At 42.7% G+C, this 143,744-nt stretch overlaps 5 protein-coding genes across 12 annotated transcripts; 2 read left to right on the top strand and 3 right to left on the bottom strand.

Annotated features, from left to right (window-relative positions):
* Window positions 1-29,712: 29,712 nt before the first annotated feature.
* TBC1D17 (TBC1 domain family member 17) lies at window positions 29,713-54,306 on the bottom strand. 2 transcript variants are annotated; one of them, XM_058182169.1, is made up of 17 exons: window positions 54,253-54,306; window positions 53,692-53,790; window positions 52,736-52,810; window positions 52,059-52,170; window positions 51,656-51,869; window positions 47,692-47,803; window positions 45,780-45,944; window positions 44,290-44,421; window positions 43,171-43,274; window positions 42,936-43,030; window positions 40,662-40,778; window positions 39,757-39,857; window positions 36,483-36,582; window positions 36,127-36,224; window positions 32,684-32,800; window positions 32,111-32,197; window positions 29,713-30,843 (listed from the first exon to the last, which is right to left on the bottom strand). In XM_058182169.1, the coding sequence occupies exons 1-17, from the start codon at window positions 54,271-54,273 to the stop codon at window positions 30,631-30,633; spliced, it is 1,962 nt and encodes a 653-aa protein (XP_058038152.1). In that variant the 5' UTR covers window positions 54,274-54,306; the 3' UTR covers window positions 29,713-30,630. The 2 variants fall into 2 exon arrangements, with proteins under 2 accessions (XP_058038152.1, XP_058038153.1); XM_058182170.1 differs by lacking the exon at window positions 54,253-54,306 and adding an exon at window positions 54,101-54,157 and having other exon boundaries at window positions 53,692-53,791.
* A 4,852-nt stretch (window positions 54,307-59,158) lies between these two features.
* On the top strand, window positions 59,159-73,600 carry AKT1S1 (AKT1 substrate 1). 4 transcript variants are annotated; one of them, XM_058181170.1, is made up of 5 exons: window positions 59,159-59,247; window positions 60,244-60,710; window positions 66,440-66,517; window positions 69,790-69,938; window positions 72,420-73,600. In XM_058181170.1, exons 2-5 carry the CDS (start codon window positions 60,245-60,247, stop codon window positions 72,561-72,563), a joined length of 837 nt encoding a protein of 278 aa, XP_058037153.1. In that variant the 5' UTR covers window positions 59,159-59,247; window position 60,244; the 3' UTR covers window positions 72,564-73,600. The 4 variants fall into 4 exon arrangements, with proteins under 4 accessions (XP_058037153.1, XP_058037154.1, XP_058037155.1 ...); XM_058181171.1 differs by having other exon boundaries at window positions 59,220-59,353; XM_058181172.1 differs by lacking the exon at window positions 59,159-59,247 and adding an exon at window positions 59,248-59,363.
* Window positions 73,601-74,420: 820 nt separating this feature from the next.
* Window positions 74,421-106,949, bottom strand: LOC131197296 (tetraspanin-4-like). Its single transcript, XM_058181175.1, has 8 exons — window positions 106,799-106,949; window positions 91,087-91,172; window positions 87,224-87,415; window positions 85,655-85,729; window positions 84,624-84,725; window positions 84,363-84,491; window positions 82,073-82,156; window positions 74,421-74,885 (listed from the first exon to the last, which is right to left on the bottom strand). Exons 2-8 carry the CDS (start codon window positions 91,153-91,155, stop codon window positions 74,817-74,819), a joined length of 720 nt encoding a protein of 239 aa, XP_058037158.1. The 5' UTR covers window positions 91,156-91,172; window positions 106,799-106,949; the 3' UTR covers window positions 74,421-74,816.
* A 5,223-nt stretch (window positions 106,950-112,172) lies between these two features.
* On the top strand, window positions 112,173-116,276 carry LOC131197407 (DNA-directed RNA polymerases I, II, and III subunit RPABC5). Of its 2 annotated transcripts, none has more exons than XM_058181435.1 (3): window positions 112,173-112,280; window positions 113,834-113,939; window positions 116,010-116,276. In XM_058181435.1, exons 2-3 carry the CDS (start codon window positions 113,845-113,847, stop codon window positions 116,116-116,118), a joined length of 204 nt encoding a protein of 67 aa, XP_058037418.1. In that variant the 5' UTR covers window positions 112,173-112,280; window positions 113,834-113,844; the 3' UTR covers window positions 116,119-116,276. The 2 variants fall into 2 exon arrangements, with proteins under 2 accessions (XP_058037418.1, XP_058037417.1); XM_058181434.1 differs by lacking the exon at window positions 112,173-112,280 and adding an exon at window positions 112,538-113,375.
* A 3,503-nt stretch (window positions 116,277-119,779) lies between these two features.
* PRMT1 (protein arginine methyltransferase 1) lies at window positions 119,780-139,020 on the bottom strand. 3 transcript variants are annotated; one of them, XM_058181598.1, is made up of 12 exons: window positions 138,951-138,986; window positions 135,377-135,434; window positions 134,183-134,226; window positions 129,629-129,730; window positions 129,312-129,467; window positions 128,895-128,958; window positions 127,256-127,398; window positions 125,359-125,446; window positions 125,040-125,155; window positions 123,915-124,065; window positions 123,213-123,334; window positions 119,780-120,643 (listed from the first exon to the last, which is right to left on the bottom strand). In XM_058181598.1, the coding sequence occupies exons 1-12, from the start codon at window positions 138,978-138,980 to the stop codon at window positions 120,560-120,562; spliced, it is 1,158 nt and encodes a 385-aa protein (XP_058037581.1). In that variant the 5' UTR covers window positions 138,981-138,986; the 3' UTR covers window positions 119,780-120,559. The 3 variants fall into 3 exon arrangements, with proteins under 3 accessions (XP_058037581.1, XP_058037582.1, XP_058037583.1); XM_058181599.1 differs by lacking the exon at window positions 134,183-134,226 and having other exon boundaries at window positions 135,381-135,434; window positions 138,951-139,020; XM_058181600.1 differs by lacking the exons at window positions 134,183-134,226; window positions 135,377-135,434 and having other exon boundaries at window positions 138,951-139,006.
* Window positions 139,021-143,744: the final 4,724 nt, after the last annotated feature.

Raw genomic sequence — 143,744 nt, 5'->3', positions numbered from 1 at the left:
TTGGGAAGAGAGACTTTCCATAGCAGGGGTCTCCAACCTTGGTCCCTTTAAGACTTGTGGACTTCAACTCCCAGAGTTGAACTCTGGGAGTTGAAGTCCACAAGTCTTAAAGGGACCAAGGTTGGAGACCCCTGTTCCATAGGACCACTGTATTTGTTCTCCAAGGACACAGCAAAAGGGATTCAAGCTGACTTGCTCACATCTCAGCGCTGCTGACTTTAAAATGCAGAGGATGCCCCCGGAGACAATCAGTGCCCCTTCCTGACCCTAAATTGAAAAGCATAAAAAGCAGCTTCCAGTTACTGCTGCCCTCCTCCCTCTCTCTTGATTGGCATTTAAAAGGTCTGAGGTTTCACATTAAGAATCAGCTGCAAAGTTACTAAGGGCCCATTTATTAAAATAGCAAAGGAGTAAATCCCATGAAACGATAATACAGATAGTCCTCGATTTATGATATTTCTTACCACAGTTGTTAAGTGAATCACTGCAGTTCTTAAATTAGTAACACAGTTATTAAGTGAATCTGGCTTCCCCATTGACTTTGCTGCTCGGAAGGTCACAAAAGGTGACCTTCCGGATCACATAATCCAGGGACTTTGCAACCATCATAAATATGAATCTGTTGCCAAGCATCTGAATTTTGATCACATGGCCATGGGGATGTTGCAACAGTCATAAGTGTGAAAAACAATCATAAGTCCCTTTTTTCAGTGCTGTTGTAACTTTGAAGGGGCACTAAATGAACTGTTGTAAGTCGAGGACTACCTGTAGCTTAACATCTGAGCGGAAAAGACAAAGTCCAAAACCAGGAGCAGATAAAGCAAATTCTTGACAATGTGAAATGTCCCATCTCTAAGATTTGCAGAATTTCAGCATTTTTACGAGAAAACTGGAATCGGTCCAAAGGAACTGGGAAATCATTTGGCTCCATTATGAAGGAGAAATGAAGTTATGCATCTACATGAGCACAAACACAATCTGGGAACAGTGAAAATGCCATATGTGAATGTCCTTTGACTCTGAAGCATATAACATTACCTCTGATTTATCAAAGACTCTGCCTTTCTTATGCTTGGGTTTTCTCCATTGTAACATCTCAGAAATGTCACTAATATTCAGGGGTCTCCAACCTTGGCAACTTTAAGTCTTGTGGACTTCAACTCCCAGAATTCCTCAGCCAGCTTTGCTGGGAGTTGGAGTCCACAAGTTTTAAAGTTGCCAAGGTTGGAGATCCCTGATTTAGATCACCGTTTCTCAAGTTTTAAGATGTGTAGACTTCAACTCCCAGAATTCCCTAGCCAGCCTTGTTAGAAGTTGAGGTCTACACATCTTAAAGTTGAGAAACAGTGATCTAGAATTGACAATAATCGATTCAAACATGCGCAAGAACCCCAGCACATGTGTAAATGAATAGTGTCCAAGCTGGCTTGTTAGAACAGGATTCCGACATATTTTGATACCACCCACATTTTCCAAGCACAATTAAAATTTCAGTGAAACTTTCTGTCCTTTATTTCACACAGCATGTGTCATACAGGTAGTCCTCCACTTACAATGATTCATTTAGTGACTATTCAAAGTTATAACGGCACTGAAAAAAAGTGACATGACCATTTTTCACACGATCGTTGCAGCATCCCCATGGTGATCACATGATCAAAATTCAGATGCGTGGCAACTAACTCATATTTATAACATGGGGGTTTTTTTTGCGACCCTCTGACAAGCAAAGTCAATGGAGAAGCCAGATTCATTTAACAATTGTATTCCTAACTTAACAGCTACAGTGATTCACTTAAGTGTGGCAAGAAAGATTGTAAAATGGGGCAAAGCTCACTGAACAAATGTCTCTCTTAAGAATAGAAATTTTGGGTCCAATTGTGTTTGTAAGTTGAGGACTACCTGTATTTGAGGATCTAGGATTACCCCATGTGCCCCTTGGACTAAGAATATTCCAATTCTTCACTCTGACCTAGGTAGCCTGGCTGGTTTACCAATAAATAAATAAATAAATCCGAGAAAGAAGCTTGTCCAGACTGAGAAAGGAGGAGTGTGAGATTAACCACTTGACATAACTCCTTCCCCCCCTCTTTCCTTGCACAGAAGGGGCAAACGGAGCAGGTTTGTCAGATGGCTGCGTCTGTGCTCTCCTTTTGCTTCAGGGAACGCAGGCAACCATCTGGCCAATTCCCCTCCTTTTTCTCTGTGCAAGGTGCACAGTCAGAGGGAGGGCAAATGGTGAAAGAAGACTAAAGTATGCCTTCCCTATCATCACCTGGGCAAACCTGCTCATCATGACTTTGCTCTAGTTTAATTGCTTGAAAATATGGTACCCACTGGTTACCCATATCCTCACTAGAAGTGATGCCTGCAGAGAAATGCTAGCAGGCCTGAAAAGCTGCACACATGTATTTTTAACAATATCATCCTGCCCCTAAATTTGAGAGGTCTACGAATGGCAGATTTCGGACAGTTGATCCCAAGATTTTCGATCTGAATTGTCATCAAATACAGAAGAGCATGGTCCTACTTACATTTAAAAAAAAAAAAAACAGCCCTTAGCCATGGCTGGCTGGTTATGAACTCAATAAACCTCCTTTGTGGGGATTATGGCAGGAGAGACCAGAGGTTGTCAAGAAGCTAGCAGGCCATAACACATGTCAGGAGGGAATGAATAGCTTTTAATCAGTTCAGATCTGAGCAAACTACAAATAGCTCTTGCCTCATCTCTATGTCAATGTCAGCCAACTGATTGCACATAATTGTGAAATTCCAGATCAGGCTGGTTTTGCACCATCTAGCTTGATTGCCAAGCTGTGCAATGAAAAAAAAAAAACCAGAAAGCTTTCTTACTAGTGTTTTTGTTGGCTAGCATAGAAAGCTGATAAGACATTTTACAAAAAAATGATATTTACTCTTCGTATTCACCATGACTGTTAAGTATCTCACATTACTAATATTCTCTAAATGAATATTCTATGCCAATTATTCCTGCCTTTGTGCAACCAGTCTATATCTCTGCAACTACTTATTCCTGCTTCCTACTGATCAGGGACCACTAAACTGCTTGCCTACACCCATAGATACACAATAAGTTCAGTGTTGGGATTCAGCCAGTTCGCACCACTTCGGGAGAACCGGTTGTTAACGTTCTGAGCAGTTTGGTGAACTGATTGTTGGAAGAAATCATTAGGACATAGAACCGGTTATTAAATTACTTGAATCCCACCACTGAATCACAGAATTCTGAGATACATAATTTGGTGAAAATATGGAAGAGTCTTTGCATACATCTGTACAGCCACTAACTTCTGTTTGAGGTTGCTTGAATAACTGTTCTTGAAGGACGTGCCTACCTGACATAAAATTCCTTTCACACACACACACCCAAGAAGGCTAATTAATTTTATATTTTTCTAAACTAAAATTCAGGTGTTCTTTCCATCTCCTCCCAACACAGGACTTACTAGAGACTTATGACCACAATTGAGCGCAACATTTCTGTTGTTAAGTGAAATATTTGATAAGTGAATTTTGCCCCATTTAACGACTTTTCTTGCCACGGTTGTTGAGTGAACCACTGAACTTGTTAAGTTAGTAACACAGTTATTAAGTGAATCTGTCTTCCCCATTGACTTTGCTTGCCAGAAGGTCACAGAAAATGATCCCATGACCCCAAGACATCCATCATAAATATGATCCCATGACCCCAAGACATCCATCATAAATATGATCCCATGACCCCAAGACATCCATCATAAATATGAACCAGTCCCCAAGCAGCTGAATCTTGATCATGTGACCATGGGCATGCTGCAACAGTCATAAGGGTGACTGTTACTTCGAATAATTACAAAATAAACTCTTGTAAGTCAAGGTCTACCTGAATTTGCACCTGATAACAAGTTTTTGATCAGATTAGACTAGGGTCAATTCAGTTCCTACTAACTACTTTCAGCTATTCCAGCCAGTTTTTCTGCCCTCCAATTGCCTATTTCAAGTCAAGCTCGCTCCCTACTTACTTCTACTCCCCCAGAACTTATTAATACCTAAATCGATAACATTGGTGGATGTCTGCCCTTTGGTTTGGACAATGGTGGGTTTCAAAAAAGGTTTACTACTGGTTCTGTGGGTGTGGCTTGGTGGGCATAACATGGGAAGGATACTGTAAAATCTCCCTTCCCACCCCACTCCAGGGGAAGGCTATTGCAAAATCCCCATTTCCTCCCAATCAGCTGGGACTCAGAGGGCAGAGAATAGATGGGAGCGGGGCCAGTCAGAAAATTTAGTACCGGTTCTCCGAACTACTCAAAATTTCTGCTACCAGTTCTGCAGAATTGGTCAGAACCTGCTGAAACCCATCTCTGGACAAGTGGGCTTTGGTTTCATTATCATTCATGCTCTCCCCACCATCGCCCTGCACTAACAGGTACATTTTGAATTACAACAATTGTTCCCCCAGGCAAGACTTCACTCTGAACCAGGTACAGGTGACGGTTTAAAGTTTTAGCCAAGAGCTTGTTGGCATTTGGTGAAAGAAGTCAACTGGCCAAAGCAAGGGAGCCCACCTGTATTGGCCAATGGCACCTCCTACACGGTGGAGATACAGGTGTTCTCAGGAAAGACTGCAATTAGAGATGAAAAGAGTTCTTAAATGTCCCTTTGACCAACTAGCAATGCATCCTCAGATGGCATCTTTGCGTGATGGAAGGCAAATACGTTGTTCCTTTTTGTTCCTGAGCCAGCTTGTTTTATGCCTTAATGAATCGGCACCCCTGTTAAATGGACTCTGTGTCCTTTCAGGGAGCCCTGATGGGATTTTGATGCCTCAGTGGTTAGCAAAGAGGCTGGCAGGAAGAGAGAACTGGCTGCTTTCCAAATCCCTATCTCTGTGCCAGAGATGCTCCCTCAGCACCGGCCTGGACAAGGATGCTGGCCAAGAAAAGAGCAGACAGATTGTGGGAGAAACAGCAAGGATGAGGGGGGCAGATGGAATGGATGCCCTCCAAGGAAGGGAAATGCAATAGGTTGTTATTGACCAGACTTAACTATTTCTGGGTGACTAAGAACATGTGCGAACATGTAAACAAGATATTTAAAGGTCCCTGAAGCGACTTTACTTTTATTGACAACTGTCAAGCAGGGGACTCTTAGCTATTCTGTGAAGAAATCAGAATGATGGCCACACTCAAGTAACATATTCTATTAATTGTACAAAATTAAAGTTCATCCCACCTTGATTCTCTTTGAAATAAGATTTCAAGAGTCTGACATCAGTGCTTATATCAATAGAGTTCCAGGATTTCTTGTAGAGTTTATTTGTAGACGTGGCTCCTTTTGGAAGGCTGATCACAGTCTAGATCAGTGTTTTTCAATCTTGGCAACTTTAAGATACGTGGACTTTAATTCCCAGAAATCCCCAATCAGTGAATGCTGGGGAATTCTGGGAGAATGTCCATATATCTTATAAGTTGCCAAAGTTGATAAACAGTAATCTAGAAAGCCTGACAATGTTTTGACTTTCCTTTCTCTTATATCAAAGAAAGTAAATCTTTAGTTTGTTCTGTCTTGTCTTTCTGGGCTCATTTAATGTTTCACTAATGGTCTTTGCCAAGGAATTCCTGTAGTTCTCGGCATGAACCCACCAGCTCATATATCTGACCAAGGGACAGGGGGAAACAGAAATAAACCAGCACTGAAATCCCCTTTTGTCCTCCTACATTATCAGTATCTCATGGATTAAAAATAACATCCAAGTGATGGTGATGCTAAGCTTGTAAGATATCTGCTCCTTTTAGAAAGGAGACAGGAAAAGTAACTTGGTGCCATGGTGCCTGAACCTTAGCAAGTAAAGAGCAGGGATATGATATGTGGTTGAACTCTATTCTATTGGATACTGACCAACCTAAAACTCTTGAGTTATGCATTCTAAACTCAATTTTTATCCTCCTGAGCTGTACCAAAACCAGATGTTAATAGGCCCAAATGCCCAACAAAGTATGACAGTCAAGAACATCTGTCTATCTGGAGAGGCCAGATGCCCAGAGTCTGGAATAGCTGTTTTGAATGCAAAGGGGAAAAATGCATCTTGAATGTGTGTCAAATGCCCACCATGGCCATGTCCACTCCCCCCCGGCCCTCCGAGGTCAAACACAACCCTGATGCAGCCCTCAATGAAATTGAGTCTGACACCTCTGCCCAACAGCAAATATAACACTTTTGTCCCCTGTAGCTGCTTATTAAACAGGTTGCCTCTCAAATTAGTCCCTTTAGAGAGGATCTGATTTTTATTATCACATGACAAAAAGAGACAGATTCCAATTTATATGCTCATAATCCAGCTTCAGATTACTTTTCCAGCCTCTCCCAGAATGCCAGATGAGACATAATAGAATAGAATAGAATAGAGTTTTTATTGGCCAAGTGTGATTGGGCACACAAGGAATTTGTCTTGGTGCATATGCTCTCAGTGTACATAAAAGAAAAGATACGTTCATAACAGGCAACTGTGGTTCATGGGGATGGCAAAGTGTTATTGAAGTCTGCAAGGAGTATAAATCCCTTCGTTCCCCAATATCCAGTCAGAGCTGAAGAAGCTTCTTGGATGAAATGTGAAACATCTTCAAAGAAAAAAGAAAAACCAGAAAGTCCAGTTGCCTCTTGAAAAAGCACCTTTAGGACAACTATGACCTGGATGACTTCGAATCTCCATAGACAAATTGCTAGGCATCTTTTAATAACATTAAAGAACTTCATCCCTAAATAGCTTTGTTTTCAAACTGAACAAGACAGAGATGAAAGCTATAGAAGAGCTATAGAATAATAATTCTTGCAAACAAAAACATTAACATTCAGTAAGGGAGCTCGGGTATAACATTCATTCAATGATGTGGCAACTTGTTAATTTATAGGGAAAAGGTATTTGTGAGAACACTTTAACCGGCTTTCTGGCTATAGCTCAACTGCATCACATTGAAAAGTCTGCCTATATAGCAAAATGTGGCTGAGCTGTAGGGGAAAGAAACATGGGGAGAACAAATTTTTCTCTCTGATCAACAAATCTTCCATATTTCCTGGAGGCAGAAAGCAGGAAAGCGGTTTATAGCGTCCTCATTTATAGCTTCCTTTCTCCTCCTTTATAGCTAATTAAATGCCTTCACCCTGAGAGGTTGAGTTAATGAGAGTTGAGTGCACCAATTCCCTAGAGCACTGTTTTTCAACCTTGGCAATTTTAAGTTACATGGAATTCAGCACCCAGGATTCTCTAGTTTGGCTGGAGAATTCTGGGAGTTGAAGTCCATGCAGCTTAAAATTGCCAAGGTTGAGAAATGCCGCCTTAGAACATTCTGGCTGGGGAATTCTGGGAGTTGAAATCCATAGAACTCAAAGTTGCCAAGAGCATGCTGGCTGCCTTAGAGCATGCTGGCATGGGAATTCTGGGAGTTAAAGTCCACACAGCTTAAAGTTGCCAAGATTGAGAAACATTGCCCTTAGAGCAAGGGTCACCAACCTTTCGGATCTCAAGGACCACTAAGTTCATAATTTTATATGCCACGGGCCACTAATATGCATTTTCAAAAATGATAAATAATATTTAATGCAATATAAAAAATGCAAATAATTTTTCTGCGGATCAATAAAATTTTCTCACGACCACCTGTGGTTGGTGATCACTGCTTTAGAGCATTCTGGCTGGGGAATTCTGGGAGTTGAAGTCCACATAGCTTAAAATTGCTAGGGCTGAGAAACACTACCCTACAGCATGCATGCAGGAGAATTCTGGGAGTTGAAGTCCACACGTTACCAAGGTTGAGAAACATTGCCCGAAAGGAATCCCAATAAGAGTTTTCTCTTTGTATTTTACACACATAGCCAATACTGTCAGTTCAAATCTATTTTACATTACAAGAAAAAGTTGATATTTATTATAATTAGATACTTCAAACATTTTTCTTGTACTTTTCTTCTAAACTTTTTCTTCCCACATATTGAGATGCTATAGATGTCCAGTCTTTTTATTTCAAAATTCAGGGCTTCATTTTACCTCTTAATGGAGATGCCAATTCTATGAGTGCCACCATTTTGAATAGACCTCATTAAGATCTGTTTGGAGCTTGCTTCTGCCTTCCCTAGTTTGACCTGGTGTTTCTGTCAGTCAAAGATGGTTTAAGAAATTGAGGGTCCCGACCACACTTGGAGCCTATCCCCACCTCCAACATACAATCCTAGATTAATATGGTATTGGAGATAGTTTCCTGCAAAATAAGATGGAGGAAAGGACAGTGAGGTTTTAGAAAAAACAATCCTCTGTATTGACTGAGAACAGCAAAGCAATTGTCCACACAACCTTAAAAGCTAGTATCAAGAGTGAAACATTGGCAACTATGCACCTCTTCGTCTGAACTTGGGCTGGGAAATTCATTGTTTAATATTGTGAACAGGTGCCTGAGAATTTCAAAATTCATATTACTTCACCATTACCATGCAATGTATTCAATAAACAGTAAGCTTTTCAGAAATGAAATGATCCTGGACTTTTATTAGGATACTAAAGCTGGATCTTGACAGTTAGACAATGATCCTTTCAGCTGAAACTACCTATTGACTAACCCAAAGATGTGTTAGCCCATATTTGGATTGTACTCCATGAAAATCCCATCAGCCCAGTCTACCTGCCAGTTAACATGGACCTGTGTTGCTCAACGAGTAGACCAGCTCACTGAGAGCTAGTTTGGTGTAGCAGTTAAAGGCATCAGACTAGAAACCAAGAGGCTATGTGTTCTAATCCTGCCTTATGCATAAAAGCAGCTGAGTGACCTTGAGCCAGTCAGTTTCTCTCAGCCCTAAGAAGGAGGCAGTGGCAAACCACACCTGAAAAACCTTGCCAAAAAGACTGCAGACACTTGTCCAGGCAGTCTGCAAAAATCAGACATCATTGAATGGAAGTTGGGATGGGGGGAGACCAACCCATTAAGCCATTTCCCTTTAGGTACCTTGCAACTCGGTTAGTTAGTGAGATTTGAAGTAAACATGAGACCTTCTCTCCAGAGCAAAGTGGTAAAGACAGGACACAAAGCCTCTTCATTTGCTGGCCTTCAGATTGCTTTCCAGAAGCCACACTGCTTTTCTGCAGCTGCAATCTGATGCTGATCCAAAGGCAGAAAAAAAACCCTGACAAAATTATATTTTTATTCCATGGATAATGATATCCTTCATAGCATTTTGCTCTCTTTTCATGGCACCTATGTTCAACTGCAAGACTCTTCTTTCTCCTTTGCCCAGAGTGTCCGTAGGAAATTTAAAAGGCCAAGATGGTATCCACTATTTTGCCATCAAAACCCAGTCTCTTTTTTATACGCACTGCACATAAAAAGGCAGCAAGGCTTTGGTCACATATTTGCCTGCCATCTTGACTTTTTTGACCCCCCCTCCCTACAGCCCGCCATGTCTCTGCCTGTTTGGTGGTTTTCTTTATTTATATAAGATGGTGCTGTCATTTACTTGGACACTAAGGAATTGGCAGCAAGTACATGTCAATCTAACTGGTAGAGCGCTTAATAATTTCTAGCAGGTCAGTAGGGACCTCAAACTTCTAATTGCTTAGTTATAGTCATAACAAAAATTATTCTTTCCCTGGCCCTAAAGCACATAGACACAGAAACAAAACGAGCAATTCCAATTATTCAAATGACATGAAAAATCCTTGGAGAAATAAAGGGGTATATTTCTAGGTATGAAAAAAAATCTATGAGCTTCATTCAGTTTCATTACTCAATGTAATTTTGTACAGATGTATATTCTAAATATATCTTTTGCAGCAGGCTGTAGTCAGTAGCTGCCAGGAACCCATAAAAAAAGTAGGTCTCGTAACTTTGAAGAGTATTCTCCCCTGTTAAATGATACAAACAAGAACCAAGACATTTTAATGGTTAAAGCAGTTCTCACCCAAATGGCTGTCCTTCTGACATGTTCAGGATGTCAGTGTTTTTCAGCATCCTAAGAGTTGAAATCTGTTTGGACAGCACTATGGTGTGGAAGGCTGGTTTAGACAACTGGACTGCGCCAGAGGGAAGACAGGACCAAATCTGTTTGAATTAGTCATTATCATTCAGTCCAATATACCCCAGAGGTTTATACTTAAAATAAAAAGGGACAATAATTCTTGCATATGCCTTGATTTCTTAGGATAAAACTTGAGAGGAAATTGTTATTAATATTAATTAGTAATATATTGATGACAATATATGGATTATTAAAATCCACATTAAATAAATAAAAGGTAAAGGTTCCCCTCGCACATACGTGCTAGTCGTTGCCGACTCTAGGGGGTGGTGCTCATCTCCATTTCAAAGCCGAAGAGCCAGCGCTGTCCAAAGGCATCTCCGTGGTCATGTGGCCGGCATGACTCAACGCCAAAGGTGCACGGAACGCTGTTACCTTCCCACCAAAGGTGGTCCCTATTTTTTCTACTTGCATTTTTACGTGCTTTCGAAACTGCTAGGTTGGCAGAAGCTGGGACAAATAATGGGAGCTCACCCCATTACATTACATTACATTACATTACATTACATTGCATTACATTACATTACATTATATTATATTATATTATATTATATTAAATAAATAGAGATATAAAATGTGCAAGAACTCTAATCAGAGGTGGGTTTCAGCAGGTTCTGACCAATTCTGGAGAACCAGTGGTCAAAATTTTGAGTAGTTTGGAGAACTGGTAGTAACAATTCTGACTGGCCACGCCCCCATCTATTCTCTGCCTCCCAAGTCTCATCTGATCGGGAGGAAATGGGGATTTTGCAGTAACCTTCCCCTGGATTGGGGAGGGAATGATTTTAAAGTATCCTCCCCCTGCCACGCCCACCAAGCCATGCCATGCCCACCAAGCCACCACCCACAGAACTGGTAGTAAAAAAATTTGAAACCCACCACTGACCCTAATAACTCTTGCATCAGATCCTTTCCTTAGGCTTAGACCTTTCCCTTTTAATAAACAAATGTTCATTCTTTTACATTGTTTTATTCCTAGTTCTAAGACTTATTTTTTTAGTCTCCAACCTTAGCAACTTGAAGACATGTGTTGGGTGGGGAATTCTAGGAATTGAATCCCACACATCTTAAAGCTGCTGAGGTTGAGCAACACTGTTCTAGAAGAATGATAAAGAAAAATAAATATATGAGATATATAACATCTAATATAGATAGATTTATGAGGGATTACATTCTGAACATATGCAGAATGCCCCCAAGGGAACACTTTTTTATTTATAAAGATAAAATAAAACTTACGAAATGTAATGAATTGTCAACCCTGAAGATGGCATATGTGTAGCCATATTTTATTGTAGCCTTTGTCTATTTTTTCTTAGCTTTTAGGTTTGCAAGTAAAGGAATTTAATAGCATTTCAGGCTTGCCACTCTTTAACTGTTGAAAGGGGGTTATAGAGATAAAGGGGAAATGTTATATCTAGGTAGCATTCTTTCCCGTGGGAACAGAGAAGATGCCTGCAGCTGGAGGAAGGTAGAGTTTGGAGTCACCGGACCAGGGATGAAATCCAGCAGGTTCTGACAGGTTCTGGAGAACCCATAGCAGAAATTTTGAGTAGTTCAGAGAACTGGCAAATGCTACCTCTGGCTGGCCCCAGAGTAGGGTGGGAATGGAGATTTTGCAATATACTTCTTCCAGGAGTAGGGAGCCACACCCACCAAGCCACACCATGCCCACCAAGCCACACCCACAGAACTGGTAGTAAAAAAAAATTGGATTTCACCACTGCATCAGACTGATGGACTGAGAATTGATTGGCGATTGTGACCTGGGGGCAAGTTTCAAACTTTTGCTTTTATTGATTGTAATTCCAGATCCTGGCCAGAGACGGAATTACACCAAATCATTGCCAATTTGATATGTTCCTAATAAATATACTCTAATGGAAAATGGATGCCTTGGATTTTATTTCAGGGAACATATTACTTGGAAGCTTGATATGAATAATGACAACACGAACCTTCAAATGCACTTTCTCTACCAACTCAACTAGCCACAATTTGTGCACTCAACACCTGAACTTAGCATGATTAGTAGCACTGATGGAAAGCCACAACAGAAGACTTGGCTGTCAAGGTCAATTTTTGGTGCTCTTGACAAACACATGGAAGTCATCTGTCCTTACGTTCTTGACTCCCAATCCAGTCTACAGCTGCAGAATTTCCTAGTCATCTCCCATCCAGGAATTTTTCTGTGATGGCACAGTGGTTAGAATGCAGTACTGCAGGCTACTTCTGCTGACTGCCAGGTACCTGCAGTTTGATTCTCACCAGGCTCAAGGTTGACTCAGCCTTCCATCCGTCCGAGGTCAGTAAAATGACGACCCAGATTGTTGGGGGCAATATGCTGACTCTGTAGACCTTAGAGAGGGCTGTAAAGCACTGTGAAGCAGTATATAAGTCTAAGTGCTATTTCTATTGCTAATTAGCCAGGGATGATCCTGCTTAGCTTTGAGAGTTGAACCATAGTCATCTAGGTACACACTGTACATGTTCCCAGCTTGGATAAAAATATTGTTTTCTCTTGAGGTTCATAAAAGGACCATGGATTCAGAAATAAAACCCTTCTGTTAGGATAGTGATGAAAGAGGAGGTTCAAATAGTGTGATGCAGTTTGCTGGGCTGACCTAGATTTCCTCTAGAAAGACATCAATGCAATTTCTTAAAGAAAACATAAGGGTTTTTTGAGGCAGGAAAGAAAGTCCTTCTTCTCGACCTGGGAGTTTTCTATCACCGTTGCCTTTACAATTTTAGGAGCAAGATGCAAGGAACTCAACAATCCAGCTCACAACAGCCCCCTAAGAGTATGTCATCACTGTACACACATTTTATATAAGGAAGAACTGAGGCACAAGGCCAAGGCTCAGCACCATTTTAAATTCACTGTTTTATCAGAGATCCTAGCCCGTTGCCTCTCTGCTCAGAAATTGCCCCATAGAATTCAATACCACTCAGAATTCAATATACGTAGTCTTTGACTTACCACCTTTCGTCTAACAACCATTTGAAGTTACAACAGTGCTGAAAAAAGTGACTTACAGCCAATCCTCACGCTTATGACTGTCACAGAATCTCCACTGTCAAGTGGTCAAAATTTGGGGGCTTAGCAACTGACATATGTTTACAATGGTTTCAGCATCTTAGGTTTATGTAAACACCATCTGCAACCTTCCCAACCAGCAAAGTCAATGGGGGAAGCCATATTCACTTAATGGTTGTGTGATTCACTTAACAGTCATGGTGATTTGTTTAATGACGTCCATGGCAAAAAAAGGGAGTTGTAATACTGGATCCCACTCACTTAACAACCATCTTGCTTAGCAGCAGACTTTCCAGTCCCAGTTGTGGTTGTAAATCAAGGGCTACCGATAAATTAAATCTCCCTATAAAGATGTCTACAACCTAAACAGATTTAGGCAAAGATTTTTCCCATTTCAGACAACTCATTCAAGTTAAGATTTTTCTTGAACTGGAAGATCTTTTGATGGAAAGCACATCAAGTAATATAGCCATGCCATGTGTTTGAACCTGTACGCTGATATGGCCTATAGGCTTATCTATCTAGCTATCTAGCTCTATAGATTTAGATGTAGATGAAGGGATGCGGTGGCTTAGTGGGTAAGACGCTGAGCTTGTCGATCGAAAGGTTGGCAGTTCAGCGGTTTGAATCCCTAGTGCCGTATAACAAGGTGAGCTTCCGTTACTTGTCCCAGCTTCTGCCAACCTAGCAGTTCGAAAGCACGTAAAAAATACAAGTAGAAAAATAGGGACCACCTTTGGTGGGAAGGTAACAGCATTCCGTGCACCTTTGGAGTTGAGTCATGCCAGCCACGGAGACGTCTTCGGACAGCGCTGGCTCTTTGGCTTTGAAACGAAGATGAGCACTGCCCCCTAGAGTCGGGAATGACTAGCACGTATGTGCGAGGGAAATCTTTACCTTTATAGATATAGATATAGATATAGATACACACACACACACACACACACACACACTCACAGTCAATTTTTAAAAAGAAATTGGAGAGCAATTAGGATTATAATCATCACCGTTCTAAAATCTGGTTTAGTGGTAGAGGGATTATCTTTCAGAAACCCTCTATTTGTTTAAGTAATAGAGGACTGCTAATATTGTATTTCCCCCATCCATATTGTCTGAACAGGTCTTCAAATCATTTGTCTAATTTCATTGTTCTGCCCTCCATACCTTAAGCAAGAGACTTCGGACAAAAAACAAACTTTGCCACTTGTTCCCATAGTTCTAAATATTTGTTCCTTCTTCATTTCTGACTAATTATTTTCTCAGGATGGGCACAATAAAGGACCCTTGGTCAGAAGATTTAGCAGGCCGGCCTCCCTCAAAGAGAGTGAGGCTAACTAACACGCTTTTGAAGGCAGAGGATGAATAATATACGTTGTTCAATCTTTACAGATAGCAATCTAAAGAGGGGGAACTGTATCGGAATTTTAAACCCAAAATGATGGAGCCATTTCAGGCAACAAAGGTGTCGGGAGGTCAAAAAAGGCAAGATATCTGCTTTGATGCTGCAGTTGGAACTCTACCTCATTTAAAGGTACAATATATTTTAAAACAGACAGAGCTTCATTGAGACATTCAGAGCTTCCATCTTGACTTTTTTACTCTGACTCCAAAGAGGCAAGATGGCACCTCTATTTCTAACTATTGTTGCCATATGAACATGCCAAATGAGGAATTATTCTTCTTATTCAGTGGCAAAACTTGTTTGTAAAAGAAAGGCCTGCTGACTGTCTCCTTCAGCATATTTTATTTATTTATTTATTTATTATTTACATTTGTATACCGCCCTTCTCCCGAAGGACTCAGGGCGGTTCACAGCCAAATAAAAATACAATACTATAAATACAAATTAAAAATACAATTAAAAAACTTATTAAAATTGGCCAAAATTAAAATTTGGAACTAAAAACCCATTAAAACCCATTAAAACACTACCCCAGTCCAGCGCAGATGAATAAATAGGTTTTAAGCTCGCGGCGAAAGGTTCGGAGGTCCGGAAGTTGACGAAGTCCTGGGGGGAGTTCGTTCCAGAGGGCGGGAGCCCCCACAGAGAAGGCCCTTCCCCTGGGTGTCGCCAGACGACACTGTCGCGCCGATGGCACCCTGAGGAGCCCCTCTCTGTGAGAGCGCACGGGTCGGTGAGAGGTATTCGGTAGCAGCAGGCGGTCCCGTAAGTATCCCGGCCCTATGCCATGGAGCGCTTTAAAGACATTCACCAACACCTTGAAGCGCACCCGGAAGGCCACAGGTAGCCAGTGCAGCCGGCGCAGGATAGGTGTCACTCGGGAGCCACGAGGGGCTCCCTCAATCACCCGCGCCGCTGCATTCTGGACTAACTGTAGCCTCCGGATGCCCCTCAAGGGGAGCCCCATGTAGAGAGCATTGCAGTAGTCACAAACAATTTTGGGGCAAGGCCTTGAAAAGGCAGCAGGGAGGAAAACTGCCCTTTTGTAAGCCACCTGAGCATAACTGATGTGCACAGGACACAAAGCCCCTCTGCTAGCGGTAAATTTTGGTAAAATTCATTAATCCAGTGTGCCTTGCCCAAATAGGATCCAAGCTGGAAAGGTAGATTAATATCTCTTTATCCATGCATTAGCAAGGGGAGGAATCCCAAAAATAAAAACTAAGGAGCCCCTTAAAAAGGTAGGAAGTTACTTTATCTACATATATACAGTTCAAACATATTCAGTTTGGAATGAATTCCTTTATTGGTTAGCATCATTTAACATGTTCAGTAGTTTTATATGTACCTGTAACATTTCATAGCATCTCATAATAGCCTTAATATGATTTTATTAATGCTCATCCTCATATTCAGTGGTGTGATTTTTACATTATAATGGGGCACGATAAGTTTGCAAGTTACTAACATTCACATTTTTGAACTGCCACAAAGAAGAGAGGGTCAACCTATTCTCCAAAGCACTTTAAAGCAGGACAAGAAGAAATGGATGGAAACTAATCAAGGAGGGAGCCAACTTAAAACTAAGGAAAGTATTTCCTAGCAGTGAGAACAATTATTCAGTGGAATGACTTGCCTCAAGAAATTGCAGGTGCTCCAACACTGGAGGTTTTTAAGAAGAGATTGGACAACCGATTTTTCTGAAATGGAATAGGGTTTCCTTCTTGAGCAAGGGATTAGATTAGAAGACCTCCAAGGTCCATTCCAACTCTTTTATTTTGTCCAGTCCTTGTCTTTAGCAGGTTATCAGAATCCAAATTCCACATGGACAATTTTGTATTACTTGAAAGAACTGAAAACCTTAATCAAAAACACTGAAAACATTACTCAAAGCGGGCATTCTCTCCTGATCCCATCACCTGTGCCCCCAACTGGCAGTGGCTGTACCTCTGTGTGCCAGCATTTGCTTGAGCAAGCCCTAAACAGAGTGGACTGGAGTACCTCAAAGAGAATGTGATGCCCATAGCAAACAGGATCTCACTGTACAGTACAGTACAGTCATCTTGGTATAGGATTCCGCCCCCCGCCCAACTACCTCATGTAGCAAAGGGCCTTGGGCTGAGCCCTGCCCAAAAGGTCAAATATGCTTATAGAATAGAATAGAATAGAATTTTATTGGCCAAGTGTGATTGGACACACAAGGAATTTGTCTTGGTGCATATGCTCTCAGTGTACATAAAAGAAAAGATACGTTCATCAAGGTACAACATTTACAACACAATTGATGATCAATATATCAATATAAATCATAAGGATTGCCAGCAACAAGTTATAGTCATACAGTCATAAGTGGAAAGAGATTGGTGATGGGAACTATGAAACGATTAATAGTAGTGCAGATTCAGTAAATAGTCTGACAGTGTTGAGGGAATTATTTGTTTAGCAGAGTGATGGCCTTCGGGAAAAAACTGTTCTTGTGTCTAGTTGTTCTGGTGTGCAGTGCTCTATAGCGTCGTTTTGAGGGTAGGAGTTGAAACAGTTTATGTCCAGGATGCGAGGGATCTGCAAATATTTTCACGGCTCTCTTCTTGATTCGTGCAGTATACAGGTCCTCAATGGAAGGCAAGTTGGTAGCAATTATTTTTTCTGCAGTTCTAATTATCCTCTGAAATCTGTGTTTTTCTTGTTGGGTTGCAGAACCGAACCAGACAGTTATAGAGGTGCAAATGACCAAGGTTGCTCTAAGAACCAAGGTTGCTCTTATTTGTCCGTTAAAGATTTCATCATCAAAGCATGGCTTACTAGGGCATGTCAAATTGTTCAACTTTCAATTTCCAAACATTAGGGGTGCTCAAAGATTGTGACATGCCTTGTGGATTGTAAAGATATTTTTGTTTCTTTAATAAAATATAGATGTGCTTGGTAAGTAACTATATAAATATCATAAGTTTTTAATATTTTGTTTGTTTCATTTGGCTTACAGAAGTGAGGCAACACATATCCAGGACCAAAAGCCCAACTGAAATGTTGTTGCAAAGAATCAACTATGTAGCTTTGTATGTTCCTGTATTACTGAAAGGTAAACTAGAATAATTTTAGTATGAAAGAAGGTCTATCGCTAAATAGATCACTAGTTCTTATTGTATAAGGTTCTAGATCTGTTTTTCTCATCTTGATTTAAAGCAGAAGTAGCCATTTGCAGCCCCTAAAATTATTATTTTGAAACCTCTGAAACCCTTTGGATCACTACAGATGAATCTGGTGGCATGACTTCCTGTCATTTTTGAAGCAGGAAATATATTTTTTAAAAATGACATCATCCCCAAAAGTACCTTTTGGCAATAAAAAAATATCCTCCCCCCCAGCTCCAGCTGAGAATTAAAGCCTTGAAAATTGAAGGCCTACCAGAGTGTGACTCAGTCCCATTCACTTGGCATCATTTCACCAAGCAGTGTGACCCTCAGTGCCCACCTATGAAAAAGTGCCAGACCCCAAATCAAAGATTCCCATTTAAATTGCTGGAGAAAAAAGGCTCACTGTGTCTGCAGCCAGGAAGGATAACATGGGAGAAGTTGTAGGAGGAGGAGAGCCATGTTAGTCTCTAATACCAAAACATCAGGAGGCGTTTGATAGCACCTTTTCCGATTAAATAATTTAGTTCCTTATGCGTTTCAATGAAATGTGTCAGTCAGAAAAGGAAGGGATGAGTGATCCGCACATGAGTACAATCTATCTCTATTCTGTCCCCTAGTGGCTGAACTTGGAAATTCCCCTGCTTTAATATGCCACCATACCCTCCACGCGTCAATCTGCAAAATACAATATATATATCACACTTGGCCAATAAAAATTCTATTCTAAAAAATTATATTCTATTCTATTCTATATTATTTATTTATTTATTTATTTATTTATTTATTTATTTATTTATTTTGTCACAACAGTATATATAAGCATAAGCATGAAAGTAACTATATAATATATAAGCATATATATAAAAGTATAAGTATGAAATAACTATATTAATTGGATATAATGAAAGGAAACAATAGGACAGGAACGGTAGGCACGTTTGTGCTCTTACGCACGACCCTTACAGACCTCTTAGGAATGGGGTATATAGAATAGATAGAATAGAATTTTATTGGCCAAGTGTGATTGGACACACAAGGAATTTGTCTTGTTGCATATGCTCTCAGTGTACATAAAAGAAAAGATACGTTCATCAAGGTACAACATTTACAACACAATTGATGATCAATATATCAATATAAATCATAAGGATTGCCAGCAACAAGTTATAGTCATACAGTCATAAGTGGAAAGAGATTGGTGATGGGAACTATGAGACGATTAATAGTAGTGCAGATTCAGTAAATAGTCTGACAGTGTTGAGGGAATTATTTGTTTAGCAGAGTGATGGCCTTCGGGGAAAAAATGTTCTTGTGTCTAGTTGTTCTGGTGTGCAGTGCTCTATAGCGTCGTTTTGAGGGTAGGAGTTGAAACAGTTTATGTCCAGGATGCGAGGGATCTGCAAATATTTTCACGGCCCTCTTCTTGATTCGTGCAGTATACAGGTCCTCAATGGAAGGCAGGTTGGTAGCAATTATTTTTTCTGAAGTTCTAATATATATGTATATGTCATATATATATATATATATATACATACTGATATATATATTGACCTCACCCCATTCCTAAGAGCTCTGTAAGGGTGTAGATATATATATATATATATAAATAAATATATATATATATATATATATATATATATTTATATATATATATATATATATATATATATATGTAGGTCTTTGGTTATTCGGGTTTTCTCCCGCGTAAAATTGGAAGTGTCTTGGCGACGTTTCGACGAAGTCTCATTTGTCATCTTCATGCAGCAGACTGACACCCACTATGAAGATGTAGCACGACCACAAACACGAAGCCAAACAACAGCAATGCAGCTCACCAGCTCAAAACCCCCCGCAACTCCGACCAATCTGAGCACAACCAACCCCCCACCAACACAGGACACCCCCAGCCAATCAGAGCACACAAAAAAACCCCATCCAATCAGAGCACAGCCAAGCTCCCACCCAATCAGTTCAAACCCCCACTAGCAGTTAAAAAGGAAGAAACAGCTGCAATCACACATTGCTCCCAGAAGCACGAAGCTGAAGCCTGAAGATGACGAATGAGACTTCGTCGAAATGTTGCCAAGACACTTCCAATTTTACGCGGGAGAAAACCCGAATAACCAAAGACCTACATACAAACACCCGCGAAAACCTCAGAAAACAAATATTGCACCTCTACAGGGAGGAAATCCACCATCTGACCAGGACCTATGAAAAACTAGAAGTCCAAAGAGCTTCCATTTTATGTGACCTTGCATTCCTACGAAACTGCCGAGATCAAAATTTAATCCCCACATGCTTCCAATTGAAATTCCACTCCAACTCTGCAGCCACCAAACGCATCCTAAAAAGAACAGAATTGGCCCTAATCAGAAATGAACTTCACACAAAAAGATTCCTCCTAGATCAAATCAACAAAGATCTCCTCACACTTCACCTCAAACTCAGCAACAAGATGCACCCTGCACTTTGGGACAAATCCAAACAACTTGCCGTCTGGAGGCGAAACACAGACCACCCTCAAGACAGACATACACACCAATAAACTCCAAAGACTACAAGAACACCAGAAACAAACCCCTCCCCACTCACAGCCACACATGAAACAAACAGTGCATAACATCTCAGATAGGATCCTCACCAAAGCTGAAACCCATGTCCTTTCCAAAGGATTCAACTTTGCAGTCACTCCCAAATACATCCCCACTGAAACCATTATATGCGGAGTTGAAACCAGCCTGACCAAAATCAACCCCGATGACGCTAACAAAATCAGACTCAAATCACCAACATCCTCTGCAGCAGCAAGCCACCCAAAAGCAACTTACCCAAAGAGGAACAGACAGCACTACTTAACCTGAAAAAGATACCAGCATAATAATCCTACCAGCAGACAAGGGCAACGCCACGGTGGTTATGAACACATCTGACTACCAAACCAAATTAACCAACCTACTCCAAGACCCTGCATACAAGCCCCTAAAACAGACCCCACCACCTACCTAGAAAACCACTAGATCCAAAATAAAAGCCTCCCCATCAGCGAAGAAATCCAACAAAGAATCATTCCCAGAGAGAAATCATCCAGATGCCCTAAGCTCTATGGCCTCCCAAGATACACAAAGAAGGAACCCCACTCAGACCCATAGTCAGCTCCATAGGCTCACCTCTACAAAACCTAGCCAAATTTCTCGCCAAACAACTACAGCCCTATGCAGAATCCATCACACGTAAAAACTCATTCCAGTTCATAGAGATCATAAAGAAACAAAACTTACAGCCCAGCGACCTACTGTGAGCTTTGATGTCATATCCTCTTCACCCAAGTGCCAATCAAAGAAGCCTTGACAGCTATCCAAAACAAATATAACCCCCAAGCACATCCTAGATCTGACCAACCACTGCCTATCCAACACATACTTCATCTATAACGGACAAAATACAAACAAATAGAAGGAGCACCCATGGGATCACCCTCTCACCTGTCATTGCCAACCTCTACATGGAACACTTTGAAACCCAAGCACTAGAAAAATCTGATCACAAACCCAAACTCTGGCTCAGATACGTAGACGACACCTTCATAATCTGGCCACACGGGAAAGAAAACTTGACAACTTCCTCACACACCTCAATAGCCTACACCCCAAAATACAGTTCACCATGGAAACAGAAGTTAACAACCAACTTCCTTCCTAGATGTCTTAGTCTACAGAAACCCAATGGCTCCCTAGGACACACCATCTACCAGAAGAAAACACACACAAACCGCTATCTGCATGCACTCTCACACCACCACCCAGCACAGATCAACTTCGTAGCCAAGACACTCATCTCCAGAACAAAACGCTTAGCTGATGAACAACACCTAAAACCGAACTACACACTCTCACTAACGTACTAACATCCAATGGATTCCAGAGAAATAAGATTACCAAACTAATCCAAAAGAACCCCCACTAAAATCCAAGACAGAGAACAAGAAAATGGCACAGCCCTCCTCCCATATATAAAAGGCACCACAGACAGAATCAGCAAGATCCTCCACAAACACAACATCAAGACAGCATTCTGCACAAACCAAAAATATCCACCATCCTAAGAAACCCCAAAGACAAAATTGAGTTAGAAAATCAAGGAGTATATGAAATCCCATGCACCGCCTGCCCCACCACATACATTGGACAAACCAACAGAAGAATAAGTGCACGATTGAAGAACACAAGAACTCATTCAAAAAGAGGAACCAACTTCTTCCCTGGTCCAACACTTTAAAGTCACAGGACATGATATTGACTTTAAAAAGACCAGAACTATTGCCAAAACTGAACACTTTAACAACAGAATAATCAGAGAAGCCATCGAGATAGAAAAACGCCCACACAGCATGAACAAACGAGATGATACCTCCCGCCTACCAGTCATTTGGAAACCCGCCCTTATTGACAAACGAGTCCCTAACACGAGGAATGACACCAGACCCACACTCACGAGGTCCACGCAGGATGTCACCACCACACATCCACCCAGAAAGCAGACCCAAACCCACACTGATCATGAAGCACGACCAAGGACCAGAAGCCAGACCACAGCTGCAACATTAGCCATTTCAAACCCCTCCAATCCATACATGCAGCAGACTGACACCCACTATGAAGATGTAGCACGACCACGAACACGAAGCCAAACAACAGCAATGCAGCTCACCAGCTCAAATCCGCTGCAACACAGACTAATCTGAGCACAACCAAGCCCCCACCCAAACAGGACACACCCCCAGCCAATCAGAGCACACAAAAACCCCATCCAATCAGAGCACAGCCAAGCTCCCACCCAATCAGTTCAAACCCCCACTAGCAGTTAAAAAGGAAGAAACAGCTGCAATCACACATTGCTCCCAGAAGCACGGTTGAAGCCTGAAGATGACGAATGAGACTCCATCGAAACGTCGCCAAGACACTTCCAATTTTACGCGGAGAAAACCCGAATAACCAAAGACCTACATTTATTTTATATATATATATATATATATATATATATATATATATATATATATATATATATATATATATATATATATATATATATATATATGCTGTCTTGATGTTGTGTTTGTGGAGGATCTTGCTGATTCTGTTTGTGGTACCTTTTATATATGGGAGGAGGGCTGTGCCGTTTTCTTGTTCTCTGTCTTGGATTTTAGTGGGGGTGTCTTTATGGATTAGTTTGGTAATCTTATTTCTTTGGAATCCATTGGATGTTAGTACGTTAGTGAGAGTGTGTAATTCGGTTTTTAGGTGTTGTTCGTCAGCTAAGCGCTTTGTTCTGGAGATGAGTGTCTTGGCTACGGAGTTGATCTGTGCTGGGTGGTGATGTGAGAGTGTGTGCAGATAGCGGTTTGTGTGTGTTTTCTTCTGGTAGATGGTGTGTCCTAGGGAGCCATTGGATTTCCTGTAGACTAAAACATCTAGGAAAGGAAGTTGGTTGTTAGCTTCTGTTTCCATGGTGATTTGTATTTTGGGGTGTAGGCTGTTGAGGTGTATGAGAAAGTTGCCCAGTTTTTCTTTCCTGTGTGGCCAGATTATGAAGGTGTCATCTACGTATCTGACACCCACTATGAAGATGTAGCACGACCACGAACACAAAGCCAAACAACAGCAATGCAGCTCACCAGCTCAAATCCGCTGCAACACAGACTAATCTGAGCACAACCAAGCCCCCACCCAAACAGGACACACCCCCAGCCAATCAGAGCACAAAAAAACCCCCATCCAATCAGAGCACAGCCAAGCTCCCACCCAATCAGTTCAAACCCCCACTAGCAGTTAAAAAGGAAGAAACAGCTGCAATCACACATTGCTCCCAGAAGCACGAAGCTGAAGCCTGAAGATGACGAATGAGACTCCATCGAAACGTCGCCAAGACACTTCCAATTTTACGGAGAAAACCCGAATAACCAAAGACCTATATATTATATATATATATATATATATATATATATATATATATATATATATATATATATATATATATATATATATATATATATATATATATATATATGCTGTCTTGATGTTGTGTTTGTGGAGGATCTTGCTGATTCTGTTTGTGGTACCTTTTATATATGGGAGGAGGGCTGTGCCGTTTTCTTGTTCTCTGTCTTGGATTTTAGTGGGGGTGTCTTTATGGATTAGTTTGGTAATCTTATTTCTTTGGAATCCATTGGATGTTAGTACGTTAGTGAGAGTGTGTAATTCGGTTTTTAGGTGTTGTTCGTCAGCTAAGCGCTTTGTTCTGGAGATGAGTGTCTTGGCTACGGAGTTGATCTGTGCTGGGTGGTGATGTGAGAGTGTGTGCAGATAGCGGTTTGTGTGTGTTTTCTTCTGGTAGATGGTGTGTCCTAGGGAGCCATTGGATTTCCTGTAGACTAAAACATCTAGGAAAGGAAGTTGGTTGTTAGCTTCTGTTTCCATGGTGATTTGTATTTTGGGGTGTAGGCTGTTGAGGTGTATGAGAAAGTTGCCCAGTTTTTCTTTCCTGTGTGGCCAGATTATGAAGGTGTCATCTACGTATCTGACACCCACTATGAAGATGTAGCACGACCACGAACACAAAGCCAAACAACAGCAATGCAGCTCACCAGCTCAAATCCGCTGCAACACAGACTAATCTGAGCACAACCAAGCCCCCACCCAAACAGGACACACCCCCAGCCAATCAGAGCACAAAAAAACCCCCATCCAATCAGAGCACAGCCAAGCTCCCACCCAATCAGTTCAAACCCCCACTAGCAGTTAAAAAGGAAGAAACAGCTGCAATCACACATTGCTCCCAGAAGCACGAAGCTGAAGCCTGAAGATGACGAATGAGACTCCATCGAAACGTCGCCAAGACACTTCCAATTTTACGCGGAAGAAAACCCGAATAACCAAAGACCTACAGATATAGATATAGATATAGATATAGATATAGATATAGATATAGATATAGATATAGATATAGATATATGGGGCTATATATAGATAGATAGATAGATAGATAGATATAGATATAGATAGATATATATCAATATATATCAGTGTGTGTGTGTGTGTGTATATATATTATATATATATATATATATTTGTTTTCTGAGGTTTTCGCGGGTGTTTGTATGTAGGTCTTTGGTTATTCGGGTTTTCTCCCGCGTAAAATTGGAAGTGTCTTGGCAACACTCATTCGTCATCGTCAAGCTTCAGCTTCGTGCTTCTGGGAGCAATGTGTGATTGCAGCTGTTTCTTCCTTTTTAACTGCTAGAGAGGGTTTGAACTGATTGGGTGGGAGCTTGGCTGTGTTCTGATTGGATGGGGGTTTTTTTGTGCTCTGATTGGATGGGGGTATGTCCTTCAGCTGAAGCCTGAAGATGACGAATGAGACTTCATCGAAACGTCGCCAAGACACTTCCAATTTTACGCGGGAGAAAACCAAAGTAACCAAAGACCTACATAGATAGATAGATAGATAGATAGATAGATAGATAGATAGATAGATAGATAGATAGATAGATAGATAGATAGATAGATAGATAGATAGATAGATATGATATATATATATCAGTATATCAGTTCTCAGAGCCAGTTGTGTTCTTGCTCTCTGGTTTGCATGACCTGGTTTGAACAAAATTGCAGTAAATAATACAAATACACTTCCCATTTCTTAGCAGCCATAGAAAAACCATAAACTAGAACCTTGGACCTCACAATCATACTTATACCTGTTTTATTTTTATCCTGCTTTTCTACCTTCCAATCCCATTTTTTTCCTTGCAGGATCCTATGTGCATACAAAATAAGCTGACCATGATTTAACTCTAGAAAAACCTATGATGTATTTATTTTTTTTGCCTATCACATTCTAAAAATAAATAATCCTTTCCACCAGCCACTTATATTGTTTGCATAAGCCGGCCTGAATCTCTTTAAGTGTGCAGTAAGCAGATAATACAATACTGTATATACAAGTGTGAACTAGTCTAGTTCTCCACCAAATCAGATGGTTTTTGTTCTTTCTATCAATATGCTAATCAGGGACATCTGCAGGGGGTCAAAAAATAGTCAAGATGCCAGGCTTTTGATTGCACAGATGTAGCCACCATCTTGACTTTTTTTAATCCTCCTTCATGTCCTTGCTGTAAATCTTAATAGCTTTGCTCATATAATTTTATTCCTCAGCTATTTCAAGGAAGAACTTTGTGTATCTTAAGGATTTGCTTCTGCCATTTTAAATACCACCTTGACCCATAAAGATTATGTTCCATTTATAATTAGGTTTACATAGATGTTAATGTATATATTCTGCCACAATAATATTTTTTTAAATCATTGCAAGGCAAGTGGTTTCATTAATGTACAAAAAACTTTCAATCGGTTGAGATAGTAGTAATATGTGAAAACCAGGAAAAGGAAAACTAAGATTTTCTTAGACCTTTGTACCAAATGTTCTGATTTTTTTAACATAACAGAATGACAGAATAACAGAGTTGGAAGGGACCTTGGAGGTCTTCTAGTCCAACCAATAGCCTAAACCAATTTTAATTCCGAAAAGGCATGTGAACAGCTTACTGCTTTCCCTGAATTTGGAGAGATAACAACAAGTCATTATTAGACTGGAGATCAGATTCAAATTGTCATGTAGCAATTAAATTAAATTTACACACAATGCTAAAGTTAAAAATAGAGTTTAAGGTTGTTTTTATATGTGGTGTGTTGTGAGATTCCACCCACCACCCACCCCCGCTAGTGAATCCTGATTTATAGTTTAATGCACTATCCAAACTCAGGCAGTTGTGGTCCTGAACAAACCAGATTTCCAGTGGTACATGAAATCAATAATTGTATTGACAGAGTGTAGAGTCATTTTCACGGGAACGCTTTTGATTTAATCTTCAGGGTCCAGAGGATTTTTAAAAAGGGAGAAGCACCGTATACAATGCCAGGAATATCTTGAAGAAATAGCAGGAGTGGAACGCTGAAATAAATTATTCAGGGCATCTGGATCAACGTTTCCCATCAAGATGTGTGGATTTCAGCTGGCTGGGGAATTCTGGGAGTTGCAGTCCGCACATCTTTAAAGTTGCTGTGGTTGAGAAGCACTGATCTAGATTGCAAGAAGCTCAATCACCCTCAAGCTGGTGCAGACGCAAAAACTAAGACTGAAGGTATGAACCTTCCCCTTTAAGAAAACTCTCAGTCTCACTGCAGTTCAGTCTGATAGAGCCTAAGATAAATACATTTGGCTTCAATTTCTGTTGTGCCAGATGAGACGCAAGATCACTATAGCTACTGAAGCTGGGCTGTGCCTTCATCTAGTGGTTGTTTGGATTTTTGCAGCCCAACCTACCTTAGCTGTAGGTTTATATTCGTTCCTGGAACTGAAATGAGGTATTTGTACTGTTTACTCCTGATTCCCGTATTTACAGGAACGGCAAAGCAGCTGGGAGCATTTGCTGAGAGGAAAATTGTACTTTTGACTGCTGGTTAGGGAGGGTGATCGGGGACGTTACTGTGGAAACACTTTTAAGAGAGAAAGTAATTTATCGGATGATGGCTGGCAGTATCAGACAAGGAAGAAAAAAGCGGCAAGATTCCCAAATTTTGTTCAGGAGGGAAATTGAGTATTGTATTCTCTGGCATTCTGGCTGAATGCTCTCTCCTGTAATATGTGTAGGAAATTATGGTATTTTTTTTTTAAAAAGAGTCTAATAGCTTATACCTTTTAGCAAGATTTGTTAATCAGAAAAGATGCTACCAGAGTTCTCCTGTATTACATAGGAAAACAGGTTGGTGTAACCCAGGGTTGTTTTTTTTTTAATGCAACAGCAAGCACTAGGGGGGCACAAGAAGAGGAGCCAAAAGATAGCCCATCTGCAAGGTTGTGCAGATGCTTTTAGTCCCAACTAACTGCCTCCTGAGTCTCCATCCTCCCCCTCCCCACTTTAAAAATCCCAGTGCTCACTGCTAGGTGTTTCAGCAAGACAAAAGAGGGAGGCATAGAAGCGCAAGAAAAACCGAGCAGCCAGCCAAGCTTCGTGATCCTGGACAAATTGCCATTTAGTACTGCATCACCGGCTCCCTGCATTGCTCTCCTGCAGTGCTTGGGGGGTGGGGAAAGAGGAGCGAGGAGAGCAATGCTGCATTCACTGCAGTGGAATCTGGTTTGCTGCAGAGAAGCTGGAAAATGTAAGCTCCTATGGACGTTATCCTTCACTCATGGGGCAGGGGAAGGGTCAGCAGTAATACATAATGATTTTGCAGAGACCCAGGTTTGCACTCTCTGTAGTACAATTGGGCTACCCCAAGGAACTGCAGACACCTCCCCACCACATCAGGAAAGAACAGCCCTGAAATCAGTCCCCTAGAAGGATATCCACTACACTTCATTCCCTAGGTAACACCTGTAACTTACACAATGAAAATCCACTATATCAATGCTTGTTGACTTGTCAAGTATGAAAATGAGGAGAATGTTTCTTATCACAGCATGCCACAAGTGTCTGGCTCCTTCCTCTAGACCAGTTTTCTGTTCCTCCAAGCCCTGTCTCCCTCTGAGGGAAATAGGTGGTTTAGAAACATGAAATATAAATAAAAACAAAATAAACCTTAACAGGTAGGTGTACCAGAGAGACTGAGAACCTAAGTATGATCTGACTTAGAATGTATTGGTATGATAGACCACTTTACCATCCCAGGAGAAATAACTGGAGAAGTTATTTAAAAATTCCCAGAAGGAAGCTGTGGCCTACTATATTCTGCACCATTGTCCAATAACTCCAAGGGACACGCTTTCGAAGTTCAACATTGCTTTTCTGAGCAAAGTTGAGAACTCTTGTGATTCTTGTAAATAATCAGAAAACTCTGATTTTCCTGCAAGACCCAACTCATCATCTCACAAAGCCAGGAATCAAATTTTTCCTCCCTATATCAATGCAAGACAGAAATTTCCATCCCAGTCTTACTCAATGGTAGATAGCTGTCTCAAAATCTAGGTAGAACCAGGGAAGGTTTTTGACATTTTGGATAGCCACTTACTGTTTAATGAAGACTAAATGCAACTTGTAGCCTGCCATGAATTCTACCCAGATTGACAATATTAATGTGAATTGTAATCTAACATCTGGAACATTAACTTTAGTGTAAACAATGCTATTTGATGGATCAATGATGGGACCAAACATGTCAATCACTGCCTTTTCTTTTGATGACAGTTCATAATGGAAGCTGCCCCACTGAAACTATTACTTCTATATATAGCAGCATAATAAAATGATTTAATTAAATTAGTAGTGGATTCCTTGTTGGGGGAAGAAAACAACACTGAGATAGAAGTCAGCAATGATGGAATTACATGTCAAGGTCATAGAGCCTCCTCTGCAAATGATCAATTATACCTTAAATATAAGGTGATCAAATCACTATGGCTCCCATCAATGACTTTTGCTCCAAGAGGACAGAATGAAATGTGTCAATCCCAGCCTTTGGATTGGTTTCATGTTGAAAGATCTAGATTAAAAAAATACAGTAATTGATTCTAAGCAGTCATATAATTTAAAAACTTGAGTTACTGTAGTTTGTATTAAGATGTCTCTAATCCTTTTGTATTATAGAAAATACATCAATCTGACCAACCTTTTTATCTGTTTAAAATTTTATTCTCTATTTGCTTTCTTTGTATTTATGTCTGTTCCCAATTTGTGTTTACATTTCATGCATAGATAGTTTGGACTGAATTGCTGACATGTTTTGTTTACAAGATCTACTTTTCATTTTTTTAAAAAATTGTTAAGGGAGGTGGTTGATGAGGCTGTGATTCTCACAATCAAGTGTTCTTTACAGTAATCCATAATCACACTGGTTTAAAAAGCACAGCACAGAAAGATAAAAAGGAATGCATGTGTGCTCTGGAAAGGCCTTACACCATTCTGTTAAAGAGTAACTTTTGAAGACTTTTTTTATTCCTCCTCTCTCCAGTCTCAGCCCACCCAGGACAAATAGCTCAGCCCAAATAATGTTTGCCCCCAAAGAGTTGCACACTCAAAAGAATGACACAATACTTTTAATGTATTTTATAAAGAGGGAGGGATGCAAGATAAGGACCAAGAAAGATTGTTTGGTGGGAAGGAGAATAGTCTGCGTATGCACACAAAGCTTCAGATCCACATGCCTGCTGGATTAGAGAGGCACTGAAGAACAAAGTCTGACATCCTTCCTCAATGTATTGCAGTTAGTTTATAATCATGTTTAAAGAGAAAGCAGCAAGCAGGCCATGAGATGAACCTCCAGCTGTGGGAAGGAAGCATGAGGCAGCATATCAATAGGAATTCCTTGGCAAAATACTAAATATCTTAGGAGTTGGGCCTTCTAGCCTCTACTCCTGGAAAACTCTGATTCTGTGTTTTTCCCAGAGAAAACATCTTTGCAATATTCAGTTCTCCACTAAGGAATTGTTCTAATCAGCTTTCCTGCATTTTTGCTTAACATATAGCTTGGGCATCTCCAACTAAATTCTGTAAGTCAACACAGAGGCTTCAAATCGGCAGAAGCAATAGCTGCTGCCAAAAAACCTGGATCTCAACATATAAAACTGGGAGGGGGGAGATAAATGTTGGAAGACAAGACAGCAAAAAACAGGATTTATGAGGTTCGGAATACAAATCAGAAGACCACTGGGACAACAGCTAATAGTCTGCTCCTTTCTATCTTTTATACAAACCAAAAGTGAAAATCAACTTCGGGCGAAGACCTGGGACTTTTCAAGAAAGCCTTACATTACGGATAAAGGCACACTGTGCACACTAAGCCCGCTGGCTGTGATTGAGACTTGATATTCCTACAACTATTTGAACTCTAGGAAGAAAATAACTTTGCAAGGCCCCCTGACCTGCCTCCCTCCTAGCCCACCCCCTGCTCTGATTAAAGTGCTTGTGTTAAGAAGATGGTTGTGGCGGTGGGAGTTTTTCATGGAGACAGGCTCTGAGAAGTGGAGGCATCCTCCGCAGGCAGGATTTCGATGCTGCTGTCCGGCTGACTTGGGGAAACGCTGTCAGTCAAGTCCATCTCCTGCACCTGACTAGGTGACAATGGCTGTGGGGAGCTGGCTGTGTCAGTGCTGGAGGTGGGAGATTTGCTCTCGGAGAGGCCCAGCAGTTCCTGGACATTACGTGGTAAATCCTGGCAGAAAGAAAACCCAAGACTTTAATAGGTAGTTTTTTTCCTGATCAGACATCCCCTAGTGTGGTATGCTTAAGTCTTATACAGCTTCCATGGCATATAAATACCCCAAAAATTTCAGTGGCAAAACCCTGCTTGAAATGTATAAATTCTAGGCTTCAAATCTCGGCGCTCCAATAAAAAGGGTCAAGTAGGCAGTCTTTTGTGCTTAAATTTTAGGCTGGGACGTATTGAACTAATACAATGCTACACATAAGCCACCATTCACAGTCACCAAGTATGTGATCGCCATTAGATTTGACAGCCCTAAAAGGAGATTAAAGTATATTTTTATGTATTTCATACTTCAGGATGCTATAACCAGTTTGATATAGAGATTAAGGCATCTGATCTTCCGATCCTATCTTGGGCCAGTCACTTTTCTCAACCCAAGAAAGGCAATGGCAAACAAATTCTGAAAAAACCTTGCCAGGAAAACCACAGGGACTTGTCCCTGAAGCCTCCAGGAGTCAATAGACTCAAAGGCACAAGTGTGTGAGTGTGTAGATAAACACACACACACATACCCAAGGGTAAAATACATAATATCTTGATTTGTACTAAACATCTACCTATCCCAGATCCTTGGGAAGGACTCAGATAAAAGGCAGATAAAATGCCAAATTCAGTCTGAACATCTGGCTGACTGTGCAATAAACAAGAATAATGATGATGATGATGATGATGTGCCATTTGCAGACAAAGCAAACAATCACCAGCTTATAAGAACTTGGGAAAAAAACACTCAAGCAGCTCAATAAAAACTGAGCATACTCAATGTCCACATAATTCTGACCCTGAACAGGAATTCTCCTTTTTGCAGTATTTTGCCATAGATCTTGTAAGCAGTTGTTAATAACCAAACACATTAATCACACATGATAGATGGAGCACTTTGGGAGTGTTTTTGGGAGGGCAACACTCCACCTAGCCATTTCAGTCTCCCAATTATATCAGGTCCCCAAATTACCAGGTGGTTCTTCATTTTGCTCAGCAGGAATCTCAAACACAGGAAACGCTCAAGGTGAAAGCCAACAGCTATGCTAACTAGAAATATGGGGCCAGTATTTAAGACATCGGGCTGGGGAACATTCTTTCAATCCAGTGAAAGTTGGATCATTATTTCAGCACTGTTTTACACATTCCTCTTATTGTGGATGTCTTGCCTATCGGCTCCAGAAAGGAGACTGCAGTAGGAAAGCTTCATGCCTCACTGGCAAAAACTCACTGGAGTAGAAACCAGCTGCCTGTAGATTGCCTCAGCCCGGCATAAGATGTCTTCCACGCTCATCTTCATGGTCAGTTCATTAATATGCTTTGGGAAGACACAAACAAAAAGAACACACTCTGCTAAACATGAATGTAAATTTCAACTAGACAGAAGGGAATGGAGTGGATCGGTGTGAAAAATGTTACAGAAGAAGGTATTTTCCTATAAACCAGAATGCATATTCTGCGTTTGGGGAATTGTTATAAATGACATGTAAGAATTATGGATGTAAAAGCCAAAGTGAGAGAAACTTCTATGAGTGAGATATAGTGAAATAAATACTTTATTCCTTAACCACACAAAACAGCAGAAACTTTGCATAACAGCAGGGGGCACAACGAGACAATCTGAGCAGAAAAAAATTCATTGTTCTCCAGCATATACCATTCATATTTCAGAAGCAAGCTACTAGCATAATTCAGTATTTGTTTCTGTAAACCTGAAACTGAATGGTGCATGTTTAGAGTTCAAACACAAACCTATCTTTATGAGTGAGAGATATGAGAAAGCATTCACCTGCTTGGCCCTTACCTTGAGAATCTCATTAAAGCCAAAACCAGAGTTCATAAGAGCCTGTCTCTCTGCATCCAGAATGCCACAAGCCACCAGCAGATGGAAATTGGGGCAAGGTAATTCTGTCCATAATACCTGGAATGAGAGGTACAAAGACAATTTAGACCGGTATCAGCTAGCAATATTATTTATCATATTGCCTAAATAAGCACAATAGTCTGTCTTTTCCAACCATCAGCTGGACCATCCTAGCCCTGAGATGAACCTTGTTCAGTGAAAAACTAGAGGACGTAGCCCTGGTTCTATCATTTGATCTTCCCAAATCACTGTCTGCCATGGGGCCAGATTTCAATCAAATTCATCTGTGAGAAAACAACTGAGATTGGGGGAAGTCAGCAGACTCTCCTAAAGGCCATCCTTGTTAAATTCTACAATACAGTTCTGTGCCAAACAGAAACAAAACTAGATTTATAAGCCCAAATCAAAAGCTGATTGTGAAGATTTTCTCAATCCATGTAACCTTATAACGCTTTCCTGGTTTATCTATACCCAGAAAAGTGAGATGCAATAGTTATACATCTGAATTTACTGTCACCTTTTATTCAACTCTTCAGGAACTTTACACAGTTCTCACCTTGCTAAGTAATTTTATTTTATTGTTTACTAAGCAAATTTATATGGTTGCCCAGAGCCACACACAGGTGAGTCCGGACAGCTTACAACATTAAAAATCCACAAGTTAAAAACGGTAAAACTCTACTATCATCATCCCTCTCCACATTGCATCAGCAACACAATGAGGCTGATCAAGTGGTTGGACCTATCTAAGATCAATCTAAATGTGGAGCTTTACTGGTCACTGCCCAATCATTTTTTCTGCAGATCTCCAATTAAAATATTCCAGCCTAAAAAATCTTATGGCTCAAGTGATTTCCTGCAGATGCTTAGGGTGTTTATGGAGTGGTCTAGTACAGCAGGTAGTTCCAATATACTATTGATCCTTGGAACTCAGAAGTAAGAGGGGCATGACTGCTTCTGAACATCAATTCTGAGGATCCTTTTGGCTTATGAAGGAGCTCTGGTAGAAAGTACAGGTAGTCCTTGGGTTACCGCCCTTTGTTCAGCAACTGTTCAATGCTACAATGGCACTGAAGGAGGGAGATTTATGTCAGGTCCATGAAGTTGCAGCCATTGCAGCATCCCTGCAGTCATGTGATCACAAGCTAGGTGCCCAGGTATCCAGCTCACAGTTACAGCATCAGAGAGCTGCAGTCATTAGCAGCCTTCTGCACCAGCCTACCCAAGTTGTAGCGCCCATCTGCAACTCTTTTAACTGCCAGCCTGCTTGCCTAGGATTCTAGCCACGTGAGCGCCAAGATTGCCATCGCTAAGCAATGCAATCACATGACATTATGCTTTATGACTGTACTGCTTAGCTATTCCAATCCCAGTTGCCATCATAATCCTGAGGACTATCTTTACACTTAGAGAAGTGATGGAGAAAGACAAAGACTGAGTATAACCTAAGCCAAGTAGAGATACATATCTGGGCCTGTATCTTGATGATAGGAAGAGAAACACTTGTTTCTCCACTGATAGAATGGTGCATTGCAAGAATTATAGCAATAGCATATATACCGCTTCATAGGGCTTTACAGCAGGGGTCCCCAACCTGTGGCCATGGCCGAGGGGTTTGCAACTGGGACATGGAAACAGCTGGTGGCCTCGCACACATGCGCATCCTCACTTGCACAAGCAGCGGGTGAGAGGATGCATGGGCTCTATTTGCGAGAGCAGCAGGTGCACATGCATGCTGTTTGCACAAATGGAGCTGCACATTTGCAGGTGCACATTTGCCAGCCACTTGTGTGAACTATCCCCTCCCCACCCCTGCCAGTCAGCAAAGCCAGAAATGTTGGGAAACTCTGCTTTACAGCCTTCTCTAAGTGGTTTACAGAGTCAGCATATTGCTCCCAACAATCTAGGTCCTCATTTTACTGACCTCGGAAGGATGGAAGGCTGAGTCAACCTTGAGCCAGTGAGAATTGAACGGCTGTTATGGACAGAGTTAGCCTGCAATAATTCTGTCCAGTGGCCTAATTCAAAAGAGCCCATTTCTCATTGGAGAGGAACGAGCAAGAAGACTTTCATGCAGGCCATATCTGCCAAAAAAACTGCTCATTATGCACTTAGATTTAGACTCCAAATGAGCAGATCCAGGCACTGCTGTACTGTCTTGCAATGTGTACTTGGGATTCTGTTCGGCTTATCGAGTTTCTCCAAAGAAGGACTGCAGCACGAGGACTGACAGCTGCATGTTGAGATACCATCCGGGAATGGTATACATGAAAATCTAAACTTGTTAAAGGAATAGCTGGAAAGCATTCCCACAAGTCTCTGTCTTTCTAACCCTTTTTGCATCTGTAAATCTCCCTCAGACATTTCCCCACACCTCAACACTATAATGCAGTCCCAAAACTCTGCTTTTCACCAATCTGTTTTCTCCGCTTCCTCCACCAGTCCTCAAAATGAATTATCACCTAAAGGCTCCCCTTGTATATATGTGCTAGTCATTCCCGACTCTAGGGGGCAGTGCTCATCTCCATTTCAAAGCCGAAAACGTCCAAAGATGTCTCTGTGGTCATGTGGCTGGCATGACTAAATGCCAAAGGCACACGGAACGCTGTTATCTTCCCACCAAAGGTGGTCCCTATTTGTCGTGTCCCACTCCTCCGCTGACGGCTGGGTCTGGGAAATCCGAATCAGGCTTGCCTCTGCAGCTCTGCCCAAAGTCCTAGCAAAGTCCTCAGAGCAGGCAGGAGACCAGTAAGTGACTTCAGCAAGATAAGTTTGACTTTTGCCTGACTCAGAGACTGCCAGAAAGTAGCTCCTTTATATAGGCCATGGGGTGTGGCTCCATGACTCAGCACTCATTAAGGCCTGCCCCTCCCTTCCCTCTGTTGCCTCCGCCTCTCCAATCTTCTGATGCGAGGGTCACTCCAATCAGCTGTTCTTGGGAGTAAACCCTCCTCAGGCTCACCTGCTGTGGATGAGGGGGAGGGGTCTAGCTGCTCCGTTTGCCTGGGCATGGAGTCAGGGCTGGGGCAGGGAGATGCTCCTTCTTCTGCAGTTTGTGGGGGCATGGAGCCAGGACTTGGGCCGGAAGGCATACATTCCTCAGTGTTGGGGAGCAGGTAAGAAGGCCCCGGCTGCTCTGAGGGCGGGCAAGACACAACACTATTTTTCTACTTGCATTTTTACATGCTTTCTAACTGCTAGGTTGGCAGAAGCTGGGACAAAGTAACGGGAGCTCACCCCATTATGCGGCAGCACTAGGGATTCAAACCACTGAACCGACCTTTCCGTCAACAAGCTCAGCCACTGAGCCACCGTGTCCCTATATTGCCTAGGTTTCCCCTAATCCTCCTGACATGAGTAAGAATTATTTTTTCCAGTCTCACCTCCCAAAGCTGAAGAACTTCAGAGAAGAGAAATTCTCTCTTGAACCAGATCAAGATCCATCGGAAACAGAAACATAAGCTGCCAGATTCCTTCGAGTCTTTGGAAACCAGGAAAAATAGGGCAGAAGCAAAAGGAAAAGATGGAATTAATTAAATAGGTATTCACTGGTGTAAAATAGGTTAAATTTTTTTGAGTATTTGTAGGTCAAATTAAAGAAAAAAGCCCCTGAATAATGAGACTTACTTTTTTTTAACATTACATGACATAAAGAACAAAAACATAGACATCTTCACAGAAACGGAATCCCTTAATTTTTAACTTCCCTACACCTGTAACACCTGTAATACACCTGTACCTAGGAAGTCACAGAGTGGGGGATCCAGCACTCTAAGAAGCAAGGTAAGCTGGGAAAGCTGGCGTTTCATGGACTCCTGGCTTTCTTCAAAATTGTGGTGCTGCAAGCAGGAAACAGAAGACCATGAAAAAACCGATGGGGATAAGTAATTATTACGTAAATGTATACAGATAGTCCTCGACTTACAACAGTTCATTTAGTGACCGTTCAAAATTACAACACTGAAAATATGATTCATGACCATTTTGCACAGATACGATTGCTACGGCATTCCCACGGTCACGTGATCAAAATTCAGACACTTGACCACTGGCTCATATTTATGACAATTGCAGGATCATAGGATCATCTTTTCTGAATTTCTAACAAGCAAAATAAATAAGGAAGTCAGATTCACTTAACCCTGTTACTAACTTAATTGCAGTGATTCACTTAACTGTGGCAAGAAAGGTCAGACAATGGGGAAATCTCTCTTAACAAATATCTCACTTAGCAATAGAAATTTTGGGCGATATTGTGGTTGTAAACTAAAGTCTATTTGTATACCAGCCTCTTCCCTAAAAGTAGTCTTCAAGGCATTTGCTAAAATACAAAGCCGAGATTATAATCCAAAAACATGTTTTTTTTTAAAAATGAAACTAGTAGCAAGTCAGGTCAAAGACCCAAAGCTTCCTTAAATTTCATACTGTAGCTTTGTTTGAGAAATATCTTAAAATGAAGCTAAGGATATAATTATAATTGAGTAGCGGACTTTCGGACCGCTACTCAACACCGCAAGGAGACGAACCAATGCGTTGGTTCCGTCCCAGGCGCCTGATGGACCCGGAGAGGTTCCTGATGGAGCTTGGGCTGTTTCCTGAGGATCTGGCCCGCAGCACGGCTGAAGAACTAGTCGCGGCCTGGGAACAGGCCACGGCTGGGGCTTTGGACCGTGTCGTGCCTTCGTGGCCTCTGACCCGGCGTAGGTCTCAACCAGCTCCTTGGTTCTCCGAGGAGCTGAGGGAGATGAAACACCGGAGAAGACGCCTAGAGAGTGCTTGGAGATCCAGCCGTTCGGAAGCTGACCGGACAGTAGTTAGGTCATATAGTAGGACCTACCTAGTGGCACTGAGGAAAGCGAAGCGTTCCTACGTTTCTTCCCTCATTGCGTCGGCAGATAACCGCACAGCCGCCCTGTTTCGGGTGACCCGTTCTCTCCTTCAACAGGAGGTGCGGGATGATCCATTACAAGGGCGGGCCGAGGAGTTTAACGGTTATCTATACGATAAAATTGTTCAGCTTCGGGATGGATTGGATCAAAATTGGGTAGATCCAGGCGAGGGGTTCGAGACTCGTCTTGTTGAGACTGTTTGGGATAGTTTTGACCCTGTGACTCTCGAGGACATGGACAGGTTGTTGGGGAGGTTGAATGCCACCACATGTTTACTGGTGCTGGCCACGCAGGAGATGACACGAGGCTGGCTCCAGGGGATTATAAATGCTTCTTTATTGGAGGGGGCTTCTCCGGCTGCCTTGAAGGAGGCAGTGGTGAGACCCCTCCTCAAGAAGCCTTCCCTGGACCCAGCTGTTTTAGGAAATTATCATCCGGTCTCCAACCTTCGCTTTGTGGCAAAGGTTGTAGAGGGTGTGGTGGCACGTCAATTACCCCAATACCTGGATGAAACTGTCTATCTAGACCCGTTCCAGTCCGGCTTTCGATCTGGATACAGTACGGAGACGGCTTTGGTCGCGTTGGTCAATGATCTATGGAGGGCCAGAGACAGGGGTTATTCCTCTGCCCTGGTCCTATTAGACCTCTCAGCGGCTTTTGATACCATCGACCATGGTATCCTGCTGCACCGGCTGGGAAGTTTGGGAGTGGGAGGCACCGTTTATTGGTGGTTCTCCTCCTATCTCTCTGACCGGTCGCAGACGGTGTTGGCAGGGGGGCAGAGATCGACCCCGAGGCGCCTCACGTGTGGGGTGCCGCAGGGGTCGATTCTCTCGCCTCTCCTGTTCAACATCTATATGAAGCCGCTGGGTGAGATCATCAGTGGTTTTGGGGTGAGGTACCAACTGTACGCTGATGATACGCAGCTGTACTTTTCCACCCCAGGCCACCCCAACGGTTATCAAGTACTGTCCCGGTGTCTAGAAGCCGTACAGGTCTGGATGGGGAGAAACAGGCTCAAGCTTAATCCCTCCAAGACGGAGTGGCTGTGGATGCCGGCACCCCGGTACAGTCAGCTGCAGCCGCGGCTGACTGTTGGGAGTCATTGGCCCTGATGGAAAGGGTGCGCAACTTAGGCGTTCTCCTGGATGGACAGTTGTCTTTTGAAGATCACTTGACGGCCGTCTCCAGGAGAGCTTTTTATCAGGTTCACCTGATTCGCCAGTTGCGCCCCTTCCTTGACCGGGATGCCCTATGCACGGTCACTCATGCTCTTGTTACCTCTCGCTTGGATTACTGCAATGCTCTCTACATGGGACTCCCCTTGAAGAGCACCCGGAGGCTCCAGTTAGTCCAGAATGCAGCTGCACGGGTGATAGAGGGAGCGGTTCGGAGCTCCCGTGTAACACCTATCCTGCGCAGACTGCACTGGCTGCCTGTTGTCTTCCGGGTGCACTTCAAGGTATTGGTTACCACCTTTAAAGCGCTTCATGGCTTAGGACCGGGATATTTACGGGACCGTCTACTGCCGTCTGGTACCTCCCACCGACCTGTGCGTTCTCACAGAGAGGGACTCCTTAGGGTGCCGTCAGCCAAACAATGTTGGCTGGCGGCCCCCAGGGGAAGGGCCTTCTCTGTGGGAGCTCCTACCCTGTGGAACGAACTTCCCCCTGGACTTCGACAACTACCTGACCTTCGGACTTTTCACTGCGAATTTAAGACTTATCTATTCCGTCTTGCTGGACTGGCTTGAATTTTAATTTTTTAGTTGATTTTATGGGTTTTAAATTTTACTAATTTTTATTGGGATTGATTGTATTTTAAAAAATTGGGCCAAATTTAATAAGTTTTTTAATGTATGTTTTTAGTATTGTATTGGTCTTTACTGTTTTTATCTTGGCTGTTAACCGCACTGAGTCCTTCGGGAGAAGGGCGGTATACAAATTAAATAATAATAATAATAATAATAATAATAATAATAATAATAATAATAATAATAATAATAATAATAATAGTAATAATAGTAATAATAGTAATAATAGTAATAATAATAATTAATTAATTAATTAATTAATTAATTATGGTTACAAACAGTTTTTATTTTAACCCAGGCAGCGTACTCACCACCAGTTCCATGAAACCACAGAAGCACCAGAAGGCGTCGACTTCATTCTGGGTGATATAGAGAATGGGGGACAGGAGATCACTCATGCCTTGTACATACCCTGTTTAGGCAAGCAAAAGAAGTAATGAACAACGAGAGTGTTAATGTCTTAATTTGAGGTGATTTTTTTTTCAAGCTTTAAATTAATACTTCTCTTTTCTGCGATGACTCTTTAAAAGAACATGCACCTTTTCCTGGGCTTACGCGGTTCCAGGAAACACGTTAAGAAGACAGTGACGAGCACAAAGACTATGTTGCGTCTTGGTAATGCCTCACTAATTCAATTCTGTCCTAGGCCACATGGCTGCTGGCTCAGCTTCCCAGGTTTGTGCCTTGTTTACGGAAACACTGACAGTTATAATAAGATGCTCATATTCCTTCTGAAGCACTCTTTTTACATCCATGTAGCTGCACATCATTACATTGTATCTATTCCTTTCTACCCATACTTCTCCTTCCTTCCATCTTTGTCCATTAAACTTCCAGAAGGCAATAGTTTCAGTATTAAGCAAAAATCAAGAATACAGGGGCATGATCTCAAACAGATAGGAGGGAAGTTCAAAAGTAATGTTAGAAAACATTAGTTCATAGAAAGAGTAGTAGAAGCTTGGAACCAACTTCCAGCCGGGGTAGTGGATCAATCGTCACTTACTGAGTTTAAACATGCTTGGGATAAACACATGTCTATCATCTGACAAAAATAAAAGAAATAAAATTAAATAAATAGAAGTAAAAAATAATGACTACAAATAAAAATAAATCAATGATGGAGAATTTGGTGTTTTCTGCCATCAGTTTTTTATGTTTCTAAGAGCCCCCTCTTAAGCCATGACGATTTGGACTGGTGCCCTTCCTTGGAACTCACCTAGGTCAAAGTTGTACATGCAATATGTCATCAGCACGTCATTCAAGAGTACCAGTCCTGGATTCTCACTGCCCTCATAGAATTTGTTGTTTCTATCTGTGCGACTGACATCTCTTTCTGCAAAGGCACAAATACAAGTTTATAAAACTCACCTGTACTGCCCCGCTTACAAGGGACATTCAGAAGGATGACTTAGAGAAGGAATTCATAAAAAAAAAAAGGCAAACTGAATCAGGAAAGTAAAACAACATGAAAAGGTGGCGGCATTGTATCGCAAGGAAAGAACAAATGGTCAAATGCACAGCTTAAGACAGCAGTCACCAACTGGTGGTCCATGGACCACTGGTGGTCCACAAGAAAATTTTGGTGGTCCGCAGAAAAAATATTTGGATTTTTTATATTGCACTAAATCAGGGGTCCTCAAACTATAGCACTGGGCCGGATATGTGCAATGAACATTTGTGTTGCTGCAGAGTTTCCCCCCTCGGGGTCTCTTTGTGTGGGGCAGAGGGGGGCAGAAATTCCAACTCGGGGTCTGCTTCAGCCTCCTGATGTGGGGCTTTGAGCGAAGGCTGGAGGGAAGTGCCGCTGGTGGCGAAGAGCTCAAGGGCCTCGTTCCAGTGGGACTGCATCATGGTCTGGAACTGGCTGACCGTCTCAGCCCGCTGAGCCTCCAGGCGCTGGTATCTGCACTCCCGCTGGTCTTCCCTCTGCTTGGAAAGCCTATGCTCCTAGTCCTCAGGGAGGTGCTTCTGCTTAGCCTCCTTCTTGATCAGATCCAATTTGAACTGAGCTGTTTTGCCAACTCTTTCTCATGGTGGCTGCTTAGCACCAGCAACTGCTTCCTGTTGGGGCCCTAAGGAGCCCAGGCAGGCAGGCAAGGTGGGACTGGGAGGGAAGGGACGAATAGAAGCAGGTAAGGTGCCCCTCGACATGAGTGACATTGAGTTGACCACGCGCACCAGTCACATGACCACCTAGCCACACTCACCCAGCTGGTCATTAGGCAGATCATATTAGTAGTCCGTGGGATTTAAAATTATGTATTTAGTGGTCCCTGAAGTCCGAAAAGTTGGAGACCTCTGGTTTAAGACAATTTAGATTAGAAAAAGGGTGTTCCAAAATATTAGGACAAGCACTGGTGGGATTCAATAGAAATCAATAATCAATCATGTTATGAATGAGGCTGCTGATAAAGCAGAATACAGATCAGACTCATTGTCTTACAATGAGCCATGGTGGCACAGAGGTTAGAATGCCATTATGAAGGCTGACTCTGCTCACTGCCAAGAATTCAATCCTGACCAACTCAAGATTGACTCAACCTTCCATCTTTCCGAAGTTGGTAAAATGAAAACCCAGATTATTGGGGCAATATGCTGATTCTGTAACCGCTTAGAACAGGGGTGTCCAAACTTGGCAACTTTAAGGCTTGTGGACTTCAACTCCCAGAATTTCTCAGCCAGCAAAGCTGGCTGAGGAATTCTGGGAGTTAAAGTCCACAAGTCTTAAAGTTGCCAAGTTTGGACACCCCTGGCTTAGAAAGTGCTGCAAAGCACTATGGAGCAGTATATAAGTCTAAGTGCTATTGCAATAATGTAGCATAAGGGTCTCCAACCCCAGGTCCATGGACTGGCATGAGTCCAAGGTATGCCAAAACCAGGCCATGCAAACAGCTAAAGCCCATTCATGGGTTGTATGCAATATACGAAACCAAGCCCCCTCCAGACCATGGAAAAAGCTCTCTCCATGGAACAAGTACCTGATGCCCAAAAGGTTGGGGGCTGCTGATGTAGCATATAAGAACTTGGAAATCACTCACTGAATCTGATTGGCAACAGATTCAGGCTATATTCAAGAAAGCACTTATTTATATAATGCATAATTCATTCATACAATGTACTGTCAGAAGTAGTGGTGATGGTTGCTGTCTTGGAAAGCTTTAAAAGTCTTCTGTGCACTGATTATTAACTATTAACCAGAGTAGATAATGGGAGGAACCTCCGCATTCAAGGGGAAACATGGTTTGTAATATTAGATACTAGGAAACAATAAAGGAAGAAAGGATTGTGTCTAGAAGCATCTGGCTGTAATATGAGGGTAGATTTTTATGAATAGAATGACCTTGCTTTAGGGCAGTGGCTCAGCATCACTAAGAATTCCAGGAGTTGCGAATCCGGCTATTGGCAAAAAAGATGGGCAAAAACAAATCAGCCAGGTGCTATTACAGAATGAGAATAAACCTCAAAACCAATAAGTAGAATTTATACCAACCAATAAGGCTGCGATAACCCCGCAGTAAAGAGTTCCGCAGCTCCTGTTCCTCGCTGACTGACTTCCACTGTAACTTCATGCGGAAGTATTCATCTCTGAGGAGAAGACAGAAGAATGGAGTGGGAAAATGCTCAGACTCAGGTCACCTCTGCAGACCCAATAGTCCTTGCCAAGCCCCAGGACTAGCTCTCCTTCAAACACCTGTTATTACTCCCTGGTGAAGAATTAGGCTTACGTTTTCCGTCTCACTTGCGCCTTGTTCTCTTCGCTGGTGTTGCCCCAAGAATAATAGTTCAAAAGATACTTCCACACTTCCTTACGCAATGACATGCTGAGACCCTGAAAGGGACCAAAAAAAAAAAGTTCAAAAAAAGGAAGCAACGAGCCAAGTTATTATAGAGCAAAGCACCTACCTTGCATCAATTCTAGGGCTTAAATATATGGTAGGAAACACACTTACAGGTGGACCTTAACTTACAACTGTTTAATGTTATGTAAAGGTAAAGGTTCCCCTCACACATATGTGCTCATCGTTCCCAACTCTAGGAGGTGGTGCTTATCTCCCTTTCAAAGCCAAAGAGCCAGCACTGTCAGAAGACGTCTCCGTGGTCATGTGGCCGGCATGACTCTATGCCAAAGGTGCATGGAATGCTGTTAGCTTCCCACCAAAGGTGGTCCCTATTTTTCTACTTGCATTTTTTACGTGCTTTTGAACTGCTAGGTTGACAGAAGCTGGGACAAGTAACGGAAGCTCACCCTGTTACGTGGCAGCACTAGGGATTCGAACCACTGAACTGCCGACCTTTCGATTGACAAGCTCAGCGTCTTAGCCACTAAGCCACCGCGTCCCTTTATGACAGACCCCCAATTAAAAGTTCAGACAGCCTGGCAGCCCTTGCAGTTACATAATCATATTTTGGGCACTGGCAACCAGCCTGCATTTACAGCTGTTTGCAGTGTCCTGCAGTCACACAACCATGATTTGTGAGGGCATTTACTTGCCGGCAAAGGAATGTCAAATATGGACAACGGGTTTTGTATACCAGGGGTCTCCAACTATGGCAACTTTAAGCCTGGCGGACTCCAACTCCCAGAATTCCCCAGCCAGCTTTGCTGGCTTAAAGTTGCCAAGGTTGGAGACCCCTGTTCTATACAACAGTGCTTACTTTACAACCACCACATTTGCTTTACGACCATCATAAAAAAGCCATACATCGAGGACTATCCAATATTGTACTACTTTGCCCAATTTACATGGACATTCCAATAAACAGCTACAATAATTTCCTCTTGTTTTCTATTCCAGAAACACAAGGCATGCTGGTCCAGCTGCCCTCTGTCCCACAAATCTTACCCCAGCAAAGATCCTTTTCCGCAATCCAATGGGATCCAGTACACGTCCATCAGGATCCAAATGCTGTTCCCATTCCTGCTCCGTAACTGGGGTCTCCCTCTGAACAGTGGGCCGTTCTCCTAGTTGTGCCTGCTGCTAGGAACAAAGTAAGCTAAAAAAAACAATTGTATCTGAAGAAGAAAAGTTCCTTAAGAGGGAAGGAGGGAGAAAGGAGCCTAAAGAACTCTTTCTTATAGGCAAATGTGCCTACATATTGCAAATTCTTTTCATACTGTAAAGTTCTAGAAGCAACTTCCCAGTTTCTCTGCAGTAGATCTAGCAAACAAAGGATAAATTCTGTTGTGAATCTGTTAACTACTGTGACAGTTACCTCGGTACTCATTATTAATTGGTTCCAAATAGTGCGACAGATACTAAAAACAAGTTCCAAAAAACTACATAACTAACAAGTGATCCTTTGTTTCAGCTGGAAAGGGTTGTGACTCACAAGATAGCCGACACCGACAAATTCTAGTTTGCATGAGTACCAAACAAATGATAAGTACTGGAACAAAATTTTTGTGTTGTACAAAATTCATTGAGTACTAAATTCAATGAGTTTCAAAGGAGTCGAGTGCCGAGGTACCACTATATCTTCATTTATTTGATTATTTTTAAGTTACTTTTAAGAGCATAATCTTTTGAAGGAAGCTAATAGAATAAACATATTAGCATAGTATAACCATCTTCAATATAGTTAGCTCCTCAAACCAGATCCAAGTAAAATACCCTCAACAAATATCATTTAGTTAAAATTCAGAAAGCGCAAATGTAAGGTTTGAAATCCTCTTAAGAGCAACCACAGCTGCCATTTTTGCTGGAAGAAATCTATAAATTAAGGGCTATCACCCAGAAGCTGAATCAGATTCTCAGTCCTACAAAACTTCATGACTTCAAACCTCCAAAAAAATTCTATAAAATGTCAAGATACCTTGGATATTAGCTATTATTACTACAGCAGCTTCACACTGGGTGTGAAGTTTTTTTAGTCCTCATGAATCACTTGTGTACTCAACTCCACTGATGGGAAGACTAGATACACAAATATATAAAACTGACAGATGCATGTGTAAACATGACAAGGCAGCACAAGCCACTCTAACAAACTAGCTGCCATTCCTCCTACACATCATTTCACAGATTTGTTCTAAGGTTAACATGGGTCCATTTAAGCTTCTGTGTTTAAAGACTGGCTGGCTGCTCTTTGATCAAGGGGAAGGGATTTCCTTCAAAGAGTTTGCTTGTAATCTGCTCCTTCTAAAATGTTCCACTTGTTGCATTTCTACAAGCTCCCCTGACAACATGACCATATCTTCAGTAAGTCTATGACAGTTGAGAAAATGGGTGGCAGAAAAGATAGCCAACCATTCCTTGAGCCAGAAAAACACCTCTTCCCCCTTGACTGGTTGCCATCTCTGCCGGTTGTCCAAATTGCGTATTTCAACACTCACACAGGTGATGACTTCAAAGCCTGTCTCTTCCTCCACGTTGGCAGCTGCCGAGTCACCAAGGGAATGGTGGGTGAATCCATCTTCCTGGTGCAGAGCTCCACGAAAGAAATTAGTAACTTTGGAGAAGCCGCCAAAGGTGGCAGCATAAGGATCCTGCAGGAATCGCTAGGAGGAAAAACAACCACAACGTGTTTACAGCTACAGGTAGTCCTCACTTACTGCCTCATTTAGCAACCATTCAAAGTTACGACAGTGCAAAAAAAAAAAAAAGCTTTGCAACCAACAAACATTTACAACCACTGTAGCATACCAGTCATGTGATCACCATTTGTATGCTTCACAACTGGCTTGCAATAAGCACAAATCACAGAGAAGGTGGAAGTAAAATCATTAAGTCACAGCCACATGATGCTTCGCTTAGCAACTGTGGTGCTTGGCAATTGAGTTGCCAGTCCCAATTTTGGGTCGCTAAGGGAGGACTACTGGTTAAACCTCACTGCATCAAATGCATACTGCATATTATTCATAGCTCCTAATTAATCTGTGATCTAAGAGTGTCCGGCGCTAATCATCTCAGCAGTACCCATGTATCTGAAACTCTGCAGTTAGTACTCAGGATATAATTGCAGCCCTCTCCAATCTAGTTTATTTTCTTCCAGTGTAAATAGCTGGTGGTGGTGTGAATAGCTGCTGAAGTGGCTAAACTATCAGTCTATAATCCACTTCTTGAAACCTGAACTCAAATCATGTTTGCCCAGAACCTGATGGTGCAGCTTTACACACTCAATCATTAACAGAGGAACAGAATTATGATCACATGAAGTGTTGATACTGCTTTATAAATCTTTGGTAAGACCACATCTGGAATACTGCCTCCAATTTTGGTCACCATGTTATAAAAGATGTTGAGATCCTGAGAAGAGTGCAGAGGAAAGCAGCAAAGATGATTAGGGGACTGGAGACTAATGAAGAACAGTTGCAGGAATTGGGTATATCTAGTCTGGTGAAAAGGAGGGCTGGGCTAATACGATAGCAGTATTCCAATATTTGAGGGGCTGTCGCCACAAAGAGGAGGGGCTCAACTTATTTTCCAAAGTATTAGAAAGCAAGACAAGAAGCAATGGATGGGACGAACCAAGGAAAGAAGCAACTTAGGACTAAGGAGAAATTTTCTAACAGTGAGAACAATTAACCAGTGAAACAACTTGCCTCCAGAAGTTGTTGGTGCTCCATCACCAGAGGCTTTTAAGAGACTGGACAGCCATTTGTCTGAAATGGTATAGATCTGCTTAGATCTGCTTGATCAAGGGGTTGGGCTAGAAGACTTCCAAGGTACCTTCCAATTCTGATAATATTCTATGTTCTATAATTTCTAGTTCTGTGAAATCTTTGTAAATATTTTTCTTATACACCATTTTTTGGATGCAGGAGTTGAAAAGCATAGTACAAATAAAAATATCCAGTCTGCTTGAGTTTTCAAAAGATCAAAGACACAGTTCTGGATTCTCACTTGCTGGCTTATCATCTAACCCAATGTTTCTCAACGTGCACAACTTTTAAGATTTCTGCACTTCAACTACAAGAATTCCCCAGATATCATGGCTGGCTGAGGAATTCTGGGAATTGAAATCCAGACATCTTAAAGTTGCTAAGATTGAGAATCACTGATCTAACTCATTAAACTAATTCCACATCCCTGCTTAAGAGTGTGCGAACATTTGATCTCTTTTGATTCAAAATAATGCACAAAACTGTTCCCAAAACATTTCTAAACCAAAGCTTCTGCCTGGAAAAAAAAACATATTAACAACTTGTCCTTTTTCCCAGAAAGCCCCATTCTGCTTTTAGTTTTCCTTCACTCCTTTTCCAGAGTATGTGACTCCAGATAAGGCCCTTCAGAAAACAGTCTTACCGATACTAGATTTGATGAACTGTCATCAAAGAGTTGAAGCTCATCAAAGGAATGAGAAAGGGCATCTGAGTCATGTGTATAAACCAGGTAGAGCCGAGAATCTTTGGGGGAACTAAAAGAAAAAAACAAAAGGAAACAAAAATGATTTTTAAAAAAAGTCTGGAAGAGGTTTTCTACACTGCAATAAATTGTCGGGTGCATTGTATTTTTTTCCCATTGTTTACAAGAATTAAAATCATCGTAGTATAAAAATGCAGATGAAAATAAAGATGAGAGGAAAATGGGAAAGAAAAAGGAAAGAACACTGTAGGGCAAAGGGGGAAAAGAAAACGAAAGCACTGAATTCCAACTTTTTACAGTAAAGGAAAGTACAGGTAGTCCTCGACTTACGGCCACAACTGAGCCCAATTTTTCTGCTGTTAAGTGAGACATTTGTTAAGTGAGTTTTGTCCACTGGTGGGATTCAAATTTTTTAACAACCAGTTCTGTGGGCGTGGCTTATTTTGGGGTGTAGCTTGGTGGTCATGTGACTGGGTGGGCGTGGCTAGCTGTTCATGTGACCGGGTGGCCCTGGCTATGGGCATAGAAACTACTCAGAAGGCTAAAAAAAGTCATTTCTGACCAGTCCTCACACTTATGACCATCCTCACATTTATGCCCATTGCAGCATTTTTAACAACCATGTCACTCATTTCACAACTGCTTCTCTTCACCACGGTTACAAGATAGGGTGCAAAATGTAAAATGTGAGGACAGTTGTAAGTGTGAGGACCAGTCAAAAGTGTGAGGACAGGTCAAAAATAACTTTTTCAGCCCTCTGAGTAGTCCCTATGCACAAAATACTGCAACAGGCATAAATGATCACCGGTCATAAGTGTGAGGACTGGTCAAAAGTGTGAGAACCTGTCAGAAATAACTTTTTTCAGCCATCTGGGTAGTCCCTATGCACATAGGGACTACCCAGAGGACTGAAAAAAGTGATCTCTGACAGATTCTCGCACTTTTGATCAGTCCTCACACTTATGACTGGTCATCATTTATCCCTGTTGCAGCATTTTTAATAACCATGTCACTCATGTCACAACTGCGGTGCTTCATGTGACTGGGTGGGCATGTCCAGGTGGTCATGTGACATAGCTTCTTTGCCCTAATGACTGTTTACTGCAATGTTCTTAAGTGTGAAAAAACGGTCATAAGTCACTTTTTCAATGCCATGCTTGTTAAACCAATTACCAGAACAAATCCATTCTCCCTCCCTCTTTCTCTCCATCTCTTTCTCCCCCTTCTCTCAATCGTTCTCTCCTTAATCTCTCTTTCTCCCTCCTTCTTTCTCCCCCCTTTCTCTTCTTCATCTTTCTCTCCCTTCTATCCTTCACCTCTTTCTCTCCATCTTTCTCTCCTTAATCTCTCCTTCTCCTTCCCTCTATCTCCATCTTTCTCCCCCCCTTTCTCTTCTTCATCTTTCTCCCCTTTCTATCCTTCATCTCTCTTTCTCCTTCATCATTTTCTGCCCCCCTCTTTCTCTTCATCACTCTTTCTCCAGATGGGGTAGGGTAGGCTGGTGCTGCTTGGGTGAGAGGCGGCCGCAGGACAGTCCTGCGGGATGGGCGGCAGGCTGAGGTGATTGACACATGCTTTGCTGCCCACCCGATCCAAGCTTCTTGCTGGCACGTGGCCAGCGAAGCGCTTTAATCGCTGGCTAGAGAGACACTTGGATGCAGGCAGGCTTTGGTCAGCGGCTGCATGGCGCTTGGCTCGGGTGGGCAGTGAGGTGCATGGATCGGGTGGGCAGCAGCTTGTGGCCGCTGCCCATCCGATCCATTCACCTTGCTGCCCACCAGAGCTGCGCCACGCTGCCGACCAGCCTGCCTGCATCCAAACGCCTCTCTACCCAGCGATTAAAGCGCCTCGCTGGCCATGTGGCCAGCAAGGAGCTTGGATCGGCTGACTAGCAAGAGGCTTGGATGCAGGCAGGCTTCAGTCGGCAGCTGCGGGGCGCTTGGATCGGGTGGGCAGCGAGACACTTGGATGGAGGCAGGCTTCGATCGGCGGCTGCATGGCCAGTGAGGTGCTTGGATGGGGGCAGGTCACGGCCGGCAGCCGGGTGGGCGCAGGTCAACCACCTTTCCCAGTCCCGCTTCCCCAGGGGCAGCACTCGGCTGTAGTTGCCTTCAGCTGCTGGAGCGGTCAGGGCAGTCCGAGGTGGGCAGTCCGAGATGGGGAACAGAGTGGTAGGCGGCTGAGCCAGACATTTAACAAGCGGTTCAGGTGTGCTCCGGGGGGGAGGAGAGTGCGAGCCAGCAATTTTACAAATGGTGCCGCGACACCAGTAAGTAATGGTGGGGGGAGAGGGGCAAGGGGTGGGGCGAACCGGCAATTTAACAAATGGTTCAGCCAAACTGCCTAGAACCGGCTGAATCCCACCACTGGTTTTGCCCCATTTACAACCTTTCCTGCCACAGCTGTTAAGTGAATCATTGCAGTTGATAATTTAGTAATATGGTTGTTAAGCGAATCTGGCTCCCCCATTGATTTTGCTTGTCAGAAGGTTGCAAAGGGGCAATCACAGGACCTTGGGACACAGCAATGATTGCAAGTATGAACCAATTGCCAAGTAACTGAATTTTGATCACACAATCATAAGGATGCTAGAAAGTGTGAAAAATGGCCATAAATCACATTTTTCAGTGCTTTTGTAACTTTGAATAGTCACTAAATAACTATTTTCTACCAACTAAATAATTGCTACCAACCTGCCTTCCATTGAGGACCTGTATACTGCACGAATCAAGAAGAGGGCCGTGAAAATATTTGCAGATCCCTCGCATCCTGGACATAAACTGTTTCAACCCCTACCCTCAAAACGACGCTATAGAGCACTGCACACCAGAACAACTAGACACAAGAACAGTTTTTTCCCGAAGGCCATCACTCTGCTAAACAAATAATTCCCTCAACACTGTCAGACTATTTACTGAATCTGCACTACTATTAATCGTTTCATAGTTCCCATCACCAATCTCTTTCCACTTATGACTGTATGACTATAACTTGTTGCTGGCAATCCTTATGATTTATATTGATATATTGATCATCAATTGTGTTGTAAATGTTGTACCTTGATGAACGTATCTTTTCTTTTATGTACACTGAGAGCATATGCACCAAGACAAATTCCTTGTGTGTCCAATCACACTTGGCCAATAAAATTCTATTCTATTCTATTCTATTCTATTAAGTTGAGGACTACCTATACCCCTGATGGCGAACTTATGGTATGCGTGCCACAGGTGCCACCATATCAGTGGACACACGAGGTCAGCTTGATTTTCGGGCCTTCTGGGCCCACCAGAAGTAGGGAAACAGCTGTTTCCTGCCTCCGGAGGGCCTCGGGAGGTGGTGGGGAAAGCCCATTTTTCTCTCTCACCTGGCTCCAGAGCCTCTCGGAGGGTGAAAACAGCCTTCCCCACCCACCCCCGGAGACCCTCCAGAGACCGAAAATGGCCCATTTGCCAACTTCTGGTCCCAAGATGCATAGCATCTTAATGATGCCCATTAGATGAGTACAGGAAATCCCAAACAAATCAGGATAACCAGATTTCTCTTGCTGTTGCTAGATATCTGGGCCTTACTTGAAACTTAGCCAGCACTTTGCTCAAAGCATGCAATGAGACAAAGAATGATGTCAACCTTGACTCCCAGTAACTTCAGGGACAAATTCAAATGATTTCCTTGCTAACAATGTAAAGGTGATTTACTACTGCTTTCCTCCTGGATATTTTTCCTCCCTTTCTAAATTAATCTATAGCCTTGGAATATCCTGTCATCTAACAAAGGCTTTCAAAATTTGCTTTCAGAAGCTAATATTAGAAAACATTCCCCTATTCCACACAACAAGTTTAAACCAGATGGAGACTACATCTTATTTCTTTAATGTAAGAGGTTGTGATGTAATCTCACTTACGTGGCTAATATAACATATTTGCAAAGAGCTTTGAGAAGGGCCTTCGTGCCTCCACGGTGGAAATGCAGAGCTTGAATGGAAATGCCTTCTTTGGTGATGAAGATAAGGTACGACCAGCCAAGGCCTGGTTTACTCTTACGGATGGATTTCAGTTCAGACAAACTGAGAGAGAAGGCCCACTGACCACGAGGGATTGGAGATTTTGATCCAGAAACTGGTAGGGGAAACACAGGAAAGCATAGTGACAAAGGACAAAGGAAACAGGAAACAAAATCCCACAATTTCTAGCTACTGTCTTTTTCTCATCCCCATGTTCCATTCCTTATTGCAACTTCATCAGTAAACCTAGATACACACAACTGAAATTCATAAAAGGAAACTAGTGCTTCCTCTTTCAATTTACCAGCTGTTTCCTCCTGAACCCGAGACTTTGTCCCCACAGTACTGATTACGGCCCAATCTGGTTCATATCCTGGATCAAAGTGTTCTTCCTCAGCTTGGGAGCCAATGGTATCCTAGTAAAGAGAAAACTAGATTAAAGGGCATTTTCAATGGTTTTAAGTATGTCCCTCATTAATGTTTTCAGAGCAATGCTCCTTTAGGTCCTGTTCTAAATTGTATCCATGGCAAACCATTGATTTGCTTAATGACTGCTGGAAAAAGGTTGTAAAATCATGTCTTTCGGGTGACTCACCGATTTTACAACTCTCACAAGTTACAACTGTAATAGGCAGGCTCCGTTACAATCATAACTCAAGGACTACCTGTACAATAATTCTAGGAGAATTTAAGATATGTATAGTTGAAACCCTAGCATTGTTCTTTATTCTTGTAACTATTTTCTTCAAGAGACTGAGGTTTTTTTTAACTTTTATATAAACTGAAAAGATACCATAACATATTACTCTGCAAAGAACAAGCACTGATTAAATACAGTGATTAATAGTGATTACTATACAGTGATTAAAAAAGAAAAACTACTAAAGAAATGTATTTTTGCTTCTGCCAAAATATAGAGAGCAAATATACCGCAGAATTTAATACATATAGGTAGATAATTAAATCAGCAGAAAGCCTTACTTTTTTAGTGTACATGATTTGAGCAGTATCTGAAGATTCTTCCACAGGGGTCCATTGTAGTAAAGTATCTGAACCCTGAATAAAAAGGAAGCAACATTACAATAAAATATTCCAAAAAAAATCCCTCATCCCAAACTTGGTTTTTAGACTTTGAAATTTAAGTGATCAAATCAGTGCTGAATTTCACGTGTTTCCTCCTTGAAAAGCAGCTGATGCATAAATACTGAAATCCCCCACTTTGTTATCTAAAATATCATCACAACCTGCCTAATGCTTTTTGATGTGTACTTAAATCATAAATTGTGGGAAGTTTAAAATTTCTTCTGAAATATTTAAATCTTTTATGTACTACATAAACTACTACTTATGTACATGCATTAATATAGCATATGTAATCTAATTTAACAACTGCCTCATTTAGCTACCATTTGCAATTACAATAGTGATAAAAAAATAACTTTGCAACCAGACCACACATTTACAGCTTTCTTGCTCTGCAAAGCAAAAGAAAATTGAAGTAAGATCATAACATTGTGATGTTTACTTAGCTTAGGTAACACTTTGCTTAACAGCCGAGTTGCCAGTCCCAATTATGATTACTAAATGAGAACAACTTGTATTATGAACAAACTGTAGAAACCCTTAATTCAAATACAAAACTTCCGCTATTCTGACCATAATTTTGTTCAATTAATCCTAATTACCTTTAACCATAATGCCACAATTAGACAATATTACAAAGCTAAAAAAGTCTTTCTTCCTCCAGCATCCAAAAAGCAAAAGAGGAAAAAAAATCTTTTCAGCCTGTTTTGGCCCATTCATTTAATGGTAAATAAGAATGAACAGGATCCCCCAACATAACCAATAAAATACTCCAATACCCCAATTTTCTCACCACGACCACATAGCCTCCTGCTTCAGTTTTACAATCCAATGGGCAACCTGTCTCAACCCACCTTCTCAATGATACGGATAACTCCAGGTATGAGGGAATCCTGGTCAGGATGCCGCTTTGCACTGGTGTGTAAATAGACCCCATCTTTCTCGAACGCAATCTGAAAAAAAGAAGTCAGAAGAAAAGAAATGGAAGGGGCAGGAAAAGGACCAGAATTCCACTCCTCCAGTTTTTACGCCCTTGTAAAGTTCAATTAACAAGATCCAAACAAAATGGTTTATTGTCAAAACAACTCCAAAACAAAAGGGGGGGGGGAACCCATTTTACATAACCGTAATCCTGAAAACAAACTTCTACGCTACCGGGGAGGGGGGGGGATCTCAATACATGTAGGAGGAATATCACGTCTCCCTGTAACTTCCAAGGCGGAAGAAAACACGTTTCCCCATTTCTAACAAACCACACTTTCCATATGGAAAGACACAGCCGGCCCTCGTCTCCCAGGGAATCATTTTCGGCTCATGCGGGAAAAAAACCCCTCAATCCTCTTTCCTTTGAGAGTCCATTTTTGCTTCAGGGAGCCTAAAGAGCATCACACTGGAAGATTAAAGGCCTCTCTTACCCTGCAGCCCCCTAACTCCATTCTGCCTGACAGCTACTTCCTGAAAAACAAACACGTCATTTCCTGTTCCGATTGACCCCGCCCTTTTTATAGATCAGTTTTCTGTTTTTAACGTTTCGTGAAACCGCCATCATTGTTTCTGGCGCGGAAAAAAATTCAAGCTGGAATGGTGGATATATTGTCTGAAAACTTAAATGAAGCGTTTGGCGCCATCTTTGAAAAGGTCAAAGTGACTAGATCTTTAAACATGACTTTATCACCACTATGCAAGTAAAGTTAAATAAATATGCACCGGTTAAGGAATGTTTATACATTCGACGAACTTAATAAAGCATGATATATATATTTTATGATTTAACTAGGGAGGCTGGCACATAGAAACATCTGGGTAATTTTGGCCTCGGAAGCTAAGCTTGGGTCCGTCCAGGATGAATTATAATATGGTTGGGAGCCTTTTAAGTATTTTTATTTAATCATATTTATATAGCGCCCTATCTCCCGAAGGACTCGGGGCGGTTAACAGGCACTTAAAAAACATATAAATACATAAATACAACATAAAAACAATTAAAAAACTTATTCTAAAAGCCCGATAGTTAAAATTATGATTAAAAATATAAAACTAAAACCCAATTTAAAACCCATAAATTTAAAATCTAACTCAGTCCCGCGCAAATAAATAAGTGTGTTTTAAGCTCGCGGCGGAAGGTCCGAAGGTCCGGAAGCTGACGAAGTCCTGGGGGCAGTTCGTTCCAGAGGGTGGGAGCCCCCACAGAGAAGGCCCTTCCCCTGGGCGTCGCCTCGCTGACGGCACCCTGAGGAGTCCCTCTCTATGAGAGCGCACGGGTCGGTGAGAGGTATTCGGTCGCAGTAGGCGGTCCCGTAAGTAACCTGGCCCTATGCCATGGAGCGCTTTAAAGGTGGTCACCAAAACCTTGAAGCGCACCCGGAAGGCCACAGGTAGCCAGTGCAGTCTGCGCAGGATAGGTGTCATGCGGGAGCCACGAGGGCTCCTCTATCACCCGCAGCCGCATCCTGGACTAACTGCAGCCTCCGGATGCCCTTCAAGGGGAGCCCCATGTAGAGAGCATTGCAGTAATCCAGGCGAGACGTCACGAGTGCGTGAGTGACCGTGCATAGGGCATCCCGGTCCAGAAAGGGGCGCAACTGGCGCACCAGGCGAACCTGGTAGAACGCTCTCCTGGAGACGGCCGTCAGATGATCTTCTAGAGACAGCCGTTCATCCAGGAGGACGCCTAAGTTGCGCACCCTCTCCATCGGGGCCAGTGACTCGCCACCGACGGTCAGCTGCGGACTTAGTTGACTGTACCGGGATGCCGGCATCCACAGCCACTCTGTCTTGGAGGGATTGAGCTTGAGCCTGTTTCTCCCCATCCAGACCCGTACGGCCTCCAGACACCGGGACAACACTTCGATAGCTTCGTTGGGGTGGTCCGGTGTAGAAAAGTACAGCTGGGTGTCATCCGCGTACAGCTGGTACTTCACACCGAAACCACTGATGATCTCACCCAGCGGCTTCATGTAGATGTTGAACAGAAGGGGCGAGAGGATCGACCCCTGCGGCACCCCACAAGTGAGGCGCCTCGGGGCCGACCTCTGCCCTCCCGTCAACACCGTCTGCGACCGGTCGGAGAGATAGGAGGAGAACCACCGATAAACGGTGCCTCCCACTCCCAATCCCTCCAACCGGCGCAGCAGGATACCATGGTCGATGGTATCGAAAGCCGCTGAGAGGTCTAATAGGACCAGGGCAGAGGAACAACCCCTATCCCTGGCCCTCCAGAGATCATCCACCAACGCGACCAAAGCCGTCTCCGTGCTGTAGCCGGGCCGGAAACCGGACTGGAACGGGTCTAGATAGACAGTTTCATCCATGTGTAAGGGAAACTGATATGCCACCACACTCTCTACAACCTTCGCCACAAAGCGAAGGTTGGAGACCGGACGATAATTCCCTAAAACAGCCGGGTCCAGGGAAGGCTTCTTGAGGAGGGGCCTCACCACCGCCTCTTTCAAGGCGGCCGGAAAGACACCCTCCACCAAAGAAGCATTCGTAATCGCCTGGAGCCAGCCTCGTGTCACCTCCTGAGTGGCCAGCACCAGCCAGGAGGGGCACGGGTCCAGTAAACATGTGATGGCATTCAACCTACCCAACAACCTGTCCATGTCCTCGGGAGCCACAGGGTCAAACTCATCCCACACAACATCACCAAGACCACCCTCGGACGTCTCACCTGAGTCGCCGCAATTTTGGTCCAACCCGTCCCGAAGCTGAACGATTTTATCGTATAGATAACCGTTAAACTCCTCAGCACGTCCCTGCAGCGGGTCATCCCGCTCCCCCTGGTGAAGGAGGGAACAAGTCACCCGAAACAGGGCGGCTGGGCGGTTATCTGCCGATGCAATGAGGGAGGAGGCGTAGCAACGCCTCGCTTCCCTCAATGCCACTAGGTAAGTCCTAGTATAGGACTTCACTAGTGTCCGATCAGCCTCAGAACGGCTGGACCTCCAGGAGCTCTCTAGGCGTCTTCTCCAGCGCTTCATCCCCCTCAGCTCCTCGGAGAACCAAGGAGCCAGTTGGGACCTGCGCCGGGTCAGAGGCCGCAAAGGCACGACACGATCTAAGGCCCCCGCCGCGGCCCGTTCCCAGGCCGCAACAAGTTCCTCAGACGTGCCGTGAGCCAGACCCTCAGGAAGTGGCCCAAGCTCCGTCCGGAACCTCTCCGGGTCCATCAGGCGCCTGGGACGGAACCAATGCATCGGCTCCGTCTCCCTGCGGTGTTGGATGGCGGTCAGAAAGTCCAGGCGAAGGAGAGAGTGATCTGTCCATGACAAAGGTTCAATGACTATTTCCTTTAAGTCCAGATCTCTCAACCACTGACCAGAGACAAAAATCAGATCCAGTGTGCCACCCCCAGTGTGAGTAGGGCCATCAACTACTTGAGTCAGGTCCAAGGCCGTCATGGAAGCCACGAACTCCCGAGCTGCTGTCGATGACGAGCCGGAAGATGGCAAGTTAAAATCCCCCATGACTAAAAGTCTGGGGGTCTCAACTGCCACTCCGGCAAGCACCTCCAGGAGCTCGGGCAGGGCAGCTGTCACGCAGCTGTCACGCAGCTGTCACGCAGCTGTCACGCAGCAAGGAGCCAGGTACGCGACCAGCAAGCCCATCTGACATCTATGGCCCCACTTCACAAAGAGGGATTCACACCCGGCAATCTGAGGCACAGTGGTCTCCCTCGGCTCCAGACTCTCTCTAATCACAACCGCCACCCCCCCACCCCTACCCTGGGTAATATCAGTACTGGATATGGGGGGGGGAGTAACGCCAATAAATTATTAAATTGTAATAAATTATTACAAAGAAAATTGAAATATTTGAAACTCAGCTAAAGTTTATTGCAATTATTATCAAGGGACCACTCCCTTGATGCGAGAAAAGTGAGGGGATTTTATTGAATGAAATAATACGTATATGAAATTAGTCTTGCAGCAGAGAAAAAGTGAATCTTTTCCCGTGGGGGCGCGATTTTTTATCAAATGACAAATTAACTTGCAAACTTTAGAGCAGTTTCCGAGTGGGATGCTTCCTGAGACTTCAACTCCCAGAATTCATAGCAAACTGACCATGTTGGCTAGAGGGTTCATACTATACTTGGAAGTTGATAGGCTGTAAAACTCTGCTTGATAGCATCGCATTTTAGCAACAGAAGTGTTTGATGTTGATGACGATTCAATATATATCTTTTTTGCTAAGCACCATCAAACAAGACACACCTATCCTAGGTCCTTGTGAAGAGCTAGATAAAAATGCCAAATCCAGTCTAAACATCTGATTGGCTGTACAATGAAACCTAAGAAATGCCTCCCAGCTCTCAGTGACTATGGACAGCTCATACAACAAAGTAAATAAATCAGAATAACATCAATAATACATTAGAAAAACAATGGCAAGCATGGTGAAGCGAGGGATCTCAGACTCGGGACTCCCAGGTCTAACCAGGCGTGGGCAGCAAATAGCTTAGAGCAGGGATCTCCAACCTTGGCAACTTTAAGACTTGTGGACTTCAACTCCCAGAATTCTGGGAGTTGAAGTCCACAAGTCTTAAAAGTTGCCACGGTTGGAGGCTCCTGGTTTAGAGCACGATTTATCAACCTTAACCATTTTAAATTGTGTAGAATTCTAGGAGTTAAAGTCCACAAATCCTTGAGTCGGCGAGGTTGATAAACACTGGTTTAGAAGCTTCTGCCTCTTTGCTGCCACCTGCTGTTCTTTAGAATATCTGCAGCATAGCAACATTTTGCTTTAGGAAAGTGCAGTGTTTTAGTCGCCCTGCCTGTAGCAATCCGCTAGTGACTCCTGGCGGATACGGTTTAAATCGCGTGCGGAAATTCTCAGCCAAGGATGCCATACTTTAAACTGAGTTTCTTTTAAACTTGAGATTCTTCAATACACAACGTGGGCGTTTTGAGTCCCTCCCTCGCCTCCTCCTCATAGAAGTTCGGCGGGTTTCCTACTAAGTTCATAGTCACATGTAGCTTTCTCCCTCTCTCCTAATATGCCAGCTCTAGAATTATCGGTAGCTCTTCGCCGCCATTCGGATTTTGATAAGCCCTCAAAATTTAAAAATAAATAAATAAATGAATGTAATATTTAATGAGAACTGGGTTTCAATAAACAACCACACGCATGCGTAAGGGGAAACGCTCACCCTTCGGATGCCATCTTTGGGCCGGGCAAAAGAAGGCCAATCGACGTTCTCGACTCCTCTCCTCCCCCTGACGTCCTCCTTTGTTCCCCGCCCTCCATCTTTGAAAAGGGCAGCGTGTGGGCGCTGGTCTCATGTCTCGTAAGGGCGGTCGGAGGAGGCGGAGTCTTGGGGGTGGGTAAGGGGAGGTGGCGGTTGTTGTTTAGAAGAGGAGGAGGAGGAGGAGGAGGAGGGGGCGGCATAAGTGTCCTGGGTAGGGTTAAAGGTGAGAGGTCAGGATTCCGGCTGCTGACCCCCCCAAGGGGGCTGGGAGGGAACGGGTCTCCGGTGCTTAAGCGAGGTGGTGGGGGAGGAAAAAAAGGAAATAAGAGGTAGGAGAAGGTAATATGCGTCACCCTCCTGCCGCTTCCTTTCGGAGCCCTGCTGGGGGGGTCGGAGGGGGGGCTGGGGAGAGAAAGGAAAGGTTTGTGCCGGGGGGGGGGGCGCGCGTCCCTTCTTCCTCACAGTGCTGTCTGTCTGTCGGTACGTGTCCACCCACCACCACCCTCTTGCTTTTATTCCAGGGCTGTTATCATTTGCTTTGGTGCCCTTTTTGGCTCTGCACATAGCCTTCTCTGCAGCCCCCCACACACACCCGGTGCATGCTCTTTCCAGAGCAGTCTTTATCCCCTGAACCCCCACTTTCTGCCCTGCACGCTATCCTTGTTGGTTTGCCTCTTGCTCTGGCGGCTTCTCTCCGTGAAAGAAGCCAGAGGGGCTCCAGCTTCTTTGGCTCTTCCAGGTGTGCTTGTGGCTCCTCATGGCTTTCATACAGGCTGTTCAGGGTGGCTTCTTCACTTTTTCTTTTTTAACTCCTGCTCATTGCCAGGTATTTTGAATTCAGGCTCCGGTTGCGCTGCTAAGCTGAATTCTCTCTCTGAAACAGACCAGGTTTCTTGGCTCTTCCTGGTCCCTCATAAAAGTGCCTCAGGGCGAACCTGGGCTGCGGACATTCAGCTGATTAATTGGTTAGGCAAATTGACTAAAAGTATTTTGCTTTTCAACTGGGCAAAAACAACCATAGGTGGCAGAAGCCGACGTGAATTATGTGAATTTGAATGCCTGTTGCAGTGCGGTATTTGTGTCGCTTAGAAACAGGTGTTTGTTTTCTTCCTGTGAATGTTTAATATTTTCATCAGCTCAGCTTTTTAACAATGGATGTGTTCTGTTCCATTGTGCAATGGTTTAACCTCAGTATCCTCCTTGTTTTGTTTGCCTGCAGAATGACCGATATGGCAGATAATCATAAGGAAAATTGGGTAGCCCTGGTAGCTGCAGCAGAACAGTACCGGCGTCAAACAGGCAACGAAATTGTTTTGCTCACAGCCTTCCGGGCACCACCCCCTGGCAACTACAGCTATGCGCACCATGGGAGTGGGGCTCTAGCAGATGCCGTTCAACGCTACCTCGAAGATATTGCAGTGATTCATAAAACCACTGCTTTCACCTATATTGCCCGCCCTCCCTCAAACCCTCGTCCACTTCCCCCACTAGGGTCCTATTCCCAAAGTTACCCCACTACTTATGCTCCAGATGAACCTGCCCCACACAGGACGCCTACCTCCCAGGGAGGCCTGCCTCAGGCTTCGGGAGGCCAAGAACACGAAGACGAAGATGATGAAGGTGACAGAAATACATTGACTGAACTGGAACAACCTGGTGGGAGAAACCCTCCTAGCGACACTACTGGTATGTCTGTGCAACAAGTTTGCATTTATAGTTTGTGTTTCTATAAATGGTTTAAAGTAGCCTGCAATAAATATACGTCAAATATCAACCCAGTAGGCTGCTCGCCCCCAAGCTTTACTTGAAAAGCCAGGCTTGGACAACACTGTGGCAATTGCAGCGTAGAGGTAGAGAGAGACTTAGATATGCACTGCTTTTTTTAAAAAAAAGTTCTAAGGTCAACCTTCCCCAGTCAGGTGTTCTCCAGATGTATCAGACTTTAACTCCCAGGACCTGCCAGCCAGCATCTGGATAAGAAGGCCCAGGGGTGTTAAAATCCAACCACCGGATGCCTGAATGTAGGTCCACAATAAATATTAAGAGTGTAGTAGGCTATATGACCACAGTTGAGCCCAAAATGTTGTTGAGTGAGACATTTAAGTGAGTTTTGTCCGATTTTACAACCTTAAAGGTAAAGGTTCCCCTCGCACATATGTGCTAGTCGTTCCCACCTCTAGGAACGGTGCTCATCTCCATTTCAAAGCCAAAGAGCCAGCGCTGTCAGAAGATGTCTCCATGGTCATGTGGCCGGCATGACTCAACGCCAAAGGCGCACGGAACGCTGTTACCTTCCCACCAAAGGTGATCCCTATTTTTCTACTTGCATTTTTTACGTGCTTTCGAACTGCTAGGTTGGCAGAAGCTGGGACAAGTAACGGGAGCTCACACCATTACATGGCACTAGGGATTCGAACCGCTGAACTGCCGACCTTTGGATCGACAAGCTCAGCATCTTACCCACTCAGCCACCGCGTCCCTTTTTTTTTTACAACCTTACATTTTATTTTTTATTTTTTTATTTTATTTGCATTTATATCCCGCCCTTCTCCGAAGACTCAGGGCGGCTTACACTATGTTAGCAATAGTCTTCATTCTATTTGTATATTTATATACAAAGTCAACTTATTGCCCCCAACAATCTGGGTCCTCATTTTACCTACCTTATAAAGGATGGAAGGCTGATTCAACCTTGGGCCTGGTGGGGCTTGAACCTGCAGTAATTGCAGGCAGCTGCTGTTAATAACAGACTGCATTAGCAGCCTGAGCCACAGAGGCCCAATTGTATACATGCCACAATTGTTGAGTGAATCACTGCAGTTTTTAAGTTAGTAACCCGGTTGTTAAGTGAATCAGGGGCCGGGATAGCTCAGGCAGTAGAGAAGCCTGTTACTGGAACACAGAGCCTGCAATTACTGCAGGTTCGAGCCCGGCCCAAGGTTGACTCAGCCTTCCACCCTTTATAAGGTAGGTAAAATGAGGACCCAGATTGTTGGGGGGGCAATAAGTTGACTTTGTAAAAAAATATACAAATAGAATGAGACTATTGCCTTATACATTGTAAGCTGCCCTGAGTCTTCGAAGAAGGGCGGGGTATAAATGTGGAAAAAAAAAATATTGTTTCCCCATTAACGTTGGTTGTCAGGTCACAAAAGAAGATCACATGACCTTGGGACATAGCAACAGTCATAAATTTGAATCAGTTGCCAAGCATCTGAATTTTGATTGCATGATCATGGGGATGCTGCAAAGATTGTAACTATAAAAAACGGTGATAAGTCACATTTTTCAGTGCCATTGTAACTTTGAACAATCACTAAACGAACTGTCGTAAGGTGAAAACTACCTGTATTTTAACTGGATCTCTTAAGAACATTCACACATTGTGCCAAACCTTACTGGCTTAAACATAGTTTTAGAACAAACAGTGTAGACTTGTATAATAAGAAAAGCTACATTGAGTTAAGGCTTAGTAAGATGCCTGAAGGCACTAGCTTCACATCACATTCTTTAGCAGGATAAACACTAACTGTGCACTAGTAACACTTTTCCTTTCCTTATCATTACAGTTGTGACAAAACTTGCCTCTGTTGAAGTGAGAAAGCACATCCCGAGGTATTAGGTTTTCCAGAACAGTGGGTAGCAGTTTGAGAATGAAGTGAAGACACGATTATGCATAATCCCTTGCATTCATCTCTCCCTCCCTTTTGGCCTTTGTATTTTATTTTTCAGCTAAAAAGGACTTGCAAATCAACAAGCAAAAAAAATTAACAGGGTAACTTTATTATAGCTAATTAGCCAATGGAAGAGAAGCAGAATAACAAATTGCTGGTGTGTCAGAGTTTGAAAGGGAAAAAATGAAATCATCATTTAAAGGTCCCCGAAAAAGCAATTTCTTAATAATAATGGAGAGCAATTTCATTTTGGGAACAAAATGAAATTCTGGATGAATGAGTGTTCCAGATTTTGGGATCGTCTGCCAAAAAGGCCTAACTATTTATCTGCTGCAGCCAAGTCTCAGCTGAAGATCTCACATTGATAGGTTGATATATAGAAGTATAAAATTTGAAATTGGTTTTGTTTTTTGAAAGATACAGTACAGCTATTTTAAGCGTGTGCATTTATCTAGTCAAAATAATTTGTATCAGATGTAATAAATTACATTTAGCTATCACTTTTTCAGGTGCTAAGAACCATTTCATGTAGCTTAATTTGAGAATCCTCAGAATTCTTAAAGGTATTTTACTCATATTTCAGAAGAGATTGGAATAGAAGCTATTTGTGAGCACATGGCTGAAAAAGGAGATGGAATACTTTCGTGGCTTCTAATCATAGCTACTGCATCCCAGTGGCTCCATGTTGGGTGTTTCTTTGTACCTTGTCCTCTGAACCTTTAGCCTCTCTTGCTGTGTGTTTAATGCACACAACCATCCCAAGTGAAGCCCAAAGAGTGCAGAAATGTATTTTTAGCTTCCTGGTTTAAGAGAACCCATTTGATACTAGCTGGGATTGTTGGGTTGTGTGAAGAGGCATGTTGGCCTGCAACTTGCAAAGTACATTGTCCCATGTCTCCTAGGCTCCATTTTGAGTCACTGAATCTATCATGTAGAGCACAACTAATTTCCTGCAGGCTGCAGCCAGGTTTCAGTCTTCCTCAGTTGGCCTGAATGCTCTTAGCAGTGCCAGCAGTAGAGGCCCTCCATATGTGTTGGATGACAATAAGGAAAGTTTATCATATACATGTTTACAAGTAATCTGGAACAAGGGTCTCCAACCTTGGCAACTTGAAGACTTGTGGACTCCAACTCCCAGAATTCCTCAGCCAGCAAAGCTGGCTGAGGAATTCTGGGAGTTGGAGTCCACAAGTCTTCAAGTTGCCAAGGTTGGTGACTCCTGATCTGGAAGACATAGAGTAGGACACACTGAATAGCTCTGCTATGTGTCTGCCCTGACATATTCCAGCTTTCCCTCAGGAGTGATCTGAAAGTATCTGGTATAGTTTCATCTCTCAGCAAAACAAATCTGAGTATAGTGAATGCTTGCCTGGAGATATGTAAGATTATTTCAAGAGAAGCTTTTCCTCATGCTGTTGGTGTGGTTTTTATTTTGTCCTCCTTTCAGGCCAATTTGGTTTCCTTCTATTGTTTGTCTCGATTTATATTTTACATTTCTTCTCATAAAGCACTCAAAAGGCCAGAACACCTTAAAATTTCATAAAAACAATAAGAATAAAATAAAAACAATAAGAATTATAAGAATTATTAAGAAAGCTAAACTGAAAAATCTGAAGGGAAAGTTCTGGACTCCTTTCATAAAAGTGGAAAGAACAGGAGCTGAGTGTGATTTTCCTTGAAGTGTATTGTACAGTTTGGAAATAAGAAACCCAATAAATAGAGCGCAGAAAATGAGGCCAAAGAGGTGTCTTTAAGAAGGCTTCTTCTGTTGACCTTAATATTCAAACAGAGACATGTGGCATTAGGAGTGCTTGAGTTATTAAGAGAGTAGATTGTTTAAAAAACAATCTACCGCAGTCACTGTTGTTATCTTCATCACACCCCTTTGAGATAGACTAAAAGGCAATAACTGATCTAAATAAGATTTGTGACTGGGGGATGGCACTATAGTCTCCCTAGTATTAGATCTAACAACCGGACTATAAAGTCACGCTGGTTGACAGTATATTTTGACTTGCTTGAAAAGTAGGTCATCAGTTGTGCAAAGCCTAACATCCCAAAATATTTCATTCCTCCTCCAAACTATTCTGCTTCTGGTTGTTCAGCTAGTAACCGTGAAGCAATACAGAACAGCCAAAGTCCAGAGAAGGAACAGAACGTTTACTGCCTGAGAATAATAGGTTGCACATGTATGTGTCATGTATAAAAGGCTATCTCCAAGGAAGCCTGTTTGGCCTCCCCTCTTCTTCTAGAGCTTAAGTGAATAAAACAAGAGTCTTTTTGCAAAGCCTTTTAACTATTGATTTTGATTTTATTGTTTTCATATTTTATACTTTGCTATAGCTTTATAAGCTGCATTGAGGGGTTATATTAATGGATAGTTGTCAACATATGACCACAACTGGAACCAGAATTTCTATTGCTAGGCAAGGTGGTTATAAGTGAGTCATGCTTGTATTATTGATCTTTTTTGCCACAGTTGTTAAATGAATCTGACCTCTCCCATTGACTTTGCTTGTCTGGGAAGGTTGCAAACAGCAATCACATGATCCCAGGACACTGCAAGCATCATAAATGCCTGTTGCCAAGTGCCCAAATTTTGATCACATGACTGTGGGGATGCTGTGACCGTTTTAAGTGAGCGCACTGGTCATAAATCATTTTTAGTGCCCTTCAAATTTTAGAATTCTTTATTGGCCAAGTGTGATTAGACACAAAGAATTTGCCTCCGGTGCATAAGCTCTCAGTATCATACAACAATGCATCTATACAATAGTGATAGATGGTTCCTAAATGGATGGTTGTAAGTCAAGAATACTTCTATAAGCAGAAATATGTGCTATAATTATTTGACATATCCCATCTTCATTTTATATGTAATATAAAATACATTTTTATAGCATGCATACTTCTCCCATTTCCCATTTTCCTCACAACAATCTCGTAAGGTAGGTTAGGCTGAAGAGATGGTCTGACTCAAAGTCCTCTAGCTGACCTAAGGGAGGACTAGAAATCATGACCTAACACTTTCTGGTTTGGTATCTTAGCCACTGCATTATCCTGGTTCTCTTTAATGCCCTCCAATTAATACTTTCCTTTTAAAATTGGCTTTTCATATTTGAAGTGCATTCCTTTCAGATGTCTTATTGTCATCTGCTGACATGAAAGAAGTCTGTGAAGGGGAGGTCTACAGACTCATTTAGTTGCGATAATGTAAACTTTAATCCACATTTACTAACGAGAGCAGATCTATTCAACTATTAAGACATCTTGTTCACGGTGTACTTATTTTCCTTCTCCATCCATTCCATATTGTTTTTACCTCACCTGAGGGTTGAGGTATACTTTCTGCCTTTGCCTTCAAGGAAATTTATAAATTAAAATGAAAGGTAGGTCCTTTGGGCTTTATTTCAGGTTCCAAGTCAGTTGCTGAAAACTATTATATTGAGCATGATTGGTTGTAACTGGTCTTTGTTTCAAACACACACACAAACATACACCATCATTTCTGCTGTATTTAGAAAACCATCTAAGCTTCTTGATATCTTCCAACTGTGGTTGTGTTATTTTTGGATACAAAAAAGATTAATTCTAAAAAAAATGGTGGTATGAGAAAGGCAGCATTTCCATTCACCTGGTATGATAATCAACATTTATGTTGAGGGACAGGAGTGTATCATGAGGGATCTTGCATGGGCAGCCACTGTCATTCTATATTTTAAGATAACTATCAATTTCTAGGTCTGTTTGTGATGGACGAAGATTCTCCAAGCCAAGATTATGAGCCTTTTTTTGATTCTGATGTGGAAAGCACTGACGGTGAGTGAAGTAGCACTGTGTAAGAGAGACAACACTGAGCCCAGCTAATCCTTTGAGTTTTTCCCTATTCTTCCTATGGAATAGGTATCCTTCCTTCTCAGAATGATCAGTCCAAACCACCTGTGAATTTTTGGTTTCAGCTTCTTCCACAGAGTCCTCTTTTGTTGTAAGGATCTTCTTGACAAGCCCAGTGAGGTTCAATTATAGATAGTCCTCGACTTACGACCACAATTGAGCCCAAAATGTGTGTTGCTAAACAAGATAGTTATTAAGTGAATTTTGACCCATGTTACGACCTTTCTTGCCACAGTTGTTAACTGAATCACTGCAGTTGTTAAAGTAGTAACATGGTTCATAAGTGAATCTGGTTTACCCATTGACTTTGCTTGTCAGAAGGTCGCAAAACGGGATCCCATGACCCCGGGATACTGCAACTGTCATAAGTATGAGTCAGTTGCCAAGTGTCTGAATTTTGATCATGTGATCCTGGGGATGCTGCAACGTTCATAAGTGAAAAACAGTCATAAGTCATTTTTTTTCATTGCCATTGTAACTTTGAACAATCACTAAATGAATTGTAAATTGAGAACTACCTATACGTAAAATGAGAGCAAATATATGTGTCCCAGGATAATGTTGCAGGATCCAATCTGGGTTGGTCACTAGGATCAAAGGTTTTGTCTTCCGAGCTTTCGGACTCCTGCTGGAGCCCATCTTCAGGGAACTTCTCCCTAGCAGATCATGTGCTGTTCTGTGTGTGGTATTTATAGTGCTTGCTGTAAATGGCTTTTTAGATGTTGATTGGGGTGTGTTGATGGCTGGCTTTTAAGTTATTAGCTGTCATTTGCTTGTGCTCCCCAGCCCTCTTCTTCTAAGTATTTGATAGGCTGGTGGTAAATCAACACGCCTGTTGACTGAGGAGGGGCCTGTTTCCCAGGCTTCAATCACTTCCCTGGCTGTTTTTCTGCCTGCTCGTCTAACAAACTTAGTAGCTGCAAAATTGAATGTGTGTCCTTGTTCATGGCAGTGTGAGGTTGCCGATGAGTTTGGGTCTTCTCATCTGACCGCTTGCATGTATTCTTGCAATCTGGTAATTAGTTTCCTCCCTGTCTGTCCTACATAGTTAGAGGGGCGATCCATGCAGGGGATTTGGTAGATTACATTGGAAGTATTTCCCACCTCCATGTGATCTTTACAATGCATAATTTGTCCTCATATGCTAACCTCTGGGCAGTGTGCAATTCCCACTTGCAACTCTGGGAAACTGCATTCAATCTCCTGCATGGATTGCCCCTCCGACTATGTAGGACAGATAGGGAGGAAGCTAATCACCAGATTGCAAGAACACAAGCGAGCGGTCAGACGAGACCTGAACTCATTGGCAGCCTCACACTGCCATGAACAAGGACACACGTTCAATTTTGCAGCTACTAAGTTTGTTAGACGAGCAGGCAGAAAAACAGCCAGGGAAGTGATTGAAGCCTGGGAAACAGGCCCCTCCTCAGTCAACAGGCGTGTTGATTTACCACCAGCCTATCAAATACTTAGAAGAAGAGGGCTGGGGAGCACAAGCAAATGACAGCTAATAACTTAAAAGCCAGCCATCAACACACCCCAATCAACATCTAAAAAGCCACTTACAGCAAGCACTATAAATACCACACACAGAACAGCACATGCTCTGCTAGGGAGAAGTTCTCTGAAGATGGGCTCCAGCAGGAGTCTGAAAGCTCGGAAGACAAAACCTTTGATCCTCGTGAAGGACCCAGACTGGATCCTGCAACTACCTGTACTGTAACCAGCATAGGTTTAGTGGCTAAGAGAATAAAAAGGAAATCTGTTCAGCCATTCGCTGGATGACTTTAGCTAGTCTATCATACTTTGCAAATTTGTTGAGAGAACATAAAAGAAGAGGGAACTCCTTTATCCGTTCCTTGGAGAAAGGATATAAATGTGAGGAATAATTAAACAGAGATCCACCTAATACGTGTGGCTTTTTCTCCTCTACCCTATTGGCTCCCTTAATTGCTTGGTCTAATTAGTCTTTAATGAGACTGCTAGGCATAGTTAAATGGACCCAATTTACTTTGTTGGAAAAGCTTGTTCTCAACTTTTTTCCTTATATTTAATGTCATTCTCCATAGTTTATATATTCCAAATTATAACTTCTCGCTATTTATACATTTGACACTTTTGTAAATAATCTATATATTATCACTTCAGTTTTCATTTTTAGTTTTCAAAAGCTTGAATTCTTTATGACATCCATCTCCAGTTTAACAGTATTCAATCCAGCAACCAGGATTTCCTTTCTTTGGCCAGCTGGGAATTCTGGTAACTGTAGTTGCAATATGATTGGAAGATGCCAGATTAAGAGAGGCTGCCATAAATGGAAACTTCATTAACTGATGATAGTGGTATTTGAAACCCCAAGGAGTTGGTTCATTTCATTTGTCTTTTCTAGATATTCCATATTCTCTTTGGAATTGACACTGTTAGAGGGTGAGAGGAAGTTTTAAATGATAGATTAAAGGTTGCTCTATTGATAAATCAATCTCTGGCTTCCTGGGATTTTCAGGAAACAGAATATGGAGAAATGCTGAATGAAAGTAGCCTTGGCCAGGTCTAAAAATGAGCATTTCGGGTATTACTTGATAAAAAATATCCTCAAGAACATATACCAGTAATCTATGCCGAAGATTCTTGTACACACTTGGAAATTTTTTTGAATAAAGTTTAGAGAAAGATGGAGGATCTGGATAGCTTGTAGTCATGGGTGTGTAGCTAGACCCCCTCCATTGTTAGACCCCTCCAATGCTACCCACTTTTTGAAAAGGGCTTGTCATAAGAAAAAGGGAAGGCAACCTGCTGCACAATGACACACTTGCCTTCTGCTTTGTATCTATGTGCAGGAATCCCCTTGAGCTTATCAAGGCATGATAGAGAACATCCTAGTAAATGAGTATTTTGTGATGGGCCGTGAAAGAACATCTGCCACATGCTGCCACAATTCCAGATATGCCTTTATCTTAAGAGGTTGCCCTCCTCTGCTCTAAATATTATTGAATCGCAACTTTCGGTAGCCTCAGCCAAACATGACCAAAGATTAACGATTCTGGGAGTTGTAATTCAACAAAATGAAAGGGATTAATCTAAACCAGGCCACTCCTGTTTTTGATTAGGCTTCGGCTGTTCACAGCTCGCTGTTTTCAAATGTTGCACAGTTGGTCTAAGCTTCTTTTTTTCCCCCCCGAATCCCCACTTTTTCTCAGATGGGAGTCTGAGTGAGGAGACTCCAGGACAGACAGCTCCTCCACCCCCAAGCCATCAGTATGCCAAATCCCTCCCTGTCTCCGTGCCCATGTGGGGCTTTAAAGAACAACGCCAAGAGATGCGATCCTCTGACGAAGAGAACAGTAAGGTGGGTCAAAGTAAGGATGTGCATCTTGAGATGCTGTCCCCTAGGGAAGCAGAACGGCTCTCGAGGCCCTTTCCAATGGACACCCTTACCTTGGGTGTCATTGGAGCCTTGCTGACGAAGTATGGGTGGTCCTCAAATTATAGCCATTCATTTAGACACTGTTCAGAGCTACAGCAGCACTGAAAAATACGACTTACAACTGGTCCTCGCACTTATAACTTCCCTAGCGTTCCCATGGTTAGTGATCCAAATTCTGGCAACAAATATGTATTTACAATAATTGTCGTGTCCCAGGGTCATATGATCGCCATTTACCATTTTTCCAGCTGGCTTCCAACAGACAAAATCAATGAAGAAAGCTGGATTTATTTAACAACCACGTTTCACTTAACTGCAGTGATTTGCTTAAGAACCTGGCCGGAGTAAAAGGTCATAAATCAGGCACGTTTCACTTCACTACCACTTTGCTTAGCAGCAGAAATTCTGGTCCCAACTATGGTCATAAGACAAGGACTACCTGTAATAAAATCCCTGAGGGGGATTTGTGGCTGAGCCTGTCTCAGTCTGCTGACTGAAAGTAGAGAACAGAAATCTTGAATGCTTTTAAGGAAGACTTAGAATTTGCAACACATTAAAAGAGGTAGCTCAGGCACTAAATTACATATTTGGAGAGAAACTGGGGGAACATTGTATATTTGTGATAGAACCTGAAAAAATGTCTTACAGAAAAAGATTAAAAATCTGTTCTTCATCTCCTAAAGGATGGAACACAGGAAAATGTTCTCAGGTTACAGGAAAGCAAATCAAAGCAGGCAGACTGAATTGTGTAGAAGACTTTCTAACAGTAAGAGCAGCTCAAGCCAAATACCCAAAGATGCTGTGGGCTCCCTGTATTAGATATGTTTAAAAAAAAGTCAGGCAGCAATTTTGTCAGCCATGCTTTAACTTAGACTGAGGAGGGCATTGGGCCCCATCAGACACTCTATTTTTCATAGTCCATTGTAGTTTGGAATAGCAGATGCACAGAAACGCAAGAGGCTAATGCAGAGTTTCCCAATCTTGGCAATTTCCAGGTGTATGGATGTCAACTCCAAGCCAGCATAGCCGTTTCTGAGAATTCTGGGAGTTGAAGTCCACTCCTCTTGAATTTGAATAGTCGGGAAACACTGAACTAAGGGTTGGCTCTTTCTCCACTATCTTGGCCATTTAAGTCTGCCTAATTCAGTCTTAATTTTTGGCTTTATTTGTTCTTTCTAAACTCATCCCTACATGGTTTATCCATAAAGCACTTAGGTAGGTATAATGATGAAAAGGGAAATCTTACACTTAGGTACTTCAGAAGAAAAGAGTTTACAAAAGGGCTTGAAACTAGTTTCTGGAGAAAAATCAGACGTGGCCTGCAGCTCCTTAAACACATTAAAGCTTTCATCCTTCCAAGCAGGTAATGGAAAATGGCATATAGGTGGTCCTTGATTTACGATCACATTTAAGACCAGAATTCCCATCACTAAGCAAGGCCATTAAATGACTCACTCCCAATTTCACAACCTTTTTTGCCATGGTTATGCAAATCACTGCAGTTGTTAAGTGAATCACACAGTTGTTAAACGATTCAAGCTTCCCCCACTGACTTTGTTGGAAGCCAGCTGGCAATCGGATGAGACACACATACCTGGCTACAACTATCTTAAATACACACCTGTTTTCTAGCAACCAAATTTTGATCATGTGACCTTGGGGTGCTGCAATGGTCATAAGTGCGAGAACCGGTCAGAAGTCACTTTTTTCAATGCTATTGTAACTTCAAACAGTCACTAAACTGATGGTTACAAATCGAGGACTACCTGCAAGGAGCATGTTGTGTAGAAAACCAGCTTTTCAGGTTGGTTCTCCTTGTCTTCTTAATTAAGGGTATAAACTGGTATAGAAGTAATACAGGTAGTCCTCGACATACAACCACAATTCAGCCCAGAATTTCTGTTGCTAAGAGAGAAATTTGCTAAGTGTCCCATTTTATGACCTTTCTTGTCACAGTTGTTAAGTGAATCACTACTGTTGTGAAGTTAGTGATACAGTTATTAGTGATACGGTTAGTGATACAGTGATACAGTTGTTAAGCAAATCTGGCTTGCCCATTGACTTATCAGGTCGCAAAATGTGGTCACATGACCCCAGACACTGCAACCATCATAAATATGAGCCAGTTGCCAAGCGTCTGAATTTTGCTCATGTGACCATAGGAATGCTGCAACGGTCATAAGTGTGAAAAATGGTCACACATCCCTTTTTTCAGTGCTGTTGGAACTTCATACGGTCACTAAAAGAACTGTTGTAAATCGAGGACTACCTTTAATGGTGGAAGAGAAGTCAGATTCATAGTGGTAGCTTCTCATGATCAGCAACAGGAACAAGGGAAGGAGTCGAAGGAATTTGGAGATGCGGGAGGAAAACCTTTTCTCACTTCCATTCCTCCTTTTGCAGCATTCGTCTCCTGACCTCGAGAAGATTGCCGCCAGCATGAGAGCTCTGGTGCTGCGGGTTTCAGATGGCACAGAGATGTTTGGAGACCTGCCTCGGCCACGCCTGAATACGAGTGACTTCCAGAAGCTCCACCGGAAATATTAATAGATCTGCTCATTGGTCCTTCCACCTCGGCGCCATTTTCTCCACTACCAAAAATCGGTAGACAGGGTTCAGAGCTCCTCTCAAGCCATACCGTTCAAATTCTGCCCTCCACTCCTCCAGCCATGGCTCCCACAAGCTTTAATTTAAAATGGGTAACCTCAATTTCACACTACAGATGGGCTGGAAGGGTTAATTACCTCCTTTTTTCCAACCGGGAAGCCTCCTCTTCTATGATTTGAATACTGAGATCGGTGTTTCTCAACCATGGCAACTTTAAGGTGTGAGGACTTCAACTCCCAGAATTCCCCAGCCAGCTGTGATTCTGGGAGCTGAAATCCGCACACCTTAAAAGTTGCCACGTTTGAGAAACACTGATCTTAGCTATAACAGCCCTTCTGAGAGGGGCTTCTGACACACCTTGACAAAAATACACGTGCACACAGACAGGAACACTAGACACCCTGACAAAAGTAGCTCTAACACCATGCCCTGCCTCTGCCGCACCAACCCTCTCCGACCGATTTTTCTTCAACAAGCTGTTGGAAATTCTCCATCTCCTTTAAATTTCCCCCTCCCAATTAAGTGTCTTAAAGGAAGATCCTTTGCACACAAAGTGGGATTGTTTATACTTTGGTTTAAATTAACCGTCCCTTTGAGGAACAGGGAATGGAAGGAGGGTTCTATGCCATTTTGCTGTTCTTCATTTTCTTTTCTCCCATATGTAAATCTCTCCCCATTTCCAGGTGTAGAATTTCAGGGTCCTTTTTACTTTCGGGGAGGTTGGTGCAATTGTACCCTTCCACCTTGTGGCAGGTGGGATGCGAAAGAGGGTCTAGGCTATGTACAGCCTCGGACTGATCCCACTCCACCCCAGCCTACTTTTGTATCAGATTTTCAAGAGCTATTTCTGGCTCAAACCCTCTATTTTTGTCCAAAGACGATTGGTGAATTGGAAGAGAGAGGATATTTTGTTCTCCTTCCTGCCAGCCTATAAGCCAATAAAAATAATAATAATAAAGTTTGTCTTATACCAGCTCCTTTTGCTGTATTGTCTGAGTTTTTAGGGTAGAAATCAGCTGTCTTGGGTTGGAGTTCTGAAGCGCAAGTTGGAGAAAAATAATTTAAACAGAAAAAACACCAGGGAAGTTTCCAGAAAGTTAAAACACTGAAATTGCACTCCAAGTAATGTAGTCCCCGACTTATAACAGTTTATTTAATAACCACTTGCAGTTACAACAGCACTGAACAAAGCAACATATGACCATTTTTCACTCTTACAACCGTTTCAGCATCTCCATGGTCGCATGATCAAAATTCAAATGCTTGACAACTGACTCATATTTATGATGGTCGCACTGTTCCCGGGACCATGTGATCACCTTTTGTGACATTCTGATGAGCAAAGTCAATTGGGAAGCCAAAGTCACAGTTAATAACTGTGTTATTAACTTAACAGCTGCAGTGATTCACTTAACAACTGTGGCAAGAAACGCAGCAAAAATCAGTTAACTGTCTTGCTCAGCAACGGAAGTGGGCTCAATTGTGGTCAAAAATTGAGGACTACCTGTAATAAGAAAAGGCAAGAGGGTGACTTCTTACAACTGCCTAACATGGAAAGGTTTCAACAGGAACTTTGTTCAATGAAATTCTGCCACTTTTCCCATTATTTTTAAAATCTTCAATGGGAACATTGATTTGCCATTAAATTCATGTGTGATGATGTCAAGGAAAATGATAATGGGATATGAATAACTCTAAGAAGTTTTTACCCTCCAAATCTCCAGTTTTTATTTCCTCAACCTCCCAGACCTTTTAAAGTCCAGTTGTAGGTACAAATAAATCATAACACAGGTGCAATGCAGATTCTAAAAGATAAATACTGTTTTATTGGTGCTTAGTATATTCTTGTTATATACAAAGCAGGAGATTTGAGGGCTACATTATAAAATATAAGGAAAAGTCAAGATGTAAGAAGAGCTTTGCTTAAGAGTTAAATCTATGGACAATAGAAACAGAGACAAAGTTCTTCAGGAGAAGTGGTTATTCTGGGAAGAGAAGACCCCTCTTGCATGCATGGTATGAACCTACCAAGTGTCAGAACTGGCTTTCGCCTGAAGAATAGAAACAGAAAAATGTGGGAAGAGACCCATGCAAAAAAAAAAAAAAAACCCTCCAGAGGAGCAGAAATGCTCTTGATCCACCTGCATCTCATGTCCCCAAAATTGAAAGGACAAAGAATGGACTTGGATGGAGTCAGTCATAGTATTTCTCTACCCTCCGAACTTGGCAGTACATCAACATGGAGAACACGATGCCCAAGACCTAAAGGAATAGAGAAAGATTTACTCAGAAAAAAGACAAAAGCCCTAGCCCAGTTTATCAATACTGTGCCCTTGGAAATTCCTGTTCCTTGTCTGCTCCAAAACACAAGCAGGTTCTGCCAGCTCTTGGCTTGGGCCTTGAAGTAATCCCACTGCTTGACATGTAGAAACTAAACTAATGCTTCTCATTCTTAGCAATTTTAAAATGTGTGGACTTCAACTCTCAGGATTCTCAATCCCTGTGGTGGCTCAGGAATTCTGGAAGTTGAAGCTGAAGTCCACACATTTTAAATTTGCCAAGATCAAGAAACATTGTTCTAAGCCTAGCCCCATATGACCTACTTAAATCATCAGTTTTGAGCAGCAACTGATGGGTGCAGAAGATACACGTTCCTGCCTCTCTTTTTCAAACTTAAGTTTAACCAGGTTTAACTAGAAAGTAAATGGAGAAGGGAGGGCCCTTCTTTGCACCTTGTCTACCTGCCATCTTGCTGCCTTAGTGGAATTTTGGATAGTGCAAGAACAGGTAGTACATGTTATCACTTTCCTCAGTCTTGCACTCTCCACATGGGTTGAAAACTGGGCTTAAAGCTACTTTTTAAATGTGACCAACACCAGAGAGAATATGCAGCTCACTAAGATTTGTTAGGCTCCCATCTAGCCTTTTCCTTCAGGAGCTCAAGACAGCATATATAGTTTCCCTTCCTGCCTTTTTATTCCCACAATCACTACTGGCGGAAGAGTGGCCCAAAACGGCCAGGGAATTTCCTTGCCTGAGCTGAATCTGAACCCAAGTCTCCCTCAGTGTCAGTTCAAATCCAGCACCCTCGCTGATATACCTCCAGCCAGATCCCTGTATTTCTATTATCTTTCTTCTATCAAATCTGCAGCTAGGCTATGACTATTATAAAGATTATGCAAACATTGGATGTCAGCAGAGGAATACTGAATTTACCTCTTTCCTGCCATCCAGTGGCCGTTGAACACTTTGCAGTTTAGATATGTTAAAAACCAGATAAATACTATGATGTACGATTAATGAAATCTTGGAAACTAGTGGAGCTGTTTTTTTAACAGCTGACCCAAAATTTAAACCCTTTCCATTATTTTTATATTTAATGTACTTACTGTTTTTCTAACCCCATTGCTGTCTTGCACACCTTTCTATTATATTGTGATCTAAATATAAAGATGCTGTCTTTGTGGAACTTACATAACCTTAATGAACTGTAAGCTGGCTTTTCTTCTGCCTGGTCTTTGCTCTTTTTCTCATGATAAGTAGCCTCCATTTTTTTAAAGAAAGAAGCACACTTTATTGTACATATTTCTTTCTATCCTCCAAGTGCAACAGAAGACATTTGAGGCGATATTGGTATCCTCTGAGCAGGCAAAAATTTAAATGTTGTCCACTGCTTTATTTTAGACTGAAGAGGATTAAGCAAAAAAAAAATAGTATGTTAAGTCTAGGAAGACTGCAAGCTTGGTTTTTGCTTGTTCCTCATTCAACTGAAAATGTGCACTCAGATTTTCAGGTGTAATTTTAAGAAATTCAGGAGAAAAAACCTTTCTAAAAGGTTGGGAGAGATGCTTGTATTCCCTTGTTCTATGTCAGAGGTGGAGAATGATATCCCCTTTATGACTTGTGGACTTCAACTCCCAGAATTCCCAAACCAGCATGGCTGGCTTGGGAATCCAATCAATTAGAATAGAACTGGAAGGGACCTTCAAGGTCTTCTAGTCCAACCCCTTATTCAAGCAGGAGATCTTAATACCATTTCAGATAAGCTAATGTCCACCTGTAATGATGAAGCACCTACAATTTCTGGAGGCAAGCTGTTCCACTGGTTAATTGTTCTCATTGTTAGGAAATTTCTCCTTTATTCCAGGTTTCTTCTCTCCTTGATTAGTTTCCATCCACTGTTTCTTATCCTGCCCTCTGGTATTTTGAAAAATAACCCCCTCCTTTTTGTAGCATTCTCTCAAGCACTGGAATACTGCTATCATGTTCCCCCCCCACACATTCCTTCTTTTCTCTAGACTAACCAAACCCAAATTCTGCAACCCATTCTTCATATGTTTTTGTCTCCAGGCCTTTAATTATCACAGTTGCTTTTCTTTGCACTTTGTTCAAAGTCTCAATATCTTTTTTGTAATGTGGTGATCAAAACTGTTATGTTTGGGTATTGACGAGGCAGGAGACCAGGTTAGTGACAACAGCTCTTTAATATAGTGTGACCCAGCAACTCTCTGGAGAAAAACCTCTCCTTATATACACTTCAGCCTGAGGCTGCATCCAATCAGAGACGAGATATTTCCCGCCTAAAACTCCCGCCAAAACTTACAGTAATACATTACACTCCTTCCCTCCCAGAAGGCACTTTGCCCATATTTGCATACTACTTCTCTACGTAGTCCTGCAGGTACGTGGGGCGTCTCCTGACTCTCCCGGACCTGCGCAGTTCACTTTCTGGAGTTGAGTCGAGCGTGCCGGAGGGACTTTTCGTTCCTCTGAGCTCCTCCTCCCGCCATCCGCCCTGGATTATTCGCCGGCTCGGGCCTGCTGTCCTCTAGAGGGACCGGAGGGTGTCGCTGGACCTCGCCTGACTCAGATAAGTCTCTGTTTGGTTCTTGGCTTACGCTTTCTGTTTGTTCTCGGCTCCAGTCAGCTGTGGGGTTAATTATATCATAGTCAGGGCTGGTCTCGCCTAATTCCGTCTTATCGCTCAATCTATTTCTTAATTGATCTATGTGGCGTCGCCAGATTCGGCCATCGTCTAGCTCCACTAGATAGGATTTAGGGCCCGTTTGGTCTATGATTCTCCCCCTCCTCCAGCTAGGGCCGGCGCTGTAATTCCGAGCCCATACTGTGTCTCCTATGGCTATTTCTCTGAGTTTCTCCGGTTTAGTTCTGAACCCGTCTTGTATGTAGCTTGGGTGCAGCCGGTCTAGTGGGCATCTTAGCTTTCGCCCCATTAGCAGCTCGGCTGGGCTGCGGCCAGTGGCTACACAGGGGGTCCTATGTTGGACAGTTAGGAATGCGTCGATTTGTGACTGCCAATCCCCGGGGCTACTTCGTGACAGCGCCTCTTTCGCACTCCGAACAAATCGTTCAGCAAGGCCGTTCGACGCAGGGTGGAACGGCGCTGAGAGGCATGTCGGATGCCCTCTTCGCCAGGTACCCTTCAAATAGCGCTGCGGTGAACTGTGGATCGTTATCGGACACGATGGTGTCCGTAGCCCATGTGGCGAAAAGGTGTTTTAGGGCTGCAGTGACAGCTCCAGCGGTTGTGGATTTCATTAGATGATCTCCAGCCATTTGGAGAATGCATCTACCACAATTAGAAATGTTTGGCCGTGGAATGGGCCGGCAAAGTCAATATGTATGCGAGACCAAGGGCCCTGGGGTTTCTCCCACTCGAACACTGGGGCCGTGGGAGGTAAGGGTCTGGATTCCTGACAGACTTGGCATCGGCCTACCTTGTCACTGATTTCCCTGTCCATTTGGGGCCACCAGACATAGCTCCTCGCTAACCCTTCATCCTCACAATTCCTGGGTGACCCTCATGCAGGAGTTCCAGGACTTTTTTCCTTAGTTTTTCGGGGACCACTACCCTATCCCCCCAGAGCAGGCACCCCCCTTGTACAGACAATTCCCCTTTTTTCTTTACAAACTCTTTAAAACGCTCGCCCGGCGCAGCGGGCCATCCCCTTTGAACCCATCCAATCACAGTTCTTAATACAACGTCCCGGTATGAGGCCCGAGCCACTTCCTGAGATGTGGCTGGGCCAGAGTCCAAAGAGTCAATTAGTAGAACGGGTGCGCCCGGGGTGGGGTCCTCGATTTTCCCTGGCAATGGGCATCTGCTCAGTGCGTCTGCATGCCCCAACTCCTTTCCAGGCCGATGTTGTAGTTTGTAGGAGTAGGCGGCCAGAAAAATAGTCCATCTGGTCAGTCTAGGTGAGAGTGCTACTGGCGTTGGGCGGTCGCCAGCCAGTAACCCCAATAGCGGTCTGTGATCCGTCACAATTTCAAAGTCTCGCCCAAAAACGTATTCGTGAAATTTCTTCACGCCTGACACTATTGCGAGAGCCTCCCTATCTAGTTGGCTGTAATTTCTTTCAGCCGGGGACATCGTTCGTGAATAGAACGCTATAGGGGCTTCAGTGCCGTTTGGGAGTCTGTGGCTAAGTATAGCTCCTACTCCATAGGGGGATGCATCGCAGACCAGTACTAACGGCAGCCTGCTACTGTACTGGACTAACAGGCTTTCGCTTGATAGCAAGTTTTTGACTGCCTCAAATGCTCTGTTTTCTGTCTTTCCCCAAGACCAAACAGCGTTTTTCCTAACAACTTGTGCAACGGTTCAGCAACGGTTGCTTTGTTTCTTAAAAATACAGCATAAAAGTTTACAGACCCAGGAAAGCCTGAGTTCTGTCTTGTTTTTGGGTGCTGGGGCTCTCTTTATCGCTTTGACCTTACTCTCAGTGGGTGAATTCCATTCTTATCTATCCTATATCCCAAAACTCCACTGACTCGACCCCACCTGGCATTTTTGCTTTAACTTTCAGGCCGGCTGACCGGAAAATGGCCAAAACTTTCCTCAGCCGCTCCCCAGTTCTTCCAAATTCTTCCCGATACCAACACATCATCGAATAGGGCACGACTCCTGGTAGCCCCTGTAGGAGTCGCTCCATCAGATTTTGAATAGCCCAGGGCTACGCTACCCCAAACTGTAACCGAGTGCATTTAAAGGCACCTCGGTGCGTTACAATGGTCTGGGCTTCAGCTGTGCTAGCATCTACGGGTAGCTGCTGGTACGCTTGTGCCAAGTCTAATTTGGCGAAAACTTGTCCGTGCCCTAGTGAGTGCAATAAGTGTTGCACTACTGGAACTGGGTAGGCGCTCTTTTGCAATGCTTTGTTCAAGGTAGCCTTGTAATCAGCGCAAATTCTTATGGACCCGTCTGGTTTTATAGGGTGACGATTGCCTCCCATTTGGCATGGTCAACTGGCACTAGTATCCCTGGCTGACTAATTTATCTAACTCTTTGTCAATCTTAGGTTTGAGTGCAAAAGGAACCTCCTTGCCTTTAACCTAATGGGAGCTATTTGGGGTCTAAATTGAAGGAGATAGGGGTCCCTTGTACTTGCCTAAACGGTCCTCGAATACGTCTGCGAATTCCTCCATTAGGGTGTTTTGCAGGTTGCATCCGTCCGTGGACGCCAGTCACCCCATTCCCAACGCCTGAACCAGTCTAGCCCCAACAAGCTTGGCAAAGTTCCTCGACTAACGTGATGGGCAGGGTCTTTTCGTATGTCCCAGACTTGACCTCGACGGTCGTTGTCCTCGAACAGGGATGCGGTTGCCCTGGTAATCCTGCACCCGGAGCCGTTGTTTCTGTAGCTTGCGCTTATGATGTGTGGCAAGGCTTTCACAAAAGTGTCCCAGGACATGATTGTGATAGCTGATCCTGTGTCTACTTCCAGTCGGCACGGTACGCCTTCAATTGTCGGGTTTGTGAAGATCTTTTCTTCGATGCGGGTAGCTGCGTGGTCTATGGTAACAGTCATTCGGTTTGACTTCGCTCTTTCTTTCCTGGCCAATCGCGGGTTGCCTTGCCGATCTCGCGCTCTGATTGGCTGGTTTGAAATTTCGGAATGTGGGGTTTGCATCTCTGACTCAGAGCCGCTCTGATTGGACGATTTGAATTTTCGGCGGAGGAAGGTTGGGGTGCTCGGCAGACTTGAGCCAGGTGCCCTTCCTTTCACACCGCCGCAAATGGCGCCCCTGAACTTACATCTTTGGCGCTGATGTCGCCCGCAACTTCCGCATTCCTCCGGTCTTCCTTGTCGATTTTCCGTGTAGTGGACTTCTTCCTCCTCTTCGCTGGTTGACTCACGATAGGTTTCTTCGTGGTGGACTGTGCTCGGCTTTGCGCCCGCCATCGGCGTGAGTCGCTTTGTAAGGTGTCTGCTGCATGGTTGACATCTCATGGGCTCTGGCTTCGTCCAGGCGTTTGCCAATGTCAGGTTGCTCTTGGCTAGCAACCGTCTCCTCAAACGGATGTCTCTGACCCCCCGTATAAGTTGTTCCAGCAGTTCTTTGTCCAGATCGCGGTACTCGCAATGCTTGGAGGCTTGTCTCAGGGCTGCCATGTAGTCGCTGATAGACTCGCCTTCTTGTTGCCTGCGCCCCAAACTCGCACTGCCGAACGATTTGGACGGGCTGGTGCGTAGTGATTCTTCAGGAGGGTCTGAAGGGTCTGCCACGACACGGAGTGTAGCGGTGTTGGCTCCGCTAGGGCTTCTGCGACGGCGATGACTGCGGACCCACAGTGGCTTATGAAGTAAGCCCGTTACGGTTGTCGGAGACTCCTGTAGCTCGTTGCCTCCAGGAAACTTTCAAACGGGTCATGTATATTCCCCATGTCTCCTGGGCAGGGTCAAACGGAGTGGGTGGCGTGTAGCCGGTCATCGCTGCATTCGCCGTCACCTTGCTGGGTTTGAGTCTCGTAGTGAGTTCAGCTCTGTTCTGGTGCTCTGCCTCAAAATCCCATCCTCGTCGCCAATGTTATGTTTGGGTATTGACGAGGCAGGAGACCAGGTTAGTGACAACAGCTCTTTAACATAGTGTGACCCAGCAACTCTCTGGAGAAAAACCTCTCCTTATATACACTTCAGCCTGAGGCTGCATCCAATCAGAGACGAGATATTTCCCGCCTAAAACTCCCGCCAAAACTTACAGTAATACATTACAAAAACTGGATGCAATATTCCAGATGTGGTCTTTCTAAGGCTTTATAAAGTGGTACTAATACTTAACATGATTTTGGTTCTATGCCTCTCTTTATACAACCAAGGATTGTATTAGCTGTTTTGGCGGCAGCTGCACACTGCTGGCTCATATTTAAGTGATCATTGAAATCCTCGTCATGAAAGGGCCATTGTTCCCCACCCCTACATGGTTAAAATAGAGATCTTGCAAGGAAATCTTGCTAGATATCTAGTACAGTGTTTCTTAACCATGGCAATTTTAAGATTTTTGGACTCCAACTCCCAGATTTCCCCAGCCAACATGCTGGCTGAGGAATTGTGGGAGTTGAAGTCTACATATCTTAAAGCTGCCAAGTTTGAGAAAAACACAGGTCAAAATTACTTCATCTACCACTTGTGCTTTAACCATCTCACCTGGACAACAATGATACAGGCAGCAAAAATGCCCATTGCAAAGATGTTCTCCGCTAGCCAACGTTTCACCTTCTCATAGCAAGGCTGCAAGGAAAAGGACAAAATAAACAGAAGCACATGAAACAGTAGTTAGGAAATCTTGGGAGGAATGTCCCATACAGATAATTTTCGACTTTTGGCCTTTCTTTTAGTCATTGTCCAGAGTTATGGCAGCACTGAAAAAAGTGACTTACAACCAGCATCCCTATGGTCACATGCTCAGCATTCAGGCATGTGGAAACCAACATGTATTCACAATTTTTGCAGTGTCCCAGGACCATGTGACCACCATTTGTGACCTTTCCAGTTAGATTTCAACCGACAAAGTCAAGCAGAATTCACTCAACAGCTGCAGTGATTCCTTTAACAACTGTGGCAAAAAAGTCATCAGGCATGACCCACCTAACAACCTTACTGCTTAGCAATAAAAATTCTGGTCTCATTTGCGGTTGTAAGTTGAGGGCTGCTTGTATACAGGTAGTCCTTGACGTACAACCACAATAGAGCCCCAAGTTTCCATTGCCAAACAAGATGGTTGTTACATACAATTTGCCCCATTTTACAACTTTTATTGCCACAGTTGTTAAGTGCATCGCTATAGCTATTAAGTTAGTAACACGGTTATTAAGTGAATCGGGCTTGCCCCTAGACTTTTCTAATCAGAAGGTCTCAAAAAATGATCACATGACTCTGGGACACTGCAATCATCATAAATATGAGCTGCTAAGTATCTGAATTTTGATCATGAGATCAAGAGGATGCTGCAATGGTCGTTAAGCGTGAAAAATGGTCATAAGCCACTTTTTTTCAGTGCTGTTGTGACTTCAAACAGTCACTAAATGAACTGTTGTAAGTCGAGGGCTACCTGTATTGCCATTAACTCTGCTTCTGGAAAAGATCAGCAAATAATTTCCACTAGCACTTTTCAGCTCCTCCTTGAGCATAGAGGCATTCTACTTTCAGAAGTAAATTTGGGAAACATGACAGGAATCAGAAAAAGGTTCTCTCTGTTTTAGAATTGGGAGTAGATCTGTACATAGATCTAAATTAGTCCCAATTTACAACTCAACTTATAGCTGTTAGTTTAGTGCAGAGGTCTCCAAACTTGGCAACTTTAAGACTTGTGGACTTCAACTCCCAGAATTCCTCAGCCAGCAAAACTAAACCCCTGGTTTAGTGAAGTTACAATGGCACAGAAAAAAATGACTTATTTATCCATTTTTCATGCCACCATTGCGGCAGCCCCATGGTCACATGATCAAAATTCAGATGCTTGGCAACTGGCGTGTATTTGTGACAGTTGCAGGGTCTTGGAGTCATGTGGCCGTCTGACAAACAAAGTCAATGAGGAAAACAGATTTGCTTAACAGCTGCGTCCCTAAATAACTGCAGTGATTCACTTAACAACTGTGGCAGGAAAGGTCATAAAATGGGGCAAAACTCACTTACCAACAGAAATGTTTGGCTCAACCATGATCGTAAGTCAAGGACTACCTGTACATGCTTACTATACATGCTATTGTTATCTACTGTTAAAATTAATAGACGTTCTTAAAAATCATGAACAGAGAAGAGGACCAGCAGCAGCAAGGTAGAATTTCAGGTGGTGCATTGTTTTTTTTTTGGTTTGTTTTTTTTAATTTACATTTATATCCCGCCCTTCTCCGAAGACTCAGGGCGGCTTACAGTGTGTAAGGCAATAGTCTCATTCTATTTGTATATTTACAAAGTCAACTTATTGCCCCCAACAATCTGGGTCCTCATTTTACCTACCTTATAAAGGATGGAAGGCTGAGTCAACCTTGGGCCTGGTGGGGCTTGAACCTGCAGTAATTGCAGTAATTGCAGGCAGCTGGTTTTAATAACAGGCTTCTTACAGCCTGAGCCACACCGCAGCCCTTTATGCATTGTTGCATAAACCAAGTGCATTGGGATTGAGGAATCTAAAAGGCCATCCATGCAGGAAGGAGATGTCTGCAGGGCCTCCCACAATTCTCTGTGCTTCAGTCTGGCAGTGAATTTTACAGACTCTCTTAGAGAAAGTGCCCGTTTGGAAAACACTGCAGGAAAGGGAATTCCCAATAATCTCCGTGCGCTGATGACATTAACCGAGTTTGGTAATGAAACGTCCGCACGAAAACTACCAAGCTCACGGGAGCACCAAGGACTGCACCGTTCAAGCCTTAAGCTACAAATACTCCCTTCTATCAGTATAAATCATCTTCAGCACAATCCTTTGTTGCCATCTCACCTCTTTCCACCAGCTGGTACTGTCCCTTTGACAATCATCGCTTCGCTGTAAGCAGCAGGACTCAGGAACCCAAGTGCTATTCCGCACCTCAAACCAATCGGTGTAGTTTCGTACCCCGCAACAACGGAACTGCAAGGAAAGAAGGTAAGAAGGAAAGGGGGGGGGCGGCATGTGTATGTTTGTGCCTGATGTCAGGAAAAACTCCCAATGGTTTCAAACCAGGTAGGTACCACATTAAACCATTTTTCTTAATGCACTCACCTCATTTTGAGCCAGGTCCCATGCTTTGGTTAACCCCGCGTTGTCATCTGTGCCATAGAGCTTGAGTCCTTCCTTGAGGTTGGACTGGGCATATCGATCAAACTGGAGGAAAGACATAATACACACACCAATGGATTTATTTAGTATCATAAGTAAATGCCTCTGGGTAAGGGAAGTATCAATGAACCAAGTTTTCAGTCCTCACAGTGGTTTTTAAGAGACCTTCCCCCCCCCCCAAATTGAGGGGAGTTGGAATGTCCTATGGGTGCTTTGGGCTGGTTAGAGTCCTGGATAGGGAAACTTGATATTAAAATACTTGGAAAACAGGAGATATTGAAAGTAAACCTGCATATTTTTTTCCTCTCTCATAACATCATTATTATCATCATCAGTTCTGGACACATTAAGATAGGAATAAATGGCTAGTATGACTGTATTAGTATACGACTATTAAATATTATATTTTCTGACACATGGCACCAAACTATGTATGACTGACATGATCTCTTGACCATGCAGTAGTAAAGAAGATGACTTAGCCAGTACAAAATCTTTTGTTTTTAATCCCAATTCTTTTGGTTTTAAAAAAAGAATAGGAAAATTTTTGAGGGTGCAAAACGTGACCACATGACCAAAGGATACTGCAACTATCATAAATACATCCCAGTTGCCTGGTGCCAGAATTTTGATCATGTGACTGCGGATGCTGAAATAGTAGTAAGTCCAAGGACCAGTCATAAATCACTGTAACTTGAAACAGTCTCTAAAGAATGCTTGTAAGTCGAGGACTACCTGTGCAATGGATTCTTTCCTCATTTCATGAAATTGAGATAGACATTCAGTCTGTATTACATACCTCTTTGGATACTTGGAATTCATATTGTGATTTCATATTCACATTTCTGATATTGGTGATGCCATAATCGGCTGTAATGAAGAGCACTGAGGATTTTCTTTAAGCAATCTCCTTAGCATTTTACCGCATTCCTTCTAAAAAATTTTTTAATATATATGGAAATAAGGATCCTTACCTTATCCCGGCAAGTGAAAAAAACTAGCAGCCCAACTAGTTCGAGCAGAAAGAGGGTAGAAAGGACCATGAAGAACTAAAGAAAAACACATAAATTGATCAATCCAGGATGGACGGGTTTATATTTAGGTACATGTTTTATATTTATACAGGTAATCCTTGACTTATGACCACAACTGAGCTCAAAATTCCTGTTGCTAAGCAAGACATTTGTGAAATGAATTTTGCCCCATTTTACAACCTTTCTGCCTCTCAGCAATTTGCCTCCTTGCAGCAAACAGCAGAGGCCCATGCAGCAATTGGCAATGGCAATCCCTGCAGCCTGAAACAGCTGAGGGTTGGGAGGCCGATCCAACCAACAATCAGCTGCTTGTGCTGATCAGGCTGTGCTGAAGCTGAAACAGGCTGTTTGCTGCAAGGAGGTAAATTGCTAGGAGGCAGAGGCCAAAGGATGGGGGCCAGCGGGTGGGCGGGACTACATTCAGTGTATAAAACGCACCCAAATTTTCACCCTCTTTTAGTGAGGAAAAAAAGTGTGCCTTATACTCTGAAAAATATGGTAAGTCATAAGTCATTATTTTCAATATTGTAACTTTGAATGGTCACTAAATGAACTGTTCTAAGTCGAGGACTACTGGTATACAGTTATGTACATATCTTAGCTAGGACTATTTCCATCATGTGAACCTTTCTGCTCAATGTTTTTAATGGATTCACAGGATTTTTCTGTTAGAAAAATACCTTGGAACATAACCTTCCTTAACCTGATGCTCTCCAGATATGCTCCCTAGCTGCCAATTACATCCCTGCACGTAACCAACACCCCAAAAGTGCATGTTTTTAAATTCTATTATTAATTTATTTCATTAAAGCCTTTACACCCATTTTTTACTTCAAACAATCCCTACTGTACCAAAGGTGCTTTTTTTCCAAGAGGCAACTAGACTTTCTGTTTTTTCTTTGAAGATGTTTCACTCCTCATCCAAGAAGCTTCTTCAGCCCAAAAAAAAAAAAAAAAGCACAACCATGCTTCCCAAACCATGGTTTGGGTACAACCATGACCTGGATGACTGAGAATCTCCATAGATAAATCCCTACTGTAATTTATATATGAACACAGGAAAAGAAATCCCTTGCCTTGCAGTATATTATATAAAAAGATCCAGCACAAAAGAATAAATGTTTCAGAAGAAAAAAAACCAAGTAGAGTCATGCATCCAAAAGACCGAAAACAATTCCTAGGGAGGTTGTCTGAAATGCAATCAATTTGGGAGAGCAGAAAAAAACAGGAGTATCAATCACATGGTGGGGGTCGCCATCTTCATTTTTTTATTCTCTTCTTGGAGATATCCCTGCTCAGAAATTTATTGCTGATGAATTATATTCCAAGACCAAGGATCCCTGGTCTTTAAATAGGTACTGTAAACAAATCTTGCTTCAGATTAAGTCCTGTAGATACCACCTTCCCTGACCAGAAGTAGTTCTTGCTTCTGCCAATGGCTTTATTTAACATTCATTCCATCTGATTCTTGTTTGTGCATAGAGTATGGTCCACAGAGATGCTACTCACCGTCAGCAGGAGACATCGATGTTCTGTGGCTGCCCCCAGGCAACCAAGGAACCCCACCACCATAATTATGGCACCTGTTGCCATGAAGAGTCCTGCTGCTGACAACGATGGGAAGGAGAAGGATAAGGTAGCAAAGCGCCCCTGGGTGGCGGCCAGCCATATGCCCACGCCAAGCACACCACAGCCACCCAGCTAAAGGGAGAGACAAAGGAGAAGCACATTCACATAATCAAGAAATGGAGACTGGACTCTTCTCATCGTATTCCAGGATACAGTTGCAGGAGAAATAATTAGTTTAATTCCCAACAATTAATTTTTGCCTTTCCAGTTTATCAAATCTCTCCCTACCATCTCAAAGGATCTTCCACTTCCGCAATGGAAACAATTCTAATGTTCAATTGTTGTGGAGTTCCAATGTTTATAAACATTCCATGACATCAGAGGAGTTCAGCCAATGAGGAGCACAGGAAAGTAAAAGCCAGGTTTTAAGATTGTTTTTTTCATGACGATATGGAATCAGTAAAACAGTGGTGGGTTCCTACCAGTTGTGCCCGGTTCTACCGAATAGGTAGTAACTTTAGGGACTAGTTCCCCAAATCGGTAGTAAGGGCATTCTGGCCACACCCCCAACTGGTTCCCCGGTCGCTACTTCCTCGACCACCCGACGCATCCGTCGGAAGGTAAGCTGACCAGAGCTGGGAAGTGGCTGGCTGGCAAAGAAGCCTCTCACCTGCCTGGCCACTGAGCGCCAAAAAGTCCTTCAGCCAATGAGAAGAAAGCTGCACATGCGCAAAGATGGCAGCAGTGACTGGAGGTCTTTTTGGCGGCCCGTGCCAATGGCTGGGTGGAAAAGAAGCCTCTTGGCTTCCAAGTTCATCAGCAGGCTTGGTCCCTTCACAAGGTCGCTTTTCTCTGCACCTGAGAAAGATCAAAAGGTGCGGAGCAGCCTTTAAGGAGAAAGTCGGCATAGCCGCCTAGACAACATAAAAAAAACCAAACCACTGAGGGAAGGAGGCCCTCCGGAGCTGTCAGCGTTGCAGCCGCCCCCTTTCCCCACAGCTTGGAGCTCCAAGCGGAAGAGGTCCTTGGCTGTTGCAAAGAAGCGGCAGCTCCGGGTGCACCACGCCCGCTTCGTTCTCTTTGCAAAGCTGCTCTCAAAAGAGAATGAAGCAGGCGTGGTGCACCCGGAGCTGCCGCTTCATCGCAACAGCTGAGGACAGAAGAGTTTGCTCAGGAGCAACGCCGGCGAGGAAGGCGGCCAGATCCTCCACGTAGCCAGAGCTCTCTGAGATGGGTAAACAAGTGTGAGGAGGCAAAGGGGAGCGGGCTCAGCCCTCCCATGTGTTGCACCCTCCTCTCAGCCTTTGCCTGCGCCTCTGTGCCACCAGCGACTCCCGAAGCTGCCACTGTTGGAGCCGCGACAGGAACGGGGGCAGCCCAGTAAGCTGGGCGCCCGAAAATGGCACAGAGGCACAGGCGAAGGCTGGGAGGTGGGGTCCCCGAAAATGGCGTGGAGGTTCCCCGCAGTTCCTCGGCTCATCTGGGCTGCAGCTGAGTCCTCTGCCCTGAGTCAGTGGACGGGGGCACCCCTCCCCAGCCAGATCTTTCTGGATTTGACTTGGAGGAAAGCGCAGCTCATGGCTGCTACATTTCGCTGTGCTGGATGAGCAAAGAGGAAGAAACAGCCAGTGGAAAGCACAGAGCTGCTCCAGGCCATTTGTTCTCCAGGTTAGCAGCTTTTTCTCTCCTTCGTTACTCTTTATGGGAAAGCGTTTGGCGCAGCACAGCGAAATTTAACAGCCATGAGCCGTGCTTTTCTCCAAGTCTCATCCGAAAAGCTCTGTGCAGAGAAAAGCTGCTGTTTCCCTCTGCTGCCCACAACACTTAGGAGATAGCATGGCTCATGACTGTTAAATTTTGCTGTGCTGCACCAAACGCTTTCTCATAAAGAGTAATGAAGGAAACAGCTGCTGACCTGGAGAACATGTGGACTGGAGCAGCTCTGTTCTCTCCACTGGCTGTTTCTTCCTCTTCGCTCGTCCAGCACAGTAAAATGTAGCAGCCATGAACTGCGCTTTCCTCCAAGTCAAATCCAGAAAGATCTGGCTGGGGAGGGGTGCCTCTGTCCACCGGCTCAGAGTAGAGGACTCAGCTGCAGCCCAGACAAGCTGAGGAACTGTGGGGAGCCTCCCGTGTGTTGCACCATCCCCCAACCTTCGCCCACACCTCCGTGCTGCCAGCGTCTCCCAAAACTGCCGCTGTTGGAGCCACAACAGGGACGGGGGCAGCCCAGTAAGCTGGGTGCCCGAAAATGACACAGAGGTGCAGGCAAAGGCTGGGGGGGGGTTCAACATGCAGGAGGCTCCCCACAGTTCCTTGGCGCGTCTGGGCTGAAGCTGAGCCGGCAGAGGCCACGCAGGGCACGGCTGGGAGTGTGCTAACCTTGCCATCCCCAAGTGCCGAACTCTGCCGTTGCCATCGCCCCTGGCCTGCCCACTCTGGCTGCAACCACAGGGAAGGCCCATCAGAGGCGAGAAGGGGCGCTTTTTGGCCTGGAAGGGCAACGGAGGGAAAGACGAGATGACCACTGCCACCCTCCTGCATCCCACCCTGGATATGGGGCCAGAGTGTCAAAAAAAAAAGTGTCAAAAAGTCTCAAAAATTTTCACCACCTTTGGTGGGCGTGGCTTGGTGGGAGGGGGGTCATGTGACTGAGTGCATGAGTGATGTCAAGTTGGCCACGCCCACTCAGTCATCTCCTTCCCAGCCACACCCACAGAACCGGTAGTAAAAATGTTTAGAACCCACCCCTGCAGTAAATAGACTCTGCACTGTACTTCATTTAATCTCACATCACTCCTACAAGACAAGAGTTATAACTCTGCTGTTGTTTAGAAGACCCATGAAGACCTGGTTTTCTTACCCAGCCTTTCAGTCGGGGAAAATGAGACATTTCACCATAGTGTGCTTGCCATCTTTATCTTTATTGATTTATTATAATTTTTTAATTATTCTGAGCTGCTCAGAGCTCTTGAGAGTTGGGTGGCCTATAAGTTTCATAAATTATAATTAAAGTTATTATAATAGTAAGTTCCCATCCAGGAGATAATATGCATATGAACTAGATCATCTATTATTGTTGTTCATTGATGATCGTTCTTTATATCTTGCTTGTTTCTCATAATTTGTCCTCAGTCACATTAATTGTTAAATTAGAGGGAGGGAGGGAGGGAGGGAGGGATAGATAGATAGATAGATAATGATAGATAGATAGATAGATAGATAGATAGATAGATAGATAGATAGATAGATAGATAGATAGAGATATCGTGTTTTCCCAAAAATAACACCCCATCTTATATTTTTTTGAACCCAGAATAAGCACTTGGCCTTACTTTCGGGGAGGTCATCTTATTTTGGGGTACATGAAGCAAGATGGGCTCTTCTTGCCATCTTACCTGATTTCCAGGTCTGCGTCTAAATATTTTTGGGGAGGGGGGGCTTATTTTAGTGCACACACTCAAAAGCCCAATTGGGCTTAATATCATGGGATGTCTTATTTTCGAGAAAACAGGATGGATGGATGGATAGATGATAGATAGATAGATAGATAGATAGATAGATAGATAGATAGATAGATAGATAGATAGATAGATAGATAGATGGATGGATGGATGGATGACAGAATAGTAATTAATAGAAAGTATTCCTAATCTGGAATAGATCCGCTGACTTGTAAGGGATGAAGATAGCTTGTTGCACAGGAAGGCTCTCTGATGCATTATTTCAGCTTTAAAATCAACTTTAATTCAACTTTAAAATCACTCAAATTCATTATAGAGATACAGACTTGCCATACCTACCCAGAAGATGAGATTGAACAGAAACATTTTCACTTTAACACAAAGCAAACATCCTCGGCTCACCCCCATGATGCAGAAAGATAAACCTAGAAAGAGATGTGGATGAAACTCAATAACACCTAATATTTCCACACATTATTCAAGACAAAGCTTGATTTGCCAGTAAAAATACCACGGCTTAGGCAACAGACTTAATAAATCCAAAATCTATTGTGGATAGTGCAAAAATTGAGTTCTCCAAAGTAATTTTCATATTAGCAGAATGAAAGGTAAGGGACAGGGAAATATAGTAAAAATTTAAGGAACACATTGTATCACATCACTGCTTGTAAAGAAACAGTAATATATATTGGGGAGAACTGTTATTATAACTAGTAATTGTTGCAAATAGAACCAACAGAACTTATATTATAATAAAAACACTGATGTTTGGGAGGGAATCACTTGTACCATCTTATGAAAACAACAAGTTAGAGATTTTTTATTTGAGAAGTATTTTTTAGTTTTTATAACTTTGGACTTCTGTCTAATTACTGAAAATTAAGCCTTCTGTCTCCAAACAGGAAAGGAACATCTGAAAGAAAATTAAAATGGGAATCAAAAAATGTAAAAGTAAGGACAAGTAGTTCATGATTTACAACCAGTAACTCTTTGATGGACACCCCTCCTCCCCAAAGCTGGTTTGAAAGTCACAGCCACTGAAACCATTCACCCCCACAATCATGTGCACAATATTCAAGTGGATTCGCCCAGTGGTGGGATTCAGCCAGTTCGCACCACTTTGGGAGAACCGGTTGTTAACTGTCTGAGCAGTTTGGCAAACTGGTTGTTGGAAGAAATCATTAGGGCAGAGAACCGGTTGTTAAATTACTTGAATCCTGTTAAGTTCGGGCAATGAAGAGGCAGGAGACGATACAAGTGACAACAGCTCTTTGGTTTATTGTGATCCCAGCAAAAGCCAACAGGCAAAAACCCCTCTTTAAATAGTATTTTGGCTGAGGCATCAGCCAATCAGCAACGTGCATTTTCCCGCCCAAATTTCCCTCCTAAAATTCAAATACATTACACTCCTTCCCTCCCAGAACACATTTTACCATATTTACATAGTTTTTTGCATAACATTTGCATGTTATTTTTCCACGTAGTCACGCAGGTAGACAGGGCGTCTCCTAACTCTTTCTGACCTGCGCAATTCATTCCCTGGGAGTGAATCAAGCTGGTCGGAGGGACTGTTTGTTCCTCCCAGCTCCTCCTCTGGGCCATCCGGCCCTGGATTATTGTCAGAGTCGTCCCTGCTGTCCTCTGGAGGAGCCGGTTGGCGTCGCTGGACTTCTTCAGACTCAGCTAAGTCCTCCGATCGCCTCGGGGTTGAGTTAGCTGTTGGTTCAAGTATTGGGTAGTCAGGGTCTGGCTGTTTGGTTTCTGGATTGTTTTGTATTCTTTTTCGTAATTGATCTATGTGGCGTCTCCACACTCGGCCATCCCTCATGTCCACTATGTATGACTTTGGGCCCATCACTCCTACAATTGTTCTCTTTAGCCACGCTGGGCCCTCACTATAGTTATGTGCCCATACCGGGTCACCTGTTGTCATTGTTCTGGTTCTTCCCTTTGTGCTTTGGTACCCATCAGGGGAGTATGTTGGGTTTAACCGATCTAGGGGGCACCGGAGTCTTCTACCCATTAATAACTCCGATGGGCTGCGGCCGGTGGTCACACAGGGAGTTCTATGTTGGACTGCCAGGAAGGTATCAATTTTGGATTGCCAATCTCCTGGGCTAATTCTAGATAGCGCTTCCTTGGCACTGCGTACGAAACATTCTGCAAGTCCGTTCATCGCCGGGTGGAAAGGCGCCGAGAGGACATGTCAGATGCCCTCTTCTGCCAAGTACCCCTCAAACTGGGTGGCTGTGAATTGTGGGCCATTATCGGACACTAGAGTGTCGGGCAACCCGTGTGTCACAAATAGATGCCTCAAGACTGTGATTACAGCTTCCGCTGTTGTGGTTTTCATGAGTAAAATTTCTAACCACTTCGAGTAGGCATCTACCACAATTAAGAAGGTCTGCCCATGGAATGGCCCGGCAAAATCTATGTGGATCCTGGACCAAGGACCCTGGGGTTTCTCCCAATCCCTTATGGGGGCTGTTGGGGGTAGTGGCCTTGATTTTTGACATGCTTGGCATTTCCCTACCCGGTCGCTAATGTCTTTATCCATTTGTGGCCACCACATGTAACTTCTCGCTAGGCTTTTCATCCTCACAATCCCCGGGTGGCCCACATGCAATAGTTCCAACACATGCCCTCATAATTTCTCCGGAATAACCACTCTATCCCCCCATAACAGACAACCCCCTTGTACCGACAGTTCCGAACGCTTTTTTGTAAACTCTTTGAAACGATCCCCCGGTGCAGCAGGCCATCCCCTCTGCACCCAACTGATCACAGTTCTTACGACAATGTCTTTGTAAGATGCCCTAGTCACTTCCATAGATGTGACTGGGCCAGAGTCCAAAAAGTCAATTAACAAGACGGGCGTCCCTGGGGTCGGGCAACGGGCATCTACTTAAAGCATCCACATGTCCCAAGTCCTTGCCCGGTTGGTGAGACAGTTTGTATGAATATGCTGCCAGGAAAATAGTCCAACGGGTCAGCCTGGGTGATAACGCAACCGGTGTTGGACGGCCTTCGCCAAGAGTCCCAATAAAGGTCTGTGGTCTGTGACTATTTCAAATTGTACCAAAGTACCAAACAGGTACTCGTGGAATTTTTTAACCCTAGAAACTATAGCCAGGGCTTCCCAGTCTAGTTGGCTATAGTTCCTTTCCGCTGCGGACATCGTGCGGGAAAAATATGCGATAGGGGCTTCTGAACCGTTCGGTAACCTATGGCTGAGGACAGCCCCTACCCCGTAGGGTGATGCATCACAAACTAGTACCAGTGGCAACGTCCCATTGTACTGAATTAGAAGGCTATCACTGGACAAGAGATTCTTAACGCCTTCAAATGCCTTAGCCTCAACCCTGTCCCAAGTCCAAACAGATTTTTTCGCTAGCAGTTTATGTAGCGATTCGGCTACCATTGCCTTATTTTTTAAAAATACCGCATAGAAGTTTACAAGCCCCAAAAATGCTTGTAATTCTGTTTTGTTTTTTGGGGTTGGAGCCTTTCTAATGGCTCGCACTTTGCTCTCAGTTGGGTGGATGCCTTCCTTATCTATCCGGTAACCCAAGAATTCTACAGATTCAACTCCTATCTGGCATTTGTTGAGTTTAACCTTAAGCCCCGCAGACCTGAAAATGCCCAAAACCTTCTGCAATTTGATCCCTAATTCTTCCAAGTTTTCTGCTGATACCAGTACATCGTCAAAATATGGAACTACTCCCGGTAGAACTTGTAGGAGTCATTCCATTAGGTTTTGGAATAACCCGGGGGCTACACTAACTCCGAACTGAAGTTGAGTGCATTTAAAAGTGCCCCGATGTGTGACAATCGTCTGCGCTTCGGCCATTCCGTTGTCAACCGGTAATTGTTGGTAGGCTTGAGCCAGATCAAGTTTGGCAAAGACCTGTCCCTGCCCTAACAAGTGCAACAAATGTTGCACTACGGGAACGGGGTAAGCACTCTTTTGCAATGCTTTGTTAAGCGTTGCCTTATAGTCAGCGCAAATCCAGACTGATCCGTCCGGTTTGACTGGGGTCACTATTGGTATCTCCCATTTTGCATGGTTGACAGGGACTAGTATTCCCTGGCTTACTAATTTGTCTAGTTCCCTGTCAATCTTGGGTTTGAGGGCGAATGGGACCCTCCTAGCTTTTAATCTAATGGGAGCCACCTGGGGGTCCAAATTGAATGAAATGGGGGTCCCCACGTACTTGCCCAGGCTGTCTTGGAAAATGTCCTCGAATTCTCTCAACAGTTCGTCCTTCAGGTTGACTTCGCTTCTGTGAACCCCGGTTATTCCCATGCCCAAGGCTCTGAACCAGTCCAGACCTAGCAAACTGGGCAGGTTTCCATCTACGATGGTGATCGGCAGAGTTTTCTTGAATTGTCCATATTTCACTCTGACGGACGTGACGCGCTTTGGTGGACATCTCGTGTGCCCTGGCCTCATCCAGGGCTATCGCTAGGGTTAGGTTGCTTTTCGACAGCAGCCGCCTCTGTAGTCGGATGTCCCTGACCCCACAAATGAGTTGTTCTAATAAAGTGTCCTCCAAGTCTCTATACTCACAGTGGGTTGCGGCTTTCCTTAATGCGGCCATGTACACGCTTATCGATTCACCCTCTCGCTGAACTCTTTGCCTCAACTCGAACCGTTGTACAAACTTCGACGGCACCGGCACGTCGTCTGTAGCGTTTGCCATGGCACCGACTGAACAGGCACTGGTTTCGACAGCGATTCGGCGGTATCGAAGACTTCTGGCCCACAGTGGCTCAGGAAGTAAGCGCGCTTCCGATTATCCGATACTCCTTGCAGTTCGTTAGCTTCGAGGAAACACTTGAAACGAGCCATGTACGACCCCCATTTCTCCTTGGCTGGGTCGAATGGTGCTGGCGGCGTATAGCTAGACATCGCTATGTATCCGCTCTTGATACTGGCTGGGTTTGAAAATAAGTTGTTCCTTCAGCTCTTTTCCTAGTCTCACTGCCTTCAAAATCCCATCCTCGTCGCCAATGTTAAGTTCGGGCAATGAAGAGGCAGGAGACGATACAAGTGACAACAGCTCTTTGGTTTACTGTGATCCCAGCAAAAACTCCTCTTTAAATAGTATTTTGGCTGAGGCATCAGCCAATCAGCAACGTGCATTTTCCCGCCCAAATTTCCCTCCTATAATTCAAATACATTACAAATCCCACCCCTGGATTCGCCCTTATGGCTAATTGCAGGGCCATTGTAGCAACCCCTCACTTTTCTCCCCCGTCCCCATCTCATCATAAGCAAGGCTTGGCCTCCCATCACCACTTGCGACTGTAATCGGCAGGCTCCAATTTGGCCATAACTCGATAACTACCTGTAAGCATGTTTGCTAGTGGGACAAATTTCCAGAGTATAATATTTCTTTGTTGATATAATTCTGTTTCTAAGCAGCAAAGTAAGTGCAATTCTAGGTCTTCAACCTGTCTTTTCTTAATGGCTGTGTTGGTTCTATGCCAACGCAATTCAGGCAGTATCCTAGGGCACCAAATTTTAGAGAATGCCAAAATTGAAAAAAACTTCCAAAATACACAAGTATAAAATCTGATAATCTTTGCTTATGGCTTTAGAACATTTTCTTTCCATGCTTTTTGAAAATACCCACAAAGTCAGATAAGCGATAGTAAATAGCTAACTAACCAGAGGTTGCAAGTCCTGAAAAATTATTATTACAGCTAGAGTCTTCAGAAAGCTGAGCATATTAGACAGAGTGTTGACATTAAATTGCTGAATGAGAGAATCACAGGATGAGCAAGTCATGTGACCAACAGCTTATTAAAGTTATAAGTGGCAGTAGAGCATGCTTCATGCCAGTCGTCCACTCAAGGGTTAAATATAATTTCACAGAATGGCTCTCATATGACCACAATGGGTGCTGATGTAATTAAAATTATTTACTGTAATTCAGAGTAAATAGGGAAAAATGTCCAGGAAAAGGAAAAAATGAGTAGGAAACCCTAAAACTAAAAACCTAAAGCTAAAAACCATGAAGAAAATCGTCATTTCTGAGAAAATTGGAAGATGAACAAAACCATAATATGCCAAGGGCATCAACATGTCTAGAGCTGGGCCTGATAATGGACTACAGTCTCTTGTAAGTTAACCTAAGGTAGTGTTTTTCAAACCTGGCAACTTTAAGATGTGTGGACTCCAAGTCCCAGAATTCCCAGTCATCTATGTTAAAGTTGCCAAGTTGGAAAAATACTGATCCAGGAGGTGATTATTGTAATCAGTTGGTCTCAGTGGGACTTGTGACTCTTCATATATACATACATTGTTAAATGTAGTGCAAATAATCTTTATGGTCTTATTTGAACAACATGCTCAATTGAATTACCGTATATACTCGAGTATAAGCTGAGTTTTTCAGCACGTTTTTTGTGCTGAAAAACGTCCCCTCGGCTTATACTCGAGTATATACGGCTTATACTCGAGGTTTTTTTTTTCTTCTTTTTTTCACATTATACCGGATGGTGCAAACTTGGCGGGCTTTTGCATTAGCGCGGGGAAGCCCTGCCGGTGCAGTGAGAGGGCGGGGCGGGGGAGCCGCCAGCCTTCTCGGCTGAGGGAGGGAGGCTTTCCCTGACCGGTAGCTGCCTCATTTCCCTCCCTCGGCTTATACTCGAGTCCCCAGTTTACCCCAGTTTTTTGGGGTAAAATTGGGGACCTCGGCTTATACTCGGATCGGCTTATATTCGAGTATATACGGTAAGAGTGAGACTTGCATACAAACATGAAAAACAAACTGTATTGGAGCATAAAAGGACACATTTTAACCCAAAACAATGCTGGGCTTGTTCCATCTTATATTATTCTATTCTGGTGAAACAAGCCAAACTGTTGTAATTAAGTAGGACTTTGAATTTGGTCTGTTTTTCTCCACAAGTCCCACAAAAAAAAATGTCATTTTACTATATATTTGCCAGCTTCATATTGTTTCCATTGAATTATATATAAAAAATGATGGGGCCTCAATTGCACAGTCACAGCCACTATCTTGACCTTTTTAAACACACACACACAGATGCTTCTGCCCCGTTTGGTTTGGTGTTCCTCCTCTTAAGGAAGTACAGGTAGTTCTTGACTTGTGGCAGTTCATTTAGTGATCTTTAGAAGTTACAATGGCACTGAAAAAACTGACATGAACGTTTTTCACATAGACAACCATTACAGCATTTCCATGGTCACGTGATCACGTGGCTCTCGAGGACGTGGACAGGCTACTGGGGAGGTTATATGCCACCACATGTTTACTGGACCCGTGTCCCTCCTGGCTGGTCCTGGCCACTCAGGAGGTGACATGAGGCTGGCTCTGGGGAATTATAAATACTTCATTGTTGGAGGGGGTTTTCCCCGCCGCCTTGAAAGAGGCGGTGGTGAGACCCCTCCTCAAGAAGCCTTCCCTGGACCCAGTTATTTTGGGAAATTATCGTCCAGTCTCCAACCTTCGCTTTGTGGCGAAGGTTGTAGAGAGTGTGGTGGCATGGCAGCTTCCCCAGTACCTGGATGAAGCTGTCTATCTAGACCCATTCCAGTCCGGCTTCCGATCTGGATATAGTACGGAGACAGCTTTGGTCGCGTTGGTGGATGACCTCTGGAGGGCCAGGGATAGGGGTTGTTCCTCTGCCCTGGTCCTGTTAGATCTCTCAGCGGCTTTTGATACCATCGACCATGGTATCCTGCTGCACCGGTTGGAGAATTTGGGAGTGGGAGGCACCGTTTATCGGTGGTTCTCCTCCTATCTCTCTGACCGGTCGCAGTCGGTGTTGACAGGAGGGCAGAGATCGACCGCGAGGCGCCTTACTTGTGGGGTGCATCAGGGGTCGATTCTCTCGCCTCTCCTGTTCAACATCTATATGAAGCTATTGGGCGAGGTCATCAGTGGCTTCGGGGTGAGTTACCAGCTGTACGCTGACGATACGCAGCTGTACTTTTCCACCCCGGGCCACCCCAACGAAGCTGTCGAAGTGCTATCGAAGTGCCTGGAAGCCTTACGGGTCTGGATGGGGAGAAACAGAGTTAAGCTCAATCCCTCCAAGACGGAGTGGCTGTGGATGCCGGCACCCTGGTACAGTCAGCTGTAACCGCAGCTGACTGTTGGGGGCGAGTCATTGGCCCCAACAGAAAGGGTGCGCAACTTGGGCGTTCTCCTGGATGGACGGCTGTCATTTGAAGACCATTTGGCGGCCGTCTCCAGGAGAGCTTTTTACCAGGTCTGCCTGGTTTGCCAGTTGCGCCCTTCCTTGACCAGGATGCCTTATGCACGGTCACTCACGCTCTTGTCACTTCTCGTCTGGATTATTGCAATGCTCTCTACATTGGGCTACCCCTGAAGTGCACTCGGAGGCTTCAGTTAGTTCAGAATGCAGCTGCGCGGGTGATTGAGGGAGCCACATGTTGCTCCCGTGTAACACCGCTCCTGCGCAGTCTGCACTGGCTACCTGTGGTCTTTCGAGTGCGCTTCAAGGTGTTGGTTACCACCTTTAAAGCGCTCCATGGCTTAGGGCCTGGGTACTTACGGGACCGCCTGCTGTTACCTTATGCCTCCCACCGACCCGTACGCTCACACAGAGAGGGTCTTCTCAGGGTGCTGTCCGCCAAGCAATGTCGGCTGGCGGCCCCCAGGGGAAGGGCCTTCTCTGTCGGAGCACCTACCCTCTGGAACGAACTTCCCCCTGGTTTGCGACAATTACCTGACCTTCGGACCTTTCGCCGTGAATTGAAAACGCACTTGTTTATCCAAGTGGGACTGGCTTAATTTAATGTTAGGACTTCCGGTTTGGCTCCGCTTCGTGCAGAAGCAGCTATGATTTAGCTGCTAACTCCCTAGTCTGTAGAGCTGTCAGGACATCGTAAATCTTGGTCCGACAGCTTGGAATTCTTTCCCTCGGGCAAAGAGGGAAAGATGAGCATTCAGGCTGAAGTTGAGACATCCTAATAAGCTTCTGAGGCTTACGGGGAGTTCTCCTTCCATAGCCTGATAAGCTCCTGGCTGGGGGAGACATTTGCCTTTATGGCAAACAAACGAAGCGTCCAATTTCCACGACAGGAATTGATTTATGATGGATTGTAACGTGGACGGAGCAGAAACTGGAGTTTTAGTACTTGTTTGTAAGAAGATTGTAAGCCCCTGAGGATATATTTGCTGCAAAGATAGGAGAGAAGAAAGCAAATGACGGTTTTGTGGAATGTGTGTACTGAAAACGAAAGTAGAAATGCTTACTAACGGCTAGTGTTGAAATAGAAGATAGAAAATATACAGGAAGATACTGACTAAATGGAAGAAATGAGAATTTTATGATTTATATTTTTTCTTTTTCTTTGGGATTATAGTGATTTAGAAGAAAAGTTTTTTGAATTTTTCTTTTCTAAATATTTTTTTTTCTCTTGGTCTGTTATTAAGTTATATATTTTTTTTAAAATGGCTTTTAAGCAAATAGTGCCAAAAGATTAAAAATTTTGAAATTTCTTCAGTTCAGATTCAAAAATTAAAAGAAGAAATCAAAAAGGAATTAAGAAATTCTTTACAGGAGTTTTTGGAGAGTCATTTTCTAGAAATAGATCAAAAATTTGATGAAATAGAGAAAGAGATGTTGGATTTTAAGGAAGTGGTGGAAGAGCAGAAGAGGGAAATGAAAATGGCAAAGGATGCAATTGCGCAAATATTAAGCTCTTGTATTCAGATGGAGGATGATCTTGCAGAAATTAATAAAGCTAATTTAGAGTTGCAAAGGAAAATAGAGGGAATACAAAAAAATCAAAACAATTGGAATTTAGATAATAAGATGGAAGATATACAGGCAAAGGTAGATAGGGCAGATGAAGAAAGAGTAATATTACAATATAGATTAATGGAATATGCTATAAGGGTGAGAGATTTGAAGCAAAATAGGAAGGAAAATTTAAAAGAGATTTTTACGCAAGCCTTTGCTCAGATAAAGGGTGTGGAGCCGGAAGATTTTGAGATTAATATTGAAAGAATTTATCGTGTTAATTCTTGGTGGGCAAGACAAGATAGAGTACTGAGGGATGTATTTATTTATTTTACATCTAAAAAGGTTAGGTATGAAATTTTGCAAGCCTTTTATAAAAATAAATTTCAAATATTGGGACAAGATATAAAAATGATGAAGGAAATTCCTCCTAAAATGTTAAGAAAGAGAAGAGAATTTGCTTTTTTAGTGGATGAGTTTAAGAAACATCAGATATATTTTAGATGGGAAGTCCCAATGGGTTTGTCAGTGAATTTTAGAGGCAGAAAGTATTTTCTTAATTCAGTTATGAAAGCGAGACATTTTTATATTAATGTTTTAAAGAGTGGGAATCCTTTGTTGTTAGATGCTAAGTTAATTGGTTTGGAAATGATGGAAAATAGAATGGGAGAGGGGAGGAATGTTTAAGATGTGAATATGATGATTATGGTTAATTTTTGGAATTGATTTGTTTAGGATATAAATTATAGGATTTTTGTTATTTGCTATTTGTATGGTATAAATCTATGGGATGATATTATTTAATTGTGAAGGATGGAAAGTGAAATTTATGAATTTAGATAATGTGGATGTAATGATTTTAATTGTTTACTGTTATATTGTGGATGTAGTTTAAATGATTATTTGTTTTAATTGACATGTTTATAGATAGTAAAAGTTATGAAGTTAAGCTGGAAATATTATATTTGAGAGATTTTATTCGAAATGATATTTGATTGGGAGTAGTATTGGAAGATTGGATATTAAATGTTATGACAATTGAAGAAATATATAAGTGATAAAAATTTGAATTTGAGAAGCTGGATTGTAATTTAAGAAATGGACTTATGAAATTTGAAGGAATATACAAGTGGGTGAAAAAAAATTTGAATCTTAGAAGATGGACTAATTTTTAAAATGGACTGTAAGAAGAACGGACATTAAATGTTATGGCAATTGAAGAAATATATAAGTGATGAAAATTTGAGTTCGAGAAGATGGACTGCAATTTGAGAAATGGACTTACGAAATTTGAAGGAATATACAAGTGGGGAAAAAAATTGAATTTCAGAAGATGGATTAATTTTAAAAATGGATTGTAAGAAGATGTAATATGTGAAGTTGGTATTGCTTCTTTTCTTCTTTTCTTTTTTATTATTCTTTCCTATCTCTTTATTTTTATTGTGAGGGGATCTAAAGTTTTAAATTTTTAAAGGTGGGAGGTTATGTTTATTTTGTATACTTTAGCTTGTGATTGTTGGTCATAATACCCGGTATTTGCTCTGGGAATCTGTGGGGGGGGGAAGGGGGAGGGGGGAAGGGGGGGAAATGATACATGGATTGATTATTAATGCATACTAATTTTTGAAGATATGAAAATAAAATTTAAAATTATATTGGGGATGCTCGATTGCCATTTCAGAAAGAAAAGGAGAGAGAAGTAGAAGGAGGGAAGAAAGTAGGTAGGAAAGAGTAGAGAAGGAGGAGGGGAATAAGAAGGTTAGATAGGGTAAGAAGGGAGGAGTGGAGAAGGAGAAGAGGAAGTAGTAAAATGAAGGAGATGAAGGATGTGAAAGTAGTAGAGGGTAGAGAGGGAGGTTGTGAAGAAAGGAAGTGGCAATCGGGCAGGCCTGAATCAGTATGATTAATGATTAATGATAGATAATAGTTTGCATATAAATATGATGTTGGAAAATGGAAATAAAAATTATTTATAATAAAAAAAAAAGAAAACGCACTTGTTTATCCAAGTGGGACTGGCTTAATTTTTAAACTTTTTTAATTTTAATAATTTTAATTGGGGTATTTTTATGAATTTTATGGGTCAAATTTGACAGTTTTAAATTTTCGGCCATTTATAGAATATGTTATTTTAACTTTTGTCTTAATTTGTATATTGTACTGTTTTTATTCTGGCTGTACACCGCCCTGAGTCTTCGGGAGAAGGACGGTATAAAAATCTAAATAATAAATAAATAATAAATCAATCAATCAAGATTAAGACCTTTGTCAATTGACTCATATTTATGGTTGCAGTGTCTCGGGGTCATGTGATCAGGGGTGAAATGCTCTGAAGTCTGCTACCGATTAGCTTCGTGCACGCATGCATGATGTGTGCCAAACACGTGCTTCACGCGCAGGCACACCGCAGGCGCTACTGCACGACACTGAAAAAGGGGGATGAAGAAGCCTTTTCTGAGTCTGCAAAGGTAAATAGAATAGCGAGGGGGGAGGGAACAGCTGTGCCACATGATTTAGATTCGCTAGAAAGCAGGATTTCCTGCTTTCTAATGAATATAAATTGTACAGCACAGCTGATTGTCGGAAATACCTGTTCGCCCGAACCAGTAGCATTTTTTTACTACTGGTTCACCTGAACTTGTAACATTTTTTTACTACCAGTTCAGGCAAACCGGTCCAAACCGGTAGCATTTCACCCCTGCATGTGATCCCCTTTTGTGACCTTCTGACAAGCAGTCAATAGGGAAGCCAGATTTACTTAACAACCTTGTTACTAATTTAACAACTGCAATGATTCACTTAACAACTGTGGCACGCAAGGTCGTAAAATGGGGCGAAACTCCATTAACAAATACTTAGCAACATAAATTTCAGACTCAACTATGGTTGTAAGTTGAGGACTACCTGTATCCATCCCCCTTCACCCATCTGATGCCATCCAAATGTGCAGGATTGCAATTCTCACACCAACTGTTAATAGTCACATTTATAATCCCAACACAACCAGAGAGCACCAGGTTGGGGAACCTGGTGTGCAGTTTTAAGAAACAGAAACCAGGCAGTGTAGAAACTGACCATCTCTACAGAATTGTGAGGGAAACTAAATACTCTAGATCCATTTCCTTGGTTAAAAAATTTGTAAGTAATGAATCAAACCATTACCTCAATGTTGTGGCTGGAAGTTATCAGAGTCTGGATGGGAAGGCAGAGAAGAGCAAACGAAGGTGATAATGGGTCTAGAGGCTAAATCACGTGACTATGCAGTCTTCCATGCTTTCTCAATCCTCAACTGGATTACAAGCCAGAAAGGTTGGGGACAATGTATCACCATCATCTTTTAATGACCAATAATCCATTGCAGGGTGGACTTTGGGCAACTGAATGGAGCTCACAGTGATTAATGGCCGGATGCCCTTCCTGTCACCAATACAAAGTTTTCTTCAGCAGATATATTCTCATTTTGCCCAGATAGAGGAATACCTGCCTCTACCTAGGAGCGAACTCACAGCCTCCTGACTGTGAGGCAAGATCTCTACTGCACCACTCTCTAATACAATGTATAAAGTGTAATAAAGGGAGTTCTTGACTCACAACCACAATTGCGACCATAGGTTTATCTATCACAAAGCTAAATGTAAATTTCCTGAGTGGGAAAAATATATTTTAAAAAGTTTTATAAATCTAAAATAGGCTTAACATAATTTAAAGTTCTTCCCCTCCACCTAAGGCAGAAAATTTTAGTCTTGCCGATCTCTGTGATTCTATTTTACACTTTTAAACTGCCCAGGGTGTCAATTCCTACCTGAAAAACACACTTGCCCTCTCAATTGTGCATGCTCCAGTTTACTACTGAGTAAAGCATTTTTATCATCACCTTTTCAGTTATTGAAGTTGATTTGAAAATCAAAGCCCTTCAATTTTAAAAGAATTATCCATAAGGGACAAATAATCATGTTGTCAATGCAGGTTAAGATGTTTAATTTCCTTTTAATAAAATGGAAAAAAACTGATGACTTGCGCATCCAAACCGGGTAACTAGGTTCACTTAATTGCTTGTGGTCTTACACCATACCGTGCTTTTGAGAACAGTGTTTCTCCATTCTGCTCTCACACCAATCTTCAGAGACAAGTCATCTTAAGTACTGTATCCATGTTCTTGCAGTTCATTGGATGGCTGAATTAAGAACCCTAATCTTTCCATAGTCCAACTTTTTATACTCTAAATTGTTGAATCAAATCAGATTTGAGACTGTGCAGAAAGAACCAATGTGATGTGGTGGTTTAGGAGTTGGACTAGGACTAGGGAGACCATGATTCTGGTCAAGATTGGCTGGCAAATTCTGGGACTTGAAGTCCACCCATCTTAAAGATGAGAAACTTGAAAAACACTGCAGTCCACTCTCAGGCCTGGACCAGTCATTCTCAATCAGCCTAATTTATCCCACAAGGTTGTTGTTATTGTTGTGGAAAAAAATAGTTCTTGTACAAGCACAGTTCAAATAAAACCATCAGAAATGTTAAATAGTATGCTAAAAATGTGGGTTAAAAATGAAGGATCACTGAAATCAGAGAAATTATTTTGAGCAGGGGTATCAAACACGATTTCATTCAGGGCTGCATCAGGGATGTGTCTGACCTTGGGGGGCCATGGTGGGCACAGCCAGTTCGACATCACTCGTATTGGGGGCACCTGTGGCGGCTTGAGTGCTCTGCCAGCAAAAAACGGAGTTCAGCCCTCTTGAGCTCCATTTTTGTTGGCAGAGAGTTGCAGGAGGCTGTCGCAGGCGAAAATGGAGCTCAGGAGGGCTACATGCAGCCCTCCTGAGCTCCATTTTCTCTGGCAGAGGCACCACGGGATGGTCCTTCACTCTTTCCAGGGTGGCCCCGTGGGCCAGATCTAAGCACTCCGGCAGCCAGATCTGGCCCCTGAGCCTTGAGTTTGATATCCCTACTTTAGAGGGAAAGGTACAGAACAGAATGGCAGTGTGTCTATAAAAACAGAGAACACCCCTTACTCATAACTTCCCCATATAGATGGTATAATCTTGGGTTTTGATAACCATGCATTTGCTCTTTTTTTAACATTATATTTATGTCTTTCTAAATTTCTTCTTGAAAACTGATCACTTATCATAAAAGGACTGGAAAACCTAAACTGCAAACCACTAATTTTGTCCTTCAATGTGGCGCAAAATATATAAGTAATCTTTCAAAGTTACAAATGTAATTACATTCTTTCAAAAAAGCAGAAATATATAGTATTTAACATTTTAAAAATAGAACCTGTTGCATTAAGTGTTATATGCACATACATGTAAGAAGTCCTGATAAAATTTTGTTATTCTCCCCTATTTCTATAGTTTTGTTTTTTTTGCTTGTTTTGTTTAATCAAAAACCCCTCCAGTTAAAAAATAGAAACACACGTAAAATATAGTGAAGCAACTTTTTTTAAAAAAATCAAGTCACATGAGACTAATCTTAGTCCTGCCAGAAGTGGAGAAACTGACTCTCCATCCTTATTCAAAACCATATAAAACAGCCACATTTTGGCTCAAGCTCCCTCCATTTTATGATCTTCCCCCTGCCATATTTCTTGCCATATATTTCAGTTTCTCTTCTCTCTCCCTCTCTTGGCATTTTGGAGAAATGTACTCCTCCACTTTAGACAGACCAAATAAACTGCTGCTCTCTGAATTGTAACTTTAGTTGAACAGAAATCTCAGATTTCTGACCTCTGGTAAACCTGTATTTGGTTAGCTTGTTCAGATGTTTGTTTTAATCACATATAATCCATTTTTATTTAATGGATGAACTTCCCCTCTCCCTGCCCCTTTGGATAATATCTCAGAAAGGAGAGAGAAATAAAGAATCAAAAACAGCAAATTACTTTTTTAAAAGTCTTTAGAACAAGGCCAACTTTTAAAAAAGCACACATACTTACAGTAACTATTTGGGTTTCCTCTCCCACCCATCCAGCCAGCCACATTACATATATATTTACTACTATATTTAAAGAAAAAATACATGGTTGGTCTTTTAGGTTTGCCAGTCCTGATGGCTTTTATGATAAGTGTTATCAATTTTCAAGAATAAATTTAGAAAGACATAAATACAATATTTTAAAACGAGGATCGATCCCTTCCAAAAGGAGCATAAAAGGGCAGAATTACCTCGACCCTGGGAAAGTTTCTTGTTTATTTTTAGAGCATCTTTCCAGCCTTAGTGAAAGAGACTGTTTCTCTCACTCACCCTCCAGGCTTATCTCCCCCTCCCCAACATAAAAACTATCAGATGCGCCCCTCACCTTGACTTTAGCTCACAGCAGTTTGGAAGAAAGAGGGGATTTGGAGCACCGTCCTGTCCCAGGTACCTCTGAATCTGAACGTGGCTTCTTCGGAGGGCGAGATGCAGGATAAAAAGGGAGGGGGAGTGAATTCCAGGCATGGGACAGGGGAAAGGAAATGGGCGGGGGGGGGAGGGAGAAGGGGGCAGCCATGGGGGGGCGGGTTTGAGGAATCTGGGGAGGAGTCCAAGGGGCTCTGGCAAGGGACATTTGCTAATCCCAGTGAAACTTGGGTCATCTACACCAGTCTCAATCCGCCCCCAATCTAAAAATAACACTGTAGTATAATAGTTTTTTTGGATTCGCGTCAATGCAGTTCTGTGGAATCCTCTTTGGTTAGCAGAAGGGAGAGGTGATGGGTTTTTCCTGCCCCTCCTGCTTTCCTTCAATTGTTTCACCCTTCTGTTGCACACACAAGCACAAAAATATTTTGTGTATCCAAGTGCAAAGGCTTCTTGGAGAAAAAACGGAGTTTTGAGGCTAAAGCCGTGGTCACCATCTGATGGTCCATGAGAAAATTTTGGTGGTCCGCAGAAAAATTATTTGCATTTTTTATATTGCACTAAATCAGGGGTCCTCAAACTAAGGTCCCTGGGACAGATGCGTGCAATGAATGTTTGTGTTGCTGCAGAGAGTCTCCCTCTTCGGGGGGGGGGGTTTGTGTGGGGCAGAGTGGGGCAGAAATTCCGACTTGGGATCTGCTTCAGCCTCCTGGTATGGGGCGAAGAGGTGGCGAAGAGCCGGAGGGCCTTGTTCCAGTGGGACTGCATCATGGCCTGGAACTGGCTGACCATCTCAGCCCACTGAGCCTCCAGGTGCCTGTAGCTGGCTTTGCACTCCTGCAGGTCTTCCCTCTGCTTGGAAAGCCTATGCTCCTAGTCCTCAGTGAGGTGCTTCTACTGAGCCTCCTTCTCAGTCAGATCCCATTTGAACTGAGCTGTTTTGCCAACTCTTTCTCTTAGCTCCAACTCCTGTTTCCTGTTGGGGCCCTAAGGAGACCAGGTGGGGAGGGGAGGGGTGAGTAGAGGCTAACAAGGCACTCCTCGATGTGAGTGACATTGAGTTGGCCACACCCACCCAGCCGGTCATTAGGCAGAGCATATTAGTGGTCCATGGGATTTAAAATTATGAATTTAGTGGTCCCTCAGGTCTGAAACATAGGTGACCCCTGGGCTAAAGGATCCCATTCTTTCAAGAGTTGAAGGGGCAGATACAATCTGCATTGGCTGAGTGAATGCATGCAAAAGGAGGAAGAGCTAAGCCCCCAATCCTGGGTGCCCATTCACAGGATCACACCAGGCAAAACAAAACAAAAGGTTACAAAACAAAAAGGCTAAGCCACTTTGTCCCTTGGTGTGTTTGTTTCCTGCCACTAGCTTTCCCTAGAACTTTTAATGCACAGATAGTCCTCGATTTATCACTATTCATTTAGTGACCATTCAAAGTTACAACATCACTGAAAAAAGTGACTTATGACCATTTTTCACACTTATGACCACTGTAGCATCTCCATGATCATGTGATCATAATTCAGATACTTGGCAATTGGTTCATGCTTATGACTGTTGCTTTGTCCCAAGGTCATGTGAACATCTTTTGTGACCTTCTGACAAGCAAAGTTAATGGAGAAACCAGATTCACTTAACAACCAGGTTACTGGTTATCTAGACCCGTTCCAGTCCGGCTTCCGACCCGGTTATAGCACGGAGACGGCTTTGGTCGCGTTGGTGGATGACCTCTGGAGGGCCAGGGATAGGGGTTGCTCCTCTGCCTTGGTCCTATTAGATCTCTCAACGGCTTTTGATACCATCGACCATGGTATCCTGCTGCGCCGGTTAGAGGGATTGGGAGTGGGAGGCACCGTTTATCGGTGGTTCTCCTCCTATCTCTCTGACCGGTTGCAGACGGTGTTGACAGGGGGGCAGAGGTCATCCGCGAGGCGCCTCACTTGTGGGGTGCCTCAGGGGTCGATTCTCTCGCCTACCCTGTTCAACATCTATATGAAGCCGCTGGGCGAGGTCATCAGTGGTTTCGGGGTGAGTTATCATCTGTACGCTGTCGACACTCAGCTGTACTTTTCCACCCCGGACCACCCCAATGAAGCTATCAAAGTGCTGTCCCGGTGTCTGGAAACCGTACGGGTCTGGATGGGGAGAAACAGACTCAAGCTCAATCCCTCCAAGATGGAGTGGCTGTGGATGCCGGCACCCCGGTAAAGTCAGCTGCACCCGCAGCTGACTGTTGGGGGCGAGTTAGTGGCCCCAAAAGAGGTGGTTCGCAACTTGGGCATCCTTATTTATTTATTTATTTATTTATTCAAATTTGTATACCGCCCTATCTCCCGAAGGACTCAGGGCGGTTCACAGGCACATAAAACATTTATATACAATTAAAATAACTATTAAAAAACTTATTCTATTGCCAAATATTAAAAATATAAATATAAATCTTAAAACCAAATTTAAACCCCTGTAAATTTAAAAATCTATAAATTTAAAATCTAAATTTAAAAACTAAAATCTAAGCCAGTCCTGCGCAGATGAATAAATGCGTCTTAAGCTCGCGACGGAAGGTTCGGAGGTCCGGAAGTTGACGGAGTCCTGGGGGGAGTTCGTTCCAGAGGGTGGGAGCCCCCACAGAGAAGGCCCTTCCCCTGGGCGTCGCCAGACGACACTGTCTAGCTGACGGCACCCTGAGGAGTCCCTCTTGGATGGACGGCTGTTCTTTGATGAACATCTGGCGGCCGTCTCCAGGAGGGCCTTTTACCAAGTTCGCTTGGTCTGCCAGTTGCGTCCCTTCCTTGACCGGGATGCCTTATGCACAGTCACTCACGCTCTGGTTACGTCTCGGTTGGATTATTGCAATGCTCTCTACATGGGGCTGCCCTTGAGGTGCACCCGGAGGCTACAGTTAGTCCAGAATGCAGCTGCGCAAGTAGTAACGGGAGCCGCTCGTGGCTCCCATGTAACATCACTGCTCCGCAGTCTGCACTGGCTTCCTGTGGTCTTTCGGGTGCGCTTCAAGATTTTGGTTACCATCTTTAAAGCGCTCCATGGCTTAGGGCCCGGGTACTTACGGGACCGCCTGCTGTTACCTTATGCCTCCCACTGACCGGTACGCTCTCACAGAGAAGGTCTCCTCAGGGTGCCGTCCGCCAAACAATGTCGGCTGGCGGCCCCCAGGAGTAGGCCCTTCTCTGTTGGAGCAGCGACGTTCTGGAATGAACTTCCCCCTGGCCTACGCCAAGTGCCTGATCTTCGGACCTTTCGCCGTGAGCTAAAAACATATTTATTCAAGCTGGACTGGCATAATGGTTTTTTAACATTTTAAATTGGGTTTTATTGTGGTGGGGTTTAAAAATTTTTAAATTTTAAATTTAAATTTTTATACATTGGCCTTTTTGTAATATGCTTTATTTTAATTGGAATTTTAATTGTATATATATTGTGTTTTATTTAGGCTGTACACCGCCCTGAGTCCTTCGGGAGAAGGGCGGTATAAAAATTTGATAAATAAATAAAATAAATAAATAAATACTAACTTAACAACTGCAGTGATTCACTCAACTGTGACAAAGAAGATTGTAAAAAAGAGCAAAATTCATTTAACAACCATCTTGCTTAGCCACAGAAATTTTGGACTAGGTTGATTAGTTTATGCACTGGACACAAATTCCTTATGTCCAACCACACTTGGCCATTTATTCTATTCTATTCTATTCTAGTCATAAGTTGAGTATTACCTGCACATTTTTCCCCTTCTCCATAGTAAAGTGCTTCCCTGCTGCCCCTCTGTTGGCCAACTTTCGAGGGCTTTTCCTAAAAACCCTCAAGGCGAGAGGTGCAACCCACAACTTCGCCTCACCTGGAGTTACTCAAGAGGAGACCCATTACCACTTCCACGTGATTAAAATGGCCACAGAAACTTAATGGGAGTGTGTGTGCAAGTCAAGCAAAATAATCTTAATCTTGCATAGCTTCTTCTCCAGGAAGATTACACTACTAACCAGAGCATACAAAACATTTGCTAGACCAATTCTTGAATACAGCTCACCTGTCTGGAACCCACACCTCATTTCGGACATTAATACAATTGAGCGCATCCAGAAATATCGCAACAAAATACCTTATGCCACCAGACTTGAAATCCTTGGTTTAAAAAATGTAGAGCTCCTCCGCTTTCGACATGACCTGAGTATAACTCATAAAATTATCTGCTACAATGTCCTTCCTGTCGAAGAGTACTTCAGCTTCAATCGCAACAATACAACTTAAAGTGAACCGCTCCAATCTTGAATGTAGAAAATATTCAGTAACAGAGCTGTTAATGCCTGGAATGCACTACCAGACTCTGTGGTCTCTTCCCAAAATCCCCAAAACTTTAATCAAAGACTATCTAGTGTTGACCTTACCCTGTCTGTAAGGGGCGTGCATAAGAGCCCAACCTGCCTACTGTTCCTGTCCCAATGTCCCCTTTGATTGTATCCAAGTTGTGTGGTTATTTCATGCTTATACTTATATATACTGTTGTGTTTGACAAATAAATAAATAAATAAATAAATAATAATACTAATAATAATAAAGTCCCATCAGGCCCAAGGTTGACTCAGCCTTCCATCCTTTATAAGGTAGGTAAAATAAGGACCCAGATTGTTGGGGGCAATAATAGTTGACTTTGTATATAATATACAAATGGATGAAGACTATTGCTTAACGCAGTGTAAGCCGCCATGAGTCTTCGGAGAAGGGCGGGATATAAATTCAAATAAAATAAATAAATAAATAAATAAATCTGCACACAACTGCAAAATCCGTTAACTATATTACAGACGGTCCTCGATTTACAACCACAATTGAGCCCAAAATTTCTGTTGTTAGTCAAGACATTTGGTAAGTGAGTATTGCCCAGTTTTATGACCTCTCGTCACAGTTGCTAAGCGAATTGCTACAGTTGTTAAATTAGTAACAAAGTTGTGAAGTGAATCTGGCTTCCCCCTTGACTTTGCTTGTCAGAAGGTCAAAAAAGATGATCAGGATATTGCAACCGTCATAAATAGTTGCCAGGGATCTGAATTTGCTGCAGGCGTCATAAGTGTGAAAATGGCCATAAATCACTTTTTTTCAGTGCCCTTGTAACTTTGAACAGTCACTGAATGAATTGTTGTAAATCGAGGACTTTCTGTATTGCTAGGAACCAAAGCCAGCCCACAACAACAAAACATAGCCCCGGGTTAACGGGATCGGTTGTTCAGACGAGCAAAAAGTCCTCCGGGAGGAAAGGGAGGAGCATCCTCCCCCCGCGCAGCTTTTCCCCGCCTTTTGCGGAGATTCCGCCGCCCTGCAGCGCCCCCTAGCGATCCGAAGGGCGAAGCAAGTGACCGCGCGGCTGCCTGCGCCACACCATTTGCACCGCGATCCTAGAGAAAAGCGGAGCTCGGAGAAAGGTGGGAGCGGAGGCCGGGAAGGGTTGGCGAAGGGAAGGGTTGTTCCGCCCTACGACGGAGGAGCAGAGAGAAGGCTCGATCGGTGCAAAGGCCCGGCTGGTTTCTGCCGGAAAAGAGGGAGAAAGGATCTACCGGAAAGAAAGGGCCGACTTAAGGGGTGGGGGGACGCGGGACTTGAGAGCTGGCCAGGGCGGGACCCATCCTGAGCTTCCGTCACCTCCACGCTGGAGTCCATTATGGCCCAAGAGAGGGTTGGAAAGGGAAAGGGAAACGGAAGGAGAAAAAGAAACAAGGAAGGAAGGAAGGAAGGAGAGAGAGAGAGAAAGAATGAAACAAAAAGAAAGAAAAAACCAGAAGAAGGAAGGGGATCTCATGTGGCTTAATGAACGTCATACCTATTTGGGATTAATTGCCTCCAATAAATTCCATATTAGAATTGTAATTCTTAGAACTGCAAGCCAGCATAACTGAAGAGTGGGAATGTTGGGGTATGTTATCCCCATATCTTGAAGCAGCCTATCAAGCCCTGTTTCTCGAACTTGGCAACTTTAAGATGCGAGGATTTCAACTCCCAGAATTCCCTAACCAGCACTCATCTATTTTTCAAAACCTCTCCTGTCCCAAGTAAGCTACCTGTACAATAGTTCAAATTTTTGAGGTCCAATAAAAAGCCCTTTAGTATCGGCTTCTTCAAAAAGGAAACATTTTATTAGGGATAAACTGAGGCAAATATTCATTGGAGACAGCAGCACTCAGCTGCGCATTAAGAAGCTGTGGCTCTGATGAAATGTCATAGTGTTAATTTGGCCTGCTGGTTTTTTTTTGAAACAAGCATTTTATGCTTTCTGCTTCACAAGTGACTTAAAAAATGTTCTTTTATTTTTTCATTAGCAAAGAGGGCAATAGAGATGTTCGTTTCTTAGCCTCATTTCATTCCAAGCTGTGATCTTGCTTGACCATCCGTAAGTGTGTGATAGGTCTTAAAGCAGGGGTCCCCAACTCACAGGCCATGGCCTTGAGCTGTTCAGAACTGGACCATGGAAATGGTGGGTAAGCGCATGTGCATGCACACATCCCCACTTGAACAAGCAGCGGGTGAGTAGATGACTGCGGGCAGCAAAAATGGAGCTGCACACACACCCTTGCCTGACATTTGTGCAGAATCATCTCCTTCCCCCCGCCCCAACCATTGATCCGCAAAGCCAGAGGAATTCTGTCTTAAAAGGATATGAATCTTCTTGGGCTCAAAGTACTGCATGGATCACAGAAACTTTTTATCTCCTGTGAAGGAGTTGGGTATTCTGCCTGATGTGCCAAGAGGTCAAATAACATTGGCACAAGCTGACCAGATAATGGGCTACCAAAATCTGGATGACCAGGTGATCTGATTGGCAGCAAAAACCCCAGCAAGAAATTTAGGTTCCTCTAACTTTGATGCAGCATAACACAGTTTTAATCTCTGTTCTTAAGGATAGGCCATATATGGTTGACAAAGACTGAAGAAAATAAATTGAGTCCTATTGATTGACTGACAGATTCCTCTTTCTCTCCAGGCTGGTTCACCATGATCATCCCTGTACGATGCTTCACTTGCGGCAAAGTTGTGGGGAACAAATGGGAAGCATACCTGGGCCTCTTGCAGGCCGAATACACAGAAGGGTGAGTTTGGAGAAGGTTTTAATATTTGCTGGCATGTACAGGTAGTCTCCTCCACTTACAACAGTTCATTTAGTAATCAAAGTTATGACACTGGAAAAAAAAAGTGACTTATGACTGTTTTTCACAATTGTGAATTTTGCACATCCCCATAACCATGTGACCAAAATTCAGACACTTGGCGATGAGTTCATATTTATGACCATTGCTGTGTCCCATGGTCATGTGATCATCTTTGTGACCTTCTGACAAGCAAAATCAATGGAGAAACCAGATTTGCTTAACAATCAGGTTACTAACTTATCAACTGCAGTGATTTACTTGACAACTGTGACAAGGAAGGTCATAAAATGGGGAAAAACTCACTTAACAAATTTCTCACTTAACAGAAATTTTGGGCTCCTCTATGGTCATAAATTGAGGATTACGTGTATGGATGTGCTATCAAGTTGGTGTTGATTTAGTAACCACACTGATAGCTTTTTCTCCAAGTGGATCGGTCCCGAGTCTGGCCCCTTCAGGTCTTCCAAAGGTTTATTCATTGCCTTCCATTAACTTGGTTACAGTAGTCCTCGACTTACAACAGTTCATTTAGTGACCTTGTGAAGTCACAAAAGCACTAAAAAAATGACTTATGACCATTTTTCACACTTATGGCCATTGTAGCATCCCCATAGCTATATGATTTACATTCAGATGCTTGACAACTGACTCACATTTATGACGGTTGCAGTATCCCGGGGTCATGTGATCCCCTTTTGTGGCCTTCCAACAAGAAAAATCAAAGGGGAAGCCAGATTCACTTAAGGACTGTGTTACTAATATAAGAACTGTAGCGATTCACTTAACAAAAGTCGCGAGAAAAGTCATAAAATGGGGCAAAAAGTTGAGGAATACCTGTACTGGTTATCCTTGTCTCTTCCCACCCACCTTTCCTGGTATTAGAACTTTCTCCAGAGAAGTAAGTCTTCACCTAATGTGTCCAAAGTATGATAATTTGAGTCTAGTAATTTGTGTCCTGAGTAAGAACTATTTTTTTAATGAACCATTGATCTGTTTCCTTGGCTTTCCATGGTATTCTCGGGAGCCTTCTCCAGCACCAAACATTAATACTCTTTCTAATATGCTTCACAAAAGTCCAACTTTATTTCCATAAGTGTCACAGGAATGTTACAGCTTATGTTATTCTGAACTTTGTGGGCAGACATATCACAGCATCTGAATAGCTTTTATAAGGCCTTCATGACTGCTTTCTCCATGGTTTATTTTTTACTGCTGGTTCTTTTACCATTGATAATTGATCCACCATTTCATTAGCTATATTGTAAGCTGTAAGGTTGGTTGCTGAACCTGTTTCCGCTGGTTTGGTCTGTATTTTATCTTAGTCTTGAACATTACTAGCACATTATATTAAATGCTGTAAGAATATGGCTAGTAATATTTGACTTACAGCCATAATCGATCCCAGAATTACAGTCATAAGTCTTGCTGTTTAAGCAGCTCATTTGACCATTCCTGATTTTTATTATATTTTTCAAGGCAGTCATCAAGTGAATCTAAAATGTCTACAATGGGTGTTTTTTGCTGGAAAGAGAAATAAACCCTGGTTTCCAGCAAAAATTATAAGTTGCAGTCATATGACTGTAGAAGGTAGCTGTCAAAACTTTGAATCTGGGTTATAAGTAGCCCTGGAGAGGTCTATTGTGACTTTGAACGGTCACTAAGCAACCAGTCACAAGTTGAGTATTTCTTGTATGGATAACTCTTGGTAGAGAGTGCACACACACACATATAAGAAAGGCTTTAAGTTCTACGCAATCTTATCTAATGAAAAATGTTGAAGCCTATAGGAGCCAGTGTGCACCCATTAATTGAATGTACAGGTATCAATAAGTAAACCTTTGTAAACATTGGCATTCCATATCTTCTGTTGTTCCTAAATTAGGCTGCAGGGTAGCAATAGAGACAGGGTGGCAACTTAACACAGCCTCACACAAAGAAAAGAGAGTCATCAAAATCGCCCTGTACAAAGATGAGATACATAATTTCTTATTTCTCCTTTCATTTCCCCAGAGATGCGTTGGACGCTCTTGGTCTGAAGCGCTACTGTTGTCGTCGGATGCTTCTATCCCACGTGGATTTGATTGAGAAGCTGCTGAACTATGCGCCCTTGGAGAAGTAGCATTAGTGAATCTAAACCATGCCCAATGGAAATGGGCTATAAACATGTGCACCCCTTAGCTTGTGCTAAAATGGACACCACCTACCAGATGGCTAACATCAGCAGTAGAAAAAGTTCACTTCAGTGATGCGTAATAAAAAAATACTATGTGCGTGAAATTGTTCCATGCTGTTGAGTTCATCATCGAGAGAAGTCTACACTTAGTGCTGTTTTGAAAGAATCTTGTAGAGGAGCAGTCCACAATCTTTGTGGCTTGGCGGCTCAGTTGGGTGGGGAGGGGAACCAGGCCACACGAACAGTGGACCAGCATTCATGCATGCGCAGTTCAACTTGCGCAAGTGATGGGCTAGTGCACATGCAGCTCAACTTGCACAAGTGACGTGCTAGTGCACATGCAGCTCAGCACAAGTTGAGCTGCATGTGCACTGTGCATGTGCGTGTGTGCTGGCCCACCACCCACATATAAGTTTGCATGTGTGTGCGCCAGCCTGCTGCTCACATGGCCTGGTTCCAAATAGGCCACAGGCCAGTAGTGGGCCAGAGGTTGGGATCCCTGTTGTAGAGCTCATGAAGAGAACTTCTTAAGTCAGCTTTGCTCCATCCTGTTGCTTCTTTGCCACAGTTGGCACCGTCTTTGGGAGAGAGATCAAAAGCTCACCCTTCCTTTTCTTTGCACCTCTCATTGTTTGCTCATAGAGTAAAAGAATGAAGCAAATGGAATGACAGAACAAAAAATGTTGAGCTGTCCATTCCGTCTATGCTACCATCAGCAACACCTGCAAGATCCCAAATAAGTGTGTAGCTCTGGAGGTAATAAAGCCACTAAGCAGAGGTAGTCCTCAACTTATGACCACAATTGAGCCCAAAATTTATGTTGCTAAGTGAGAAATTTAAGCGAGTTTTGCCTCATTTTACCTTCTTTCTTGCCAGTTAAATGAATACGTGTAGTTGTAACACAGTTGTTAAGTGAATCTGGTCTCCCCATTGACTGCTTGTCAGGTCGCAAAAGGGGATCACTTGACCCCAGTATACTGCAACCGTCATAAATATGAACCAGTTGCCGATTTTGCTCCCATGTCCATGGGGATGCTGCTATGGTGGCAAGTGTGGAAAATGGTCACAAGTCACTTTTTTCAGTTTGTAATTTATGACTGTTTCACACTTATGACCATTGCAGCATTCCCCATGGTCCTGTGACCAGAATTGAGACCCTTGGCAACTGAATCATATTTACGACAACTGCAATATCCTGTGGTCATGTGATAAGCTTTTGTGACCTTTTGACAAGCAAAATCAATGGGGGAGCCAGATTCCTTTAAGAACCCCGTTAGTTATTTTAACAACTGCAGGTCCACTTAACAGTGACAAGGAAGGTTGTAAAATGGGGCAAAATTCACTTAAATGTTTCACTTAGCAATATAAATTGTGGAGTCAATTGTGATTGTTAATCAAGGACTTTCTGTACAATCTCATAAATTGTGACGATTGTAAAGCGGGTCATTGTGACCAGACCCAATTTTATGACTGTTTTGCAGTGGTTGTTAAGCGAGCCCATTATTGTTTGCTATGGGGCATTTTTTGCCAGAAAAGCAAACGTTGCCGAAATGTCAGAAATGCAATAAACTGCTGTGGAGGTGCCACAAACAGCCATAAACGTGGACCAATTATTAAGTACTCAAAATGCAGTAACATGCTTGGGGCAGAGGGGGATGGATGTTGGAACTGGTCATAAGTACATTTGTGGGAAGGGTCTCTCATGACTTCAGTCACTGACTGGTTACAAGTTGAGGATTTGTAAGCCCCAAGGGGTGGTTGTAATCCTGTTGCAATCCAAGTAGCAGAAGTTTGTTTCCATATCCAGTCAATACTTTTATTTTTGCTTTTGTTGAATTAACTGTGAAATATTAGCATCTTGGTAATAACAGGGTTTCCTTTAATATAACTGTCGGTAGCCAGGTTTTACAATAAAAGGAATCCATGATCCAAATCAGGGATGGATAGTCTTTGAAAGGCTGCAAGCCACAACTGTTTCCTAATTTTCTGAAGCTGGGGGGGGAGGGGTCTCCAACCTTGGCAACTTTAAGAGTTGTGGACTTCAACTCCCAGAATTCCTCAGCCACAAAGCTGAAGCAAAGCTGGCCGAGGAACTCTGGGAATTGAAGTCCACCAGTCTTAAAGTTGCCAAGGTTGGAGACCCCTGTTCTGAAGGATCACAGAAAGCTAGCTGATAATGCTTGAATGTCACCATCATTTCACATTTAACCACTGGGTTTGGGGCTGATTGTAGCAGGTGAATTTCCTGAGACAGACCGCTCCCATTTCTACTTCTAAAACGACCCACCATAAAACAGGCTTTCGAGTCACTTTCAAAATTCAGTACCAGAAGCTTGGGGTTTAGGGAAGCCTCCAATTGGATGTTGGGGATGCACAGATCCTGGGAGCCAACTCTCCTGATTTAGGAAGCTGTCACATTAGAGCCATTGTTCAAAAACTGGCTTTCCAAGGAAGCAAAAACATTCATAATATATTTTTGGGGAAATTAAATTAGACAAGATATTCTTTTACCCAGTCTTGTAGTATTGAAAATGAAAGTCAAAAAATCCTATTTATTGCAACTTCCCCATTAAATTCCAACACTTCTTTACCCATACTTGTTGGATGTCAGCATCATCTACCTTCTTCGTTATGTTAACTTTTGATTCTTCATTTTGAGACAGAATATGAAGAACCGAGATTAATTCACTTGAGCTGTTAAGGATGATTGAATCCACATTTGTAGTGAGTGGAGGAGTTATACGGGAAATGTTCTTGGTTTCATAATTCAGATAGTTTAGGGCAGGGGTATCTAACTTTGGCCACTTTTAAGACCTGTGGACTTAAACTCCCAGAATTCCTCAGCCATGTTTAAGTCCACGGGTCTTAAAAGTCACCAAAGTTGGACACCCCTAGTTTAGGGCAATTACACATTTGGGACAGCTGCAAGTATTAGGGGCACAATGTGGCCTGCATTGTTTTCCTGGGCTAAGCCTTCTTTACCTGTGTGGCTAAGGAATTTATGCTGGAACCACTGCTGAAGGTACAATTTCTTCAATTAATTTCTATACATGGAAAAGCTGGTCTGCTATTCTGTCTCTTGGGACTGGCTTGTAAAAAAACTTTACCGCTGCATCAGTAACAGGATGGAACTCCTTTGTGTCCTAAACCAGGGTCCCCAACCTGTGGGCTATCTCCCACTATTGGTCCACGGTCTATATGAAACCAAGCCACATTAGTGGCTGGCGCATGTGCATACTCACAAAGCCTCACTTGTGCAAGCATTGCAGGGGATCGCAGCCAGTCAGCCCGACCATTGTGGGTGCTCAGGGCCCCACTCACGTGAGCATTGCAAGCACTCTCAAACCGGCTCACACGCATGCACTGTCCCTCCTATAAAACCATCTCCTCTTTCCTCCTTCCCCCACTCCCTGGGCTGCCAACCAGGAAAGATTGGGGAACTCTGTACTAAACACCCTGGGTCACTCTTTTGGAGTTCTCCACAATTCAGCCCAATCTTTCATCCCATTCCCACATATTTTTTTCTCGTAGAAATACTGCACAGAAGATTTAATAGGCAGAGGCGCACATTATCACATTGTCTTTTTCTATTAGAAGAATGACCAACTGGTTTCAACTTCTTTATTTTTTTTTCCTCATGAATGTAACCATATAAAAACCATAAGTTATGAAAGTCACACTATGTCAGCTTTCCAAGGGCAAGGGGTTAAAAAAAACACCATCACCCTCCACAGATCTGAACAGGAAATTTAAGAGGGAAAAGTACAAAACCGTCAGTGAAAAAACAACACCCACAAAATGGAGATGCCTTTTTCACCACACCTCCACATGCCCTCTTGATTTAAAAAAAAAACCTGTTGGGATGCCCATCCTGCTGACTGGACGCCAAATTGATGTATGTACCCCCGAAAACCAAGCAATGTTTGCACTAGAGGTGGTGACAAGGAACAGTATTACACTGAAAAAAACGGGCTGGGAGGGAGAAAAATTTTAGGCAACACAGTTTGGCAGAGAAGACCAACAATGATTTAACAAAAATAAAAATCCATGATGGAAGCCTGTTGTTGGCACTCAAGCCTCAGAACAAACGGACGGACAAACCACGTGCATGTCTTCAATTGTGCTAACAGCCTCAGTTCCTGGTAGCTGGGGAAAGGGAAGCCTTTTGAAAACAAGGGGCAATGGGATTTGGGGTGGGGGAATCTTGGCTATTTCCCCCTTTCCTCTAATACTGACCCTCTCCTTGCTGGCCCAGAGTGCAGCTATAGGGAACTACACAATGAAATGAATTAGTGATACGTCAACGGAATAGGATGACAGAGAAGATTTGCTCTGGGTGCAAGGTTTGTTGAAGGAGGAGAAAAAAAAATCTGAGGGAATAAAGGGGCTAACGCATCCGGTAATCCGTCGAACACGACAGCTCACACAACTGCCCCTTGAAGTCCAAGTCAATGGTGAAGTCCAGATCTCGCTGCATACAGAAAAAGAAAATGAGTTAAAACATTTTCCTCACACACAATGTTCTCCATCACACACAGGAAGTTCAACCTCATCTCCATTAAGAAACAAGGAAGATTTTCTTCTCATTCCTGTGCTACAAAAATTGTTATATTCCCTTTTCAGAATGTTAACATACATTTTGTTGTGTTCCTCAACTCTTCCATCACATAACGTGGCTACTGGGACAAACAGGATTGAATTTTTAAATCCTTTCCCAATAAATTCTCCACACCTCCTTCCTGACCCTCACTCTCATCAATCTATTTTTTCCAAGCAAAAATAAATTTTGTTGCGCCAAACACAACACAGGGTAACCACACACTTCAGAATGGCAATCTCCGATCAAGAATAAACTCTTGTTAAACAACTCATAAGAACTTTAACTTGAACATCGATGCAGCAAAAGTTAGCCCCAGAAAGAATATAGCAGGAGTAACGTCTTGCAGTAAGGTAAAGGAGTCCCTGTGGATTTTTCTCTGGTAGAAATTGCCAACTATAGGAGGTGGTGTTCATCTCTGTTTCAAGGCCATTGAATCAGCGCTGACCAAAGACATTTCTGCGGTCGTGTTGCATGACTTCACAGAGCGCTGTTACCTCCTCACCAAAGTGGTACTTTTTTATCTACTTGCATTTGCATGCTTTGAATTGCTAGGTTGGCAGGAGCTGGGATAAGCATGGGAGCTCACCCTGGCACATGAAGCTTGGGTCTCGAACCTGGGCTGCCGACTTTCCAGCTGACAAGCCCAATGTCTTAACCTCTAAGCCACTGCACCACCCCACTTGCTGCAGTACATAACCTTAATATGTTTAATTTTTGGAACCTAAATATTAAACTCAAAGTATACTAAATCAGAACTTTCACAAGCTTGCCAAATCTGGAAAGACTTTAGAGTTCCTGCATGACACTTTAAGCGAGAAAGCCCCAAGTCCCAATTTTATACAAGATCTTGCAGGTGAGTTTTTAGTGAAGAGATTTTTTTCAAAACCATCTTTTATATATTCACAAGCTTATGCAAATTTCATCAATTATGCCTGAGTCATGACTAAATAAATTTCTTTTCTTACAATAATAAAAGCTACATATTAGTTGCCCTTCTCCCACAAGCTAAGTGCAATCAGTGGTGCAAGAATGAGACAGAAAAGAAACTGAATAAACAAACTGGTAACAACATTCTGTCTTTCTAGAGCTAAAAAATAAGAGGACTATCACGCTCTTTTAAAAAATACATCTTATTTAAACTCCCACCAATCAAAAGCATATAACTGAGGAAGAATGGGGAGATTAGGTGGGGGTGGATTTTAAAGAGCATATGAATGCAACCTGATGGGGGGAAATCTATTTCAGATCAGCTTTTGGCCTGGATTTATAGTAAGACGCAACCAATTTTCCCAAACTAGAACTTCCTAGACCACATGTCCCAAAGGTGCTTTTCAAGAAGCAACTTGACTTTCTGGTTATTCTTTGAAGACATTTCATTTCTCATCCAAGAAGCTTCTTCAGTGCTGAAGAAGCTTCCTGGATAAGAAGCGAAACGTCTTCAAAGAAAAACCAGAAAGTCCAGTTGCCTCTTGAAAAAGCACCTTTGGAACAACCGTGACCTGGATGACTGAGAATCTCCATACACTCCTAGACCACTTTATTCATAATACTGCTGCTAAAGCCAAAGCCCAGCTTAAGACCTGCTATCTTCTCCATACATGAATTTCATTCATTAGGAACCTTATTCTAATTCATGCACTGTCTACTTAGGAATATTTATAAGTTGCTCAAGAGCCAAGAAAATTGCAGGGACTTGTCCAGACAGTCTCCAAGACTGAAAGAAAAAAAAATATTTCCACTGGAGTGTGTGTGTGTCTCAAACTGAATTTTCTGCAGCAAGTTACCAAATCATATATCTGCCACCAAATAATGTATATAAACATGGAAAATTTCCTGAATCAAAATAAAGTAAAAATATTACGAGGACAAAAACTAAACACAAATTTATTTCATTAAAATCTAAGGGTCTCTGGTACTCCTCTGTCACATTAAAATTATATTTGGATAACCACTTACACAAGAGCCTGTGGAGCTGCACACACAACTTTCAGGAATTTCAGGTTATGAATATTTATCCAAAGCTAGTACTATGTCAAAAATGTTATCACGTAATAGCATTTTAGACAAATGTTCCATTCCAGAACAGAATGTTTCTCTGCTGGTTCATCCACTACATGCACAGATAAATTTACCTAGACCAGAGGAACAGAACATTTCATGCTTCTCTACTTAGTAGGAGTAAGTGCATCTTAATCAGAATTCCAGCCAACCATTTCATCTCTCTCCATCACTGCACATCCAACACTCCATGGCCATCGCTGGATTGTCTCTGGTTAGTTATCTTTTGCCTAATATGGCCTTTAGAAAAGAAGCATTTGTATTTTTGCAAATCTAAGAAACAAAGAAGCTTCTATAGTCTCGATTTCTATTTGACATTGGAGGAAATTATGTCAACTTTCCAGAAAAACACAACAGGAAAAGAACCACCCTCCTGACTCACATTGTTCTTGGCGTTGGGCTTCATGCCAATGGTGCCAAATATCTCCTCTCCTGTCTTCACTGTTAGGTAGTCTTCCATGTAAAAGACTGTCTGTTTCCAGTGGGTATAGGGAGATTCAGGACCTGAAGGTAATAAGAAAATGTAACTGAACAGAGGGCAGCCAGGAGGAATAAAAAATGTATCCAAATATGTCTCCAACCATGTGCTTGACTTAGCTGACTTTAGATGTTTTTCTCTAGATAAATTGAAGTCCTCCAATAATTCTACTTTTCAATCTCTCAATCAGTAAATCTACAAGAATGCTACAGTGGAAGGATACTCAAGCTCCTAAAAAAACAACCTAGATTAACCTGCTTCAATAGTCCTATCTATCAGCAATAGTTTAGTTCAGTGTTACTTAATCTTAGCCACTTTGAGGCGTGAATTTCAATTCCCCGAATTTCCAGCCAATATGGTTGGTTGGGGAATTCTAGGAGTTAAAGCCAACTCAATTTAAAGTCGCTAAGGTTGAGAAAAACAAGTCTAGCCTTTCCAGTAGTGCTGCATTGCTGTAAATATTAACTAGTTATATTTTAAAACTGAAAATTCCATTGGTTTAATTCTATCCTTTACCAGAATATTAACACTTTAACACCACTCCCCCACACTGGATTAAAGTCCCGCCTTGCCGATTTCCCACACTGAGGCAACAAATGCCCTTACTGGTAGAGAATCCAGTTCGCTTGTGGCATCGGGTAAACTCTATGTTGAAATAGGCGACCAAGGCATGGATGTAGTCATTGCGCTTCACTTGGAGACAGAAGGGGGATGTGAAGGTGAGGTCCTCCACCTTCACTGTGTAGATGTCTACCTCCTGACCCAGGTGAATTGGAAGGAGAGAGAAAACAAGACAGGTAGAAAAAAGTCAACATAACTTTATTATCCTCACAAAACAATATATATTGTTCTTTCTGATAGCAAGCTCCTGTAGATTGCAAAAGTAGCAATCCTTTAGAGCCCAAACAATAACATCTGAAAGCCAAATATTTGGAGGCATTCTGAGATGAACTAACATTTGACACAAAAAGTGAGCAATCTGTAAAGTTTTTAAGTGTTTATGCATCTGTGTAACCTCACTATGTTCACAGGTCATCTGGTCTGCTCTGGGCCATATGTTAACATATATCAAATCTGACTGTTTCCTCCTTTTTTCTCTGGGGAACAGAAGAGAATACTCCCTTGCTGCTCTTCAGTACAACAATCTAGCATTTGTTCTTAATCCCCATTTGCCTATTTCCATCATCTTCTCCTGGTTATATGCTAGGGCTCTTCTCTCTTGCCTACAAAGTTCCCAAAACGGTCATTTGCATGCATAATTCAAACCAGCAAGTGTCTCAGAAAGACAAAGCATAGAGAGGCCCTGCCAAAAAAAAAACAGGTGAAGAAAAAAAAGACAATGTTCCTAATACAGTGACAGGCACTTACAATCTTTATCCACATGCCACCTAAATACTCAGTAAGATTAAGAAAGATTTAAAATGCTGGATAGTAAATCCTCTGGGTTGGCACTATATTTCCTCTAAATTCTGAAAAGTTCCTGGCATGCCACTTTGAGCGGCCTTCTTTGGGGATAGCTTAATGTTCCCCTTAATCAGGATCACTGTGCTCGATATTGTTCAATGGTTTTTATTGACTGGTCTGAAGACCTACAACAATAGAGAAAGGTGATCAATGCTAAAAGCAACGTATGACCAATGAGTACCTAAATGCTATTTTAGGTAGGGTGTTCATAGCAATGGCGATTAAGAAAATCAAAGGCAGAAAAAGAGAGTACCCAGCCCATCATACCTTGATGAGACAGGCGTTAGTGACCAACTGCTTTGGGTCAACAACGTCCACCAAAGGCTCTTTGATTGCCACGTCTTTGATGCATGACATGTCAAATCCATATACGTTCTCCCACCCTAAACACAGAGTTTAGAAGAGGTTTAGACTCTGGAAATCCTTTGCACACCCGCCCACTAACAAAGGGAACAATTAAAAAGAATTAGAGAAAATGTTGTTCCAGTAAAAAAGTCACTAGGAAATATATTTCCCCCATATGGATATGGCTCCTTATTTGTTCAAAAGGCCTGGCATCTTTTTTGGGAAAGAATTTGGTACTTACAATGGATCTTGTAATCTTTATACTGCCGATCTTCAATAGCAGTGATGTACAGCGTGGCACGGTCTGGAAAAATAAGTCCATCTGGGGTCTGGCACAGAATGGATGGGGGAAAAAATTAGCCACAAAACAATATAATCGTTTTCTTTGTGGAGAATCTAATTTCTTGATCAGAGGAGTGGGCAGGGGAGGGACACACAATATACATGTCAGAATTCCTGTTTCCTACAATTATTTATACCCCAACTTTCAGAATAACAATACAGTACCGAAATACCCAAATGGCTTATAAGCAGTATAAATCATTCTAAATAAAAATAAAATAAGGACACTTCTAGGAACCTTCCCTCAGTATCATGGATACTAAGGACGCTGTAAGGAAGAGGAGTAACCTAGAGAAGTTAACACAAGTGTTAATTATATGAAAAATAAAAATGAGTAAATAATCAGAATTCAAAAAACATATTTTGATTACTGCACAAATTACAAAAAGCAATTTATGATTACTGATACATGTCTGAGTTTTGAAACCATAATACATTAAGAGTCTTTAAGTGCAAAACAGGTAACATTCCTTCTCAGAGCTTGTCATCCTCAGAGGTCCTTAAGTTGGGGGTCAGGAATCTGTAGCCCTCCAGATGTTAAATTCAATCCTTGTTCCCATTTCAGAATGAACACCAAAGGGGCTTCCATCATAGCCTGAGTGACTACAACAGAAGTGGCTTAAATACTCAATCAGATACTTTTGCTCAATGAAGAGGAATGTTCCATTTGCCTTACTTTGAGACAGTCTTTACTTCAGATCAAATCTAATTCTGTATTATAACCCAGACCAAATAAAACTTATTAAATAAAATGTACATAGCTGCAAGGTAGAATATATAGAGTAAATTAAAGCATACCAGATAAAATATTAAGTCATACTAGCACTACTTTTCTATCACTAACAAACTGGTGTGGAAAAAAAAGTTTGCAACTTTTACTTGTGGTTCCCTACTATTCCATTAAGAATGAAATTCTAGCTCTGTTTTATGTTTTGTGATTAACAGCCAAGGACAGATTTTTCATGAAGCATAAATGACCTTGGGAGACCCATAAACCACAGCACTTTTGAAAACTAAATACCAGGAAAGAGTATGGTTTACAACAAGGACAGAATTTTTTTTTCTATTAAAGATTACAGACTCTCAGGAACATAAATCAGCTTGGGAGCAAAATCTGTTTTTATTCTCTTTCCTCATTTTTACCCAAGAAAATGCAGATGAACTTTTGCCAGAGATACAAATAATTATTTCTAACAGGGTTTTGAAAATGAATCAAGAGCTGAACAATCCCCCTGCTATTATAAATGGTGCCCTTCTGTCTTACAGTATTTTTAAAGGAATTATTACTGTACTGTTCTGAAAGATTAGATGATTTAGGTACTGAATGAGTCTAATGAATCTGACTATAATCCTGAGACTTTACAGGGACAAGGTCACTCTGAAATGTTCTTTTGGTCAAGAGACTAATAGCTATTATTAGCGACGTGCAAATTTCTGAAATTGAAGTATCTTGTTATGACCTTGAATCAGATATTCTGAGATCAAAACAGCTATTCCATGTGCAAAATGGCCTTCTCCAATTATTCTGGATGTTTTTTGAGTTCAAAAATTCTTCACTTCAAACTAGAAATGCTTTCCAGACTACCAAATAGTTCTTTTGCATTCAAAATGGGATGCTTCAAATTAAAATAAGTTTAAAATCAAAACTTCTGAATACATCTCATCACCATTATCCCACTACACCTTGTCCTTTTTGTCAAATGGAATTTTCCACAATCCAGATTTGAAAATAAGGTAGAATAGGGCCAGCTTTGATCTAAGTACCACTGGCAGAAATCAAGGATAGAGAGACTTACCAGCCACTTATCCCGGGCGTAGATGACAGTATTGAGCATGGACTCATAGAAGAGACAATAGCCCATCCACTCACTGATAATGATATCAACCTTTTCCACAGGCAACTCCACTTCCTCCACTTTGCCCTTGATGATGGACACCACTTTAGTGGAGGAAAACCACATTTTAAAATTATGCTTCAGCAAAAAAGACAAATGGAAATCAGTTTGGCAGAGATGATTTCTTCATATTATTAGCTCAGTCAAACCCAGCACACACAACTGTTAAGCAATTTCACAGGTTAAGTAGATGGAGTCTCAGGTAAGAAACAGTTACTTCACTGAAGTGGGGGAGACCTTGGGATACCTGGCGTAGGCTGAGAGCAGGCCTCTCCGTACTTAGGAGCTGAAACTCCTTCCTGCTGGAATCCAAGCAGGACTTTAAACTGCACTGTGCCTTCTCCACCTCCCTGAGGCACCCTGTATTCCCTACCTTACCATGCTAACTTTCTGCTCAAGGACTGAAAATCCTGCTTGGATTTCAGCTTCTTCATTTCGGGAGTTGACTGAAAAAGTACTCGCTAAGGATTTCGGCTCCATGCGAAAATTTAAGCAGGCATAGAGCTGAACTTTTGCAAGGAGCTCTTTTATTCAGCCCTCAGAAACATAAGAATCCTCTTGGTAGGTGGCAGCATTTTGCAACCTTCCCTACCAGCTTCCCCACTGACTTTCTGGGAAAGCCAGCAAAGAAGACTGTAGATCAGGTCCAAAAACGAAGAATGATGTGTACTCATTCTTCCAGGATGAGTTCTTTTTTGCGTACACATCTATAGACAGAATTTTGTCAAACTAACCATTTTACCATTTGCGTCTACAATACATTCTGGAAATTATTAGGGAGGGGGATGGTTTCACCTTCTTTCTCACACACAAAATATCAGAACTGAGTTGTCTCTTATTCCCCCCCCTCCCCTGGGAAACCACCTCCTAACTATTGCAAAAATCATGATATTACTATCATGATCATGGGGTGCTTGGCAACCAGTTGTAAGCACAAACAGGTTGCCACGCATTCAGACTGCGACCATATGACTATGGTGTGTGTTTTTTGATACTTTGCAACAATCAGAAGTGCTTTACATAAGCTCATTGTTAATTTGAATGTCAGAGTTCCAAGGAACACCCCTAATGAAATAAAGCTCTGAGGCTTGAGGCTCCTCAAAGTTCCTATTAGAGATGTCATGTTGGCACAGCTGGGAAAACCCGAAACTGAAAGCTTCCAGGTTTTCCACACCCAGCTGACAGTTCACAGCCCTGCCCCACACCCACAAGTTCATCACATTGTCCAAACAACTCTTCACACTCAACTGGATACAGTCTTCAGGCAGTCTACATCAGACGCAGGATGTCCTTGAATACGGAATGTTATTATGATTAACGTTCTACCGCTCCAACAACAACCCCTTCCCAACTTCCCCAGCTAAAATATGTGACCATTAAGAAGCAAAAAGAAAATTGCCTTTCAAAACTGACACTGAATCATTGTTAAGTATGGTCCTAAGTTGAGGACCACCTCTAAACATCTTCTGCACAACAGTGGTTTTTTTGGATACCCAGTGACTCAGAAATTGAGGACATTTTTAAAAATGAATTTACTTACCGTGGTCAAGTTTGTTGGCTTTGACGATTTTGACAGCATAATCAGAGATACTGGAGCATTCAATCTATTAGTTGAGGGCATAAGTGGGGAACAGGATGGGAGAATAAAGAGAGATGTTTTGTAAGCTAATGCATTATATTTTTTCTTCCTAAATTAGTAAAAAACATCACTGGAAATACATGTGATGTAATGGCACTAAAGAATGCCAAGTATAAAATCAAATTGTGTCTCTTCATAGAAATAAGTAAAATAGATTTGTGCAATTTTAATAGCATTAACATAGTGCTAATATTTTTTAATATAGAAATCTTAATCTCAGTCTATCAGAGATTACCGTTTAGGATTCCTTTCATCCATTTTGCATCCAACAGACTCCATCACAGAACAGGGCCAATAGCATATGAGCATTACACTTACCCCAATGACCCGCTTGGCACCAGCCTTGGCTGCAAACATGCAAAGTATTCCTGTGCCACTGCCAACATCCAGGACCACTTTGTCCTTGAAGAGATGCCGATTGTGAAACATGGAATTTCTGTAGGTCAGTGTGCGGACCTCATCTTTCAGCATTTCCTAAGATGCAGAAAAAAGGCACATCAGGGAACTCTCTCAAAATCTATTTACACCCTTCCCCGAGATGGACAAGACTGGATCTCATTTTTCATACCTTAAGGCAAGATGAGCGGCAAACAAATTTAATACATTAATAACCACATCCCCACCAATTCTCTCACCTCATGGATCCCAAAGTGAGCATAGGAATCAAAGTAATAATCCTTGGAAGTCATCTCTTCTGCTGTTGGTTTGCTGCTGCTTTCTGGCTGGGTGCACGAGACCTGGTGAAAATACAGAAATGCCCAAGTCATCCCAGGACCCCCTAATATAACTTACAATTTCCCCACTTAATTTCATATTTTTAAGTAAACGTTTAAATATATATTGCTCAGCTAACAATTTCATATCAGTCAATATGATCTATAGATCTCTGATTAAATGGATTTTAAAAACACTGATACAACAATGTGCTTTCTTAACAATGTTGTGTGTGCAAAACACAACAAACATCTTTTCAGAGATGTCAATGTATATATACTTTATACAAACAAGTATGCTGCTTCTTTTAGAATTAGTTTTTTACTCTTAGCAAATTCATGCAACTATTACATAGATGACAGCCATAAAGAAAAAGGAGTATTAGTACCTTAGCTTGTAGAAATTCACACTCATATCACCCTCTCACAAAACATTTGCAGTTTCTGAAGTAACCCTTTATTCAATTCAATGGTTTGGGGTTTTTTATTTCATCAAGGGAAAACCAGAGTTCCAATGTCCTTTAGAAAATCTGTTGCTGATACTCTTCTTCTGAACATATCACTGCATCTATTTTAATGAGGTTGAACAGTCTACAGATATTGCAAAAATTCCTTTTTCCCAAGAAACCAAATGTTTGGTTTACAAAATCACTCTGCTTGTATCCTAAAGAGTAGGACTTTGCTTGGTGGAGATAATTAACACATCGAGGAGATACAGGTCAGGGTGGGTTCTTGGAAGATTCATAGGCTGACAATGCAAAAGGTTAAGTGGGACTAATGTCAGAAAGGTGACCTTGCCATTATAATGAGAATTTTAATAGACAATTTGGAGGGCAAGGAAAAAACCACAAGCATCACTTCTACAGTATGTTTAAGGTGGCTCAAGACGCTATTCTATACTTACTGATTTTAGGGGAACATTTTTGTGCATGCATGGGTCTAATTCTCATGTTTAATTTGGTTCTAAGTAGCATTAAGTCTGTTCTGACTAATGGTAGTAATTTAGGCAGAAGCCTGAACCCAAGACCAGTTATCCAGACATTTTAATCAAACATGCAATGGAAATTCTTGGACATTTATTTATTTTTGCAGTTTTGTAGGTAGTGGTTAGTGGAACTGACAAGTAAAATGAGGGGATAATTCTAAAAATTCTAAACAAATCGGACTGATTTCCAATTTAAGGGAATTTTAAAGGGAGAAATTAAACCCTTTTAGCTTCTGGTAAGCCAAGTCAAATTGCTTAGTGGAATTAACTATTTTATCTTCCTCTAATTAAGATTTCTTAGTCAGAAGAACAGAGAAAACAGGAAAAAATATAGCTCAAGGTTATGTAAGACAGGCCATATATCATTTTCACAAGTTGCATTTTTAAGCATGTGAAACAAGTTATAAATTTGAAAGTGGAATTTGAACTTCCTTAAAAACAAACTTCTAGGGAGAGAAAACTGTATCATGTAAAGAAAATGTTCAGAAAACTGAACATGTTCAGAAAACTGTATCATGTTCATTTATTACTTAAGATTTCAGTCCTAGACAATTGCAACATATTTTAGCCGCTCCCAGTGTTGAGTGACTGAAAGCTATAGTTGATGCGAAGAGCAGATGGCTGAATTCAAGGAAATAGGTTGTCACATAGACGCCAGCAAAGTGTATCAGTATTCAAAATGGGAGGTGTGATTGGATGATCAAAGTCCTGCCTCTTTTAATATGCATTCCAAACCTGTTTCTCTCTCATACACATAGGTAAAAAGAGGAGGGTCTTTAATTGCTCCAGTCATGTCCATGATTTTCGTTTTGTCAACACTGCCCCCACCCTCTATAGGGTGCATCAATATTCCTCTATCAATGCAGATCCTCTTTCTTCGGGAAAACCACTAAAAGCCATCTACAAAGTCACATTGAATTCTCACTGGAATTTCCTGGATTAGAACTCAGTCCTTACTCCAATCTTTTCCAACATGGTGCCTTCCAGATATATCTATATCTAGTCCTCAATTTACAGGTATAACACAGGCTGCCTTTCTTTGCAGCAGTCATTAAGGAAACCCATTGTTCACTATAGAGAATTTTTGCCAAACACTGGAAATAAACACAAGTTCTTGCCCAAAATGTGAATATGGGATGCTGTAAATGTGGGCCAGCTGCCAAGTGCCCAAAATGCAATCATATTAAGGGGGAAGGGGCATTGGAACATCAGAATTGGGTCGCAAGTATCTTTTGGGAGGAGGAATCCATGGTGATTTCAAACAGTCGCTAAGCAACTGATTGTAAGTCAAGGACTACCTGGATTTACAACTCCCAATGTTTCTACCCCACATGCCCAATAGGGAAGTTGCAATCCAACCAATTTTGAGGATGTTATCACTGGGGAAAGGCTATTTGATTATCACTCAGTCAGAAGATCCCATCTTAAACAAGATCCAGTCATCTGCTGTCCACTTCAAATAGCTGTGGCTCTTAAATTATTCCTGCTAAGATATAACCTTTTTCATGACCAGAACTCTAAATTTGAAAAGGAGAAGGTAAATCCACTTTTTTCTCTGCATCTAGAAAGATGTATGAAAGTCACAAATCTCCAAGAAACAGATGGCCTGCAAACAATTCATACCATCTTTTCTGTGTTCCTTGTTCTGGCCACAATATTGCCCACTGAGGTTGTCCCATTGTGTATAAACATTTTAGAGTCATTGCCTAGCAGAGTGATATAGCAAGCCCAGCTGATTTAAACCATTTTATAACTAATCCTATATATGTTACTAGACTGCTGGGGGCTACAGATTATACAGAGCAGCATTTCTAAACTAAGATATAGATAATACTAAGTAGCTTCCTCTTTCTATTACTAGCTTGGTTCAATCACCTGCATGGTGTTCCGGAGCATACATGGCTATGAAGATGTAGTGCCTTATGAACACTATATGAGATGGGGGACTGAGTCAAGTCCTTAACTGATGTCAAAAAACAGAAATAGTTTGATGGGATGCATCGAGAAAATTCTGCAGGTAAAACTGGGAAGTAAAAAAGTATTTTTGCGGAAGATAAAGACAAACCATGTCCATACTGTTACCAAAACTTCTATACAGATTCTCTATGTAATCTCTAAGAGTTGAGCTCAACTCCGAGACGATCTTGGGTCTATAAAGGCAAGTTCTAGACCAGGGACCAGGGAGCTACATGTGGCTCTTTCATCCCTCTGCTGTGGCTCCCTGTTGCCAGTCGGCTCCACAATTGATAAGAGCTTTTGGTTAGGACAGGTAGAGGAAAAAGGACACCACACTAGGAAGAGACTCTATGATGGGAGAACTGGACTTCCAATCGGCTCCAGAATTGAATGGGGGGGTTCCGGTTAGGACCTTTGTGGCTCTTTGAGTGTTTAAAGTTGCTGACCCACTTCCTAGACTTACAATCACAACTAAGCCCAAAATATCTCTTATTTGTTAAATGCATTTTACCCCATTTTACGACCTTTGTGGCCTCTGTTGTTAAGTGAACAACTGTAGTTGATAAGTTAGTATGCTGGTTGTTAAGTGAATCTGGCTTCCCCATTGACTTTGGTTCTCAGGTGGTCGCAAAAGGTGGTCACATGGCCCTGGGAGACAGCCATGGTCATAAATATGAACTAGTTGCAAGCATCTGAATTTTGACCACATGATCATGGGAATGTTGGAAAGGTCGCAACTGTGAAAAACGGTGACAAGTCAATTGTTTCAGTGCCATGGTAACTTTGAACAATCACTAAATGAACTGTTGTAAATTGAGGACTACCTGTATTAAATCCTAACAAGCCATAACAAATAATCACCCAGGATGCTTGCAGCCATCTGGAGGGCACCAGATTGAAGAATTTTGTTTTCAAGGTTAAATCCTTAAGGAAGTCAAATTGTTCCCATATTTACAAAGCTTTAGGCAACCATAGAGATTGCTTTTAATGGAGAGGTTTTATCCTGCTCTTTTGATCTTTTATGCTATCCTTAATTGAGTTCTTTAAAGTTAATACAGCCATTGGCAAAAAAGGGATTGATAAATATTATAGTAAACAAAAAATGACAACTTGAAATGCATCTCAACAAACAAGCAATATAGTTCACTAAAACTTATGTCACAACAAATCTGCTGCTCTCCTTAGAGGTTGTCCCAAGACCTCAGCTGTATGGATTCTTTACCCCATAAGGAGGGAAAAAACAGGGAGTTAAAGATCAAGTAGTGTCTGTCCATTTGGCTAGTCAGATGCTGAACAGAGTGAAGTTTGAACTAAAGTGCACCAGCTCCATTTGATGGGAAAAAAATTTCTGGCAATGACAGAAATGGATAAAAAAATTGCCATCTGCAGTCTTCTTAGTACCACCATATATAGGAGATCAGCTCTTTGTCTCTCCCCTGCCTCCCCCCTCCACTCCCAATGCTCCCAGGGCGATTCTGTCTCATATTCCCACAATGCACAGGAAAGTTTGGCAGGCTTTATCATTAATGGCCTACCTCCTGAGCTGCTCTACCCCCTGAATGTCCCCAGGAGTGGGGAGCTGCAATAAAAGTTAAGGAAAGAATGATCAAGTGCTCCCAATGCAACCAACACCCGGCTTAGAACCTCCAGCTCTGCCCCACAAACTCTCTCCAGTATGTCAATGTCGGGCAGTTAAGATTTTGTTTAAACTGACCAATATGAGAAAAAGAAGGAGAGAAACCCTGAGATACAAACCCTTTGCCAATAGATCAACCAGAAAATAAGGTTGGTTTTTTTAAAACAAAGATGCAATGCAAGACAAATATAATTTAGTGCCCATTATAATATTTTGTATGTCTGAGATAAATGCTAAAACTTGAAAAGTGATTATTTGGGAATAGGTGCTCATAAAACCTCATGGGACAATACCTGGGCAGCACATCAAAAGTAGCAGCTATGTGAAAATCAAGCAGCTGAGCTAAGTGCAAGGAGTTTGTTTTTTGATCTAACATCCACAACTCTCCCTTCCCAAAATACCAAGGAATGCCTAAATATTTTCTACCAACACCCTGAGAAAACAGTAGGAACTGTTTTCCACTTCTGAAAGTAAAAATAAGTGTTGTAGCAAAATACTATTATTTTATCTGTAACTTTATCAATGTATCAAAAGAGGATAGGCTCTAGTCAGTTTCTACTAAGACATAAATATATGTCCTTTATATGGGCAGCAGGGTGAACAATCTGAAATAAATTAATTGGTCCATATTGAGTTTAATATTCACTGCACACACAAATAGGTATGGTCATGAACTCCATTCTTTTTCATCCTGCACAGTTTAGCCACTCAGACTGAACAGGCATTGCATCATAGGATTAACTGAAAGATATGGACTAAAAGATGCATACAGAAGCAAGAAAGAAGAAACAAGAATGTAAACTAATTCTGTGAAGGGGGCAAAGGACCAGAAAGTAGGTATATTCTACATCTAGAACTTATGGGAAATGGTATTTAGTTAGTCCTAGCAGTTTGAGAGAAGGGCAGTACATCTAAGCAAGAGCTACAAAAGCAAGGGGATAACTATAGATGCAATTTTAGCAAAAGGCAGATGCGAGGGGGACTAATGAATGATGCATCACCAAGCCGGCTACACAGCAAGGAAAAGTTTGGCCTGAGCTCAACCACATCCAGGGCTGAGCACTAGCCTAGTGTTCATGTACTCAAAGGATATTTACATCTTCTAGCGGAGTCTGCAGGCTCATCCCATTAGCCAGCGTGGTTACAAAATTCTAGGAGAGAGAGAGTAACAAGGGAAAGAATGTCAATTCGGAGCTCAACGGGAACTGATCCGGAGCCTGGATCATTTTAACAACTAAGATTTGGAGAGGGAGTAAGGCAATTAAAAAACTGATAAAAATTGACCATCAAACAAGGAAGTAATTCTGGGATGTCTTTCTTTGTGAGGGATTAATAGTAGTTTCCTGATAGGCTTGCCAATGGTATCCAGAAAGAACAATTTCCAAAACTGGAAACCAACATTTAGGATTGCAACAATCCATCTGGAATCACATATGTGAGATGGGCAGCTGCATGAACTAAATAAATAACAGGACAAATGCAAGATCGGAGAGCAGTATGTCCTTATGGTAAAAATAGGTTAGCATCCCTCTCCCCCAATAATGTATGCACTTTCTATTCAATCATATCACTAAATAGAACTATAGCACACAGAGCAGGGTTGCCTCCAGTCACAAAGAGGCTTTTTATAGGATTATCACAATCCCATGCCAGGAATAGAAAAAAAAGTCATCTGAAATGCCAGCAGAGTTGCTATGCCAGACATCAAGGTTTCAGTTATACACCTACCAAATGGCAGCTCTTTCCACCACCTGTTCTCCTTCAGTATGTTCAGATACAGCATTCCAAGTGGAACTGATAAACACAACTGTATTGGAAATAGCTACTTAAACATTCAGAAGGTGAAACAGAATGCAAAAGTTGCATGGGTACTTAAGAAATTGCATGGGAGGCATCCATTAGGTGATAGGGCCTCCTCATGCGACATTCCTGTTTGGGACCACCTTGTTCCCCATATCCTTAGTACACTGCCATTTGGATTAACTTTTATAATTATTTCCATAATACTCTTATAAATTGTCAGCTGACATGTATATAGCAGTTATACCACAAGATGTCAGTACTAGCTACTCCTCAGAAGGTAAAACTTGTAGGATTTCTTTTGGTAGTTTAATGTGAGTTACCTGTGTGTCAAAACCAAGCACCATCACTACATGCTTTCTTGCTGCAACTACTCTTACATTTGGTTGAAGGAGAATTAAGGCAACCAGTTATCTATTGAGATGATAATCTTTTTTAACAAATGAAGGCAAATATATGTATCCCAGGATAATATTGCAGGATCCAATCCAGCCTAGAGAGATGTTCCCTGAAGATAGGCTCCAGCATGAGTATGAAAGCTCGGAAGACAAAAACCTCTGGCCTCGGTGAGTGACCCAGATTAGATCCTGCAATCTTCTTTAAATTGAAGGAATTTAAAAAGAAGCTAGTAAGTCACTTATTACGGTTGATTTTGATTCTTACATCAAGCATGGGATTAAACTCAATGGCCTAAATCAGCTTTCAATTCATGAACTTTCAAAGTACTCCCCAAAAAGCAATATATGTTGAATGCCCAGATCAAGAAGCTTGGTCTAAATGGATATTTCAATTCTATGGGCTCTGTTAAACCAAAAACTAAAGGGCAGTTGGGACTGGGGAACATCTAAAATAGAATGAGCTGCAAGATGGTAACAAGGATACCTTCCCCAGAGTCAACTATTGGGCCACGTCATTCTCATTCTAGGAAGGAAATCAGCAAATGAAAAGGATCCCCAACAATGGTATTTCTGTGACAATGCGAGTAGGAGATACTACAATTTCTCATTTTAGTATACAGTACATACAGGTAATTCTTTCCTTCCAACCTTTTTCAACATCAGTCATCTGCCAATTTAAATAATTCATCCATTCAGTCTTTTTCCAAAATCTGCAGCTCCCTGAAGTCTATAGACATTGTAAGCTCTAATGTCCTAACCTCCCAAGTTCAGTTCTTATTCACTATGAGCTTTGTCTTTCACCCAAATCTTACCCCAGCCTCATCCAAGCTTTCTTTGGAGACCCTGGACTCTTACCTGCCCTCAAAAGATCATTTGTGCAAATCATAACATATCAAAGCAGTTCCCTCTAAAAAAATTGTCCATTTTATTTGTAATGTTAGCCTCAGAAATGTCTTCCCATCCATAGTAAACCTACATAAAGTGTTAAGCTACCATAAGGTGCAAGAACCCTCCTAGCATAAGGGAACAATGAGCCAGAAGGCAGTAACTCACCACAAGGCATCAGAGATTTTAAGAAAAGATTGGGCATTACCATTTATCTGAAATGATAAGAGGGTTTCCTGCCTGAGCAGGGGGTTGGACTAGAAGATCTCCAAGATCCCTTTTCCCACTCTCTTATTCTATATTCTAAATAGAAAAGAGCCTCCTTAGGACAATGAGCCCAATGGGCCTGTCAAACTAAAGAGCAACCATCCTGAGGGAAGCAATGGCATTAAGGCCCACCGTTTCCTTTCAGACAGAAGACGGGGCAAAATTAACCACTGCACAAAATAATGGTGGAAACAGGCAAATGATGAGGCTGAAGAACGGGGTGGGGGGAAGAGAGAGGAACAGATGGGACTGGGCGAAGTAGATTGGTCTGTGGGGTCTGATTCTGTATTTCCACCAGCGGGAAGCATTCGGCAAGCCATAATAGCCCATATTTCGAGGAACCAGCAAGGCTTTCCCAAAGAAGGAAACGCGAAGGCGCCAAGGAGGCAGCCCGTCGAAAAAGCCGGAGCGTCGGCGAACAAAGAGTTCACTATCTGCGGCAGCGACGGGGGCCTTTTTCCAGCAGAAGAGAGCGCAAATTAATGAGGGAGGGAGAGGGAGGGGAGGCGGCGGCTGCACCGAAGGGTCGACGGGCCGCGGCGGGAAAAGCTAATCCATCCGGGGAGCAGGAACCCCACGCGGCCGATTAAGGAGGGCCCACAGCGGTGGGGGGGGCGGAGCTCCAGGGGCCTCCCCCGGGCCACGGGGGGGGCGGGGCCCAATGGGGCAGGCCTGCCATGCGGCTCCCATGAGGAAAGAACCCCGTTAAAGGTGGGGGGGGGTTGAAGGGCGAGGGGCTTTGCGCGGAAAGGGGTCGGGAAGGGGAGCCTATTAGGGTTGAAACAGCCGATGCTTTCCCGCCTAAGCTAGCCAGCAACAGCGCCATAACCGAGAATCTCGGGATGGGGGGACAAGGGAGGAAGCGCCTTTTGCCCTGATCCCCCCCCCCCCCCACCCACCTATGTGGGGACAATCCGGAACGGGGGGGGGAGGGGGAGGCGACGGCGATGTAGAAAATGGAACCGCTAAGGATGTGGGGGAGAGAAGAAAAGGCGGTGATGGTTATTTAAAGGGCTCCCAGAAGGGGGAAGGCAGCGAGGGGCAGAAAGTAAAGGGGGTTCGATAACTCAGGCGGTGGAGAGCAGACGCTCCCCAGGAGCCCCGTCAAGCCTGAGGAGAGGGGGGACCCGGACTTGTCATTTGGTGGGGGGCTTCGGAGGGGTTTCGGTTGAGCAATCTCTCCCGTTCCTATCGCGTCATGAGGTTCTGGAAGAGACTCTGTGGGTGAAGGATTAGGGCCCCTCGGAGGGGACCAGGGGCAGTCTCCGGCTCCCCCCTTCTTTCTCTCCCTCCGCTACCCCCCCCCCACTCCCTCACCTCCATGATGCAGTTTGCAGCCTCCGCCATCTTGCGAATGAGACAGAAAAAGAGAACCTCTGGCCGGACTCCCCCAGCATCGTTCAGTCAAGGGGAGGGTACCGGGCGTTCCATTGGGCCGCCTCTCCGTCACTCAAAAGGGGAGGGTGGGGAAGGAGGGCAGCCCCGCCTCCCACGTTTTCATTGGTCGGTGGGGTCTCCGTCAGTCAGTCAGGAAGGGAAAGAGCCCGCCCTCACGCTATTTCAAACCGTATTGGGCGCATTTAGAGGAAAGGAACGGCGCACGCAGTCCCCCCTCCTTTTTTTTTTTTTTTGCGGACCATAGACAAGTGAGAAACGTCTGGGAACCCTCTCCTCATCGTGATCGTGAATTAGTGAAACCTTTTACCAATAAAGATCAGAGGCAGTTTCTCGGATAACTTATTGAAGTGGGGGGGCGCAGATGTCAGTCACTGCAAAGTATCTGCCTTTCTCCAAGCCTTTGGTGTCTTTGCTTCTAAGGGGCGGGAAGAAGCAGCGCATTGATTACCAGAAGCGCGTTCGCATTCAAACCTCGTATTGCAACCGATGCCACTATGAGGGAAGTGCAATATGACAAAGGATGGGAAGGAGGAGGCGCCATTTATTTTGAAAGGGAAGGAACGGCGGCTAAGACCGGAAACTCTCAGTCCCCCCCAAAAAAATTATTCAAAGCTACACTCCTTCCAACCGCCTTCAAACATGAATATGCCCATCCTAAAACACGATTGGTTATCGAAGTGCCATTCAACAGCAAAACGTCGCTTATTAAACCATATTTTTGTCTTGGATTCGAATTAACCCACCTTTTAAAATATCATTCATTCGCTTTTTAGCGATCTGTTGACCATTTTAGATACGCCATTGGTAGAAAATCAAATATCAGCAGTAGTTATTAGTATACCAATTCAGTGATTGACATTCATCATCCACGTTCTACTAAGACCGGAGTCCTTTTACTCATAGGTAAAGATACTGGTAATTGGTTGAAATTAGGATCAATTAATAAACTAACAGATATCACTGGCTGCTCTTGTGATCATTCATAGGGCGCGAACCGTCTCCACCAACGAATGAAAGCTTCCTGGAAAATAAGGGGTGGGTCTTTTTAATTCTCTCGTGGAAGCTGGTTGGTAGAAGTTTGACTCTTTCCTATTGGTCCGACGTGAGGCCATTGACAAAAATGTGTTGGATGAAGTTGGGAAAACTTCACGGCTACCGAGGAGAAAGTGTTGTTTTTTAAAGCAAGGTTGACAAATGAAAAAAGTAATAAAATAAAAATCTCATGGAACTAAATCTGTTATAAATTCTATGGTGCATGAAATCTCATGCATAGGTTTTGTATAAGTAAGCTATCTATAGTGGGGTTTTTTCTTCCACATTTTTCCCTTAGAAACCTGCCCATTCTGTGACTGTTTTGAAACTGGTAAATTTTGCCTTTTCAAAGAAGCTAATGTGTGGGTGAATAACAGACACAGAATATAATTGTCCTACCTGTAGGACAATTTGTTCTTCATGTTGGCTTTAAGATCTGTATAGTATACCCAGACATGCAATAGAGAATATAAATATAGAACAGAAACAGGAAATGATTACTTATAAAGAACTTTTGTATGCTGAAAGAGGTAGATTGCAATTAAAATCATTACAGGTATTAAATGAAGGGAGGAATTATACTTGGTTTCAATATGGGCAAATAAGTGCTAGATGGAAAGAAGATCAAAAAATTGGTATAATGCAAAGGGAGGAAAATTTAATAAAGCAAATTAGAAATCAGACCCAGGAGCATATAAAGAGATTGTATAATGTGTTGCTGGAAATAGATTCGGAAAAGGATTTGGTAAAGGACTGTATGATAAAATGGGCACAGAATATTCAGGAACCAATAATGTTGGAAACATGGGAGAAAATCTGGGTTAGAAATGTTAAGTTTACACAAGCACAGAATTTAAGGGAAAATTTTTATAAGATGTTTTATAGATGGCACTTAGATCCCAAAAAATTATCATGTATGTATCCTGATATCCAAGCGAAATGTTGGAGGTGTGATTGTGATGACGCTACATATTTTCATATTTGGTGGACTTGCAAGAAAATTAAGGCCTTTTGGATAAGAATTTGGTGGATTATTCAAAATGTACTGAAGAAGAAGATAAAGTTCCTGCCGCAATTTTTCCTTTTGGGAATTATAACGGATTGTACAGGGATTGAGACTAAATTGATTCTGAATTTAATAACAGCAGCAAGACTGTTGATTGGACAATACTGGAAGAAAGAAGAGGTACCTACAATAGAAGAATGGATATTGAAAGTCATTAATTTGGCTGAGATGGCTAAAATCTCAGCTTTTTTAAAAGACAATACGCAGGAAAGATATTTAATTGAATGGAAAAAATGGATTGATTATCTACAAAACAGATATCAGATTAAGAAATATCAGATTGCCTTTGAATAATTAGGAAGTATTATTTTATGTAATGGGGAGGGGGTTGGGAGATGAAAAGATTTGGATGAAGTTAATTGGATTAGAAGGGAAAATTATACTCTATGTTTGGTTTATGTATAACAGGGGTGTCCAAACTACGGCTCGCGGGCCAACTGCGGCCCGCGGGTCAGTTTTTATTGGCCCGCAGCAAATTCTGAAAGTATAATTGAATATGGCCCTTTTCGGTCACCTCCCGGTACTTGCCCGGTGGTTCGCTGCGAGGCTCGTGGCTCCTCCCCATGGGCGGGGAATAATGAAGGGAGGGGGCGGAGGAGGCGGCGAGCGGGAAAGAGGCTGCTGGCCGTGCCTGACCCCAGCGGTTCTACCCTCGCCTTCCTCGGCCGCCTGGCGAGGCTCCTCGCACCTCCCCATGTCGGACACGCGTGGCGGCAGTGACAGCCATCGAGAAACAGAGGAGGCGGCGAGCGGGAAAGAGGCTGCTGGCCGTGCCCGACCCCAGCAGTTCTACTCTCGCCTTCCTCGGGCTGCCTGGTGAGACTCCTCGCGCCTCCACCCCTTGGGCAGGGAATAACGAAGGGAGGGGGCGGAGGAGGTGGCGGCGAGCGGGAAAGAGGCTGCTGGCCATGCCTGACCCCAGCAGTTCTACCCTCGCCTTCCTCGGGCTGCTTGGCGAGGCTCCTCGCGCCTCCACCCCTTGGGCAGGGAATAACGAAGGGAGGGGGCGGAGGAGGCGGTGGCGAGCGGGAAAGAGGCTGCTGGCCGTGCCCGACTCCAGCAGTTCTACCCTCGCCTTCCTCAGGCCGCCTGGCGAGGCTCCTCGCGCCTCCACCCCTTGGGCAGGGAATAATGAAGGGAGTTTCAAGTTCATACCAAATACAAAACAAAAGCCAAGATCAGGGGTGTCCAAACTTGGTCTCTTTAGGACTTGTGGACTTCAATTCCCAGAGTTCCTCAGCCACACCCCAAAATAAGCCACGCCCACAGAACTGGTACGAAAAAAATTAGCCCTCCCCCCCCCCCCCCCCCCCGTTCAATGGTGTGGCCCGTGCCTTTGCTTATTTTTCTGTATTTGGCTCTCACCAAAAAAACTTTGGATACCCCTGATGTATAACAATACCTTGTGATTGACCCGGGGAGGCGGGGGGGGGGGGAGGGAGGGGGGAAGGGGGTTTTCTGGGAGGGAGGGGGGGAAAAGGGAGGAAAATGTTTTTGTTTTTTAAAACTTTTTCAATAAAAAAAAAAGATCTGTAGAGTATATAACTCGGCTTACCACCATATCAATCATTTCAGATCTGATGTCCTGCCTACGCTGTCTTCAGCCCCTGCAATGTGGGTTAATATTTTGTAGCCCAATTTATCTGTTCTACCCTATGACTATTATATCCCAACAATCGAAATTTACGAACCGCCTACTGCCACCAATAGCCTCCCATCGACCTGTGCGCTCTCACAGGGAGGGCCTCCTTAGGGTGCCGTCAGCCAAACAATGTCGGCTGGCGGCTCCCAGGGGAAGAGCATTCTCTGTGGGGGCACCTGCCCTGTGGAATGAACTACCTGTGGGGCTACACATACTCCCTGACCTCCGGAGCTTTAAGCGCAAGCTCAAGACTTTCTTATTTCATCGAGCAGGGCTGGCCTAAAGGGAATTTTAATGGGGTTTTATAGGGTTTTTATAATTTTATTCTATTATTTTAACTTTTAGCTAAATTGAATTAGATTTTTAGTGATATATGGTTTTAAATTGCTGTGTTACTGTTTTATTTTGGCTGTACACCATCCTGAGTCTTCGGAGAAGGGCGGTATAAAAATATAAATAATAAATAAATAAATAAATTAAAATTATTTCCCTAGCAATCTCCATCTACTCGTGAATTTCCATCTTTCTCTAGCCTCCCTGTTACTTTTTATTTTTTCAATTACTTCCTTTTACCCCGTAATCTCCTTTCCCTTCAAACTTTATCCTGCAGTCTTCACATTGATTCTTCACATCATTGCCCACATCATTGCTACAATCATTTTTTTTAAATCGACGGTTCTGTCCCTACCTGATGTTTTTACTCTTGGTTTTCATTCATTATAGGTAGTCCTGTACTTACCACCACAACTAAACCCAACATTTCTATTGCTAAGTGACAAATTTGTTAACTGAGTTTTGCCCGATTTTACAACTTTCCCTGCCACATGCGTTAAGTGAATCACTATGGTTATTAAATTAGTAACACTGTTGTTAAGTGGATCCCATTTCCCCATTGACTTTGCTTGTCAGAAGATGGCAAAAGGGGATCACATGACCCCTGCATGGGACACTGCAACCATTATAATTGCGAGTC

This window comes from Ahaetulla prasina, chromosome 4 (genome assembly GCF_028640845.1).
Source record: "Ahaetulla prasina isolate Xishuangbanna chromosome 4, ASM2864084v1, whole genome shotgun sequence".
NCBI classification, from domain to species: Eukaryota; Metazoa; Chordata; class Lepidosauria; order Squamata; family Colubridae; genus Ahaetulla; species Ahaetulla prasina.
This window is presented reverse-complemented; position numbering and strand designations above follow the sequence as displayed.

Bases quoted from the DNA above. Each gene is read 5' to 3' on its own strand.
- TBC1D17 (XM_058182169.1), bottom strand. From the start codon at position 54,273: ATGGAGTTAGGGGGCTGCAGG. The intron at 45,945-47,691 runs GTAAGACTGTTT...TTTTCCTCCTAG, and splicing joins GTTCATCAAATCTAGTATCG to CGATTCCTGCAGGATCCTTA. The intron at 43,031-43,170 runs GTAAGCCTAATT...TCTTCTCCTCAG, and splicing joins GCGCAAGTGAGACGGAAAAC to AGATGAATACTTCCGCATGA.
- AKT1S1 (XM_058181170.1), top strand. From the start codon at position 60,245: ATGACCGATATGGCAGATAATCATAAGGAAAATTGGGTAGCCCTGGTA. The intron at 60,711-66,439 runs GTATGTCTGTGC...ATCAATTTCTAG, and splicing joins CCCTCCTAGCGACACTACTG to GTCTGTTTGTGATGGACGAA. The intron at 69,939-72,419 runs GTGGGTCAAAGT...CTCCTTTTGCAG, and splicing joins CTGACGAAGAGAACAGTAAG to CATTCGTCTCCTGACCTCGA.
- LOC131197296 (XM_058181175.1), bottom strand. From the start codon at position 91,155: ATGGGGGTGAGCCGAGGATGTTTGCTTTGTGTTAAAGTGAAAATGTTT. The intron at 85,730-87,223 runs GTGAGTAGCATC...GTTTTTCTTTAG, and splicing joins ATCGATGTCTCCTGCTGACG to TTCTTCATGGTCCTTTCTAC. The intron at 74,886-82,072 runs GTGAGATGGTTA...CTATTCCTTTAG, and splicing joins CCTGTATCATTGTTGTCCAG to GTCTTGGGCATCGTGTTCTC.
- LOC131197407 (XM_058181434.1), top strand. From the start codon at position 113,318: ATGGAAATGGTGGGTAAGCGCATGTGCATGCACACATCCCCACTTGAA. The intron at 113,376-113,833 runs GTGAGTAGATGA...CTTTCTCTCCAG, and splicing joins CCCACTTGAACAAGCAGCGG to GCTGGTTCACCATGATCATC. The intron at 113,940-116,009 runs GTGAGTTTGGAG...TCATTTCCCCAG, and splicing joins CAGGCCGAATACACAGAAGG to AGATGCGTTGGACGCTCTTG.
- PRMT1 (XM_058181598.1), bottom strand. From the start codon at position 138,980: ATGGCGGAGGCTGCAAACTGCATCATGGAG. The intron at 125,156-125,358 runs GTAAGTACCAAA...CTCTGTGTTTAG, and splicing joins TAAAGATTACAAGATCCATT to GGTGGGAGAACGTATATGGA. The intron at 120,644-123,212 runs GTGAGTCAGGAG...TTCTGTATGCAG, and splicing joins AGCCCAACGCCAAGAACAAT to CGAGATCTGGACTTCACCAT.